Consider the following 101,783-nt stretch of genomic DNA (forward strand, 5'->3'; position numbering starts at 1 on the left):
CTCTTAAATATTTAGGAAACTTTTAAACGTACTAAAAGGTCAAGATCTTCATTTGTTTTCATTTCATAACAAAAAGCAATAAATTATGTGTACCCAAATCTTAAGAAACCTATTTCAAACTATATAGGATTGTTACGAATTTCACTAATTTCTTCTTTAAGTTGTGAAAAAAATGAAATGTGAAACTATCATTTCCTTTGTGAAGATCCAATTTAATTTCGATTTAAATGAGGGGTACCTATCATTGCCTATAGAAAAAGGAATAAATATCGGCTACAAATAACTGGGGTTTTTTTTGCGATCAATTAGGGAAACGTACACTATCTACGATCCCTGGATCCGCTTCTGTTTAAATACAGCGTTTTTTCATTAACATTGTGTTTTCAAAAATAATCTAATAATCGAATTAATAAAATAACTGAAGAAAGCAGTTTGTACGAAAACTAGAAATGTATAAATATACATTTTTCAATGAGATGAAAATTCTGTAAAATAAGAATAATTTGTATGATACTTGAAAACAAAACAAAAAAACAATTCTTACCGTCATTAGAACAATTATTTAACCCTTGTCCGACACTGGAATCCGATATTTTTGTTTACCTCAGTCTGATGACATTATGAAATTACTTACGCAAACAACCATACACGGGGCGCAAAACTTAATAAAAATCGGGAAAATCTGACATTTTCTTTCCTTTTTGCAAATTCAGGGGTTCTATTACATGGAATACACAGAAGATCATACATGAGGCGGAAAAGTGACTTGCGCGAGCTTCCATTTCATTGGATAACACTGTCAACGTGATCAATTTCTAATATTAGTTGAAAGTCTTGAAGTTGTCAATCATTTTATTTATATTACAAATGTTATATACCATGTGTCTTACTCATTAACATATTTAAACAAACTCATCCTTCGGATTCGTTTGTTTAAATATGTTAACTCGTAAAAACCATGGTATATATAGTACTTGATCATGAAGTTTAAAGGAAATAATTTTATTGATGACAATCTTGAGTTTTCAACAGGTGTTCACTATTTACAATGATTGTATATTTGTATAGTCTGCATCTTCGCTAGCCAAGGGTTACGATCCATATCCGTTACCCCGAAGAGAGCGGGAGTGGAAGGTAACCCTTGGCTAGCGAAGATGATAGTCTGACGGCATAACACGCGTGTACAAAGTTGAAGGTGTTAATTGGGTGTAATTGTAGCAATAAACAAAGGGACATGCGCTTCGTTAATCTCATTTTATGTTCTACATTGTGGGTGAAGCCAAAGCTAACGTTGGTTCTATCAGGAAAAAATAATTGATCAGTTAGAAAGGAAGTAATATTTCATGTTTTTGTTTATGTCCGTATATTAAAAATGACTTAATGCCTATTTTTATATATATATAACTAGATGCTCTAAAGAGCCTGTGTCGCTCACCTTGGTCTATGTGAATATTAAACAAAGGACGCAAATGGATCATGAAGTTCATGATAAAATTGTGTTTTGATGATGGTGATGGTGATACTGAACATTTTGCTGCTTACAATTATGTCTATCTAAAATGAACTTGGCCTAGTAGTTTGAGTGGAAAATGTTAGTAAACATTTACAAATTTTATGAAAATTATTAAAAATTTACTATAAAGGACAATAACTCCTTAGGGGGTCAACTGACCAATACCGTCATGTTGACTTATTTGTAGATCTTACTTTGCTGAACATTATTGCTGTTTTCAGTTTATCTCTATCTATAATAATATTCAGGATAATAACCAAAAACAGCAAAAAATTTCCTAAAATTACCAATTCAGGGGCAGCAACCCAACAACGGTTTGTCGGATTCATCCGCAAATTTCAGGGCAGATAGGTCTTGACCTGATTAACCGGGAAGAGAAAAAGCGCCCGGGGAAAAGAAAAAGCGCCCGGAGAAGGAAAATTAGCGCCCGGAGAAGAAAATTAGCGCCCGGAGAAGAAAATTAGCGCCCGGGAGAAGAAAATAATAATATTTTATAACAATATTTGTTTTCTTAAAAAAATAACTAATCATTATTTGTTTTGTCCTTAATATAAATGGGGATATGTACGATGCTACATCTAAAGTGTTGTTGCACTTTTACATTTGTATATAAGTAAGTAAATACATATAAATAAGAGTATATAGAAAAATCATGAAAAACATTGTCCTCGATCAAAATGTATATTTTGTTACTAAATATAATCGGTGCCTGAGGTCTAATATTTTTGTAACTGCATGGTGAACTTTTTTTTATACAGATGCTGAGATAGATTTATTATATCTTTTTATAAAAACTAAATCTGTTTCAATGGCTATGCTGATCAGGGTTTTAATGCTAAGACTTAAATTTAAACCAAACACCTGCTTGTTACCCCCTTGTTTTAACTACGGTACATGTATAGTACTGCTTTTTTTGCTGATTTATTATGTGTACCTTTTTAATTTTGATTAAATTAATATCTATCTGTAAAATTTGTGTCGTCTTACACATTTTTCATTTTGATATCGTTTTTGAAAAACATGTCTTTTGATGTCTTACATTTTATAAATCTTCCGCATAAACTGTGATCCATTATTAATAGTCTTTCGAAATAGTATAAAATTAAAAAAAATCAATGTTCATAACTTTAAAAAGTTGTCTCATGCCAATAAAATATCTATATATTTTCCCTGGGCGCTTTTTCTGTTCCCCGGGCGCTATATTTTCTTCTCCGGGCGCTTTTTCTTTTCCCCGGGCGCTTTTTCTTCACCCGGGCGCTGTAGGACCCTAATTAACAATATTTACTCGTTTCAGATTTGCTCTAAATGCTTTGGTTTTAAAGTTAAAAGCCAAAAACTGCATTTTCACCCCTATATTCTATTTTTAGCCATGACGGCCATCTTGGTTGAGTGGCCGGGTCACGCCACACATTTTTGAACTACATACCCCAAAGATGATGTGGCCAAGTTTGGTTTAATTTGGCCCAGTAGTTTCAGAGGAGAAGATTTTTGTAAAGTCAACGACGACGGACGACGACGACGACGACGACGGACGCCAAGTGATGGGAAAAGCTCACTTAGCCCTGTTGGCCAGGTGAGCTAATAATAAAAAAAAGTGTTTTCTTGTCGCTAAAATTATTCTTCTTGTCGCTAAAATTATTCTTTTTGTCGCTTTTTGACGCTTTTTGACGCTTCTTGTCGCTTCTTGTCACTTCTTGATGCTTCTTGTCGCTAATTATTGAGATCCAATTGACCAATCGAAATGCACGTTATATTCATCTTTTTATGATAATATGAACACAGAGCCTGGTAAGAATCATGCCAAACTTTTACAATTTAATATGATATCTTCTAATTTAAGATGAAATTAGCTTGAATGCCATTTAATTAAATATTTATGCTTTCTGTTGTCATATTGAACTGAACGCACTTACAATGAGAAATCAAAGAAATGAATAATCATGAAAATATTCCTTCAAGTTACTTCCCTTTGGCCCTGGCTATAATTTGATCAAATCGGAATTACTTAGACATGTTAGATATTTCTATCAACATATATTCAGTGGTCAGGTCATATAGTGACTCTGGATATACAGTTTGGTTGTCACAAAATGGCTTTATTAATACAACATACTACATTGACTATTTGTAATGACACTTTGACCATTGACAGTATAAAACAAACCAATGCACTAGTACTACTCCATATCCATCAGAATCAGTCACGTCTCAGTCATTACAGCTGAACAAATGTGCTGGGCTAGCTCTCCTTTACCCGCTATCTTCAATGAGGGTTTACAGTTAGATGATCAATGACTTACTACTTTTCTAAAGATGACAGAAACCAATCCATGCCGTACAGTAGACGTAGTACATGTAGTTGGCGTACCTGCTTTAACATGCACTCCAAAACCATTGTAAGGTTTGAGGGCTGTATCCTAGGTGTTGGGTGATTGACCTAAATTTCACTGTCTCACGGCTTTGGTCCTGATAACGCTTCCTGTCATGTTAAGTGTAAAGGAAAGTTTAGTATACATCTACATTTGTAGCTCCTAATTATTAGGTTTCAGATCCCTAAGGTCAAAGAAGGCCAAAATATTCCACAAATTTGTACATTTTTGTACGTATGTACCTGTCCCAATTAAGTCAGGAGGCTGTAATTCAGTTGTTGTCTTAAGTTGCTGTTTTTATGTCCCATATACATGTACATGTGTACAGATATATATATGGGCATTATGTTTTCTGGTCTGTTCGTCCGTCTTTCTGTCTGTCTGTCTTTTGATGAAGTTATAAGTCCAATCAACTTGAATTTTGGTACACATGTTCCCTATGATATGATCTTTCTTAATTTAATGCCAAATTAGAGATTTGACCCCATTTTCATGATCCACTGAACATAGAAAATTATAGTGTGGATTGGGCATCCATGTACAAAAAAAAATGTACTTTTTATGATTATTAGTTTAATATTATTAATAGCAATAATTCATTTAATAATGCAAACAAACAATAGACCACTTTCGAGTTCATCCGTCACCGTCAAAAACTCGTCAATTATACACGCCTTTATGACGTCATTTACCAGATAGAGGGGCTCGCCTGTATCCCTGCACTATTTACGTTCATCAAGCGTCTTAGTGGTCGTCTTTGTGCAGGATAAACTAGAAATAATGGTTGCTCTGAAGGTACTTTCTGACATTTCCCTAATGACAGCAGTGTTGATTGTCAATTTTGAGAATTCAATTTGCCGAATAATTCGTACAATATAGAATTATAGTTTTCCAACCACTCCCTCAACATTGGAAGGAAGTGACGACGCCCCTAAACGCACAAATGACGATGATAAAGGCGCGTATAATTGACGAGTTTTTTCCGGTGACGGATGAACTGGAAAGTGGTCTATTGAATACAATGTTCATCATGTACATTATACTTTTACTAAAAAACAATTATTAAAAGTCTGTTTATTTCAAATGCTAGTCAATAACTTTATCTTTCACTTTTTGACATTTCTACTTAAGATTCTTTCCAAGAAGAAATTTAAAGAATAAGAAACAAAAAATAAATAATAAAAAACCCATACAAAAATGAAAAAAAAAACAATTAGAAAAATAAAAAAAAATATATAAAATTAAAAACCAAAAAAAAAAAAAATAAGAGACTAAAACAATATTTTATTCAACATTTTCAAAAAAATGTCAATTTTAAAAGAAACCTGTACAGGTAAATATTAATGAAACATACCAGAAGAAAACTTCAACCCTGATTGATTTTAACAGGTAACATAATTAGATAAAAAATCTACCTATATTTTATGACCCCAATAAATGGCCAACATCTCAAGATTGAATACCCCAATAAATGTTTACCATTGGATGTTGACCATGCAAGAGGGTGGACATAACTAAGAGGATGTCACAGGTTGTACTGTACTTTGGACATATTCATGATATTCTTGATTAATCTTTACACAGTTAACATTCTAAACAGATTCATTCAATTTCATTGCTTAAATAACTAAATAAGATTGTTCTACATAAAATTTGTCATGTGCATGCCTTATTGCTTGTGGTATGGGTTAGACTCATTGATTGTTAAAGCAGGCTGGCCATACATGTACCATTACCTTCAATGTATAGTTGCTACACAGGCTACATGTATTTTCCATGTCATTTAATCTCTGATGATGATTTGTCTCAATGCCAAATCATACAACAGCCCGTGTGGATTTTGCTTTTTCCACCTGCCCTCCATGGGCAGTCCACACTTGCCCGCTCTAGCTTAAATACAAATGTTCTTAATTTTATCGGGAAGATCCTCAAACAGGGATATCATCCTCATTTCAGATTGAAAACTAAATCCTCATTTGAAATTCTGCAGCCATAGTCTTAACTGAGTCTTTTCAACATTTTGGTCACATCAACTTGAAACTTACTAATATCACATGAATATACAGTCATTTGTTAATTATGATTGTGTCTTGTCAATAGCTTTGTTCTGTTTGTTAATTATCCATTTTTGTTAGTATTACAGACAAATGACTTGCGTTTTCAACTAATGTGAGTCCATGAGTCCTGGGCTAATCAAAATCTATTCATATAGACTACATGTATATAGCTAGATAACATTATTTTCAATACTGGTATCCATGAGTCACATGCATGATGCATCATGATTTAAAAATTATGTATAAACTGAGCACATGCATCAGTTGCGGATCCAGGAATTTTCATAAGTGGGGGCCCACTGACTGACCTACAATGTAAGAGGGGGCCCGCTCCAGTCACGCTTCAGTGATTCCCTATATAAGCAACCAAATTTTTTCCCAAAAAGGGGGGGGGGGCCCGGGCCACCAGGCCCCCCACTAAATCCGCCTCTGTACATTATACATTATCATTTATATCACAAGTTTTAATATAGAATAGATTGTATGTCATTTCCACTCTCTGTTTTGTTTAAGAAACTGAAATACACATGTACAGTACAGTACTAAATCGAAACAATAAAATTGAAGCATGAATAAAATTGAAGCAATAAAATTGAAGCATGAATAAAATTGAAGCAATAAAATTGAAGCATGAATAAAATTAAAGCAATAAAATTGAAGCATGAATAAAATTAAAGCAATAAAATTGAAGCAATAAAATGCATCCTCTCACTGTTGGATTTGCCATGGTAAAAAATGATGAGCCCATTGACTTACCTTCTAAAATATCTAGTGAGACTCATGGTCTAAGACCAATTTTATTACACTAAGGAAACCAGTAATTACCATTGGTTTACTTTGAAATTTAATTTATTACCATAATTTTAGTCTTAATTTGATGTGGGGGAGGACATTTGGAAACAGTTGTTTTTTGCAGATTATCCTTTAGAAATTAAATTAATCCTTACTTTGACAGAAAAAGACGATGAAATCTATGCTGTTTACATGGTTAATGCAGCATTTTTATTAGATTTAGTTTTCAGTTTTACTGATTTACTCGATCATACTTGTACAGCATAATTATTCTGGTAGATGGACAACAAAAAATAATGGAGAAGCAAAACACTGGTCTACTCGATTAGTATTTAATATAGATGTGCACTTTCTAATAGTCTGGATAAAACAATTTAGATAAAAAAAAACTTCAATTCAATATGTTTCAGGGCCTGCATTGTCTGCCATCGATCATGTATAAAATTTAGGTACACTCATGACATTGTTTAATGGAAATATATAGATACATGTACATGTATATATTGAATGACTACCAATATCTATCAAAAAGCTTTTATCATGTTTATTGATGATGGGGTCAAATTATCAATTCCTGGTATACATGGTATACATTGATAGTGTTTAGAGTGTTTTTGCATGTAAGAATAGGTTATAAGTTCAAAACAGCATATACTCAATAAAATTAAATAGCCTTCAAAAAAGTAAAAAGTATGCTCTTTGAGATTAAACTTTCTGCTGTCCAACCCAGCAACTTAACTATTTTCCATAATATAAAATTATTTTATGATAACATTGATTAATTGTAATTTTAAAATTCAATAGTCATGATATAAATTTTTATGTTTTATCTGCATGTGGGGTTCATGTATTATAGTTGAATATAAAGAATGGTAATATTTCAAAGATATAAAATGTCAATATTTTTACTCCCACACTTTACTAACATTACCGTACCTGCCAACCTTTCAAAATGCCCAAGGGGGTTTTGCGTGCAAGATGGCTGTCATAGATGATAGTCCTGAAAAACCTTTAAGAGGGTCTTAAAATACATTGTAATGTTGTTATTTGGCTTTTTCATACTAATATAAGCCTAAAATCTTTATAAAATTAATTGTTTTGATTAAGATTAAGGACAAAAATTATCTTTGAAAATTACAATTTGGGAGCCTCCATAGGGGAAATCCCCCGCAGATAGTGACAGTTGGCAGGTATGCATTAAAAGTACTTGCAAAAAATTTGTAATGTCACGCATTGATTTATAATAATGCATATCGCATGCCAGTTCCTGGAATACTGATAGATTGATTTATTGTTGGTTATTTTACATCATTTTCAACTCCCTTGTTTATAATGATGGAGACTAGTTGCTGAAAGAATAGTTGATATATAAATACTTTATAGTTAATTCAATCAATTAAGATTCTATTCTTAGATCTACAACAATGTACATTTAAAAAGATCAAAATTTAAATCTTTTTATTTTTGAGGCAACATACATAACATGTACATGTATATGTCTGCATCATTCGTTCTGTTTGGCCGTCTGTCCTGCTTCAGGTTAAAGTTTTTGGTCAAGGTAGTTTTTATAGAAGTTGAAGTACAATCAACTTGAAACTTAGTATACATGTTCCCTATAGCTATGATCAGATCTTTCTATTTTTAATGCAAAACTAATTTTAATGTGAAATTAGAGTTTTTACCCGAATTTCACACTCCACTGAACATAGAAAATGATAGTGCAAAGGGACTTTGTTCTATGGACACATTCTTGTTCTTTCAAATTGAGAAAGGAAATGGGGAATTTGTCAAAACAACAACATACATGTATTTGTGCTTATCCTACTACATGTATTTATGAATTCTATCAAATTCTACTGTCATGAATGTCCCATTAGGTTATCATGAGTTTTATTAAATTTGATCCTCTAGCATTCTAGTTTTAGCAATGTCAGAAAGAAAACTGATCCAATTCAATATTAAATATAGGGGTGCCAGCTGATGTCAATTAGAAATAAGAAATCATAGTAATTTCTTTTTTAATGTTTTTGGCCAAAATTCCTTGTATGTATTTACAAGTATATTCATATCACTCCCTGAAATATTTGTCTATAATATGTATTGATGTTAATCAGATGTAAGTGTAATGAGGTATGATGTTTCTCTTCCTAATGATGTCGTACTTGTATCATTACACACTAACATACATGTAGTTGGCATGTGACACGGGTTGACACAAGTTAAACATTTGTAGTAATTAAGGATATATGACTTCTTTCTCAGCCAGGTAAGAAATTAATATATATGGATGAAGATCAATTCATATGTTTTGTTATACTGTATACATGATATACATTTAACAAGTTGGAAAAATCCTGAATCTTTTTTTTAAATCAGATTTAAAAATTACAATGTCAAACCTAACTATTATATGAGGACATTATAAGATTTCTTCAAATGTTGCAATAAATAAAGGTCTTTAGTCTCCTCTCTGTGCTGTAGCTAGGTTTCAAATATTTTTATAATATATGCTTAAAATTTAAAGTAATCAGGCAATACGTATACATGTACATTGAATTATACACATAATTTTAAATCCCTACATATAGATATACATCTGAGGAGAACCTACAAATTATCAGAAATTGATGATATACATTTTGTACATCAAAGATTTGTATATATATACTAGTCCTTGGATACATTATGTACATGTATAAAATCAGTCATCATGATAAAATTTTAAATCTGTAGTCCTGAAGCTCAATTTTAGGAGAATTTAAGTTGCAATGTAGAACGTAGATTTTGTAGCCTAGGCCTGTAGAGATGATTTTACAAGCCATGGCTGCTGGGCCTATGCCGTTGAGGTTATGTGTAAAGATGGGCCACTGGTAAGTCAGTCAAAAAACTCAAAATGTAGAGGTAACTGTCCATGTTCATCAGTCTTTTATTTTTTTTAAATGATTTTGGTCGTGGAGACAATATGGGCAAGGTTTTGGACCTTGAAGTCATACATATACAGTTATGCTAGTAGGACTTAGTGCTCACAAACATGTTTTACTCTGTCACATTCTTCACTTCTTCAAACATGAATGAATGTTCCTTGTCAGTAGCCTGGATATTTCAGTTGATTGGTTGCTGTCTGTCCAGTTTCTTTTTATGCTCCTGCAATTATAATGGAGGGGGCTTTAAGTTTTACCTTTGTCTGTCTGTTTGTCTTGAAATTGGTTTCTGCTCTAACTTTAGATTGCCATAACTATATACATGTATGTAATCAAACTTATACACAATGCTTATTACCACAAGGTTGAATTTGGGTTGCGTCATTTTTACCTTTCTAGAGTTATGCCACTTTTCAAAGTGAAAAATCTATTTATCTCCAACATTAGGTTGCCTTAATTTTAACCAAATTTTATAAATCTTATAAAAAATTATGATTACCACAAAATACAGATCAAGGGTGTTAGCTTTACTATTCTGGAGTTACATGCCCCATTACACATGTATTGACAACTTTCTAATTTTTCATTTCATTTCTGTTATCTAAATTATGTTTGCCTCCATGAAATGTTTTGCTTACAGTATGCTTATATCCACAAAAGTAAGATCAAGTACGTACTAATTTGGATAGTGTCACTTATACCCTTCTTTACTTTCACATTTGCCGTGTAGGAACCTTTTATAGCATACTACATGTACATTATGTATATATACTGTATAGTTATAAGCCATGTGGTGACAGACCTTTAGATTCTTACATCCACATCATTTGGTGTCTTGTAGATAGTTGTCTAATAGATTGGCTATCATATACCACATCTCCTTAATACTAATTTTATATAGTGAGAGGAAGTCAAAAGGCACATGTGGTGGAAGGTTAAAACCTGTTATTTTAGTCAGGAAACACACTGTCTATGTAATCTGGTAATACTGTAATCTAAATTTGATTAAAAACTGTATAAAGTGAACCAGCTGTAGTCATGGTAGTATAAAATGCATTATATTCAGGTTGTGTAAGTTAAATCCTGTTATATAATCGTTTTTCATCAATATACTTAAGGATTTTCTAGCAGATTTTTGACATTGAAAAGAGATTATGCAATAAGAAGTTTGTGATTTTAGGCAGAAGCTTGGTCCTGTTTGAAACATTTTTTGAAGTTTCTTATTTTAAATTTTTCATATTGGGAATTACAGTATTAAAGTGTATTTGTGCTCATTGTTGAAACTTTTATTATCTGGATTTATTGCTCTAACAAAACGCTGAGGAATGCTTGATATTAAAACTACCTTAAATAAACCGATTTGTTTTGATCTGGTAAGTTTTATTGTTGATATTAATGTCCTGTGTGAAAATGACTGGAGGTTTGGGAGGGTTGGAATTTGTTTGTTGACAAGAAATTAATCCATATATATTTGATCTGATATTAATCATGTATAAGTAAAGAAATTGAAAAAAATAACAGAAGTTCACTAGATGTGATATTTAATAGTTTATGTTGAGTGCTGGCATTGTACATACACAGTTAGGTCAAGGTTTCATGCATGCATCTTTTATGACATTGTTACAGTGTGAATTGCACTTATGACTATGAAGAGGTTGGATAAGGTCCAACACATTTCTGTCAGATTATATATATATATATAAAGATGATGTGCACATTTCACCTTTGAATAGAACATGATCAACCTGTCATATTAATGCGATATGAAGTCTTATAGATTGATTAAAACTTTCTTCTAATCTATCAAAACATGTTTTCATGTTTGAAGGATCCACATGTAGTTTATATTGACATACTTTATAAGTTGCATAGTGCAGTCCCTTTTTGTTATCATTGGACTGTGAACTAAATTTTAATTATCTTACTTTTTTTTTAAGTGCTGATTGTTTGAAGGGTAGACCTTATCAAAGATCAATTTCTTCTCTAACATGTTGATATCTTTCCAACTCACTCTGTTTTAAATACATGATGAGTCTAAATGCATATTATTACATTTATCTTTTAAAGAAGTATCGATTTTATTGTGCAACTGTAAATTATTGCAGTAGAATTAAGTGTTACAATTGATTATGCACTTGTTTAAATACTTTCACCACCTTAGTATATTAGCAACAAGAGATTTCTTGTCTGCTTGGAACAGTGGTTCATAAAATTTGAACAAGTCCGAATAAATATACATTACTGGGTACTTAAATAAGGCCATTAACTAGTTGTTTTATATTGTCATTTAGGGGCCTTTTATAGCTGACTATGCTGTATGGGCTTTGTTCATTGTTGAAAGCCTTAGTGTGACCTATAGTTGTTAATTTCTGTGTCATATTGGTCTCTTGTGGAGAGTTGTCTCATTAGCCATCATACCACATCTTCTTTTTTTATATTGTACAAGTTACTTTAATTTTTAGTATCACATTTCTTTAGATATTAGTTAATGTATAAAACCCTTACTTACATGTACCAAGGACTTGTATAGACTAAGACTATACAAATCCTTGCATGTACCTTTAAAAGGTTTCCACTCTTACCAAATAAATATAATTTTCTTTCTAAAATACTTAAATAAATACTCCAGGATGTATATATGCTGACCTATATCCACAAAATTACAGAAAGGCAACTAACTTTAAGGGATGGGGTTAGTTAATTAGTAGGTTATGAGTTCACCTGGCTCTTTTGACTTCTGGCCTAATTTATACATAGTTCGTCAATGAAATACAACCTGAAATATTTAAAATACTGAAGGTACATTCATTATTAAACCAGAACTAACACTTATAAGTCACAGTGTACACAGGGTTATCTATGCTAATATTCAACTTTAAAGGCCAGTCGTAAGATAAAATCAAGGTGTGGTTGTAGATATTATGGGTACTTAGTTGGACAAAAATGTTGCTACCGTGGGTAAAGTAGAGTCATAGAGAAAAATTTACCAAATATTGTTAAGGTGTTGTCGATATTGTTCTATAAAGTGGAAAAAAGTTATTTTTAGTCAGGATAACACGATGATTATTTGAAGGAAGTGCATTTGAGGTAATTTATGTTACATCATGCTCATATTGTTGTATTTGAATTGATTTATTTGCATGTAGGGATGATCGCTATATTAAATATTTTATTTTTGTAATAATGTAGTAAAATAAATGTAAAATCATTGTTAATTTTAATCTAAAACATATATATGTTAAATGATAGTTGTTGACGCATGTTTTAGTGTTTTTTCTAAGAGAAATTGAAAAAGCATCCGCTTTTAAAATTGAAGAATTTTTTGCATAGTAACTTATTTATGAAATTCTTGGAAAACAGAAGTTACACATGTATTTTTAAAAATCAGGAATTTGCAATGTTTCAAAATAGTATAATATCATGGTCACAAGCATAAGAATAGGGAACATGTTTACAATTGTTTTTAATCTCCGTTATAAACAAGTCAGAATAATTAAAATATAAAATTGACAAATGATTGAGCAGCTTGGAAAGTTGAAATTTGACAAATGTATAAAAAAGAAAGAGAAAATGTTAGAAATTCTGTTTACATGTATGTATAGTAGAAAGCAAAAAGTTGCTTTGTTAATTAAACAAATGTTAAAAGTTATCAGTTGTTCTATATCCATCCTTCCTTAATTGTATCAGAAAAAAAAAGAAGCTGAATTTAGATAAACTGATTGTTGAAGCATGTTTGCAACTTAAAAAGAATTTCTAACATTTTCCTATCTTTCTCTCTTCAGGTTAACTACATTTTGGTGATTGGTTGCAGCAGTGTTATCTTTTGGTTTTCGGCTGAACCTCTCTCTGTTGGAGTAATTTCTAAGTTAGCCTGACTTTCTGGAGCTTTATTCTTTACACTTTCTATCGAAAATGAGTGTTAATGGTGATTCTCTTCCCACAAATCATGTGGAGTTGTATGTTCGTGCTGGGAAAGATGGAGAAAGTTATGGAGCATGTCCTTTCTGTCAGAGGTTCTATATGATTCTAGATCTGAAGTCTGGAGAGTTGAATTATGATGTGATTACTATCAATATGGCTCGTCCACCGGTGGATTTTAAGAAGTTAGCTAATCGTTTGCCTGTTCTAAAGCATGGAGATGAAATCAGATCTGACAACGATGAGATTGTTCAGTATGTTGATGAAACATTCCCGTATCCATCTCTACAATACAGCAACATGCAAGCCCATTCCGTTTGTTTAGACATTTTCTCAAAGTTCTCGTATTTTATCAAGCAAGTAAGCCACTCAGCAGATCATTTACTGAAGGAACTACAAGCCATAAATGACTATCTGGAAACTGCAGACACACGCTACCTATGTGGAGACAAGCTTACTCATCTAGATTGCCTAATGTTGCCAAAACTTCAGCATATCAGAGTTGCTGCCAAGGCTTTCAAAGATTTTGAAATTCCTGATGATATGGTTGGGCTATGGAAGTACTTGGCTGCAGCATATAAGAATGAAACCTTCCGAAAGACATGTCCATCGGACCAGGAAATTGTTAACCACTGGGAGTCAAAACCAGAAACTCCTTCCCTGTCTGAAGAAAAGATGAAGTGTTACAGCACTGATGGCTACAACAAACCAAAGTTCTCCTTTGACACTCCAATAAAATGTTAAAAATGGGAGATAACTCTAGTGTTAAAGAAAGAAAATCCAAAAGTAAGGGAATTAACTCTAAACTGTTGAAAAAATTGCAAGATTTGTTAAAGGTATTGTTATGACATGTATGATCAGCATTATAAGTTGTTTTATTAAGTATGTCACAAAATATTATGTTATTAGTTAGATTTCAAAGTAATTTCATTTATACAGCAGACATATATGTACATACTGCATCCTATTGCAATTGGCATTCCTCTTGTAGAAAACTTGATAAAAATAAGACATGGGTTTTTGTTTGTAACTCTTGATTTTTTTTACATTATGAAGTTGACGCCCTGTGACATTTCTATATCCTTATACATTGATAACAGTTAAAGTTATACCGTTTAGTTGCAATGAAGATTAACCATATTTTAAAAATCCAATCTAGAAATCCTTTTAAGTTTTTGAAGAAAAAAAAGATTCAGGTATACGTAAAGTAAGGAAAAATGTCTCTTATGCAGTTTTGTTATATAGTGTCCTTCTACAAATTTTTATTGATTATTTTTGGAAATATGAATAAATACATATATGCTTAAAAAAAATCTTTCTGATTTTATGTTGTAAAAGTGTAGTAATTAATAGTTTGTCCTAGCTAAAGTATGAAGCCATGTTATGTAAATGACATACCAGTAACTAAGCTGTACTAAAATTTGTGTTTGTTATATGCATATCAATGTTGCTTTGTCTACTTATATACCTTACATATTTTTGTTGTAGTAACTAGTCATTTTCAGCATTATTTTACAGTAAGAACATGTACAGCACTGATAAGATTGTACCTTAAACCCACTTGTCTCTGAATTTGTTTTATCTATATACATTGTTATATTGAAGTATGTAGGTATTTTTGTTAGATACAAGTGCCTTGAACTCTTTACTGTGTGTTAACAACAAAAATATTTTTTTCAACAAAGGGTTTTTAAAATGTGATCAACTTTGATTTTTTTTTTTAAATTTCAAAAATATGATCCAAGGGAGATTACTTTGATTACTTTTTTAAAGATTATATTATGAGCAGTAAGAAGGGAAGAGTTTTTTTTTTTTTTTTTTAAATATTTCCTATCCCTATTTTGTTTCAAACTCATGATCAATTTTTATTCTATTTTATTTTACTTCTAGTCGAAGGTCGAAAATAAGAACATTCAAATGAAGAAAATAAATAAATTCTTTCTAAAAGATCTTTTAAAAGTTACGTTTAATTGCTCTTTGCCCACTTTTAATTTGCTTCATATTGTTTTCATTAATAATAACATTAACACATCTTCAACATATACATTTATGTGCATTTATACATTTTATTAAACTTTGGTTTTTGAAGTGCACATATTTGTTTTAACAAGGATCATGGTGCTATATCTTGCTATTTATATATTTGTTGTTATATTTGTTGTTATTTACTTATATTAGGTGTGTTAGGTGTTTTCCCATGTTTCATGTTCATCATGTATTATATCTATATACTTTAACTCTTTATCATGTTTTTATGCAACTTTAGCTTTTATATACAAGTACTAATTATACAGTTTTGTCTCTGTCTGAGTCTCATGCTGTCAATATTATATTTAAGGTGGTACCTAACACTACAGGGAGATTACTCTGTAAAGTCGTGTAAATTACGTTGTGTTGTTAAGGGAATATTAAGCTTCTCAATGATCAAAATTTGTCAAACTGCTATATAACCAGTGTAATTTTTTTTGACAAAACGGTTGGTTCAAAGTTTTTGAATTTTTTATATTTTTGTTAAAGGGTCAAAGTAAATACTTTGACAAAATATTATGAAAATTAAACAAGCCAAATTAATTTTAGTCAAAGTGTAAGGTACCACCTTAACAAAGCCATTTAAGAATTCCAAAGAACCATTGAATCACTCCTGACGGGAAGAGTGTTTAATTTTTTATGAAAAAAAATGTGTAGTCAGTTATATGTATTGTTTGTTTTGTCAATCTTTTAAGTTTTACACAATGTTTTTTTTTTATAATGTGTTTAAAAAGCTGAAATTATCAATCTCCTCAGTATAATCAATTGATTTTTAGCTCATTATATGGTGATTAGATCTTAATTATCTTTTGCATTGAACAAAGATTGGTATCTTTCTGAACAATTTTGGCACCACTCATCATGCTCAAACAATTAAAAAGTTATGAAAGCACAAAAAAGATACTTAAAACAGTGTTTTTACGAGTTTTGATGTACAACATTTCACAAAAAAATGACACTTTATAAATTTCATGTGTCTGGAACACTTATTTGACTTTATCTAGTACAATAGGAACGACCAATGCTGAATATCACAATGGTGAATTTGAACAAATAACAGGTTGCTTTAACAATTCTTAAATGTTTCAACTTATGGTAACAAAATAAATGAATTTAAGCCATACATGGAGTCCATTTCAAGATTTGCGTATTTTATTCTACTGTTACAATATTGTTTAAAAGACTGTATAGTATTAGCTTGTATAATGTTTGGTTTATAGTGTGAATTTTGTTTGTTATATATTTAGGGTCTTGATTTTGCTAGTCAGAAATTTAGATTTATGTAACATTTGCTAGTCAGATAATTGTATATCTTTGTTTTTAAAGTTGTCTACCTTTACTTACATTATTTTACTTTTTTTATTAGTTTTAGTTTGTTTAGTTACATTTTTGCCATTTTTTACTTGCCTAATTAGTTATATATTTTACATTGTTCTGTTGATTTTTTTTCCTTCAGGCCATTCAAAGTAAATGTTGTGTTTAATTTACATTTTATTATTTACTGGTTAATATAAAATCATTGTTAATTGAGCTCATTGACCGACTGTGCAAGGGCTGTATAGCTAGTCAAGGTTGTTAAAGTCAATGAGCTCATTTGGGATAGTGTGATGGGTGCCCTTCTAAAAGAAAATGTCTGAATAAATCAATTAAATTGAATGGCTTATCCTTGTATCAATTTTATAGTCACAAAATCAATCGAACTATTTTGGATTGATTAACACCTAATCTAGAACATGTTAAATTAACTTCAGGGGTTCTTTTTACAAAAAAATCTAAAGACAATAATTGATTGTAAGTTATACAGAACTGCTGATGATTTACCCTAATTTTTTCAGATAAGAATTTATTTTTAAATGAGTCGCTTGAGTTATAAATATAATATATTACCAGGGTTGTAACTTGATTAGTGTTGTAACATATCTGTGTTTATATCCTAATCTATATATAGATCTGTTGTTTGCACTATGCAGAAATTTGTCTTTTTAAAATTCAGGTGCTTGATTTTTGTTTTATATACAATAAAATTATACAAATAGTCGCTTTCTTTTCATTCTGACATGTAACGTCAAAAACATGCCCTTTCCCAAAAATGAAACACATTTATTTACATCAAAGTGACAGTTTAAAGTAAACAGTATATATTTGTTTATCTGAAAAATATTATCATTTGAGCTTTCAATCGAGACATGTCATGACTTGCTCAACTGATATTAGAATTCAAATCCGAAAAATATAAAGGAAGGAAATTTGTTACAGCGAATCAGATATCTCAAGAATCATATTTGTGATTGGAATATATATATTGAAAGTAGACTTGAAACATATTTTATTATGTGCTTAAAAACTATACAGAACATAACAGTGTAAATGATCCCCAAGGCCTAAATTGATATATTGTTTGATTCCCCAATCCCGACCCTGCCAAGCCAAGTGTGGGTAGGTAGGTAGGGAAATGATTTTATTTTTTTCCAAAAAGCTGAAACAATTATCGGTCGAGTTGATCAAGCAAGCCTGAAAATTGGAACTGCATAAACTAATATTTGACATAGTTTTGACAATGAAATTTTGTGAGTTAGACCATTTTTGCAGGGTTAGTCGGGATTGGGGAAACGAACAATATTTTGTTTTAAGCCAAAACATGCTAAAAGAAGAGGATGTGATTACAAAAAACTATTGCAACAGTTCTTTTTAACCTTGCTCTTATATTTATTGTACTTATATGATTGATTGATTTTTGGTGTTTAGCTCATCTACAATCACCCTTGGGTATATTATTAGGACCAGTTTATACTAGTAAAGGAAGTCAGCGTGCCAAGAAAGAAGTACCTTCCTTTGATAGTTAAAATGACAATCCTAATTCATATTAAGATTGGAGTCTTTAATGCTCTTGCCACTTGCAGAGTTCATACTCAAACCCCAGTGTTGAAAGGCTGGTGATACTGCAGTAAATTACTTAGTCTAGTCGACCACCAAGGTCCCTAAATTACTTATAAACATGGTGATGGTTGAAGTTTTGTGTAAAGGTCAATCATTCTTAAACTAGTCGTTGTGATTTCTACAATTTTCTCATGAAACAGAAAGTCTCCATTTATGTAGATAGCATGCCCAAATATGGTTTGAAATTTTAAATCAGTTGACCAATTAAAATAAATTGAAGGTTTAAACATTGTATAAAGGTTTAGATCATGGGATGTTACTGAAGCGTTGTCATTCGTTTTCTTCTAATAAAAGGCTTTCCATTGGCCACAAACTTTTTTGAGACCATGTATGTATGGTTACACCCTATGATCATGTATGTATGGTCACAACACTGTGATCATGTATGTATGGTCACACCCTTGTTATCATGTATGTATGGTCACACCCTTGTTATCATGTATATATGGTCACAACACTCAAGTACTGGGGTTTTCAAAATTGTCAATGTAATAGTCAATGTGCTATAACCATTCCAGAATAGTCAAAATTAGTGTTGCCAATCCATAATAGTCATTCCAGACAGTAGAAATTAACAAGTGAACACAAATACTCAATGACATTGACTGTTACACATTATTAGATACTTTAACTGTATTATGGAGTATATATGCCTAAACAGAATACTGGTTTTTGACTAAACCAGCAGTTTGATATATATATACAAATGAAACAAGAACAAGAAACTCTTATGAACCACATAAAAAAAAGACAACCACTGAACAACAGGTTTTATAACTGAGGACAGGTGCAAACAAATGCAGCAAGTATAAATGTTTTAACAAGTGCCAACCTTCACCCTAACATCAACACATACAAAATATATTTTTTCCAATGACATATTTACAAAAGTGTATTACACTAGTATAATATATGTCACAGATTTTTATGGGGGTACCAATTTTGTCTTGGCAACTTCTTCATTTCTCTGAATTTATATAAACTACATTTTAATCATATATAATGTTATACATCTAGTTTTTTCATGTAACCAAACTTCCAAAATAAATTGTACACATACTTTGTCATTGCATTATGTGAGGGCAGGGTATCTTCTTGTAACCTATGCTCCAAGGGCCTCTAGTTATAGTTATGTTGTGATAATTCAGATAGTCCAGCATACAAGCAAATACACAGTACTGCTTATATATTTAATCTAAACTAATCAGTTCATGTTAAAAGAAAGGGGAAAATGTATTTGACAAGAAGCAAAAAGTTAAGCAGCCTTTGCATATACTAGGACCTTTTAATTTGAAGGGTTTATTTTGCTTAAAGTTTGGTAAGTAGTATGTTCATAATATACCCGCAAAATCTATAGTAACACTTTTTTATACAGTTTCTTTTGTCTTCAGTGATGTTGGGGTGAAGATTGTGAGATTGATTCTATCATATAAGCTTAAATTCGTTTCTGTAATTTAAGGATGAACAAAGAATAAAGACAAAGAGAACATTTTAGATATATTTTATGTTAAAAAAAAATAGTATGAAGCTTGAGTTTTTGTTTATGGATGCTACTGTTTTCTATAGCAGATGAGAGTCCACAGCAGGGTAACCTGATCCCTAGTGGTGGGGCTTCAGACAACAGGGCTGGGGGACCACTGACAGATTTTGTACAGCAGCTGGAAGATTATGCACCTACTGTAAGTAGTAAGATTTACAATCAATAAACACATTTTAATTGGGTTTTATAATTGTAACTCTAAACAAACAAAACTCTTAACTCAGCAGAAAGTTTTGAAATTTGGGAAAACTATTGAAGAAAAATTACTCCAGATATGACGATATTTTATGAATTGATACAGAAAGTAGAAGTTGTTTCAGCTTAACATGTACAACTTACAAGGTCAAATGAAGGTCGTACACTACACAAATTATTATGACTAGAAATGTTACATCATTCTTATTCACAAAATGACTACATGTATTGATTTTGTATTACAATAACCTTAAGATATTATTATTATAAGAAATGCCATACAAAACATACAAAAATCAATTCTTATATATTGTTAACCATTTATACTTAATTGATGCATCCCATATGACATTTTTGTGGAAATGATTGGTGCATTTCAGGATGTCTGCTGCTGAAATGAAAAATAACAACATTGTTATGAAAAATGAGATAGTTAGCACCAAATGTTTAATGCATTGTTAATGATAAAAAAGAACATCCCTTAGATTAAGGTTTTATAGACATAACATTGGCTGAAATTGCTTGTCATATCACTCATTTAGAAAAAAGTACATGTAAAAAATCACAATCAACAGTTTAAACAAAAATCATATTCAAAATATAGAATAGATAATTAAGTTTCAATTGACACAATTGTAGTTACTTCCCTTTGGTTACCATGTGGGCAGACTTCTTCATAAATCATGTATACTGTGGATTCATTTATTTTTGTGGAAACCAATTTTCGTGGTTTGGGTAGAATTTGCATATTCGTGGATATTTAATTTCGTGGTTTTGGCAAGGTCTGTTTACATTACATTCAATAAAAAAATTAGCAATTCGTTGAATATTTAAATTCATGGTTCCACTGTACCCACGAAATCCACGAAAATTGGTATCCAACAAATATCAATGAATCCACAGTATTTACTCTTAGACTTTGAAAAACAGGTTTTCCTAAACAATATTGATTTCTTTTGCTTTATTTGTCTATCAAAGGAGACTTATCTCTGAGACTTATCTCCCTTTAATTTCATTTAACTATTACATGTAGTAGTTTTCTTTTATTTCCCTCTAGATACCAGATTCAGTAACAGCCTTTTACTTGAACAGAGCAGGATTTGAAGCTTCAGATCCTAGAATGTAAGTTGTCAGTTTTACCATTATTATAAAGTTAAAAGTCCTATTACCTATGTTGAAAAGAAACTTATCATAGAGACAAGGATTAAAATATTGCATGTGAGATACCTGGGTATCTATAAAAGATTCATCAGTTACACTCTAAACAAAAAAGTTTGAAAAATACAAATAAAATATAAAGTAGATTTTTATAACATATACAAGTTGAAGTTATAGATACCGGAACCTTTATGTTCCAATTTTACTTCTATTTTTTAAATAGATAAAGTTTTGTATAAAATGCAAACACAACTGGTTTTCTGAGGGTGGTATTAGATATAACCAATCCAATGTTCTACTAACTCTTGTAAACTAGCAAACTAATGTTTCCTTTTATAGAACAAGATTGGTATCCATAGCAGCACAGAAGTTTGTGTCAGACATAGCCAATGAAGCATTACAACATTGTAAAATGAAGTCATCATCTGGACAGACAAAAAGTAAAGGAAAGGTAACTCACTTGTATTTAGATATTTATGGATTATCCTGGTCATTACAACCAGAATTATTTTCTTGCTGGAACAGGTACACCAGAAGTGAGAAAAGCAATTGAGTTGAGATGACCAATGATAATCTGTTTATTGCTATTTTAACTATGAAGAAGTTTTTTAATTTCATTGATTACAGACACATCCACCCTTAGTTTCAAGGGGTAATTTTCATATCACTGGATTGTACATGCTGAGAAGGGAAATTGGCGGTCAGTTAGATCAAAAGAAAATTCAAATGTTCAACAAATAACATATTTTCAATAGACTCTGTATACAGAAATTGGCAAAACCATGAAATCAAAATTCGACAAATATGCAAATTTTCAACGAAAATTGATGCCCACAAAAATAAATGAATCCACTCTATCCTAATATGCACCACAAATAACATGAAAAATATACAGACAAAATTCAATAATAATTAAACCAAGAAAAAAATATTTAAGGAATGACTGTAATATTTTTTTCTGTCTATGAAGAAATAACATAAAAAATTTGGTGCACACTAAATCACATATGCAGCAGGTTATTTAACAGTGTGCACCACAATTTTTATATTATTTCGAATAGACAGAAAAAATATTACAGTCATTTCTTATGATTTAATTTTCAATTCCATTTTAAACTGTAAAAAACCATGAAAAAATGTTGATGACGTCACAGTCACATGACTAAATTATGTCTATGAGCTCATAATAAAATAACGTCAGCCAATCAGAAGATGCGTTACATCCAAAATTAAATTATTTACAAATATTATTTGTTATTTCAAAGATGATACCCCAAAAAGATTGATTAAATTTCAAATTCAATAGGCAATATAGGAAAGGTGTACTGACATAAGTAGTCTCTAAACACATTAACTCCAAATGGAGCTTTTGTCAGTAGAAGCCATATTTATGATGAAGGTCCTTTTTGGACCGAAACCGGTCAGGCAATGACTGCCACTGATGAAGGTCCTTTTTGGACTAAAACCGGTCAGGCAATGAAACATCACCAGGCGCTGTTAATTATGTGTATTGGTATATATACTATATTTTTAAATTTCAAATTCAACATTAAACATTTTTTTATCTCTGCTCTGCATTCCATGGTGAGCATGTCTTAATTTTACTTGTGTCATCAAAATTGAATGCATGCATAGCATGTTAGAAAGACATTGGATAGAAAATTTTCAAAAGCAATCAATAACAAGTCAATTAATTAAACCTGACATATTTTTTTTATAAATACATGCAACTTTTTAAAATAACTTAATTGTGATCAGGATGTATTTCCAGAAAGGAATAAGCCTGAATATTAAAAAAAAACTATCAAATATGTAATGTATCTATAAATTTTCTTGTCTTTTTCCAGGATAAGAGATTGACCTTGACAATGGATGATTTAACTCCTGCTCTAGCCGAATATGGAATAAATGTGAAGAAGCCAGCATACTTTGTATAAACACATACTTTTGATATTGTAGAAAATATTGTTAACCATTTGGAATAGGACTGATATAACTTTTTACTATAATTGTAAACTTTGATAACAACTTTTAGATGTTTTGTTAGATTTTTTATCAACATTATTTTGTAGTAGTTAAACAATTAAACATTTTCCATTTTATCTTGAGTTGATCCCATTGAGAAAAGATAGCAATGTCATTGTTGATAATTATTGATAAACCTGTTATGTAATTTAAAATGTCAAGTGTTTTTTTTCAAATTACATCAAACTGGATGAAACTCATTAAAGGAGAAGGTATGATATCAGGCCTTAGGGTCATAAAACTTTAGAGCACTATTTTTGTACTCAGACTCAAGAATCAACCAATCAAAATGCAAGGTTTCAAGTATGATTGTTGTGCTCCAAGCACTGAGCAAAGTTTTATGACTTCAAACCCAGGCCTATTTTTGATTTATAATGTTTGTCAATTGCATTTCTAAAACCAGAAGTATTATGATATATAGATACATGTATAAGAAGATGTGGATGAGTGCCAATGAGTCAACTCTCCATTTCAATTTGTAAAAGTAAACCATTATAGATCAAAACAACCTTCACTGCAGAGTCTTGACTCACACCAAACAGCAAACTATGAAGGGCCCCCAAGATGACTAGCGTTACACCATTCAAACAGGAAAACCAAGTCTTATTTATATAAAAACAAGAAATGAGAATAGTTATGAACCATATAAACAAATGACAACCATTGAACACCAGCATCATGGAACGCCAGAATCGCAGAACACAAGAATCACTGAACACCTGAATCACTGAACACCAGAATCACTGAACACCAGAATCACTGAACACCAGAATCACTGAACACCAGGATCACTGAACACCTGACTCACTGAACACCAGGATCATGACTTAGGACAGGTGCAAACAAATGCAGCAGTTTAAATCTTAAAACAATTACCTGAAACAAAAGTGTAATACCAAATAGATCCATTAATGTTCAAACAGCATTAGTCCGACAGATATCAATATAAATACAAGATTTCTGCTGCCAATCCATATATTTAGATTGTCACTAGGATCATGCGCCGTTAGTGCTTTTAGATTTTTTGTTTTTGCACAGCGTGTTGCAGAGGAATAGAAATAACAGGTTTGATTCTTTCTGGTTTCATAAGAGCTGTTACAATTATTGCCAGATTTTTATAACAAATGTTCATAAGTTTATCTCAGTAATGTCTTTGGCATGGTGAAAAATCAGTATCATTCAATTACTTTCAAAAGAGTTAGACCCCTAAGATATATATTTTCAAGAGAAAATTGCTTTGTAAGTGCTCTCAAGCCTCCATTTCTTGTAGGCTTGTTATGATAGATATAAGAAGATGTGGTATAAGTGACAATGAGACAACTCTCCACCCACACAATTTGTAAAAAGTAAACCTTCATTCAGTGCTCACAAACACTTTGATTCACATCCCACTTAAATTCATCATAGTCGCTCTACATCCTAGCCTGTATTTGTAAATTCTAATGTTAAAACTGATAAATCGTTTACATAAATTAGCATATAAGTTCCGAGAAGTATTTCTGTCTTACCAGGAGCCTACACATGTATATAGTATGAATGTTGTCACCATTGTAAGTGGTACATTGATCAGCTTTTTAATTCAACTGAAAAGTAGTTTTCTTCATTGCTGGTATTTTGTTTTTTAATCGTGTTTTCATTATCTGTTCCACTGTTATTTAAATTTCATTGTTCGGTAACTTCATGTTAAGATGATGTCTCCCTATACACAATTTGAATTCCTTTTTTAATTGAACGCATCTACCCATTCGAACTTGAAGTTGGGAACAAAAAGCTATGACAAAAGTGAATTTTCTATTTCTATAATCCCTGCATACGGAATATATATATATCTACCAGTTGATACGATATTCTAGAGCATATGTTTACTATCATGATTTCCTTGAAAGAAGCTTGCCACTAACAAGGATGCTACTTAATCAAGTCTTGGTGGTAATGTCATCAAATCGAAAAATTTAAATACTTCATGACGATTTGGTTGGCCTTTATGGAATATCTTGCTCACTGATGACCACAAAAATGTTCAAACTGTCGAAACCACAATCTCTTTCTCTTTATATCGTCGATTTTTACATCAGTTTGTCGTAACAATTAGCAACATGATGGGTGTCGCTTTGAGCAGGATCTGTATACCATTCAAAACATCGAAGATCTTTCATAAACTTTGCCTCGGTAAGAGTTTCTGGTTTAATGAACTATTTTTGTTAGTTTTTATACGACCGCAAAAATTGAAAAAATTTTGGTTGTATATTGGTATCACGTTGGCGTCGTCGTCTGCGTCATCTTTGTCATCGTCGCCCAAAGACTTTTAGTTTTAAGTCAATTGAAAACTGAAATTTTGACACAAGGTTTATGACTACAAAGGAAGGTTGGGATTGATTTTGGGAGTTTTGGTCCCAACAGATAAGGAATTAGGAGCCAAAAAAAAGGCCCAAATAAGCATTATTCTTGGTTTTCACGCAATAACCTTAGTATAAGTAAATAGAAATCAATGAATTTAAACACAAGGTTTATGAACACAAAGGAAAGGTTGGGATTGATTTTGGGAGTTGAGGTACCAACAGTTTAGGAATTAGGGCCCCAAATAAGCATTTTTCTTGGTTTTTGCACCATAACTTTAGTATAAGTGAATAGAAATCTATGAAATTCAAACACAAGGTTTGTGACCATAAAAGGAAGGTTGGGATTGATTTTGGGAGTTTTGGTCCCAACAGTTTAGGAATAAGGGGCACAAATGGTCCAAAATTGAACTTTGTTTGATTTCATCAAAAATGAATAATAATTCTTTAATATTCCGAATCTCACTGTGCATGTAGATACTTAATTTTTGGTCCCGTTTTCAAATTGGTCTACATTTAGGTCCAAAGGGTCCAAAATTAAACTAAGTTTGATTTAAACAAAAATTGAATAATTGGGGTTCTTTGATATGCCGAATCTAACTGTGTATGTAGATACTTAATTTTTGGTCCCGTTTTCAAATTGGTCTACATTAAGGTCCAAAGGGTCCAAAATTAAACTAAGTTTGATTTAAACAAAAATTGAATTCTTGGGGTTCTTTGATATGCTGAAAATAAACATGTACTTCGATTTTTGATTATTGGCCCAGTTTTTCGAAATCGGGGTCCAAAATTAAATTTTGTTTTATTTCAACAAAAAATAAATCCTTGGGGATTTTTGATATGCTGAATCTTAACATGTACTTATATGTTTTATTAAGGGCCCATTTTTCAAGTTGGTCCAAATTGGGGTCCAAAATTAAACTTTGTTTGATTTCAACAAAAATTGAATCCTTGGGGTTCTTTGATATGCTGAATCTAAACATGTACTTAGAATTTTTTATTATAAGCCCAGTTTTCAAGTTGGTCCAAAGGGTCCAAAATTAAACTTTGTTTGATTTCAACAAAAATTGTATATATGGGGTTCTTTGATATGCTTAATCTAACCATGTATTTAGATTTTTGATGTTTGGGCCCGGTTATCAAATTGGTCCACAATGAGGTTTAAAGGGTCCAAAATTGAACTTTATTTGATTTCATTAAAAAATGAATTCTTGGGGTTCTTTGATATGCTGAATCTTACCATGTAGTTAGATTTTAAATATTGGATTATAAAAGGTAATGTCCAATTCAAAATTTAATGTTTTTAAGTTTAAGTTCTTAGACCACATTTATTATGTGTCAGAAACCTGTGTTGTGTCAACTATTTAATCACAATCCAAATTCAGAGCTGTATCAAGCTTGAATGTTGTGTCCATAATTGCCCCAATGTTCAGGATTCAAACTCTGCGGTCGTATAAAGCTGCCCCTGCGGAGCATCTGGTTTATAAACTATTGACGTTGTTTTCGTGGTGTTTTTTTTTTCGAGGTTTGCCATGACGTGACCGTTTATATTGCCTATTTTACTTCAATTATGAGTTTTGAAAGATCATGTGTTGTATCTCGTCCCTTTTGTCTTAGTATAGATTACAGGTTTTTTTTGTCTGCACCATTTGTTTGTCCACAGATCAAGATTAAAAGTGTTGATACTTTTTTTGCTTATTTTACATAGCACGTTCATGTACGTGTCTCGAATATCAAATAAGAACCATCATTTGTGATTGTAATTATTCGTGTACTAAAATGCGTCTGTTTGCCTTTTTCCTTTTTATTCGTGGCGATGTAAGTTTGTTTTTCAGTCTTTGAGTTTGAATGTCTCTCTGGTATCTTTCGTCCCTCTTTTTTGTATCTTGTTTCATAGTATTATTCTATTGTGTGTTGCCGGATTGAAGATCTTTGGTCAGGTCTGTTTAATTGCAAGTATTTGAAACAATATAGTAAGACTCTGGGGTAAAATAGCTTAGAGTGTTGATTGGAAAAGATGGATACGCTATCTATATACACATAAATATGAGCTTGAAATAATTCCGATGTATGACATTTACACATCTTTTTTTGCATTTTTAGCCATGGCGTTGTCAGTTTGTTTTAGATTTATGAGTTTGGCTGTCCCTTTGGTATCTTTCGTCCCTCTTTACACATTTTGCAAAATTCAGCATAGTCACATAAATAAATTATAATCTTTTTAGTAAAACTTTTAATAAATAATAGTACAAAAAACATATACTAGTTAGAGTGTAGTTAATATCATTATCGTCACTTGTGTGTGGATAGTACCCTGAGTGTAAATGGTAGAGGACTATGGGTAGTTCCATAAAGTCCAAAAAGCCATATACTAGAGTGTAAATAATATCATAATCGTCACTTGTGTGTGGATAGTACCCTGAGTGTAAATGGTAGAGGACTATGGGTAGTTCCATAAATTCCGTCTAACGTAGGTGGGTCCTCTCCCTCTGGAGGTACCAGTTCAAACCTCTGGATAAGAGAGGTCAAGTAAAGGAAAAGTTCCATTCTCGCCAAAGACTCTCCAGTACAATTTCTCTTGCCTGGAAAAATAAAATAAACAGAATATTACCAGTAACAATTTCGGAACATTCCATTTGAAGATCTGACCGTTTTGAATGTATCACCATGTACAAAATAAGGCCATGGATAGTTCATGGTTGCATCTGAAAGCAAGCTAGTAGTTAAGTGTTGCTGTTGTTTGATATAACTGTTTTTCGTTATATATTTTTTTTTTAAATAAACTCCGTGGTTCTTTTTGTTTGATTATTCACATATGTTAGAAAATATAAGAAGATGTGGTATGTCAGTGCCAATGAGACAACCCCCCATTCAAGTCAGAATGTGTAAAAGTAAACCATTATAGATCAAAAGTCTTTTCATGCACTTTTAGCTACTAACATATATAATCTATATATATAAGGGGATTCTCATTTTCATATATAATCTTTTCTGAAATTGATGACAGTTATATCGCTATAGAAAAGGGAAGAAGATTTTCACACGGACATTAATTTCGAATTGGATTCGAAACGAATGCGAATCGAATTCGCAAGTCGCGTTCACACACTCTTCTTTTTTAATTCGAATTGTTTCGAATTCGCTAATTCGAATTATCTAATTCGCATTAAATATACGCTTTTGTGAATACTTATTAAAAAGTTAACGTCGTTTGGACATTAAAGCGAATTTGACGCGCATTGTAATTCGAATTAGGATTGACGTGTGAACTCAGCATAAATAAGCATATTCACCTGCGCAAAAGGTATATTTACTGCGCAAAACGTCGCGTGTTTTAACGTGTATAATTTTGGTAAAAAACCATTGATGTACAATTATTTTTTGTAAATATTTTCCATTACATACATTTTTCAAACAATTACTGTCTTTAGTTTCCAAATTCGGTAAATATTTGGTTTGATTAACTTTTGAAAACGGATATTCATAGTGAATGTCATTTTTTTTAAAGTTAATAAAACCACACATTGACCTCATCAAAAGACCATTATTGTATAATGTTCTATTATGAAAAACTAATGTCTTTATATTAATATTTGCCAATGGACTCTAAAACAAACAACAAACAGGAACTCAGTCTTGATGGTTAAAATATAAATCTTAACAATGGTTGATCAGAAAGAAAAAAAAATAAACAAAGAAAATAAAATTTGAAATTGAAAAAAAGATAAATTGGGATATTTATCTTATTTTGTTCTTCAATAATGGCCCCACGATGGAAATTGCTTCATTCATATTGTTATTGTCGAGTTTAAAACATATTTGAAAATAACGTTACAATTAGAATAGTATGATTACCAATAGAGAACGCGATAACTTTATCCAAGTCCACTAAGTTGCCATCTTTATCGATAAATCGTTCTGGTATGAACTCGTGGCTGTTTGGGAAGTTGCTTTCGTCTAACAAGACAGAATCTAACATCGGCATAACAATAGCACCTTTGGGGATTTTATATCCTTTGTAGAAGACATCTTCTGAAACACTATGAGGCAGGGAAGTTGGAGAAATATTTCCTAGTCTAAGAACTTCATGAATAACCGCCACACAATAATTCAGGTTTTTCTGATCAGATAACTGCGGTGATCTTCCGCTTCCGATAACATCTTCAATCTCTTTTCTCATTTTAGTTTGAACTGTAGGGTTATTTAATAAAAACACCATAGCCCATCTTAGTGTAGTTGAAGTTGTCTCAGTCCCCGCTGTAAAAAAGTCCGATATCAGCCACATAAGTTGTTTTTCTGAAACGGAAAAGGAGTATTGCTTTTTTTACTAAAATTACAATATGTGTGGATTTTGTGTTTCTGTTTTATAGGCATGCATTATAAGGTTTAAAAAAAAACGTGAAAAAAAGGGTCTATCAGTTTCTTGTTCGAAACCTGAAAAAGAAAAGTTGCATTATTTTTAGGAGCATGCAGCTGAAGCTCGCCTCCAGGTGTGGGATTGTCTCGTTGTGTTGGAGACCCATTGGAGGCCTTGGGCTGTTTTTTGCTCTTTGGTCTGATTGTTGTCCCTTTGACGCATTTCCTTATTTCTTTTTTTTTTTTTTTAATTTTATACAGGTAAGATCAAATGAACTTGAAACCACGTTCTTGTCTATGTTAATTTTCCAATTTGATTTCTGCATTTACGCAAGGAAAATAATGTTTTACTTCAACTAGAATCAAATGCGAGAATTGTCTTTCACTTTAGCGAGCGATTTAAGGTTATATCTCTAACTATTTTGCTCTAATTGTTATAATGTATTTCCCAGTGCTTGTCGTGACATGCTTGGACTTAAATTGGGTCCCTTTTGTTTTTATATATGTTGTTCTTTTCTGAAAATTTCCGTATACATGTATATAGAAATCTTTAGATATATATGACATTTCTCACAGTTTTTTTTTATGGGAAACCTTTTATTCACACAAAAACCGCTTTATGTGTTTTCCGAAAGTCGTCCAAGTGGGGTACCATTGGTGAGATTCTTCCGGCTTGAATTAAGTATGCCATTGAACTATCAAGTATTGTAATATTAACAACTAGTGACATGCAGGGGATATGAGTGAGTCACCTTTTCACTTTAATCTACTAGTATATTGAAAGCAATTTCTCAATATTCGGAAAATATATCCCATTTATCAAATGAAGTTCCATTTAATATGTGAGCTGAATCATAGTCACAAGTTCAGTACATTTTCTTTAAGTCATCTTTACCAAGACTTATAATACTAGATTTATTTCGGGCTTCAAAATTTGCTTTAAAATTTTATTCTGAAAATGTTTTAATAACATATAATTTTAATTTTAATTTTAAAAGATACTATTGTAATAAGTGTTAAAAAAGAAAATGCGCGGTGATTTAAACTTTATACCTGTAAACGTTGTGTCCTTTTCATTTTTATGGAGCGCTATTTCCTTCAAATAGGCGTCTGTAAAGTCCCTGATGTTGTTTTCGTCAAATGATGCCTTGTGTTCTGCTATTTCGTCCCTATAAAATTGTCTAAGCTTAACCGAGATATCAACGATTTTTTTAGCGCCAAACAAGTCACCAGGAAGCTTGGCAAGTATTGGAAAGAAATACAGTGGCCCTGCCAGAGCTGCATTCTTGAAATTTTCAGTAAGTAAGCCAACAAAGTATTTAAACTTTGGGTCATCGTAATCGAATCTTCGTCCAATTATTATTGACATGACGTTGTTAGATACACTAATATTTAATTTTTCAGAAACATCAAAGGGCTTTTCTTTCAAACCTTCCAGATATTTCAGGAATATATCAACCTCTTCTGAAATTCTTGATTCAAAACTACGTCTTCCAAATCCAAAATCTCTAAGTTTTAAATGTGCAAATGTCCGCTGTTGTCTCCATGTTGTGCCGTTTGATGCGATTATTCCTGAAAAAGTCAAATTATATGTACATCAAAATGTACTTTTAGTAATCGAAACATTGGTTGGGTTGGAATCGCAGGTGTTGATACACATAATAATATTCATTGTCTTAACATTACCAATATTCAAGTACTAAGTATTCACAAAATCTTAAATGATATTTCATTAAAGGGGCAATAGCTGCCAAATTCATGTTCACCGATTTGAATCATACTCATACTTTATTTATAACAATGTAAAACATTTTCCAAACTATCAAAAGTATAGAATAAACAATTACAGGACATAGTCTCAATAAAATGTAGCTTCGTTTCGTGTGAGTTTTAGCCAAGACGCCATCTAATTAACTATCGAGTTGACCTTCTATGACCATATAAGCGATGTAAACATAAACATATATTATATATAAATAGATTAAGCAACTCGTGCTATTGGATTTTTATAGGTCTGTTACATTTTGTATTGTAGATTAAAAATTTATGTTTATCGTCGTTTTTACCTTTATAAGAATGATTTTGTGGGGATCGAATCAGTTGATCAAATTATTTACCTAGTTTTACTTTTTATGTTGACATTCTTTTCCTTTAAATACCCGTACACTGACAATGCATGCGTTATTTTATCTCTTTTCACAGCGTTAAATTGGACTTCCCATAAATACGTATATAATGAGGTCGACTTATTCACTTGCAAGTGAATAACTCAATACCAATGTTTATTCGCTTAATCTGACAAAATTGAACCATTTTGGCTAATAAAAGTAAATTATTATCTCACTATTTCACTTTCATTAATGATTGAACAAAAAAAAAACATACTTTTGATTGTTTATGTATCTCGTAGCTAGTGCCCCTTTAAGGGAATTATCAAATGATTTTTAAGGGGGACAGGAGTTTTGATTTAAAAAAAAAGCAGAACAGAATACAGTGAAGAAAAGGCAGGACACAGATTACAACCAAAACAAAATGCAAGACAATATTTTTTTCATTTTAGCCCCAACCCCATACAAATAAAATGGTAGCTCCAATTGCATTCATACTGTTGAAGAGAAGTTCAAGAAATATTGAAAATTCGATGTGTCTACCTATCCTAAATAAAGAAAAGTGGCTATGAGACATCTATACACAAGAGACGAATGACGAAGATTCAGCAACATTGGGTATAGGATCAGACATGACAAAGCATTTCAAATGATTCATGTACAAACAACATACGAAAAAGGGCATGTCGGATTCAATAGGGTGTGCAGAGCGCGTACACAACCCCTTTAATTGGAAAATATATCATCTCTAGACACAGTTCAAATGATTTTCATGTATTTCTTTTTCTACAATTATAGATCCCTTTGGGGTGGGGGAATGGATTTGTCTACGCGAAAGACAAACATGCTATGCATTCAGCCTATATAATTGCAGGCGAACAAAACACCATGTTTACAAGATATTTAATGTAAAACGCAATTTGAAGAGTTGACTGACCGGTCGCCAAGTTTATATTTTTTAAACAAATATTAGTGATAGTCGTTTACTTATCGGAATGTCTCGTAATAGCTGCCAGTAAATCAAACTAGTGGTTTCTATATTAAACATGCAAGTTATGAAATTATATTCGGTTAACTAGATATAAGAAGTTGTGATGTTAGGGCTAATGAGACATGTACAACTCTCCATCCAAGTCACATTTTATAAAATTAAACCATTATATGTCAAAGTACAGTCTTCAACAGAAAGCCTTGGATCACAACGAACAGCAAGCTACAAAGAACCCCAAAAATTACTAGTGTAAAACAATTCAAACAGGAAACAGACGGTCTAATCTTTATAAATCAAAGTACTGATGTACTGAACAGAGGATGACCGCAAGTTTTTGTTGATGGTCACAAGCACTTGTCTCAGAAAAAATCACATCTCATAACCAGAAAGTGAGGTTAAGGTACATAGATATATTTTTTTGTGAGACAAGTTCGTGTATGGATGATGAATAAATGACAGGGAATTCAACATTATCGTAACTTACTCATGATTATATTGTAGTGATACAAATCAGTATACTTACAACTGGTTTATTGTTATATATCATATTAATATTTGTATATAACAGTTACAAGTATATAAAATGTCCATCCATTTGTATATTATTCTTTTCTAATATTCTAAAAATAGTGCAGTACAAGTGCATAGTGGACACTCTTTTGTAATCATTTCAATTTTTCAAATAGATTGGATTCGAGTAGGCATTCATATTTTCCCGCAAATCGTTCTTGAGATATTATTCCGCGTGTGTTAACACAATGATTTGTTATTGATATATTCTATGATATTTCTCCCGACAAAAAAAATCATATCATTTATCTATGTTTTTAAAAATTATATTCATAAATATTCATTGATAAAATTGATATATAACAAGCGATAAGGAATGTTATTTTGCGATCGGGTATCAGTCAAAAACGAAAGTTACGTGGGTAGAAATGTCTGTGGCAACATAACATCGGAATGCCCTTACGGACATCTGATGTAAAAACAAGAAGCGAGAAACACTTATGAGCCACATCAACTAACGGCAATCACTGAACATCAGGTATCTGACTTAGGACAATTGCGAACACATGCAGCGATTTTAAACGTTTTCATTGAATAGGTACATTCATTCACCCTTACCTGAAACAATAGTGTTACATAACATCATACTAGAAAGACACACTATGAAATATCAATTAAAAGTATTCTTACCATGGTTATCCCTGAGTTTTAAAATGAAAATGTTTGGCCTGTCTGAAATACTGTCGCCTCTTTTAAGCAACAATTCACGTAAATCATCGGTTCCGTTAACAACTATCACCCAAGATGAACCAATTGAAAGACTGAAAATATCACCATATTCTTTTCGAAGTCTGCGAAAAGCTTTCACAATATTTCCACCTGAAAGTTGATGTACGTTTCCAATTAGTGGTAGTGGTATTGGTCCAGGGGGGTAATCGGCTGGCCTCCGTGATCTCATCCAAAGCCAGCATATTAGCCCTACAGTTACTCCAATTAACACTTCAGTAATCGAAACATTTAACAAATACGCCATCACTTTTCTAATCTTTGTGTTACATTCACAATGTTGACATACATAATCTAACCTTAAAATAGGAAAATTTATAGTCTTCTGAAATGTATACTTGATACGCTAGTTTAGTTATTATTTATAATCATCGACAGGTATAATGCAATTCAAGGTTTATGTCGTGCTTGAATCATGATAATTTTTCCTCTAGTGAAAGTCAATTTGTCTGATGCATTCATATGCATAATAAGACGTGTAACTTTCAAGTTATGATTTACTAGAAATTTAGGTCGCCCACAAAATTCTTAAGAAACATAATGTTACATCTGCGTAAAGGGTCATTAACTTTATCGGTTCAAAAAAAAAACCTGAGATGAAGATATTTAAATATTTGTCTATTGAAAAAAAAAAATATGACATACATGTAAAGCGGAATTTTATTCAAAAATAGTCTGTGTCTATCAGGAGCTTCTGAAATATTTTCAAAATCGCCATAATTCGAATTCAGGGTATCTATAAATCACTGAAATATTTCAGGACCTACAGAATTTGATTTACGGATATTATGAAGTATTTCAGGAACCAAACAATCTCGTTTTCAGCATATCCTTGAATATTACAGGGCCTCCAAAATTAAATGGTCAAACATTAATTATTTCAAGAGGTCCTTCCTTTAATTTTTAAGGAATTTTTATGATGTCCTGTTATATCATATGATTATAGATCTCAATAAATTCTATCCAAAAAACCTTTGGTCCTCCTGAAATTAAGCAATGTTGATCAATTATTTATAGAGGTCGTACAATATTTCAGGATATCCTTAATTCGAATAATGCAGTGGCAGTCCTGGAATATTTTTAGAATATCCTTTACAGGATCCGGAATTACGGAGGTCCTTGATATTTCAGAAGGTGTTCAGTCCTTAATATTTCAGACTGAGTTGTTAAAGCTTTATGAAACCCGATTAAATTCGAATTATGCAGTCCTGGAATATAAATTTCGTAATAAAGGAGGTCCTGGAATGTTATAAGAGCGCATTGAACTTGAACAGTAATTGTAATTTTCAGTAAATTTGCGGCTCTTAGAATTTTACCTAACAGTAAGGGATAAGAAATGAAATTCGGCTGGTGACCTGCAGCAATTTTGTTTGAGCTTGGAATCTGTTAGTTCGGTCGATAATGGTTATTTAATTTACAAGTTACGGTTTAAACGATTTTAATGATATCTCAGTATTTTGATGAAATTTCGTTTAAGTAAAAATAGGGTTGCTACAAACCTTGCGGAGCTTGCAGAATTAGAAATATACTCTGCATCTATGCAATACTTGACCGACAGCTTAAAAGGAGAAAAATGTCTTACATATAAAGTTTAATAATAAAAAAAAACCGGACAACTGTCGGAAAGCATCACTAAACACTTAAAAAGAATGAAATGATTGTAACAAAATAGAAACACAAAGACATCAACAAGAACATAATCACAGCTACTTTTACAGAAAGATCAACATATCATCATGTGTTTCTATTTTGTTACAATCATTTCATAGAAGAAAAAAATGGTTTTTTTTAAATATATATCTCTACTCTCTCCCTATACGGTTACCTCTAACTGTCCCAGGTTAGAGGTCTCGCTAACATGTTTAACCCCGCAACATTATTTATGTATGTGCCTGTCCCAAGTCAGGAGCCTGTAATTCAGTGGTTGTCGTTTGTTTATGTGTTACATATTTGTTTTTCGTTCATTTTTTTTTATATAAATTATAAGGCCGTTAGTTTTCTCGATTGAATTGTTTTACATTGTCTTATCGGGGCCTTTTATAGCTGACTATGCGGTACAGTGGGCTTTTCTCATTGTTGAAGGCCGTACGGTGACCTATAGTTGTTAATGTCTGTGTCATTTTTGGTCTCTTGTGGACAGTTGTCTCATTGACAATCATACCACATCTTCCCAGTTTTTATAAACACACCAGCAATACGTACAGTAGAACTCAGTTTACTTTAAAAGAAGTCTGCCGTCCGATGTCAGAATAGGCCTGAAACAAAAGCAATTAAACAAACTGACAATGATACATAAATTGACAAAAAAACAACTACATGTATCTAAGTTACTGACAGCCAGCTCTATCCAGATGGTGTTCATCAATAATTGTATCTTTTGAGCCGATATCTTATCATGCCGGCAACATTGCCGCAGTCTTGGTCCTGCTCTTGGTACATGTGATACATGTAGTCCGGATGTGTGTGCTTCATATATTGGAGCATTATACATATTTAGAAATATTCTATAATCAACGTACTAACTTTATGTAACTGTTTAGAACTTCATTGTCAGATGATCAGGAAGGAAAGGAACGCGTTTAGTGGGGTTTTTTTTGGCAAATTTAAAACCCGTATTTTAAGCGTATCGATTCCGTTACTGTTTCCGGTGTTATTTTAACACATGTTTCTTGATTTCTCTCCCCTGCTATTTTCACTTTCCAAACTTAAATTTTTCGTATATTTCACAATAATTCACGCAGAAAAGTATTTGGTAGGTACTTTAAAGTGAAAAAAACCTTTATATTTTGGTTTGGCATATTGACAAATATTTGGATGAGCTTTTCAGTGAAAAGATATTGATAAAAAACTAATCATTTTAGTCTATTTATAAGTATTACGTTTTTTTTTAATTTTAAAATTTCTGATTTACTATGCTGTATCTAGTTAAATCTTGTTCAATCTAGCAAAAACCTGAAATTACAGTTGTGCAATCGAAGCTTATTTAAAGACATACTTAGCTAATAACACCACAAAACTCAAAAGCAACAGATATATAAGTGGTAAGATATACAATATTCAAAGAGTTCAATGTAATTATTTTAATTTCTTACCATTTTACAGACATGAATGTTTTCACTACAATATAAATTTCATATTGCATTAAGGATTAGGTAACAAAGCTACTTTTGCAAAATGGTTATGATCAGAGACTACATTACAATCTTGTTCTGTGTGCAGTTTGTGGGGTTCCTGTTGTTTATTCTGTAACAGGAGGGTCGGGTGGCTATGTGTCACCATTCCCTCTTGTCGATAAATGGTTCGTTCCGCTGTGACTGAGCTCTGGCAAATGAGACCAAATACAGATGTTCAGATACTTTATTAAAATACACATCGTTCACATGTGAACAGTAAAACCAACACATAAATTTAGTGAAGTGAAGAAGACTTCATTGGTCGGATTAATGATAAATAAATTTAGTGAAGTGAAGAAGACTTCATTGGTCGGATTAATGATAAATCCGTGTTGTGAAATATTATAAAGCTGATTAATGATAAATCCAAGTGGTCAATTTAAGACCCAGTACAAAATATTTCTTTAACAAGTCTATACTTTTCACAAGTCCATCTACAACAGTATAATTCCACCATGAGAATGGCAAAATCTTCTCTTGAATATCCAGTAAGTTGGATGTCTTCCAAATCATTACCATATGATTTATCTAAATATACACTTTGTCATATTCCTTTCTTTGACAGTGAAATGGTTCATTTTGTGTCATACCTTGTTTTGCAAAGGGAGATTATTCCGAAGCTGCGCATCTCCGTAACAATTCTTTGGTTTTCTATGTTGTGTCATATGTACTATTGTTTGTCTTTTTCATTTTTAGCCATGGCGTTGTCAGTTTGTTTTAGATTTATGAGTTTGACTGTCCCTTTGGTATCTTTCGTCCCTCTTTTGTTGCTGCGGAACTGTAGCTCATACATGTATATGTAAATGTAGGTCCTTGTGTTATTTTTTTACTATTTAATTTACAGACCATAATTTGAAATCTGTACCGTTCAATGCTTTCAAGCACTTTGATTTTTTTTACTTCTTTAGATGCCAGAAAGAGAGTTATTTGGTGGTGCCTTTTCAGCATTTCTACCTGATGGAGCTAAAGATGTCAGGTAATAAGAATAAGAATATATGTACTTAGCTAAAAATTATATAAAAATTAAATTGTTCAAGCTTTAGAAACAAGACAAAAAGAGGCTTGCATGGCTTTTTCTGTTTTGAAGCAAATGAAATTACTTTTATTCCTCAACAACAGGGGCGGATCCAGCCATTTAAAAAGGGAGGGTCCTAACCAAGGACAAAGGGGGGGTTCCAACTACATGTCCTCATTCAAATGCATTGATCGTCCAAAAAAAAGGAGGGGTTTCAACCCCCCCCCGAACCCCCCTCTGGATCCGCGCCTGAACAATATAATATATATGTACTTATTTTTAACTATATTTCAACGGACTCTTTGAACATGTTGAACTCTTAACTGTCATGTCATCTATAAAACATTTTGTTTACAGTACAGGTATCTAAAACCAATCTTCTTCCTGAATGACTTGCTGATGCAAATTCCTGTCAAAATTATATTTGTGAGGCTCCAACACAGATTCAGTTTCAATATTTCATTAAAGTTGAGCTCACCACTTGAATAACAAAATATTCAAATACATATATATGAAAAATAACATACAACATAAAAAAATCAAAAACATATATAAAACATAGTGTATACATGTACTAAGAATTGAGAGACTTATAATTCAATGAATAATAATATATAATATTTTACATAAAACTATGTGTATTTAAAATTTAAATCACAGACTTTTAAGCATATTAGACAACATTCATGTTCAATGATTTTTTTTCTCACCCTGATCCCTAAGTTTTTACAAAGTAGTGCAGTTACCCCCCTTTGAATATGATTCTGCAACTTTAGACAGATTTTACACACAATCAGGAATTATTTACACACAAATACCACACAATCAGGAATTATTAACACACAAATTCCACACATTCAGGAAATATTTTTCACATGCAGAAATGGACTAGAGTGTAATTACCTCCCGTTTTTTATTTTTCAGTGACTTCAGACAGATTCCAGACAATCAAGAAGTATTTACACATGCTGAAACTGACCAAAGTGTAATAATAGAGATTATGGAACATGTGGAAGGTGGAGATGATGTAGCCATTAAGTAAGATAAAAATGAGAATGGAAATGGGGAATATGTCAAAGAGACAACAACCCAACCATAGAAAAAACAACAGCAGAAAGTCACCAACAGATCTTCAATGTAGCGAGAAATTCCCGCACCCGGAGGTGTCCTTCAGTTATATATTAGAAAATTATAAGACATATATTAGAAAAAGGGTGAAAGATACCAGAGGGACATTTAAAACACATAAATAAAAATAAACTGACAATGCCATGGCTATAAAAGAAAAGACAAAGACAAAAATTGTACACAAAAAAAGCACATACATTTTTGTAGAAAGACTAAGCAACAAAAACCTTACCAAATACTGGGAGTAATCTCAGGTGCGCAAGAAGTGTATATAAATCCTGCTCTACATGTGGCACCCATCCTATTGCTCATGTTAGTACAAAAATGGTATTAAGTCTAATAGGAAGTCACATTCGTGAAAAGGAGACCTGATTGTAGTTATGAGAAATCAGTAGATTGAGGGGGTAAATAAAAAGGAGACTCAAAGTGATAGTACTAAAAATTACTTACTTTGTCCTAGTAAGACTCTGGACGATGTACATTTAGGGCACTGAAGAAAATTACAATTTTTTATACGACCGCAAATTTTGAAAAAATTTTCGTCGTATATTGCTATCACGTTGGCGTCGTCGTCGTCCGAATACTTTTAGTTTTCGCACTCTAACTTTAGTAAAAGTGAATAGAAATCTATGAAATTTTAACACAAGGTTTATGACCATAAAAGGAAGGCTGGTATTGATTTTGGGAGTTTTGGTCCCAACATTTTAGGAATTAGGGGCCAAAAAGGGCCCAAATAAGCATTTTCTTGGTTTTCGCACTATAACTTTAGTTTAAGTTAATAGAAATCTATGAAATTTTGACACAAGGTTTATGACAACAAAAGAAAGGTTGGGATTGATTTTGGGAGTTTTGGTTTCAACAGTTTAGGAATTAGGGGCCAAAAAAGGGCCCAAATAAGCATTATTCTTGGTTTTCGCACAATAACTTTAGTTAAAGTGAATAGAAATCAATGAAATTTAAACACAATGTTTATGACCACAAAAGGAAGGTTGGTATTGATTTTGGGAGTTTCGGTCCCAACAGTTTAGGAATTAGGGGCCAAAAAGGGACCCAAATAAGCATTTTTCTTGGTTTTCGCACCATAGCGTTAGTATAAGTAAATAGAAATCTATGAAATTTAAACATAAGGTTTATGACTATAAAAGGAAGGTTGGTATTGATTTTGGGAGTTTTGGTCCCAACAGTTAAGGAAAAAGGGGCCCAAAGGGTCCAAAATTAAACTTTGTTTGATTTCATCAAAATTGAATAATTGGGGTTCTTTAATATGCCGAATCTAACTGTGTATGTAGATTCTTAATTTTTGGTCCCGTTTTCAAATTGGTCTACATTAAGGTCCAAAGGGTCCAAAATTAAACTTAGTTTGATTTTAACAAAAATTGAAACCTTGGGGTTCTTTGATATGCTGAATCTAAAAATGTACTTAGATTTTTGATTATTGGCCCAGTTTTCAAGTTGGCCCAAATCGAGGTCCAAAATTAAACATTGTTTGATTTCATCAAAAATTGAATAATTGGGGTTCTTTGATATGCCAAATCTAACTGTGTATGTAGATTCTTAATTTTTGGCCCAGTTTTAAAATTGGTCTAAATTAAAGTGCAAAGGGTCCAAAATTAAACTAAGTTTGATTTTAACAAAAATTAAATTCTTGGGCCTCTTTGATATGCTGAATCTAAACATGTACTTAGATTTTTGATTATGGGCCCAGTTTTCAAGTTGGTCCAAATCAGGATCTAAAATTATTATATTAAGTATTGTGCAATAGCAAGTCTTTTCAATTGCACAGTATTGTGCAATGGCAAGAAATATCTAATTTCACAATATTGTGAAATAGCAAATTTTTTTTTAATTAAGAGTTATCTTTCTTTGTCCAGTATAGTAAGCAATAAATATCTGCAAGAATTTTTTTAATTGGAGTTATCTTTCTTTGTCCAGAATCAACTTAAATCTTTGTTATATACAATATACAATGTATATTCACTTTTTACTACCAACTGGTAAATTTAAATAATCTTTACCATTCAGTGATAACAAGCAGTTTTTTTACATCTTAATATTTTATGATGTATTTAAATGAGAAGTAATTGTTGCAAACTCCATTAGAATATTTTAATTGAAATTAGTTTTGGAATAAGGGAAAGGGGGATGTGAATAAAAAATTGGGTTCAATTTTTCTCATTTGAAATTTCATAAATAAAAAGAAAATTTCTTCAAACATTTTTTTGAGAGGATTAGTATTCAACAGCATAGTGAATTGCTCTAAGAGAAAACAAAAATTTTAAGTTCATTTGAATACATTCATTCTGTGTCAGAAACCTATGCTGTGTCAACTATTTAATCACAATCCAAATTTAGAGTGGAATCCAGCTTGAATGTTGTGTCCATACTTGCCCCAACCGTTCAGGGTTCAACCTCTGCGGTCGTATAAAGCTACGCCCTGCGGAGCATCTGGTTTTAATTTCTTCCCCTCTACTCACTCTTAAATGTTTTTATAACTGTTTGTACATAACAGAAATCTAACATGTACAATGTAATTTGGCACACTCAAAATCTTTTATTACACCAATTACCAATTATAAGACATTAGCAAAAGATTAGATAAAATTTGGTATTGCAAAAGCTACATAGTGGTTCCAACTGCTGATAATACTAGGATTTCTCCTGAAATTTCACATGGTATGTAAAGTTTCTATAAATAAAGAATTATTCTTTTAACCAAAAAGTGTCAAAAAAATGTTAAAATTTCTGTTGTTATATGTTGTTAATCTTTGATAATAGCATTTAGATAATCGCATTTAATTAAAACAATTTTAAATTCGACAGTGTTGTAATTGTTTCCTTTCTTTTTAAGAACCCATTTTGAAGACTTAGCCCAAGGCAATGATGTATCACCACAAGATAGTGAGATAACACATACAGAACAGATATCAGATGACAAGTTGTCCAGTGAACAGTAAGATTTATACCAGCTGTTTGGGTGTTAATCACATGAATCAGTAACATATGATATAAGATATGGAATAGTGATTTTGATTGTTATACCGACCGTTCAAGGGCTGTATAGCCAGTCAAGGTCGTTTGTTGATTGATATATTTACTCTTTTAATTTTGATATTTATAAAATAAGGAGTAGTGGTTTTGATAGTTATATTTACTTGTTTAATTTTGATATTTATAAAATAAGGAGTAGTGATTTTGATTATTACATTTACTCTCTTAATTTTGATTTTTTTTAGCTGGGAAGGGCAGTTCTTCTAATTTTCACTTCAGTGTGCAATAAAAACTGTCATGTTTCTCTGAAAAAAAAATTCATTGTGATAAAAAGATCCAATCTTATTTATCAATTAAAAGTTAAACTGATTGTTAATTTCAAATGTTATTATATAGATGTACACAGCTATAGTCAGCCCTTGAAAACCCATTATAAAGACATCAAACTTATATATTTTTACTTATAAGTGAGATAATCTACTTTTACTTATTTAATCAAGGGGAGATAATCTACTTTTACTTATTTAATCAAGGGGAGATAATCTACTTTTACTTATTTAATCAAGGGGGGATAATCCGTGAAACTTGATGATTTCATTGAATTCTCCTTACATATAACTGTTAAATTTTTATCAAATTTAATTCCTTTTGTAAAATTTTGTGCAAATAAAAAAAAGTCCAAAGTCATCATGGCACAAGTTAGCCAACACTTACTTATTTTTTAAATGAGAAATTTGACAAATACTGTGAATTCATTATTTTTCATTGGATACCAATTTTCGTGGTTTTTGTGGATACAAGGGAACCACGAAATTAAATGTTCAAGGAACAACATATTATATAAAGGCGTGCATGCAGATGTCAACAAAACCATGAAATCAAATATCCACGAACATGCAAGTTTTTCTGAATCCACGAAAATTGGTACCCACAAAAATTAATGAATCCACAGTAAGTAGAAAAAAAATGAAAAAAAAATCATGTCAATATAAAAAAGAAGATGTGGTATGATTGCCAATTAGACAGCTATCCACAAAAGACCAAAATGACACAAACATTAACAACTATAGATCACCGTACGGCCTTCAACAATGAGCAAATCCTATACCGCATAGTAAGCTATAAAAGGCCCCGATAAGACAATGTAAAACAATTCAAACGAGAAAACTAACGGCCTAATTTATTTAAGAAAATGAACGAAAAAAAAAATATGTTACACATAAACAAACAAGAACCACTGCACTTACAGGCTCCAGACTTGGGACAGGCACATACATAAACAATGTGGCGGGGTTAAACATGTTAGCTGAATCCCAACCCTCCCCTAACCTGGGACAGTGGTATAACAGTACAACATAAGAAAGAAGGTTTGATTTGTACCAACTTTTGATTAAATTAATATCCTCTTTGGTAAAATGGATCATTAAAACCTTATTCTCCATAAAACATGAATTCCACTGTGACTAATAAAAGAAATTAGACAGTTCAATACAAAAAAATATCAAAATGCATGTAAGAGACTAGTCCAAATAATTATGACGTCTTCGAAGGCTATTTTAAAATTTTGCTTCGACACCTTCCTGCGACGTCGAAGTAAGGCGTCAAAGAAAAAAAATGTAATAGCCTTTCAAGATGTCATAATTGTTTGGACTAGTAAGAGACCGAACTTGTAGTACTTTCATTCAAAATAGAAAATTTGACAAAAATTAGAAAATTAATATGAAAAGTCATGTAAAAGATTGAATTGTGAATGACGACCAAACTAAGTCCATTGATGACTGTACAGGTTAAACAGTCTGTGGTCTTGCTTGTTCCAATCTGGTTTTTATGTGACTGCCAAATATTTGCGGTCATAAAATGGTATAGCGATGTCAAGGTCATAGTCGTCCGGAGACATTTGTTTTGCAGAGCTTTTAATCTTCTATTTGAGCATTGAGTTACAAAGAAGGGAATTGAGTCCATAGTTACCTTTGATGTTTTAGTGAAATTGTCCTGGTTTTTTAGCTCACCTGGCCCGAAGGGCCAAGTGAGCTTTTCGCATCACTTGGCATCCGGCGTCCGGCGTCGTCCGTCGTCGTTAACTTTTACAAAAATCTTCTCCTCTGAAACTGCTGGGCCAAATTAATCCAAACTTGGCCATAATCATCATTGGGGTATCTAGTTTAAAAATTGTGTCCGGTGACCCCGCCAACCAACCAAGATGGCCGCCATGGCTAAAAATAGAACATAGGGGTAAAATGCAGTTTTTGGCTTATAACTCAAAAACCAAAGCATTTAGAGCAAATCTGACATGTGTAAAAATGTTCATCAGGTCAAGATCTAACTGCCCTGAAATTTTCAGATGAATCGGACAACCTGTTGTTGGGTTGCTGCCCCTGAATTGGTAATTTTAGGGAAATTTTGCTGTTTTTTGTTATTATCTTGAATATTATTATAGATAGAGATAAACTGTAAACAGCAATAATGTTCAGCAAAGTAAAATCTACAAATAAGTCAACATAACCAAAATGGTCAGTTGACCACTTTAGGAGTTATTGTCCTTTATAGTCAATTTTTAACCATTTTTCGTAAATCTTGGTAATCTTTTACAAAAATCTTCTCCTCTGAAACTACCAGGCCAAATTTAAACAAACTTGGCCGCAATCATCATTGGGGTATCTAGTTTAAAAATTGTGTGGCGTGACCCGGCCAACCAACAAAGATGGCCTCCATGGCTAAAAATAGAACATAGGGGTAAAATGCAGTTTTTTGCTTATAACTCAAAAACCAAAGCATTTAGAGCAAATATAACAGGGAGTAAAATTGTTAATCAGGTCAAGATCTATTTGCCATGAAATTTTCAGATGGATTGGACAAACTGCTGTTAGGTTGCTGCCCCTGAATTAGTCATTTTAAGGAAATTTTGCCGTTTTTTGTTATTATCTTGAATATTATTATAGATAGAGATAAACTGTAAAGGGAAACAATGTACAGCAAAGTAACACCTAAAAATAAGTCAACATGACCTAAATGGTCAATTGACCCCATAAGGAGTTATTGCCCTTTATAGTCAATTTTTAACAATTTTCATAAAATTTGTAAATTTTAACTAACATTTTCCACTGAATCTCTTAGGCCAGGTTCAATATAGATAGAATGATTGTAAGCAGCAATAATGTTCAGTAAAGTAAGATATACAAACACATCACCATCACCAAAACACAATTTTGTCATGAATTCAAATGCGTCCTTTGTTTAATATTCACATAGACCAAGGTGAGCGACACAGGCTCTTTGGAGCCTCTAGTTTATTTATAAAACATTTTCTTAAAAAAAAATGCTATAAGTCAATGAATGTTGTGTAGACTTAATTTTAAGATTTAGTTTTTGTTTATTACAGTTTTGATAGTGCCTGGTACATCTTAGGACAACAGGATGTAGCCAAGTTTAATGAGGCGGCAAAGAACACTATCAGCATCCACATGGGCCTGATCAGATTATCAGAGTTTGAATCAGATATCCTGATAACATTTAATGATCCTGTCAATATAGAGTAGGTACCATAAGGGAGAGGGGAATGAAATGACTGAATCAGATATCCTGATTAAATTCAATGATCCTGTCAATATAGAGTAGGTACCATAAGGGAGAGGGGAATGAATTGACTGAATCAGATATCCTGATTACATTCAATGATCCTGTCAATATAGAGTAGGTACCATAAGGGAGAGGGGAATGAATTGACTGAATCAGACATCCTGATTACATTCAATAATCCTTTCAATATAGAGTAGGTCTCATAAGGGAGAGGGGAATGAATTGACTGAATCAGATATCCTGATTACATTCAATAATCCTTTCAATATAGAGTAGGTATCATAAGGGAAAGGGGAATGAAATGACTAAATCAGATATCCTGATTACATTCATTGATCCTGTCAATATAGAGTAGGTACCATAAGGGAGAGGGGAATGAATTGACTGAATCAGATATCCTGATTACATTCAATGATCCTGTCAATATAGAGTAGGTACCATAAGGGAGAGGGGAATGAAATGACTGAATCAGATATCCTGATTACATTCATTGATCCTGTCAATATAGAGTAGGTACCATAAAGGAGAGAGGATTGGAATGACTGAATCAGATATCCTGATTAAATTCAATGATCCTGTCAATATAGAGTAGGTACAATAAGGGAGAGGGGAATGAATTGATTGAATCAGATATCCTGATTACATTCAATGATCCTGTCAATATAGAGTAGGTACCATAAGGGAGAGGGGAATGAATTGACTGAATCAGACATCCTGATTACATTCAATAATCCTTTCAATATAGAGTAGGTCTCATAGGGGAGAGGGGAATGAATTGACTGAATCATATATCCTGATTACATTCAATAATCCTTTCAATATAGAGTAGGTATCATAAGGGAAAGGGGAATGAAATGACTAAATCAGATATCCTGATTACATTTAATGATCCTGTCAATTTAGAGTAGGTACCATAAGGGAGAGGGGAATGAAATGACTGAATCAGATATCCTAATTACATAATTAAATATTATTATTAATTATAATATAATAAATAGGTTACAATAAACCAGTACATTGTATGGGTTCAGCCATTTTATGAGCATCACATGGTATTCAGATTTAAAAGTATAACTTATCCTGATTGGTTGATGTATGTACCCGTTATTTTTAGCTCACCTGACCTGAAAACACCAATCTATTGTAAAACCATGTCGGATATTTTAAATTTTCATTTAATTACCACTTGTGATCATAAAAATTATATCACTTTTAATAGTAATTGGGTGATAACTGTTTGGATATGAGTACCCTAAGCTGACACTTGTGACATGACTTATACTACCTGGTTCAATCGCATTTGACATGCAGAAAACGTTATCAGAAAATCACAAAATAATTTGAAATCTATGTTTCCATATTGAAAATTCCCTTTAGAAAAGAGGTTTGGTCGTATATTTTTACTATTTTCAAAAAAAATCTCTTCCTTCTGGTATAACTTCAATCAAGACCGTATATAAAACATTTTGAATTTCAGCTAAATAAGTTTGATACATCTTTAGAAAGTGATTATAATTGGCTTTAGCTAATGTTTCATTCCTTTAATGCATTAAAAGCGTCTTATGCATTCTCAATCTCTTGTCAAATATTGTTTATTTTTGTAAGTTTTCCTTCAGCCAACATTGAAATATTTGTGTAAAGTTGTAAACTATGGATCGGAACTAGGCCAGATACGACAAAAATCCATATTTTTACGATAATAACTTCAGCTAGATGGCCGGCACAAATTAAATGGCACAGTAGACAGAAAAAACTATCTCAAAAGAGAAAACTACGCATTCTAAATGCATTAACTGACTTATAGCAAGGTCTTTTACTTTAAATGTATTGTTAATATACTGATTAAAGTAGATTAACTTTTGTTAAAAATATATATCATTTTGATGTAAAGAAACAACTGGGACTAATTCTTTGAGTAGCTGTCACCATGAAAAGATTAGTTTAATAGACATGACAAAGAAAAAGAATGAAATTTTATTGCTAACTAATACTTTCTCTTCCCTTTTTATATAAAATTCATTCATTCATTCTTGAGTTGGTTATGAAGGATAACTGGAACCTTACATATATATTTATAAGTGTCCCAAGAGGTAAAAACAACTGTTATCATGGGTATAGTTTAATTGAATTTAATTCTCAGTTATGAATTGAACAATATAAACATATACCATAAAGGAAATAGAGCATTGCTGCGAAGCAACACGTCAAATGACATTGAACAAAATACAGTTTATTTTTTTTACGCCAAATGTGATGCTATCAAAAATTTCTGGGGAGAACACTGGACAGTAAGTGCAGATCTGGATGTTCTCACAGCTATTGACCACTGGTTCAAAGCTAATAACAACTAATAGAAAAAATTATGTACTTAGTACCTAAGACTAAAATATCAATCAGTACACATCCAACATTCAATGGATTTAGTATGAAGATGTCATTAAAAGTCAGAATAAAACATGACCTTGTGCAATGCCAAACTATAAGTATCCACAGAGTGTAGTTCCATGAAAATACATATGTGTATTATGTGGTATTGTTTCGGTCTTAATTTAATATCTAACATTGTTTTATTTTAGCCCATCTAGTAGTAGTCACCATGCTGTACCTACACACTGTATCAGATGGTCTGTAGAAGATTTTAAACAGATGCTGATGTCATTCAAACTTCATGATTCAGGAATATTTGGTGTATAATGACAGCTGATATGATATATTATCCAACCCCCATGGATAATAAATAGTTCATAAACATCAATAGGAATTGTAATATCATATGACAGATTATTTGGTGGGTGTGAAATTTTAGCAATTTTAAGCCATTGTTGTGGGTTTTGCAGGAAACAATTGCTAGCGTGAATTTAAATTTAGTATAAAAATTGGCATATTAAAAAAGAATGCTAACTTTACCAAAATTTGCACCCTGCCAAGATAATCTGTGATGCGGTAGCATGTAGATGCTTTAATTTGAAATGTAAAGGGCCATTCCAGAAAAATGACCATACAGGGAAAGGGAGGGTCAGGAGTACTTTACAAAAATATTACGATAATTGGTAGAATTATAGGGACTGAAATAATCTGGGGAAAAAATCCCAAGTTCAGGTGTAAAAAATGTGCCGCTCAACTAATTCAGTATTTATTTCTGGAATAGCTCTAGGTATACAATGTTATATTAAGAATTAAGGAATTTTTGTCAAATCTTGAATCATCTTACATTCTTAGCTTATTTGTCTGACTACAATATTTTGAATGGCGAAAAGCACAAATGATTAATGAATATGTCATAAAGATCATCATACATTATGACTTCTCTTTATAGAGTTATCTCCCCTTATACTTTTACATGTTCATTTAGAAATTGATGTCCTTATTAAATGTTTATTTACTAGTAAATGATTGTATTATAGTTAAAAAAGTAGATCTTATTTTGAAAGTTGATGAACAAATGAAAATCAGTATCAAACAATTTTTGAATGCAAAGTTTATTTAACATTAACATGAACATGATATGTGTTACAGATTTAAATTAAAAAGTCATAAGGGACCAATTTGTGTATTAAATGTGAAACTAAACATTAGAGTCAAAATTAGATACACTATGAGTATGAAATGTATCACATTTTTTTGTATAAACCTATTTACAAAAATGTACTTGTATCAAGAGCCTCTCATATTACTTTATTTTTTTTGGTTAAAAAATAAATGATTTTTTTGATTGAATGTCTAAATCCAGCTGTTTTTATACTGGTACCTATTTGCACTGTAAAATTGTATTGATTGTATAAGATAAGTAGTAATCTAATCAAGAACCCTTAAAAATATTGTAAGCCATTTTATATGATTATTCTGTTTTAAAGCATTGAGTCTGTTTAAAGCATGAGCCAAGTGCTATGATTTATGAAGTATTAAACAAAAATCAGCTCTTCAATGAGGATTAAAAATAACTAACAAAATGAATCCTTAGAAGTCTTTGATGTGTGGAATGTACTTTGTCTTTGACAACATGATTTATCTTTTTATGAGGTTAAGGTGGTACCCAACACCTTGACTAAAATTTATTTGGCTTGTTTAATTTTTATAACATTTTCACAAAATATTTACTTTGGCCCTTTGAAAAAAATATAAAAATTCAGAAAACTTGAACCAATCAATTTTTTGGAAAAAATTGGTTGGATATATAGGATAAAAGCAGTTTGACAAACTCTAATTTTGATCTTTGAGAAGCTTACTATTTCCTTAACAATGCAATGTAATTTAAACGTTAAGCTGATTTTACAGAGTTATCTCCCTGTAGTGTTAGGTACCACAGGCTACCACCTTAAAGCAAGTAAAAAAATCCAATCATTTTTTGGCAGCTGTATGTTACACACAAACAAAACACGTATATATATATTGTATTGTTTTATTTCGCAATGCTTTGATATAAGAAAGGCATATTGATAGTATGGCTGGTACATTATTGTCATGCTTTTTACAATATCCTATTTGTTCCACTTAAAAAATACAAAGCCGTGAAATACAGATCTTTTATAGTAAACAGGGACAGAAGTACCAGTCTACTAATTTATTTCGACGTTACTACAACCAATTTACATGAATTTATTGTTAGATGTTGAAATTTAATGCATGATTATATATTTTTGTATTAAAGAAATAAATTATTCTCAGAAGACCAATTGATTTCCTTTACATATTTATTTATGCCCCCTAAGTGCTTTGTGCATATAATGTTACTTATTACTGTCCTTCCTTCAGTTTGAAATCAAAACAGTTGTCGCAACTTTTTATTACTTTTCTGGACTTTCTTGTAATGTGTACAGAACTGAATCTGCTTTTGTGTACATAATTTTATAGTGATGACTTACAGATTGAGTTTGTGTTCCTTTCTGGTTGAAAGATATTTTTTTAAGAATTAAAGCCATTGCACTCCTCAAGTTTGAAGCCAGAATCCAATAAATAGATTTTTTCATGAACGTTTGAATTGACAGTTGCCTATTGGGAGTTAATGTAGACTGAAAGACTTTCCTTGTCAAAAACCAATGGAATGGGATTCCAAACCAAAGATATACAAAGGATAGGTGCATGATTCGTCACCTTTGACATACTGTATAAAGATATCATAGGGTGGTGTGGTATGATTGCCAATTATGTAACTTTCCCCTAGAGAACAGGGATGTCATGTCAGCAGCTATACTTTGGATTTGATAGTATTCTTTGGATACCAATTTTCGTAGATTTCGTGGGTATAGGTGAACCAAGAAATCAAATGTTCAATGAATAACAAATTTTCTGTAGGCATGTATGCAGACTTTCAAATATTCACAAACTTTTTTCTTTAATTTACAAAAATTGGTATCCACGAAAATAAATGAATCCACAGTAGTTCATTATATACCACTTTCAACAATGAGCAAAACTCATTATGTACTGTAAGCAATGAAAGACATTGGCATATTGTCACAAAAATATTAGTGATGTGTGTATTTTTTAATCAACATTCAGATACTTTGCATATTAACATATTTAATATGGGGCTTTTATGTGGGTGTAAGTGAGTATGCTTTCCTTTAGTGACTTTTAGGTCCTTTTAGGAAATGTGTTGGAGTGATAAAAAAGAAAATGATGAATAAATTAAAAAGGGAATATAGTGTGTAGACAACAACCAAATGACAAAAATACAAGGAAATAATGTATGATGACTTTGAATAAACATCTGATGACCTTCAAACTAAAACATCCTGTATTTATTTGTTTAATTCCAGCATAGGTCAAATGTCTTTACAAAGGCATTGTAATCTGCCCTTTTCTCGAATAAATGATATATCCAAGGAGACCAGACATTAGATTCTGTCCCTTTCCTTTATAACAAATTTACTCAAAAAAAATTATAAATTGATTTCCATTGATTTTGGTTCATTTCTGTATACTATTAACTGGTTTACCAAGGAGAACAATAAATGAAATTGTGCCTGTTTTCTGTATAACTAATTTGCCAAAAGAGACAAGAAGTTGTATGTATTCTGTCCTTTATCTGTATAACTGCAAAAAAAGATAATAAATTGTATTTTGTCCTCTTTGAGTAAAACTGATTTACCCAGGGACACAAGACATTGCCCCAGTTTTCTCTCATCACTTGGCATCCGTAAACTTTTACAAAAACTTCTCCTCTGAACCTACTGGGCGAAATTTAACCAAACATGGCCACAATCAATTTTGGGGTATCTAGTTTAAAAAATGTGTGGCGTGACCCTCCCAATCAACCAAGATGGCCACCATGGCTAAAAATAGTACAAAGGGGTAATATGTAGATTTTGGCTTTAAACTCTAAAACCAAAGCATTTAGAGCAAATCTGACATGGAATACAAACTATCTGCCTATAAATTTTCAGACAAATCGGACAACCAGTTGTTGGGTTGCTACCCCTGAATTAGTGATTTTAAGGAAATCTTGCAGTATTTGGTTATTATCTTGAATATTATTATAGATAGAGATAAACTGTAAACACCAATAATGTTAAGCAAAGTAAGATCTACAAATAAGTCAACATGACCAAAATTGTCAATTGACCAATTAAGGAGTTATACTTTATAGTCAATTTTTAACCATTTTTATACGACCGCAAAATTTGAAAATTTTTCGTCATATATTGCTATCACGTTGGCGTCGTCGTCGTTGTCTGCGTCGTTGTCGTCGTCTTCCTAATACTTTTAGTTTTCGCACTCTAACTTTAGTAAAAGGGAATTTTAACACAAGGTTAATGACCACAAAAGGAAGGTTGGGATTGATTTTGAAAGTTTTGATCCCAACAGTTTAGGAATTAGGGGCCAAAAAGGGCCCAAATAAGCATATTCTTTTTTTCACACAGTAACTTTAGTTTAAGTGAATAGAAATCTATGAAATTTTGACACAAGGTTTATAACCACAAAAGGAAGGTTGGGATTGATTTTGAGAGTTTTGGTTTTAACAGTTTGGGAATTAGGGCCCAAAAAAGGGTCCAAATAAGCATTTTTCTTGGTTTTTAAGTAAATAGAAACAGTTGGAGTTATCTTTCTTTGTATAGAATAGTGATTGAATCAACTTGTTTTCACCATAACTTTAGTATTAGTGAATAGAAATCTATGAAATTTAATCAGAAGGTGTATGACCACAAAAGGAAGATTGGTATTGATTTTGGGAGTTTTGGTCCTTATAGTTTAGGAATTAGGGGCCAAAAAAGGGTCCAAATAAGCATTTTATTTTGTTTTCGTACCATAACTTTTGTATAAGTAAATAGGAAAAAGGGGCCCAAAGGGTCCAAAATTAAACTTTGTTTGATTTCATCAAAAATTGAATAATTGGGGTTCTTTGATATGCCGAATCTAACTGTGTATGTAGATTCTTAATTTTTGGTCTCGTTTTCAAATTGGTCTACATTAAGGTCCAAAGGGTCCAAAATTAAACTTAGTTTGATTTTGACAAAAATTGAATCCCTGGGGTTCTTTGATATGCTGAATCTAAAAATGAACTTAGATTTTTGATTATTGGCCCAGTTTTCAAGTTGGTCCAAATAAGGGTCCAAAATTAAACTTTGTTTGATTTTATCAAAAATTGAATGAATGGGGTTCTTTGATATGCCAAATCTAACTGTGTATGTAGATTCTTGATTTTTGGTCCTGTTTTCAAATTGGTCCAAATCAGGATCTAGAATTATTATATTAAGTATTGTGCAATAGCAAGAAATTTTCAATTGCACAGTACTCAGCAATAACAAGAAATTTCCAATTGCACAGTATTGCGCAATAGCAAGAAATCTTCAATTGCACAGTATTGTGCAATAGCAAGTATTTTCAATTGCACAGTATTGCGCAATAGCAAGAAATATCTAATTGCACACTATTGTGCAATAGCAAGAATTTCAATTGGAGTTATCTTTTTTTGTCCAGCATAGGTAATTGAATCAACTTAAATCATTGTTTTATTGAATTAAGACAATCTTTACCATTCAGTGATAACAAGCACATTTTTACATTTTAATATTTTATGATGTATTTAAATGAGTAATTATTGTTGCAAACTCCATTAGAAATTGGAATTGTGATTAGTTTTGGAATAAAGGATAGGGGGATGTGAAAAAAAAAATTGGGGGGGAATTCAATTTTTCTCATTTGAAATTTCATAAATAAAAAGAAATTTCTTCAAACATTTTTTTGACAGGATTTATATTCAACAGCATAGTGAATTGCTCAAAGGCAAAACAAAAAAATTAAGTTCATTAGACCACATTCATTCTGTGTCAGAAACCTATGCTGTGTCAACTATTTAATCACAATCCAAATCAAGAGCTGAATCCAGCTTGAATGTTGCACCAATCGTTCAGGGTTCAACCTCTGCGGTCGTATAAAGTTGCGCCCTGCGGAGCATCTGGTTCTAAAATTTTAGTATTCTTTTAAAAAATCTTCTCTGAAACTACTGGGCCAAATTTGACCAAACTTGGCCACAATCATCATTGGGGTATCAAGTTTTAAAAATGTGTGGCGTGACCCTGCCAACCAACCAAGCTGGCTGCCATGGCTAAAAATAGTACATAGGGGCGAACTGTAGATTTTGGCGTATATCTCTAAAACAAAAGCATTTAGAGCAAATCTGACAGGATTACATTGTTTATCAGGTCAAGATCTATCTGCCCTAAATTTTCAGACAAAACAGACAACCGGTTGTTGGGTTGCTGCCCCCGGATTAGTAATTTTAAGGAAATTTTGCAGTTTTTTGTTTTTATCTTGAATATTATTACAGATAAAGATAAACTGTAAACAGCAATAATGTTCAGCAAAGTAAGATCTACAAATTAGTCAGCATGACCAAAATTGACAGTTTACCGGTTAAGGAGTTATTGCCCTTTATAGTCACTTTTTAACATTTTTCATAAATTCTTGTAAATGTTTGTAAATTTTTAGAAAATATTTTCCACTGTAATTTCTGGGCCAAGTTCATAACAGGTAGAAATAATTGTAGCAACAAGAATGTTCAGTAACTAAGTAGGATTTTCAAACACATCACGATCACCAAAATACAATTTTGTCATGAATTTATCTGTGTTTAATATGCAATAAGGTGAGCGACACAGGCTCTTGAGAGCCTCTAGTTCTGTATAGCTAATTTATTGAGGGATTCAAGACATTGTCCTAGTTTTCTGTCCATTTTTCTGTAAAACTGATTTATTCAGCGAAACAAGACATTGCCCCAGTTTTCTGAGAAAATGATTTACCCTTGGATACAAGATACTACCCCCAGTTATATGTCCTTTTTCTGTAAAACTGATTTACCCAGGAATACAATACATTGTCTCAGTTTTCTGTGGAATTTATTTTATCCAGTGATACAAGAAATTGACCCCCAGTTTTATTTCCTTTTTCTGTTTAACCAATTTACCCAGAGATACAAATATTGTCCGCAATTTTCTGTCCCTTTAGTGTACCAGAGATTTACCCAGGGATACAAATAATTGTCCACATTTTTCTGTCCCTTTTCAGTTTTATCAATTTATCTAGAGACTCTGTCCTTTTGTTGTATTACAGTACTGATTTATTCAGAGAGACAGACAACACGTTGCTTCCAGGACTCTGTCCCTTTGTTGTATTACTGATTTATCCAGAATGACAGACAACACATTACTTCCAGGACTCTGTCCTTTTGTTGTATTACTGATTTATCCAGAGAGACAGACAACGCATTGCGTCCAGGACTCTGTCCTATTGTTGTATTACTGATGTATCCAGAGAGACAGACATCACATTGCTTCAAGGACTCTGCCCTTTTGTTGTATTACTGATGTATCCAGAGAGACAGACAACACATTACTACTAGGACTCTGCCTTTTTGTTGTATTACTGATGTATCCAGAGAGACAGACAACACATTGCTTCAAGGACTCTGCCCTTTTGTTGTATTACTGATGTATCCAGAGAGACAGACAACACATTACTACTAGGACTCTGCCCTTTTGTTGTCTTACTGATGTATCCAGAGAGACAGACATCACATTGCTTCAAGGACTCTGCCCTTTTGTTGTATTACTGATTTATTCAGAGAGACAGACAACACATTACTTCCAGGACTCTGCCCTTTTGTTGTATTACTGATTTATCCAGAGAGACAGACATCACATTGCTTCTATGACTCTGTCCTCTTGTTGTATTACTGATTTATCCAGAGAAACAGACATCACATTGCTTCTATGACTCTGTCCTTTTGTTGTATTACTGATTTATCCAGAGAGACAGACATCACGTTGCTTCCAGGACTCTGTCCACTTGTTGTACTACTGATTTATCCAGAGAGACAGACAACACATTACTTCCAGGACTCTGCCCTTTTGTTGTATTACTGATTTATCCAGAGAGACAGACATCACGTTACTTCCAGGACTCTGCCCTCTTGTTGTATTACTGATTTATCCAGAGAGACAGACAACACATTACTTCCAGGACTCTGCCCTTTTGTTGTACTACTGATTTACCCAGAAAGACAGACATCACATTGCTTCTATGACTCTGTCCTCTTGTTGTATTACTGATTTATCCAGAGAGACAGACATCACATTGCTTCTATGACTCTGTCCTTTTGTTGTATTACTGATTTATCCAGAGAGACAGACATTACATTGCTTCTAGGACTCTGTCCTTTTGTTGTATTACTGATTTATCCAGAGAGACAGACATTACATTGCTTTTAGGACTCTGTCCTTTTGTTGTACTACTGATTTATCCAGAGAGATAGACAACACATTACTTCCAGGACTCTGCCCTTTTGTTGTATTACTGATTTATCCAGAGAGATAGACAACACATTGCTTCCAGGACTCTGTCCTTTTGTTGTATTACCTATTTATCCAGAGAGACAGACATTACATTGCTTCTAGGACTCTGTCCACTTGTTGTACTACTGATTTATCCAGAGAGATAGACAACACATTGCTTCCAGGACTCTGTCCTTTTGTTGTACTACTGATTTATCCAGAGAGACAGACATCACGTTACTTCCAGGACTCTGTCCACTTGTTGTACTACTGATTTTTCCAGAGAGATAGACAACACATTGCTTCCAAGACTCTGTCCTTTTGTTGTATTACTGATTTATCCAGAGAGACAGACAACAAATTACTTCCAGGACTCTGTCCTTTTGTTGTATTACTGATTTATCCAGAGAGACAGACAACACATTACTTCCAGGACTCTGCCCTTTTGTTGTTTTACTGATGTATCCAGAGAGACAGACATCACATTGCTTCAAGGACTCTGCCCTTTTGTTGTATTACTGATGTATCCAGAGAGACAGACAACACATTACTACTAGGACTCTGCCCTTTTGTTGTATTACTGATGTATCCAGAGAGACAGACATCACATTGCTTCAAGGACTCTGCCCTTTTGTTGTATTACTGATGTATCCAGAGAGACAGACAACACATTACTACTAGGACTCTGCCCTTTTGTTGTCTTACTGATGTATCCAGAGAGACAGACATCACATTGCTTCAAGGACTCTGCCCTTTTGTTGTATTACTGATTTATTCAGAGAGACAGACAACACATTACTTCCATGACTCTGCCCTTTTGTTGTATTACTGATTTATCCAGAGAGACAGACATCACATTGCTTCTATGACTCTGTCCTCTTGTTGTATTACTGATTTATCCAGAGAGACAGACATCACATTGCTTCTATGACTCTGTCCTTTTGTTGTATTACTGATTTATCCAGAGAGACAGACATCACGTTGCTTCCAGGACTCTGTCCACTTGTTGTACTACTGATTTATCCAGAGAGACAGACAACACATTACTTCCAGGACTCTGCCCTTTTGTTGTATTACTGATTTATCCAGAGAGACAGACATCACGTTACTTCCAGGACTCTGCCCTCTTGTTGTATTACTGATTTATCCAGAGAGACAGACAACACATTACTTCCAGGACTCTGCCCTTTTGTTGTACTACTGATTTACCCAGAAAGACAGACATCACATTGCTTCTATGACTCTGTCCTCTTGTTGTATTACTGATTTATCCAGAGAGACAGACATCACATTGCTTCTATGACTCTGTCCTTTTGTTGTATTACTGATTTATCCAGAGAGACAGACATTACATTGCTTCTAGGACTCTGTCCTTTTGTTGTATTACTGATTTATCCAGAGAGACAGACATTACATTGCTTCTAGGACTCTGTCCTTTTGTTGTACTACTGATTTATCCAGAGAGATAGACAACACATTACTTCCAGGACTCTGCCCTTTTGTTGTATTACTGATTTATCCAGAGAGATAGACAACACATTGCTTCCAGGACTCTGTCCTTTTGTTGTATTACCTATTTACCCAGAGAGACAGACATTACATTGCTTCTAGGACTCTGTCCACTTGTTGTACTACTGATTTATCCAGAGAGATAGACAACACATTGCTTCCAGGACTCTGTCCTTTTGTTGTATTACTGATTTATCCAGAGAGACAGACATCACGTTACTTCCAGGACTCTGCCCTTTTGTTGTATTACTGATTTATCCAGAGAGACAGACAACACATTACTTTCAGGACTCTGTCCTTTTGTTGTATTACTGATTTATCCAGAGAGACAGACAACACATTACTTCCAGGACTCTGCCCTTTTGTTGTTTTACTGATTTATCCAGAGAGACAGACATCACGTTACTTCCAGGACTCTGCCCTTTTGTTGTATTACTGATTTATCCAGAGAGACAGACAACACATTACTTCCAGGACTCTGTCCTTTTGTTGTATTACTGATTTATCCAGAGAGATAGACAACACATTGCTTCCAGGACTCTGTCCTTTTGTTGTATTACTGATTTATCCAGAGAGATAGACAATACATTGCTTCCAGGACTCTGTCCACTTGTTGTACTACTGATTTATCCAGAGAGATAGACAACACATTGCTTCCAGGACTCTGTCCTTTTGTTGTACTACTGATTTATCCAGAGAGACAGACATCACGTTACTTCCAGGACTCTGTCCACTTGTTGTACTACTGATTTATCCAGAGAGATAGACAACACATTGCTTCTATGACTCTGTCCTCTTGTTGTATTACTGATTTATCCAGAGAGACAGACATTACATTGCTTCCAAGACTCTGTCCACTTGTTGTACTACTGATTTATCCAGAGAGATAGACAACACATTGCTTCTATGACTCTGTCCTCTTGTTGTATTACTGATTTATCAAGAGAGACAGACAACACATTGCTTCCAGGACTCTGTCCTTTTGTTGTATTACTGATTTATTCAGAGAGACAGACAACACATTGCTTCAAGGACTCTGCCCTTTTGTTGTATTACTGATTTATTCAGAGAGACGGACAACACATTGCTTCCAGGACTCTGTCCTTTTGTTGTATTACTGATTTATTCAGAGAGACGGACAACACATTGCTTCCAGGACTCTGTCCTTTTGTTGTACTACTGATTTATCTAGAGAGACAGACATTACATTGCTTCTAGGACTCTGTCCTTTTGTTGTATTACTGATTTATCCAGAGAGATAGACAACACATTGCTTCTAGGACTCTGTCCTTTTGTTGTACTACTGATTTATCCAGAGAGATAGACAACACATTACTTCCAGGACTCTGCCCTTTTGTTGTATTACTGATTTATCCAGAGAGATAGACAACACATTGCTTCCAGGACTCTGTCCTTTTGTTGTATTACCTATTTATCCAGAGAGACAGACATTACATTGCTTCTAGGACTCTGTCCACTTGTTGTACTACTGATTTATCCAGAGAGATAGACAACACATTGCTTCCAGGACTCTGTCCTTTTGTTGTATTACTGATTTATCCAGAGAGACAGACATCACGTTACTTCCAGGACTCTGCCCTTTTGTTGTATTACTGATTTATCCAGAGAGACAGACAACACATTACTTTCAGGACTCTGTCCTTTTGTTGTATTACTGATTTATCCAGAGAGACAGACAACACATTACTTCCAGGACTCTGCCCTTTTGTTGTTTTACTGATTTATCCAGAGAGACAGACATCACGTTACTTCCAGGACTCTGCCCTTTTGTTGTATTACTGATTTATCCAGAGAGACAGACAACACATTACTTCCAGGACTCTGTCCTTTTGTTGTATTACTGATTTATCCAGAGAGATAGACAACACATTGCTTCCAGGACTCTGTCCTTTTGTTGTATTACTGATTTATCCAGAGAGATAGACAACACATTGCTTCCAGGACTCTGTCCACTTGTTGTACTACTGATTTATCCAGAGAGATAGCCAACACATTGCTTCCAGGACTCTGTCCTTTTGTTGTACTACTGATTTATCCAGAGAGACAGACATCACGTTACTTCCAGGACTCTGTCCACTTGTTGTACTACTGATTTATCCAGAGAGATAGACAACACATTGCTTCTATGACTCTGTCCTCTTGTTGTATTACTGATTTATCCAGAGAGACAGACATTACATTGCTTCCAAGACTCTGTCCACTTGTTGTACTACTGATTTATCCAGAGAGATAGACAACACATTGCTTCTATGACTCTGTCCTCTTGTTGTATTACTGATTTATCAAGAGAGACAGACAACACATTGCTTCCAGGACTCTGTCCTTTTGTTGTATTACTGATTTATTCAGAGAGACAGACAACACATTGCTTCAAGGACTCTGCCCTTTTGTTGTATTACTGATTTATTCAGAGAGACGGACAACACATTGCTTCCAGGACTCTGTCCTTTTGTTGTACTACTGATTTATCTAGAGAGACAGACATTACATTGCTTCTAGGACTCTGTCCTTTTGTTGTATTACTGATTTATCCAGAGAGATAGACAACACATTGCTTCCAGGACTCTGTCCTTTTGTTGTATTACTGATTTATCCAGAGAGACAGACAACACATTGCTTCCAGGACTCTGTCCTTTTGTTGTATTACTGATTTATTCAGAGAGACAGACAACACATTGCTTCCAGGACTCTGTCCTTTTGTTGTACTACTGATTTATCCAGAGAGACAGACATTACATTGCTTCTAGGACTCTGTCCTTTTGTTGTATTACTGATTTATCCAGAGAGACAGACAACGCATTGCGTCCAGGACTCTGTCCTATTGTTGTATTACTGATGTATCCAGAGAGACAGACATCACATTGCTTCAAGGACTCTGCCCTTTTGTTGTATTACTGATGTATCCAGAGAGACAGACAACACATTACTACTAGGACTCTGCCCTTTTGTTGTATTACTGATGTATCCACAGACACAGACATCACATTGCTTCAAGGACTCTGCCCTTTTGTTGTATTACTGATGTATCCAGAGAGACAGACAACACATTACTACTAGGACTCTGCCCTTTTGTTGTCTTACTGATGTATCCAGAGAGACATACATCACATTGCTTCAAGGACTCTGCCCTTTTGTTGTATTACTGATTTATTCAGAGAGACAGACAACACATTACTTCCAGGACTCTGCCCTTTTGTTGTATTACTGATTTATCCAGAGAGACAGACATCACATTGCTTCTATGACTCTGTCCTCTTGTTGTATTACTGATTTATCCAGAGAGACAGACATCACATTGCTTCTATGACTCTGTCCTTTTGTTGTATTACTGATTTATCCAGAGAGACAGACATCACGTTGCTTCCAGGACTCTGTCCACTTGTTGTACTACTGATTTATCCAGAGAGACAGACAACACATTACTTCCAGGACTCTGCCCTTTTGTTGTATTACTGATTTATCCAGAGAGACAGACATCACGTTACTTCCAGGACTCTGCCCTCTTGTTGTATTACTGATTTATCCAGAGAGACAGACAACACATTACTTCCAGGACTCTGCCCTTTTGTTGTACTACTGATTTACCCAGAAAGACAGACATCACATTGCTTCTATGACTCTGTCCTCTTGTTGTATTACTGATTTATCCAGAGAGACAGACATCACATTGCTTCTATGACTCTGTCCTTTTGTTGTATTACTGATTTATCCAGAGAGACAGACATTACATTGCTTCTAGGACTCTGTCCTTTTGTTGTATTACTGATTTATCCAGAGAGACAGACATTACATTGCTTCTAGGACTCTGTCCTTTTGTTGTATTACTGATTTATCCAGAGAGATAGACAACACATTACTTCCAGGACTCTGCCCTTTTGTTGTATTACTGATTTATCCAGAGAGAGAGACAACACATTGCTTCCAGGACTCTGTCCTTTTGTTGTATTACCTATTTATCCAGAGAGACAGACATTACATTGCTTCCAAGACTCTGTCCACTTGTTGTACTACTGATTTATCCAGAGAGACAGACATCACGTTACTTCCAGGACTCTGCCCTTTTGTTGTATTACTGATTTATCCAGAGAGACAGACAACACATTACTTCCAGGACTCTGTCCTTTTGTTGTATTACTGATTTATCCAGAGAGATAGACAACACATTGCTTCCAGGACTCTGTCCTTTTGTTGTATTACTGATTTATCCAGAGAGACAGACATTACATTGCTTCTAGGACTCTGTCCTCTTGTTGTATTACTGATTTATCCAGAGAGACAGACAACACATTGCTTCCAAGACTCTGTCCTCTTGTTGTATTACTGATTTATCCAGAGAGATAGACAACACATTGCTGCCAGGACTCTGTCCTTTTGTTGAACTACTGATTTATCCAGAGAGACAGACATCACATTGCTTCCAGGACTCTGTCCACTTGTTGTATTACTGATTTATCCAGAGAGACAGACATCACATTGCCTCTAGGACTCTGTCCTCTTGTTGTATTACTGATTTATCCAGAGTGACAGGACAACACATTGCTTCTATGACTCTGTCCTCTTGTTGTATTACTGATTTATCCAGAGAGACAGACATTACATTGCTTCCAAGACTCTGTCCTTTTGTTGTATTACTGATTTATCCAGAGAGATAGACAACACATTGCTTCCAAGACTCTGTCCTCTTGTTGTATTACTGATTTATCCAGAGAGACAGACAACACATTGCTTTTAAGACTCTGTCCTCTTGTTGTATTACTGATTTATCCAGAGAGACAGACATTACATTGCTTCCAAGACTCTGTCCTCTTGTTGTATTACTGATTTATCCAGAGAGATAGACAACACATTGCTGCCAGGACTCTGTCCTTTTGTTGTACTACTGATTTATCCAGAGAGACAGACATCACATTGCTTCCAGGACTCTGTCCTCTTGTTGTATTACTGATTTATCCAGAGAGACAGACATTACATTGCTTCCAAGACTCTGTCCACTTGTTGTATTACTGATTTATTCAGAGAGACAGACATTACATTGCTTCCAAGACTCTGTCCTCTTGTTGTATTACTGATTTATCCAGAGAGACAGACATCACATTGCTTCCAAGACTCTGTCCTCTTGTTGTATTACTGATTTATCCAGAGAGACAGACAACACATTGCTTCCAAGACTCTGTCCTCTTGTTGTATTACTGATTTATCCAGAGAGATAGACAACACATTGCTTCCAGGACTCTGTCCTTTTGTTGTACTACTGATTTATCCAGAGAGACAGACATCACATTGCTTCCAAGACTCTGTCCTCTTGTTGTATTACTGATTTATTCAGAGAGACAGACATTACATTGCTTCCAAGACTCTGTCCTCTTGTTGTATTACTGATTTATCCAGAGAGACAGACAACACATTGCTTCCAAGACTCTGTCCTCTTGTTGTATTACTGATTTATCCAGAGAGATAGACAACACATTGCTTCCAGGATTCTGTCCTTTTGTTGTATTACTGATTTATCCAGAGAGACAGACATCACATTGCCTCTAGGACTCTGTCCTCTTGTTGTATTACTGATTTATCCAGAGAGATAGACAACACATTGCTTCCAGGACTCTGTCCTTTTGTTGTACTACTGATTTATCCAGAGAGACAAACATCACATTGCTTCCAAGACTCTGTCCTCTTGTTGTATTACTGATTTATTCAGAGAGACAGACATTACATTGCTTCCAAGACTCTGTCCTCTTGTTGTATTACTGATTTATCCAGAGAGACAGACAACACATTGCTTCCAAGACTCTGTCCTCTTGTTGTATTACTGATTTATCCAGAGAGATAGACAACACATTGCTTCCAGGACTCTGTCCTTTTGTTGTATTACCGATTTATCCAGAGAGACAGGACAACACATTGCTTCCAGGACTCTGTCCTCTTGTTGTATTACTGATTTATCCAGAGAGATAGACAACACATTGCTTCCAGGACTCTGTCCTTTTGTTGTATTACTGATTTATCCAGAGAGACAGACATTACATTGCTTCTAGGACTCTGTCCTTTTGTTGTATTACTGATTTATTCAGAGAGACAGACAACACATTGCTTCCAGGACTCTGTCCTTTTGTTGTACTACTGATTTATCCAGAGAGATAGACAACACATTGCTTCTATGACTCTGTCCTCTTGTTGTATTACTGATTTATCCAGAGAGACAGACAACACATTGCTTCCAGGACTCTGTCCTTTTGTTGTACTACTGATTTATCCAGAGAGACAGACATTACATTGCTTTTAGGACTCTGTCCTTTTGTTGTATTACTGATTTATCCAGAGAGATAGACAACACATTGCTTCCAAGACTCTGTCCTCTTGTTGTATTACTGATTTATCCAGAGTGACAGGACAACACATTGCTTCTAGGAGTCTGTCTTTTTGTTGTATTACTGATTTATCCAGAGAGATAGACAACACATTGCTTCCAAGACTCTGTCCTCTTGTTGTACTAGTATTACTGATTTATCCAGAGAGATAGACAACACATTGCTTCCAGGACTCTGTCCTTTTGTTGTACTACTGATTTATCCAGAGAGACAGACATTACATTGCTTCTAGGACTCTGTCCTTTTGTTGTATTACTGATTTATCCAGAGAGATAGACAACACATTGCTTCCAAGACTCTGTCCTCTTGTTGTTTTACTGATTTATCCAGAGTGACAGGACAACACATTGCTTCTATGACTCTGTCCTCTTGTTGTATTACTGATTTATCCAGAGAGACAGACATTACATTGCTTCCAAGACTCTGTCCTTTTGTTGTATTACTGATTTATCCAGAGAGATAGACAACACATTGCTTCCAAGACTCTGTCCTCTTGTTGTATTACTGATTTATCCAGAGAGACAGACAACACATTGCTTTTAAGACTCTGTCCTCTTGTTGTATTACTGATTTATCCAGAGAGACAGACATTACATTGCTTCCAAGACTCTGTCCTCTTGTTGTATTACTGATTTATCCAGAGAGATAGACAACACATTGCTGCCAGGACTCTGTCCTTTTGTTGTACTACTGATTTAACCAGAGAGACAGACATCACATTGCTTCCAGGACTCTGTCCTCTTGTTGTATTACTGATTTATCCAGAGAGACAGACATTACATTGCTTCCAAGACTCTGTCCACTTGTTGTATTACTGATTTATTCAGAGAGACAGACATTACATTGCTTTCAAGACTCTGTCCTCTTGTTGTATTACTGATTTATCCAGAGAGACAGACATCACATTGCTTCCAAGACTCTGTCCTCTTGTTGTATTACTGATTTATTCAGAGAGACAGACATTACATTGCTTCCAAGACTCTGTCCTCTTGTTGTATTACTGATTTATCCAGAGAGACAGACAACACATTGCTTCCAAGACTCTGTCCTCTTGTTGTATTACTGATTTATCCAGAGAGACAGACAACACATTGCTTCCAAGACTCTGTCCTCTTGTTGTATTACTGATTTATCCAGAGAGACAGACATTACATTGCTTCCAAGACTCTGTCCTCTTGTTGTATTACTGATTTATCCAGAGAGATAGACAAAACATTGCTTCCAGGACTCTGTCCTTTTGTTGTATTACTGATTAATCCAGAGAGACAGGACAACACATTGCTTCCAGGACTCTGTCCTCTTGTTGTATTACTGATTTATCCAGAGAGATAGACAACACATTGCTTCCAGGACTCTGTCCTCTTGTTGTATTACTGATTTATCCAGAGAGACAGACAACACATTGCTTCCAAGACTCTGTCCTCTTGTTGTATTACTGATTTATCCAGAGAGATAGACAACACATTGCTTCCAGGACTCTGTCCTTTTGTTGTATTACTGATTAATCCAGAGAGACAGGACAACACATTGCTTCCAGGACTCTGTCCTCTTGTTGTATTACTGATTTATCCAGAGAGATAGACAACACATTGCTTCCAGGACTCTGTCCTTTTGTTGTATTACTGATTTATCCAGAGAGACAGACATTACATTGCTTCTAGGACTCTGTCCTTTTGTTGTATTACTGATTTATTCAGAGAGACAGACAACACATTGCTTCCAGGACTCTGTCCTTTTGTTGTACTACTGATTTATCCAGAGAGATAGACAACACATTGCTTCTATGACTCTGTCCTCTTGTTGTATTACTGATTTATCCAGAGAGACAGACAACACATTGCTTCCAGGACTCTGTCCTTTTGTTGTACTACTGATTTATCCAGAGAGACAGACATTACATTGCTTTTAGGACTCTGTCCTTTTGTTGTATTACTGATTTATCCAGAGAGATAGACAACACATTGCTTCCAAGACTCTGTCCTCTTGTTGTATTACTGATTTATCCAGAGTGACAGGACAACACATTGCTTCTAGGAGTCTGTCTTTTTGTTGTATTACTGATTTATCCAGAGAGACAGACATCACATTGCTTCCAGGACTCTGTCCTTTTGTTGTACTACTGATTTATCCAGAGAGATAGACAACACATTGCTTCCAAGACTCTGTCCTCTTGTTGTATTACTGATTTATCCAGAGAGACAGACAACACATTGCTTTTAAGACTCTGTCCTCTTGTTGTATTACTGATTTATCCAGAGAGACAGACAACACATTGCTTTTAAGACTCTGTCCTCTTGTTGTATTACTGATTTATCCAGAGAGACAGACATTACATTGCTTCCAAGACTCTGTCCTCTTGTTGTATTACTGATTTATCCAGAGAGATAGACAACACATTGCTGCCAGGACTCTGTCCTTTTGTTGTACTACTGATTTAACCAGAGAGACAGACATCACATTGCTTCCAGGACTCTGTCCTCTTGTTGTATTACTGATTTATCCAGAGAGACAGACATTACATTGCTTCCAAGACTCTGTCCACTTGTTGTATTACTGATTTATTCAGAGAGACAGACATTACATTGCTTCCAAGACTCTGTCCTCTTGTTGTATTACTGATTTATCCAGAGAGACAGACATCACATTGCTTCCAAGACTCTGTCCTCTTGTTGTATTACTGATTTATTCAGAGAGACAGACATTACATTGCTTCCAAGACTCTGTCCTCTTGTTGTATTACTGATTTATCCAGAGAGACAGACAACACATTGCTTCCAAGACTCTGTCCTCTTGTTGTATTACTGATTTATCCAGAGAGACAGACAACACATTGCTTCCAAGACTCTGTCCTCTTGTTGTATTACTGATTTATCCAGAGAGACAGACATTACATTGCTTCCAAGACTCTGTCCTCTTGTTGTATTACTGATTTATCCAGAGAGATAGACAAAACATTGCTTCCAGGACTCTGTCCTTTTGTTGTATTACTGATTAATCCAGAGAGACAGGACAACACATTGCTTCCAGGACTCTGTCCTCTTGTTGTATTACTGATTTATCCAGAGAGATAGACAACACATTGCTTCCAGGACTCTGTCCTCTTGTTGTATTACTGATTTATCCAGAGAGACAGACAACACATTGCTTCCAAGACTCTGTCCTCTTGTTGTATTACTGATTTATCCAGAGAGATAGACAACACATTGCTTCCAGGACTCTGTCCTTTTGTTGTATTACTGATTAATCCAGAGAGACAGGACAACACATTGCTTCCAGGACTCTGTCCTCTTGTTGTATTACTGATTTATCCAGAGAGATAGACAACACATTGCTTCCAGGACTCTGTCCTTTTGTTGTATTACTGATTTATCCAGAGAGACAGACATTACATTGCTTCTAGGACTCTGTCCTTTTGTTGTATTACTGATTTATTCAGAGAGACAGACAACACATTGCTTCCAGGACTCTGTCCTTTTGTTGTACTACTGATTTATCCAGAGAGATAGACAACACATTGCTTCTATGACTCTGTCCTCTTGTTGTATTACTGATTTATCCAGAGAGACAGACAACACATTGCTTCCAGGACTCTGTCCTTTTGTTGTACTACTGATTTATCCAGAGAGACAGACATCACATTGCTTCCAGGACTCTGTCCTTTTGTTGTATTACTGATTTATCCAGAGAGATAGACAACACATTGCTTCTATGACTCTGTCCTCTTGTTGTATTACTGATTTATCCAGAGAGACAGACAACACATTGCTTCCAAGACTCTGTCCTCTTGTTGTACTAGTATTACTGATTTATCCAGAGAGATAGACAACACATTGCTTCCAGGACTCTGTCCTTTTGTTGTACTACTGATTTATCCAGAGAGACAGACATCACATTGCTTCCAGGACTCTGTCCTTTTGTTGTATTACTGATTTATCCAGAGAGATAGACAACACATTGCTTCCAGGACTCTGTCCTTTTGTTGTACTACAGATTTATCCAGAGAGACAGACATCACATTGCTTCCAAGACTCTGTTCTCTTGTTGTATTACTGATTTATTCAGAGAGACAGACATTACATTGCTTCCAAGACTCTGTCCTCTTGTTGTATTACTGATTTATCCAGAGAGACAGACAACACATTGCTTCCAAGACTCTGTCCTCTTGTTGTATTACTGATTTATCCAGAGAGATAGACAACACATTGCTTCCAGGACTCTGTCCTTTTGTTGTACTACTGATTTATCCAGAGAGACAGACATCACATTGCTTCCAAGACTCTTTCCTCTTGTTGTATTACTGATTTATTCAGAGAGACAGACATTACATTGCTTCCAAGACTCTGTCCTCTTGTTGTATTACTGATTTATCCAGAGAGACAGACAACACATTGCTTCCAAGACTCTGTCCTCTTGTTGTATTACTGATTTATCCAGAGAGATAGACAACACATTGCTTCCAGGACTCTGTCCTCTTGTTGTATTACTGATTTATCCAGAGAGATAGACAACACATTGCTTCCAGGACTCTGTCCTTTTGTTGTATTACTGATTTATCCAGAGAGACAGACATCACATTGCCTCTAGGGCTCTGTCCTCTTGTTGTATTACTGATTTATCCAGAGTGACAGGACAACACATTGCTTCTATGACTCTGTCCTCTTGTTGTATTACTGATTTATCCAGAGAGACAGACATTACATTGCTTCCAAGACTCTGTCCTTTTGTTGTATTACTGATTTATCCAGAGAGATAGACAACACATTGCTTCCAAGACTCTGTCCTCTTGTTGTATTACTGATTTATCCAGAGAGACAGACAACACATTGCTTTTAAGACTCTGTCCTCTTGTTGTATTACTGATTTATCCAGAGAGACAGACATTACATTGCTTCCAAGACTCTGTCCTCTTGTTGTATTACTGATTTATCCAGAGAGATAGACAACACATTGCTGCCAGGACTCTGTCCTTTTGTTGTACTACTGATTTATCCAGAGAGACAGACATCACATTGCTTCCAGGACTCTGTCCTCTTGTTGTATTACTGATTTATCCAGAGAGACAGACATTACATTGCTTCCAAGACTCTGTCCACTTGTTGTATTACTGATTTATTCAGAGAGACAGACATTACATTGCTTCCAAGACTCTGTCCTCTTGTTGTATTACTGATTTATCCAGAGAGACAGACATCACATTGCTTCCAAGACTCTGTCCTCTTGTTGTATTACTGATTTATTCAGAGAGACAGACATTACATTGCTTCCAAGACTCTGTCCTCTTGTTGTATTACTGATTTATCCAGAGAGACAGACAACACATTGCTTCCAAGACTCTGTCCTCTTGTTGTATTACTGATTTATCCAGAGAGACAGACATAACATTGCTTCCAAGACTCTGTCCTCTTGTTGTATTACTGATTTATCCAGAGAGATAGACAACACATTGCTTCCAGGACTCTGTCCTTTTGTTGTACTACTGATTTATCCAGAGAGACAGACATCACATTGCTTCCAAGACTCTGTCCTCTTGTTGTATAACTGATTTATTCAGAGAGACAGACATTACATTGCTTCCAAGACTCTGTCCTCTTGTTGTATTACTGATTTATCCAGAGAGACAGACAACACATTGCTTCCAAGACTCTGTCCTCTTGTTGTATTACTGATTTATCCAGAGAGACAGACAACACATTGCTTTCAAGACTCTGTCCTCTTGTTGTATTACTGATTTATCCAGAGAGATAGACAACACATTGCTTCCAGGACTCTGTCCTTTTGTTGTATTACTGATGTATCCAGAGAGACAGACATCACATTGCCTCTAGGACTCTGTCCTCTTGTTGTATTACTGATTTATCCAGAGAGATAGACAACACATTGCTTCCAAGACTCTGTCCTCTTGTTGTATTACTGATTTATACAGAGAGACAGACATTACATTGCTTCCAAGACTCTGTCCTCTTGTTGTATTACTGATTTATCCAGAGAGACAGACAACACATTGCTTCCAAGACTCTGTCCTCTTGTTGTATTACTGATTTATCCAGAGAGACAGACAACACATTGCTTCCAGTACTCTGTCCTTTTGTTGTACTACTGATTTATCCAGAGAGACAGACATTACATTGCTTCTAGGACTCTGTCCTTTTGTTGTATTACTGATTTATCCAGAGAGATAGACAACACATTGCTTCCAAGACTCTGTCCTCTTGTTGTATTACTGATTTATCCAGAGTGACAGGACAACACATTGCTTCTATGACTCTGTCCTCTTGTTGTATTACTGATTTATCCAGAGAGACAGACATTACATTGCTTCCAAGACTCTGTCCTTTTGTTGTATTACTGATTTATCCAGAGAGATAGACAACACATTGCTTCCAAGACTCTGTCCTCTTGTTGTATTACTGATTTATCCAGAGAGACAGACAACACATTGCTTTTAAGACTTTGTCCTCTTGTTGTATTACTGATTTATCCAGAGAGACAGACATTACATTGCTTCCAAGACTCTGTCCTCTTGTTGTATTACTGATTTATCCAGAGAGATAGACAACACATTGCTGCCAGGACTCTGTCCTTTTGTTGTACTACTGATTTATCCAGAGAGACAGACATCACATTGCTTCCAGGACTCTGTCCTCTTGTTGTATTACTGATTTATCCAGAGAGACAGACATTACATTGCTTCCAAGACTCTGTCCACTTGTTGTATTACTGATTTATTCAGAGAGACAGACATTACATTGCTTCCAAGACTCTGTCCTCTTGTTGTATTACTGATTTATCCAGAGAGACAGACATCACATTGCTTCCAAGACTCTGTCCTCTTGTTGTATTACTGATTTATTCAGAGAGACAGACATTACATTGCTTCCAAGACTCTGTCCTCTTGTTGTATTACTGATTTATCCAGAGAGACAGACAACACATTGCTTCCAAGACTCTGTCCTCTTGTTGTATTACTGATTTATCCAGAGAGATAGACAACACATTGCTTCCAGGACTCTGTCCTTTTGTTGTATTACTGATGTATCCAGAGAGACAGACATCACATTGCTTCTAGGACTCTGTCCTCTTGTTGTATTACTGATTTATCCAGAGAGACAGACAACACATTGCTTCCAGGAATCTGTCCTTTTGTTGTACTACTGATTTATCCAGAGAGACAGACATTACATTGCTTCTAGGACTCTGTCCTTTTGTTGTATTAATTATTTATCCAGAGAGATAGACAACACATTGCTTCCAAGACTCTGTCCTCTTGTTGTATTACTGATTTATCCAGAGTGACAGGACAACACATTGCTTCTAGGACTCTGTCCTTTTGTTGTATTACTGATTTATCCAGAGAGATAGACAACACATTGCTTCCAAGACTCTGTCCTCTTGTTGTATTACTGATTTATCCAGAGAGACAGACAACACATTGCTTCCAAGACTCTGTCCTCTTGTTGTATTACTGATTTATCCAGAGAGACAGACATTACATTGCTTCCAAGACTCTGTCCACTTGTTGTATTACTGATTTATTCAGAGAGACAGACATTACATTGCTTCCAAGACTCTGTCCTCTTGTTGTATTACTGATTTATCCAGAGAGACAGACATCACATTGCTTCCAAGACTCTGTCCTCTTGTTGTATTACTGATTTATCCAGAGAGACAGACATCACATTGCTTCCAAGACTCTGTCCTCTTGTTGTATTACTGATTTATTCAGAGAGACAGACATTACATTGCTTCCAAGACTCTGTCCTCTTGTTGTATTACTGATTTATCCAGAGAGACAGACAACACATTGCTTCAAGGACTCTGCCCTTTTGTTGTATTACTGATGTATCCAGAGAGACAGACAACACATTACTACTAGGACTCTGCCCTTTTGTTGTCTTACTGATGTATCCAGAGAGACAGACATCACATTGCTTCAAGGACTCTGCCCTTTTGTTGTATTACTGATTTATTCAGAGAGACAGACAACACATTACTTCCAGGACTCTGCCCTTTTGTTGTATTACTGATTTATCCAGAGAGACAGACATCACATTGCTTCTATGACTCTGTCCTCTTGTTGTATTACTGATTTATCCAGAGAGACAGACATCACATTGCTTCTATGACTCTGTCCTTTTGTTGTATTACTGATTTATCCAGAGAGACAGACATCACGTTGCTTCCAGGACTCTGTCCACTTGTTGTACTACTGATTTATCCAGAGAGACAGACAACACATTACTTCCAGGACTCTGCCCTTTTGTTGTATTACTGATTTATCCAGAGAGACAGACATCACGTTACTTCCAGGACTCTGCCCTCTTGTTGTATTACTGATTTATCCAGAGAGACAGACAACACATTACTTCCAGGACTCTGCCCTTTTGTTGTACTACTGATTTACCCAGAAAGACAGACATCACATTGCTTCTATGACTCTGTCCTCTTGTTGTATTACTGATTTATCCAGAGAGACAGACATCACATTGCTTCTATGACTCTGTCCTTTTGTTGTATTACTGATTTATCCAGAGAGACAGACATTACATTGCTTCTAGGACTCTGTCCTTTTGTTGTATTACTGATTTATCCAGAGAGACAGACATTACATTGCTTTTAGGACTCTGTCCTTTTGTTGTACTACTGATTTATCCAGAGAGATAGACAACACATTACTTCCAGGACTCTGCCCTTTTGTTGTATTACTGATTTATCCAGAGAGATAGACAACACATTGCTTCCAGGACTCTGTCCTTTTGTTGTATTACCTATTTATCCAGAGAGACAGACATTACATTGCTTCTAGGACTCTGTCCACTTGTTGTACTACTGATTTATCCAGAGAGATAGACAACACATTGCTTCCAGGACTCTGTCCTTTTGTTGTACTACTGATTTATCCAGAGAGACAGACATCACGTTACTTCCAGGACTCTGTCCACTTGTTGTACTACTGATTTTTCCAGAGAGATAGACAACACATTGCTTCCAAGACTCTGTCCTTTTGTTGTATTACTGATTTATCCAGAGAGACAGACAACAAATTACTTCCAGGACTCTGTCCTTTTGTTGTATTACTGATTTATCCAGAGAGACAGACAACACATTACTTCCAGGACTCTGCCCTTTTGTTGTTTTACTGATGTATCCAGAGAGACAGACATCACATCGCTTCAAGGACTCTGCCCTTTTGTTGTATTACTGATGTATCCAGAGAGACAGACAACACATTACTACTAGGACTCTGCCCTTTTGTTGTATTACTGATGTATCCAGAGAGACAGACATCACATTGCTTCAAGGACTCTGCCCTTTTGTTGTATAACTGATGTATCCAGAGAGACAGACAACACATTACTACTAGGACTCTGCCCTTTTGTTGTCTTACTGATGTATCCAGAGAGACAGACATCACATTGCTTCAAGGACTCTGCCCTTTTGTTGTATTACTGATTTATTCAGAGAGACAGACAACACATTACTTCCATGACTCTGCCCTTTTGTTGTATTACTGATTTATCCAGAGAGACAGACATCACATTGCTTCTATGACTCTGTCCTCTTGTTGTATTACTGATTTATCCAGAGAGACAGACATCACATTGCTTCTATGACTCTGTCCTTTTGTTGTATTACTGATTTATCCAGAGAGACAGACATCACGTTGCTTCCAGGACTCTGTCCACTTGTTGTACTACTGATTTATCCAGAGAGACAGACAACACATTACTTCCAGGACTCTGCCCTTTTGTTGTATTACTGATTTATCCAGAGAGACAGACATCACGTTACTTCCAGGACTCTGCCCTCTTGTTGTATTACTGATTTATCCAGAGAGACAGACAACACATTACTTCCAGGACTCTGCCCTTTTGTTGTACTACTGATTTACCCAGAAAGACAGACATCACATTGCTTCTATGACTCTGTCCTCTTGTTGTATTACTGATTTATCCAGAGAGACAGACATTACATTGCTTCTAGGACTCTGTCCTTTTGTTGTATTACTGATTTATCCAGAGAGACAGACATTACATTGCTTCTAGGACTCTGTCCTTTTGTTGTACTACTGATTTATCCAGAGAGATAGACAACACATTACTTCCAGGACTCTGCCCTTTTGTTGTATTACTGATTTATCCAGAGAGATAGACAACACATTGCTTCCAGGACTCTGTCCTTTTGTTGTATTACCTATTTACCCAGAGAGACAGACATAACATTGCTTCTAGGACTCTGTCCACTTGTTGTACTACTGATTTATCCAGAGAGATAGACAACACATTGCTTCCAGGACTCTGTCCTTTTGTTGTATTACTGATTTATCCAGAGAGACAGACATCACGTTACTTCCAGGACTCTGCCCTTTTGTTGTATTACTGATTTATCCAGAGAGACAGACAACACATTACTTTCAGGACTCTGTCCTTTTGTTGTATTACTGATTTATCCAGAGAGACAGACAACACATTACTTCCAGGACTCTGCCCTTTTGTTGTTTTACTGATTTATCCAGAGAGACAGACATCACGTTACTTCCAGGACTCTGCCCTTTTGTTGTATTACTGATTTATCCAGAGAGACAGACAACACATTACTTCCAGGACTCTGTCCTTTTGTTGTATTACTGATTTATCCAGAGAGATAGACAACACATTGCTTCCAGGACTCTGTCCTTTTGTTGTATTACTGATTTATCCAGAGAGATAGACAACACATTGCTTCCAGGACTCTGTCCACTTGTTGTACTACTGATTTATCCAGAGAGATAGACAACACATTGCTTCCAGGACTCTGTCCTTTTGTTGTACTACTGATTTATCCAGAGAGACAGACATCACGTTACTTCCAGGACTCTGTCCACTTGTTGTACTACTGATTTATCCAGAGAGATAGACAACACATTGCTTCTATGACTCTGTCCTCTTGTTGTATTACTGATTTATCCAGAGAGACAGACATTACATTGCTTCCAAGACTCTGTCCACTTGTTGTACTACTGATTTATCCAGAGAGATAGACAACACATTGCTTCTATGACTCTGTCCTCTTGTTGTATTACTGATTTATCAAGAGAGACAGACAACACATTGCTTCCAGGACTCTGTCCTTTTGTTGTATTACTGATTTATTCAGAGAGACAGACAACACATTGCTTCAAGGACTCTGCCCTTTTGTTGTATTACTGATTTATTCAGAGAGACGGACAACACATTGCTTCCAGGACTCTGTCCTTTTGTTGTATTACTGATTTATTCAGAGAGACGGACAACACATTGCTTCCAGGACTCTGTCCTTTTGTTGTACTACTGATTTATCTAGAGAGACAGACATTACATTGCTTCTAGGACTCTGTCCTTTTGTTGTATTACTGATTTATCCAGAGAGATAGACAACACATTGCTTCTAGGACTCTGTCCTTTTGTTGTACTACTGATTTATCCAGAGAGATAGACAACACATTACTTCCAGGACTCTGCCCTTTTGTTGTATTACTGATTTATCCAGAGAGATAGACAACACATTGCTTCCAGGACTCTGTCCTTTTGTTGTATTACCTATTTATCCAGAGAGACAGACATTACATTGCTTCTAGGACTCTGTCCACTTGTTGTACTACTGATTTATCCAGAGAGATAGACAACACATTGCTTCCAGGACTCTGTCCTTTTGTTGTATTACTGATTTATCCAGAGAGACAGACATCACGTTACTTCCAGGACTCTGCCCTTTTGTTGTATTACTGATTTATCCAGAGAGACAGACAACACATTACTTTCAGGACTCTGTCCTTTTGTTGTATTACTGATTTATCCAGAGAGACAGACAACACATTACTTCCAGGACTCTGCCCTTTTGTTGTTTTACTGATTTATCCAGAGAGATAGACATCACGTTACTTCCAGGACTCTGCCCTTTTGTTGTATTACTGATTTATCCAGAGAGACAGACAACACATTACTTCCAGGACTCTGTCCTTTTGTTGTATTACTGATTTATCCAGAGAGATAGACAACACATTGCTTCCAGGACTCTGTCCTTTTGTTGTATTACTGATTTATCCAGAGAGATAGACAACACATTGCTTCCAGGACTCTGTCCACTTGTTGTACTACTGATTTATCCAGAGAGATAGACAACACATTGCTTCCAGGACTCTGTCCTTTTGTTGTACTACTGATTTATCCAGAGAGACAGACATCACGTTACTTCCAGGACTCTGTCCACTTGTTGTACTACTGCTTTATCCAGAGAGATAGACAACACATTGCTTCTATGACTCTGTCCTCTTGTTGTATTACTGATTTATCCAGAGAGACAGACATTACATTGCTTCCAAGACTCTGTCCACTTCTTGTACTACTGATTTATCCAGAGAGATAGACAACACATTGCTTCTATGACTCTGTCCTCTTGTTGTATTACTGATTTATCAAGAGAGACAGACAACACATTGCTTCCAGGACTCTGTCCTTTTGTTGTATTACTGATTTATTCAGAGAGACAGACAACACATTGCTTCAAGGACTCTGCCCTTTTGTTGTATTACTGATTTATTCAGAGAGACGGACAACACATTGCTTCCAGGACTCTGTCCTTTTGTTGTATTACTGATTTATTCAGAGAGACGGACAACACATTGCTTCCAGGACTCTGTCCTTTTGTTGTACTACTGATTTATCTAGAGAGACAGACATTACATTGCTTCTAGGACTCTGTCCTTTTGTTGTATTACTGATTTATCCAGAGAGATAGACAACACATTGCTTCCAGGACTCTGTCCTTTTGTTGTATTACTGATTTATCCAGAGAGACAGACAACACATTGCTTCCAGGACTCTGTCCTTTTGTTGTATTACTGATTTATTCAGAGAGACAGACAACACATTGCTTCCAGGACTCTGTCCTTTTGTTGTACTACTGATTTATCCAGAGAGACAGACATTACATTGCTTCTAGGACTCTGTCCTTTTGTTGTATTACTGATTTATCCAGAGAGACAGACAACGCATTGCGTCCAGGACTCTGTCCTATTGTTGTATTACTGATGTATCCAGAGAGACAGACATCACATTGCTTCAAGGACTCTGCCCTTTTGTTGTATTACTGATGTATCCAGAGAGACAGACAACACATTACTACTAGGACTCTGCCCTTTTTTTGTATTACTGATGTATCCACAGACACAGACATCACATTGCTTCAAGGACTCTGCCCTTTTGTTGTATTACTGATGTATCCAGAGAGACAGACAACACATTACTACTAGGACTCTGCCCTTTTGTTGTCTTACTGATGTATCCAGAGAGACATACATCACATTGCTTCAAGGACTCTGCCCTTTTGTTGTATTACTGATTTATTCAGAGAGACAGACAACACATTACTTCCAGGACTCTGCCCTTTTGTTGTATTACTGATTTATCCAGAGAGACAGACATCACATTGCTTCTATGACTCTGTCCTCTTGTTGTATTACTGATTTATCCAGAGAGACAGACATCACATTGCTTCTATGACTCTGTCCTTTTGTTGTATTACTGATTTATCCAGAGAGACAGACATCACGTTGCTTCCAGGACTCTGTCCACTTGTTGTACTACTGATTTATCCAGAGAGACAGACAACACATTACTTCCAGGACTCTGCCCTTTTGTTGTATTACTGATTTATCCAGAGAGACAGACATCACGTTACTTCCAGGACTCTGCCCTCTTGTTGTATTACTGATTTATCCAGAGAGACAGACAACACATTACTTCCAGGACTCTGCCCTTTTGTTGTACTACTGATTTACCCAGAAAGACAGACATCACATTGCTTCTATGACTCTGTCCTCTTGTTGTATTACTGATTTATCCAGAGAGACAGACATCACATTGCTTCTATGACTCTGTCCTTTTGTTGTATTACTGATTTATCCAGAGAGACAGACATTACATTGCTTCTAGGACTCTGTCCTTTTGTTGTATTACTGATTTATCCAGAGAGATAGACAACACATTACTTCCAGGACTCTGCCCTTTTGTTGTATTACTGATTTATCCAGAGAGAGAGACAACACATTGCTTCCAGGACTCTGTCCTTTTGTTGTATTACCTATTTATCCAGAGAGACAGACATTACATTGCTTCCAAGACTCTGTCCACTTGTTGTACTACTGATTTATCCAGAGAGACAGACATCACGTTACTTCCAGGACTCTGCCCTTTTGTTGTATTACTGATTTATCCAGAGAGACAGACAACACATTACTTCCAGGACTCTGTCCTTTTGTTGTATTACTGATTTATCCAGAGAGATAGACAACACATTGCTTCCAGGACTCTGTCCTTTTGTTGTATTACTGATTTATCCAGAGAGACAGACATTACATTGCTTCTAGGACTCTGTCCTCTTGTTGTATTACTGATTTATCCAGAGAGACAGACAACACATTGCTTCCAAGACTCTGTCCTCTTGTTGTATTACTGATTTATCCAGAGAGATAGACAACACATTGCTGCCAGGACTCTGTCCTTTTGTTGTACTACTGATTTATCCAGAGAGACAGACATCACATTGCTTCCAGGACTCTGTCCTCTTGTTGTATTACTGATTTATCCAGAGAGACAGACATCACATTGCCTCTAGGACTCTGTCCTCTTGTTGTATTACTGATTTATCCAGAGTGACAGGACAACACATTGCTTCTATGACTCTGTCCTCTTGTTGTATTACTGATTTATCCAGAGAGACAGACATTACATTGCTTCCAAGACTCTGTCCTTTTGTTGTATTACTGATTTATCCAGAGAGATAGACAACACATTGCTTCCAAGACTCTGTCCTCTTGTTGTATTACTGATTTATCCAGAGAGACAGACAACACATTGCTTTTAAGACTCTGTCCTCTTGTTGTATTACTGATTTATCCAGAGAGACAGACATTACATTGCTTCCAAGACTCTGTCCTCTTGTTGTATTACTGATTTATCCAGAGAGATAGACAACACATTGCTGCCAGGACTCTGTCCTTTTGTTGTACTACTGATTTATCCAGAGAGACAGACATCACATTGCTTCGAGGACTCTGTCCTCTTGTTGTATTACTGATTTATCCAGAGAGACAGACATTACATTGCTTCCAAGACTCTGTCCACTTGTTGTATTACTGATTTATTCAGAGAGACAGACATTACATTGCTTCCAAGACTCTGTCCTCTTGTTGTATTACTGATTTATACAGAGAGACAGACATCACATTGCTTCCAAGACTCTGTCCTCTTGTTGTATTACTGATTTATCCAGAGAGACAGACAACACATTGCTTCCAAGACTCTGTCCTCTTGTTGTATTACTGATTTATCCAGAGAGATAGACAACACATTGCTTCCAGGACTCTGTCCTTTTGTTGTACTACTGATTTATCCAGAGAGACAGACATCACATTGCTTCCAAGACTCTGTCCTCTTGTTGTATTACTGATTTATTCAGAGAGACAGACATTACATTGCTTCCAAGACTCTGTCCTCTTGTTGTATTACTGATTTATCCAGAGAGACAGACAACACATTGCTTCCAAGACTCTGTCCTCTTGTTGTATTACTGATTTATCCAGAGAGATAGACAACACATTGCTTCCAGGATTCTGTCCTTTTGTTGTATTACTGATTTATCCAGAGAGACAGACATCACATTGCCTCTAGGACTCTGTCCTCTTGTTGTATTACTGATTTATCCAGAGAGATAGACAACACATTGCTTCCAGGACTCTGTCCTTTTGTTGTACTACTGATTTATCCAGAGAGACAAACATCACATTGCTTCCAAGACTCTGTCCTCTTGTTGTATTACTGATTTATTCAGAGAGACAGACATTACATTGCTTCCAAGACTCTGTCCTCTTGTTGTATTACTAATTTATCCAGAGAGACAGACAACACATTGCTTCCAAGACTCTGTCCTCTTGTTGTATTACTGATTTATCCAGAGAGATAGACAACACATTGCTTCCAGGACTCTGTCCTTTTGTTGTATTACCGATTTATCCAGAGAGACAGGACAACACATTGCTTCCAGGACTCTGTCCTCTTGTTGTATTACTGATTTATCCAGAGAGATAGACAACACATTGCTTCCAGGACTCTGTCCTTTTGTTGTATTACTGATTTATCCAGAGAGACAGACATTACATTGCTTCTAGGACTCTGTCCTTTTGTTGTATTACTGATTTATTCAGAGAGACAGACAACACATTGCTTCCAGGACTCTGTCCTTTTGTTGTACTACTGATTTATCCAGAGAGATAGACAACACATTGCTTCTATGACTCTGTCCTCTTGTTGTATTACTGATTTATCCAGAGAGACAGACAACACATTGCTTCCAGGACTCTGTCCTTTTGTTGTACTACTGATTTATCCAGAGAGACAGACATTACATTGCTTTTAGGACTCTGTCCTTTTGTTGTATTACTGATTTATCCAGAGAGATAGACAACACATTGCTTCCAAGACTCTGTCCTCTTGTTGTATTACTGATTTATCCAGAGTGACAGGACAACACATTGCTTCTAGGAGTCTGTCTTTTTGTTGTATTACTGATTTATCCAGAGAGATAGACAACACATTGCTTCCAAGACTCTGTCCTCTTGTTGTACTAGTATTACTGATTTATCCAGAGAGATAGACAACACATTGCTTCCAGGACTCTGTCCTTTTGTTGTACTACTGATTTATCCAAAGAGACAGACATTACATTGCTTCTAGGACTCTGTCCTTTTGTTGTATTACTGATTTATCCAGAGAGATAGACAACACATTGCTTCCAAGACTCTGTCCTCTTGTTGTTTTACTGATTTATCCAGAGTGACAGGACAACACATTGCTTCTATGACTCTGTCCTCTTGTTGTATTACTGATTTATCCAGAGAGACAGACATTACATTGCTTCCAAGACTCTGTCCTTTTGTTGTATTACTGATTTATCCAGAGAGATAGACAACACATTGCTTCCAAGACTCTGTCCTCTTGTTGTATTACTGATTTATCCAGAGAGACAGACAACACATTGCTTTTAAGACTCTGTCCTCTTGTTGTATTACTGATTTATCCAGAGAGACAGACATTACATTGCTTCCAAGACTCTGTCCTCTTGTTGTATTACTGATTTATCCAGAGAGATAGACAACACATTGCTGCCAGGACTCTGTCCTTTTGTTGTACTACTGATTTAACCAGAGAGACAGACATCACATTGCTTCCAGGACTCTGTCCTCTTGTTGTATTACTGATTTATCCAGAGAGACAGACATTACATTGCTTCCAAGACTCTGTCCACTTGTTGTATTACTGATTTATTCAGAGAGACAGACATTACATTGCTTCCAAGACTCTGTCCTCTTGTTGTATTACTGATTTATCCAGAGAGACAGACATCACATTGCTTCCAAGACTCTGTCCTCTTGTTGTATTACTGATTTATTCAGAGAGACAGACATTACATTGCTTCCAAGACTCTGTCCTCTTGTTGTATTACTGATTTATCCAGAGAGACAGACAACACATTGCTTCCAAGACTCTGTCCTCTTGTTGTATTACTGATTTATCCAGAGAGACAGACAACACATTGCTTCCAAGACTCTGTCCTCTTGTTGTATTACTGATTTATCCAGAGAGACAGACATTACATTGCTTCCAAGACTCTGTCCTCTTGTTGTATTACTGATTTATCCAGAGAGATAGACAAAACATTGCTTCCAGGACTCTGTCCTTTTGTTGTATTACTGATTAATCCAGAGAGACAGGACAACACATTGCTTCCAGGACTCTGTCCTCTTGTTGTATTACTGATTTATCCAGAGAGATAGACAACACATTGCTTCCAGGACTCTGTCCTCTTGTTGTATTACTGATTTATCCAGAGAGACAGACAACACATTGCTTCCAAGACTCTGTCCTCTTGTTGTATTACTGATTTATCCAGAGAGATAGACAACACATTGCTTCCAGGACTCTGTCCTTTTGTTGTATTACTGATTAATCCAGAGAGACAGGACAACACATTGCTTCCAGGACTCTGTCCTCTTGTTGTATTACTGATTTATCCAGAGAGATAGACAACACATTGCTTCCAGGACTCTGTCCTTTTGTTGTATTACTGATTTATCCAGAGAGACAGACATTACATTGCTTCTAGGACTCTGTCCTTTTGTTGTATTACTGATTTATTCAGAGAGACAGACAACACATTGCTTCCAGGACTCTGTCCTTTTGTTGTACTACTGATTTATCCAGAGAGATAGACAACACATTGCTTCTATGACTCTGTCCTCTTGTTGTATTACTGATTTATCCAGAGAGACAGACAACACATTGCTTCCAGGACTCTGTCCTTTTGTTGTACTACTGATTTATCCAGAGAGACAGACATTACATTGCTTTTAGGACTCTGTCCTTTTGTTGTATTACTGATTTATCCAGAGAGATAGACAACACATTGCTTCCAAGACTCTGTCCTCTTGTTGTATTACTGATTTATCCAGAGTGACAGGACAACACATTGCTTCTAGGAGTCTGTCTTTTTGTTGTATTACTGATTTATCCAGAGAGATAGACAACACATTGCTTCCAAGACTCTGTCCTCTTGTTGTACTAGTATTACTGATTTATCCAGAGAGATAGACAACACACTGCTTCCAGGACTCTGTCCTTTTGTTGTACTACTGATTTATCCAGAGAGACAGACATCACATTGCTTCCAGGACTCTGTCCTTTTGTTGTATTACTGATTTATCCAGAGAGATAGACAACACATTGCTTCCAGGACTCTGTCCTTTTGTTGTACTACAGATTTATCCAGAGAGACAGACATCACATTGCTTCCAAGACTCTGTTCTCTTGTTGTATTACTGATTTATTCAGAGAGACAGACATTACATTGCTTCCAAGACTCTGTCCTTTTGTTGTATTACTGATTTATCCAGAGAGACAGACAACACATTGCTTCCAAGACTCTGTCCTCTTGTTGTATTACTGATTTATCCAGAGAGATAGACAACACATTGCTTCCAGGACTCTGTCCTTTTGTTGTACTACTGATTTATCCAGAGAGACAGACATCACATTGCTTCCAAGACTCTTTCCTCTTGTTGTATTACTGATTTATTCAGAGAGACAGACATTACATTGCTTCCAAGACTCTGTCCTCTTGTTGTATTACTGATTTATCCAGAGAGACAGACAACACATTGCTTCCAAGACTCTGTCCTCTTGTTGTATTACTGATTTATCCAGAGAGATAGACAACACATTGCTTCCAGGACTCTGTCCTCTTGTTGTATTACTGATTTATCCAGAGAGATAGACAACACATTGCTTCCAGGACTCTGTCCTTTTGTTGTATTACTGATTTATCCAGAGAGACAGACATCACATTGCCTCTAGGGCTCTGTCCTCTTGTTGTATTACTGATTTATCCAGAGTGACAGGACAACACATTGCTTCTATGACTCTGTCCTCTTGTTGTATTACTGATTTATCCAGAGAGACAGACATTACATTGCTTCCAAGACTCTGTCCTTTTGTTGTATTACTGATTTATCCAGAGAGATAGACAACACATTGCTTCCAAGACTCTGTCCTCTTGTTGTATTACTGATTTATCCAGAGAGACAGACAACACATTGCTTTTAAGACTCTGTCCTCTTGTTGTATTACTGATTTATCCAGAGAGACAGACATTACATTGCTTCCAAGACTCTGTCCTCTTGTTGTATTACTGATTTATCCAGAGAGATAGACAACACATTGCTGCCAGGACTCTGTCCTTTTGTTGTACTACTGATTTATCCAGAGAGACAGACATCACATTGCTTCCAGGACTCTGTCCTCTTGTTGTATTACTGATTTATCCAGAGAGACAGACATTACATTGCTTCCAAGACTCTGTCCACTTGTTGTATTACTGATTTATTCAGAGAGACAGACATTACATTGCTTCCAAGACTCTGTCCTCTTGTTGTATTACTGATTTATCCAGAGAGACAGACATCACATTGCTTCCAAGACTCTGTCCTCTTGTTGTATTACTGATTTATTCAGAGAGACAGACATTACATTGCTTCCAAGACTCTGTCCTCTTGTTGTATTACTGATTTATCCAGAGAGACAGACAACACATTGCTTCCAAGACTCTGTCCTCTTGTTGTATTACTGATTTATCCAGAGAGACAGACATAACATTGCTTCCAAGACTCTGTCCTCTTGTTGTATTACTGATTTATCCAGAGAGATAGACAACACATTGCTTCCAGGACTCTGTCCTTTTGTTGTACTACTGATTTATCCAGAGAGACAGACATCACATTGCTTCCAAGACTCTGTCCTCTTGTTGTATAACTGATTTATTCAGAGAGACAGACATTACATTGCTTCCAAGACTCTGTCCTCTTGTTGTATTACTGATTTATCCAGAGAGACAGACAACACATTGCTTCCAAGACTCTGTCCTCTTGTTGTATTACTGATTTATCCAGAGAGACAGACAACACATTGCTTCCAAGACTCTGTCCTCTTGTTGTATTACTGATTTATCCAGAGAGATAGACAACACATTGCTTCCAGGACTCTGTCCTTTTGTTGTATTACTGATGTATCCAGAGAGACAGACATCACATTGCCTCTAGGACTCTGTCCTCTTGTTGTATTACTGATTTATCCAGAGAGATAGACAACACATTGCTTCCAAGACTCTGTTCTCTTGTTGTATTACTGATTTATACAGAGAGACAGACATTACATTGCTTCCAAGACTCTGTCCTCTTGTTGTATTACTGATTTATCCAGAGAGACAGACAACACATTGCTTCCAAGACTCTGTCCTCTTGTTGTATTACTGATTTATCCAGAGAGACAGACAACACATTGCTTCCAGTACTCTGTCCTTTTGTTGTACTACTGATTTATCCAGAGAGACAGACATTACATTGCTTCTAGGACTCTGTCCTTTTGTTGTATTACTGATTTATCCAGAGAGATAGACAACACATTGCTTCCAAGACTCTGTCCTCTTGTTGTATTACTGATTTATCCAGAGTGACAGGACAACACATTGCTTCTATGACTCTGTCCTCTTGTTGTATTACTGATTTATCCAGAGAGACAGACATTACATTGCTTCCAAGACTCTGTCCTTTTGTTGTATTACTGATTTATCCAGAGAGATAGACAACACATTGCTTCCAAGACTCTGTCCTCTTGTTGTATTACTGATTTATCCAGAGAGACAGACAACACATTGCTTTTAAGACTTTGTCCTCTTGTTGTATTACTGATTTATCCAGAGAGACAGACATTACATTGCTTCCAAGACTCTGTCCTCTTGTTGTATTACTGATTTATCCAGAGAGATAGACAACACATTGCTGCCAGGACTCTGTCCTTTTGTTGTACTACTGATTTATCCAGAGAGACAGACATCACATTGCTTCCAGGACTCTGTCCTCTTGTTGTATTACTGATTTATCCAGAGAGACAGACATTACATTGCTTCCAAGACTCTGTCCACTTGTTGTATTACTGATTTATTCAGAGAGACAGACATTACATTGCTTCCAAGACTCTGTCCTCTTGTTGTATTACTGATTTATCCAGAGAGACAGACATCACATTGCTTCCAAGACTCTGTCCTCTTGTTGTATTACTGATTTATTCAGAGAGACAGACATTACATTGCTTCCAAGACTCTGTCCTCTTGTTGTATTACTGATTTATCCAGAGAGACAGACAACACATTGCTTCCAAGACTCTGTCCTCTTGTTGTATTACTGATTTATCCAGAGAGATAGACAACACATTGCTTCCAGGACTCTGTCCTTTTGTTGTATTACTGATGTATCCAGAGAGACAGACATCACATTGCTTCTAGGACTCTGTCCTCTTGTTGTATTACTGATTTATCCAGAGAGACAGACAACACATTGCTTCCAGGAATCTGTCCTTTTGTTGTACTACTGATTTATCCAGAGAGACAGACATTACATTGCTTCTAGGACTCTGTCCTTTTGTTGTATTAATTATTTATCCAGAGAGATAGACAACACATTGCTTCCAAGACTCTGTCCTCTTGTTGTATTACTGATTTATCCAGAGTGACAGGACAACACATTGCTTCTAGGACTCTGTCCTTTTGTTGTATTACTGATTTATCCAGAGAGATAGACAACACATTGCTTCCAAGACTCTGTCCTCTTGTTGTATTACTGATTTATCCAGAGAGACAGACAACACATTGCTTCCAAGACTCTGTCCTCTTGTTGTATTACTGATTTATCCAGAGAGACAGACATTACATTGCTTCCAAGACTCTGTCCACTTGTTGTATTACTGATTTATTCAGAGAGACAGACATTACATTGCTTCCAAGACTCTGTCCTCTTGTTGTATTACTGATGTATCGAGAGAGACAGACATCACATTGCTTCTAGGACTCTGTCCTCTTGTTGTATTACTGATTTATCCAGAGAGACAGACAACACATTGCTTCCAGGAATCTGTCCTTTTGTTGTACTACTGATTTATCCAGAGAGACAGACATTACATTGCTTCTAGGACTCTGTCCTTTTGTTGTATTAATTATTTATCCAGAGAGATAGACAACACATTGCTTCCAAGACTCTGTCCTCTTGTTGTATTACTGATTTATCCAGAGTGACAGGACAACACATTGCTTCTAGGACTCTGTCCTTTTGTTGTATTACTGATTTATCCAGAGAGATAGACAACACATTGCTTCCAAGACTCTGTCCTCTTGTTGTATTACTGATTTATCCAGAGAGACAGACAACACATTGCTTCCAAGACTCTGTCCTCTTGTTGTATTACTGATTTATCCAGAGAGACAGACATTACATTGCTTCCAAGACTCTGTCCACTTGTTGTATTACTGATTTATTCAGAGAGACAGACATTACATTGCTTCCAAGACTCTGTCCTCTTGTTGTATTACTGATTTATCCAGAGAGACAGACATCACATTGCTTCCAAGACTCTGTCCTCTTGTTGTATTACTGATTTATTCAGAGAGACAGACATTACATTGCTTCCAAGACTCTGTCCTCTTGTTGTATTACTGATTTATCCAGAGAGACAGACAACACATTGCTTCCAAGACTCTGTCCTCTTGTTGTATTACTGATTTATCCAGAGAGACAGACAACACATTGCTTCCAGGACTCTGTCCTTTTGTTGTATTACTGATGTATCCAGAGAGACAGACATCACATTGCTTCTAGGACTCTGTCCTCTTGTTGTATTACTGATTTATCCAGAGAGACAGACAACACATTGCTTCCAGGACTCTGTCCTTTTGTTGTACTACTGATTTATCCAGAGAGACAGACATTACATTGCTTCTAGGACTCTGTCCTTTTGTTGTATTAATTATTTATCCAGAGAGATAGACAACACATTGCTTCTAAGACTCTGTCCTCTTGTTGTATTACTGATTTATCCAGAGTGACAGGACAACACATTGCTTCTAGGACTCTGTCCTTTTGTTGTATTACTGATTTATCCAGAGAGATAGACAACACATTGCTTCCAAGACTCTGTCCTCTTGTTGTATTACTGATTTATCCAGAGAGACAGACAACACATTGCTTCCAAGACTCTGTCCTCTTGTTGTATTACTGATTTATACAGAGAGACAGACATTACATTGCTTCCAAGACTCTGTCCTCTTGTTGTATTACTGATTTATTCAGAGAGACAGACATTACATTGCTTCCAAGACTCTGTCCTTTTGTTGTATTACTGATTTATCCAGAGAGACAGACATCACATTGCTTCCAAGACTCTGTCCTCTTGTTGTATTACTGATTTATTCAGAGAGACAGACATTACATTGCTTCCAAGACTCTGTCCTCTTGTTGTATTACTGATTTATCCAGAGAGAGAGACAACACATTGCTTCCAAGACTCTGTCCTCTTGTTGTATTACTGATTTATCCAGAGAGATAGACAACACATTGCTTCCAGGACTCTGTCCTCTTGTTGTATTACTGATTTATCCAGAGAGATAGACAACACATTGCTTCCAGGACTCTGTCCTTTTGTTGTATTACTGATTTATCCAGAGAGACAGACATCACATTGCCTCTAGGACTCTGTCCTCTTGTTGTATTACTGATTTATCCAGAGAGATAGACAACACATTGCTTCCAGGACTCTGTCCTTTTGTTGTATTAATTATTTATCCAGAGAGATAGACAACACATTGCTTCCAAGACTCTGTCCTCTTGATGTATTACTGATTTATCCAGAGTGACAGGACAACACATTGCTTCTAGGACTCTGTCCTTTTGTTGTATTACTGATTTATCCAGAGAGATAGACAACACATTGCTTCCAAGACTCTGTCCTCTTGTTGTATTACTGATTTATCCAGAGAGACAGACAACACATTGCTTCCAAGACTCTGTCCTCTTGTTGTATTACTGATTTATTCAGAGAGACAGACATTACATTGCTTCCAAGACTCTGTCCTCTTGTTGTATTACTGATTTATCCAGAGAGACAGACAACACATTGCTTCCAAGACTCTGTCCTCTTGTTGTATTACTGATTTATCCAGAGAGATAGACAACACATTGCTTCCAGGACTCTGTCCTTTTGTTGTACTACTGATTTATCCAGAGAGACAGACATCACATTGCTTCCAAGACTCTGTCCTCTTGTTGTATTACTGATTTATTCAGAGAGACAGACATTACATTGCTTCCAAGACTCTGTCCTCTTGTTGTATTACTGATTTATCCAGAGAGACAGACAACACATTGCTTCCAAGACTCTGTCCTCTTGTTGTATTACTGATTTATCCAGAGAGATAGACAACACATTGCTTCCAGGATTCTGTCCTTTTGTTGTATTACTGATTTATCCAGAGAGACAGACATCACATTGCCTCTAGGACTCTGTCCTCTTGTTGTATTACTGATTTATCCAGAGAGATAGACAACACATTGCTTCCAGGACTCTGTCCTTTTGTTGTACTACTGATTTATCCAGAGAGACAAACATCACATTGCTTCCAAGACTCTGTCCTCTTGTTGTATTACTGATTTATTCAGAGAGACAGACATTACATTGCTTCCAAGACTCTGTCCTCTTGTTGTATTACTGATTTATCCAGAGAGACAGACAACACATTGCTTCCAAGACTCTGTCCTCTTGTTGTATTACTGATTTATCCAGAGAGATAGACAACACATTGCTTCCAGGACTCTGTCCTTTTGTTGTATTACCGATTTATCCAGAGAGACAGGACAACACATTGCTTCCAGGACTCTGTCCTCTTGTTGTATTACTGATTTATCCAGAGAGATAGACAACACATTGCTTCCAGGACTCTGTCCTTTTGTTGTATTACTGATTTATCCAGAGAGACAGACATTACATTGCTTCTAGGACTCTGTCCTTTTGTTGTATTACTGATTTATTCAGAGAGACAGACAACACATTGCTTCCAGGACTCTGTCCTTTTGTTGTACTACTGATTTATCCAGAGAGATAGACAACACATTGCTTCTATGACTCTGTCCTCTTGTTGTATTACTGATTTATCCAGAGAGACAGACAACACATTGCTTCCAGGACTCTGTCCTTTTGTTGTACTACTGATTTATCCAGAGAGACAGACATTACATTGCTTTTAGGACTCTGTCCTTTTGTTGTATTACTGATTTATCCAGAGAGATAGACAACACATTGCTTCCAAGACTCTGTCCTCTTGTTGTATTACTGATTTATCCAGAGTGACAGGACAACACATTGCTTCTAGGAGTCTGTCTTTTTGTTGTATTACTGATTTATCCAGAGAGATAGACAACACATTGCTTCCAAGACTCTGTCCTCTTGTTGTACTAGTATTACTGATTTATCCAGAGAGATAGACAACACATTGCTTCCAGGACTCTGTCCTTTTGTTGTACTACTGATTTATCCAGAGAGACAGACATTACATTGCTTCTAGGACTCTGTCCTTTTGTTGTATTACTGATTTATCCAGAGAGATAGACAACACATTGCTTCCAAGACTCTGTCCTCTTGTTGTATTACTGATTTATCCAGAGTGACAGGACAACACATTGCTTCTATGACTCTGTCCTCTTGTTGTATTACTGATTTATCCAGAGAGACAGACATTACATTGCTTCCAAGACTCTGTCCTTTTGTTGTATTACTGATTTATCCAGAGAGATAGACAACACATTGCTTCCAAGACTCTGTCCTCTTGTTGTATTACTGATTTATCCAGAGAGACAGACAACACATTGCTTTTAAGACTCTGTCCTCTTGTTGTATTACTGATTTATCCAGAGAGACAGACATTACATTGCTTCCAAGACTCTGTCCTCTTGTTGTATTACTGATTTATCCAGAGAGATAGACAACACATTGCTGCCAGGACTCTGTCCTTTTGTTGTACTACTGATTTAACCAGAGAGACAGACATCACATTGCTTCCAGGACTCTGTCCTCTTGTTGTATTACTGATTTATCCAGAGAGACAGACATTACATTGCTTCCAAGACTCTGTCCACTTGTTGTATTACTGATTTATTCAGAGAGACAGACATTACATTGCTTCCAAGACTCTGTCCTCTTGTTGTATTACTGATTTATCCAGAGAGACAGACATCACATTGCTTCCAAGACTCTGTCCTCTTGTTGTATTACTGATTTATTCAGAGAGACAGACATTACATTGCTTCCAAGACTCTGTCCTCTTGTTGTATTACTGATTTATCCAGAGAGACAGACAAAACATTGCTTCCAAGACTCTGTCCTCTTGTTGTATTACTGATTTATCCAGAGAGACAGACAACACATTGCTTCCAAGACTCTGTCCTCTTGTTGTATTACTGATTTATCCAGAGAGACAGACATCACATTGCTTCCAAGACTCTGTCCTCTTGTTGTATTACTGATTTATTCAGAGAGACAGACATTACATTGCTTCCAAGACTCTGTCCTCTTGTTGTATTACTGATTTATCCAGAGAGACAGACAACACATTGCTTCCAAGACTCTGTCCTCTTGTTGTATTACTGATTTATCCAGAGAGATAGACATCACATTGCTTCCAGGATTCTGTCCTTTTGTTGTATTACTGATTTATCCAGAGAGACAGACATCACATTGCCTCTAGGACTCTGTCCTCTTGTTGTATTACTGATTTATCCAGAGAGATAGACAACACATTGCTTCCAGGACTCTGTCCTTTTGTTGTACTACTGATTTATCCAGAGAGACAAACATCACATTGCTTCCAAGACTCTGTCCTCTTGTTGTATTACTGATTTATTCAGAGAGACAGACATTACATTGCTTCCAAGACTCTGTCCTCTTGTTGTATTACTGATTTATCCAGAGAGACAGACAACACATTGCTTCCAAGACTCTGTCCTCTTGTTGTATTACTGATTTATCCAGAGAGATAGACAACACATTGCTTCCAGGACTCTGTCCTTTTGTTGTATTACCGATTTATCCAGAGAGACAGGACAACACATTGCTTCCAGTACTCTGTCCTCTTGTTGTATTACTGATTTATCCAGAGAGATAGACAACACATTGCTTCCAGGACTCTGTCCTTTTGTTGTATTACTGATTTATCCAGAGAGACAGACATTACATTGCTTCTAGGACTCTGTCCTTTTGTTGTATTACTGATTTATTCAGAGAGACAGACAACACATTGCTTCCAGGACTCTGTCCTTTTGTTGTACTACTGATTTATCCAGAGAGATAGACAACACATTGCTTCTATGACTCTGTCCTCTTGTTGTATTACTGATTTATCCAGAGAGACAGACAACACATTGCTTCCAGGACTCTGTCCTTTTGTTGTACTACTGATTTATCCAGAGAGACAGACATTATATTGCTTTTAGGACTCTGTCCTTTTGTTGTATTACTGATTTATCCAGAGAGATAGACAACACATTGCTTCCAAGACTCTGTCCTCTTGTTGTATTACTGATTTATCCAGAGTGACAGGACAACACATTGCTTCTAGGAGTCTGTCTTTTTGTTGTATTACTGATTTATCCAGAGAGATAGACAACACATTGCTTCCAAGACTCTGTCCTCTTGTTGTACTAGTATTACTGATTTATCCAGAGAGATAGACAACACATTGCTTCCAGGACTCTGTCCTTTTGTTGTACTACTGATTTATCCAGAGAGACAGACATTACATTGCTTCTAGGACTCTGTCCTTTTGTTGTATTACTGATTTATCCAGAGAGATAGACAACACATTGCTTCCAAGACTCTGTCCTCTTGTTGTATTACTGATTTATCCAGAGTGACAGGACAACACATTGCTTCTATGACTCTGTCCTCTTGTTGTATTACTGATTTATCCAGAGAGACAGACATTACATTGCTTCCAAGACTCTGTCCTTTTGTTGTATTACTGATTTATCCAGAGAGATAGACAACACATTGCTTCCAAGACTCTGTCCTCTTGTTGTATTACTGATTTATCCAGAGAGACAGACAACACATTGCTTTTAAGACTCTGTCCTCTTGTTGTATTACTGATTTATCCAGAGAGACAGACATTACATTGCTTCCAAGACTCTGTCCTCTTGTTGTATTACTGATTTATCCAGAGAGATAGACAACACATTGCTGCCAGGACTCTGTCCTTTTGTTGTACTACTGATTTAACCAGAGAGACAGACATCACATTGCTTCCAGGACTCTGTCCTCTTGTTGTATTACTGATTTATCCAGAGAGACAGACATTACATTGCTTCTAAGACTCTGTCCACTTGTTGTATTACTGATTTATTCAGAGAGACAGACATTACATTGCTTCCAAGACTCTGTCCTCTTGTTGTATTACTGATTTATCCAGAGAGACAGACATCACATTGCTTCCAAGACTCTGTCCTCTTGTTGTATTACTGATTTATTCAGAGAGACAGACATTACATTGCTTCCAAGACTCTGTCCTCTTGTTGTATTACTGATTTATCCAGAGAGACAGACAAAACATTGCTTCCAAGACTCTGTCCTCTTGTTGTATTACTGATTTATCCAGAGAGACAGACAACACATTGCTTCCAAGACTCTGTCCTCTTGTTGTATTACTGATTTATCCAGAGAGACAGACATTACATTGCTTCCAAGACTCTGTCCTCTTGTTGTATTACTGATTTATCCAGAGAGATAGACAAAACATTGCTTCCAGGACTCTGTCCTTTTGTTGTATTACTGATTAATCCAGAGAGACAGGACAACACATTGCTTCCAGGACTCTGTCCTCTTGTTGTATTACTGATTTATCCAGAGAGATAGACAACACATTGCTTCCACGACTCTGTCCTCTTGTTGTATTACTGATTTATCCAGAGAGACAGACAACACATTGCTTCCAAGACTCTGTCCTCTTGTTGTATTACTGATTTATCCAGAGAGATAGACAACACATTGCTTCCAGGACTCTGTCCTTTTGTTGTATTACTGATTAATCCAGAGAGACAGGACAACACATTGCTTCCAGGACTCTGTCCTCTTGTTGTATTACTGATTTATCCAGAGAGATAGACAACACATTGCTTCCAGGACTCTGTCCTTTTGTTGTATTACTGATTTATCCAGAGAGACAGACATTACATTGCTTCTAGGACTCTGTCCTTTTGTTGTATTACTGATTTATTCAGAGAGACAGACAACACATTGCTTCCAGGACTCTGTCCTTTTGTTGTACTACTGATTTATCCAGAGAGATAGACAACACATTGCTTCTATGACTCTGTCCTCTTGTTGTATTACTGATTTATCCAGAGAGACAGACAACACATTGCTTCCAGGACTCTGTCCTTTTGTTGTACTACTGATTTATCCAGAGAGACAGACATTACATTGCTTTTAGGACTCTGTCCTTTTGTTGTATTACTGATTTATCCAGAGAGATAGACAACACATTGCTTCCAAGACTCTGTCCTCTTGTTGTATTACTGATTTATCCAGAGTGACAGGACAACACATTGCTTCTAGGAGTCTGTCTTTTTGTTGTATTACTGATTTATCCAGAGAGATAGACAACACATTGCTTCCAAGACTCTGTCCTCTTGTTGTACTAGTATTACTGATTTATCCAGAGAGATAGACAACACATTGCTTCCAGGACTCTGTCCTTTTGTTGTACTACTGATTTATCCAGAGAGACAGACATCACATTGCTTGCAGGACTCTGTCCTTTTGTTGTATTACTGATTTATCCAGAGAGATAGACAACACATTGCTTCCAGGACTCTGTCCTTTTGTTGTACTACAGATTTATCCAGAGAGACAGACATCACATTGCTTACAAGACTCTGTTCTCTTGTTGTATTACTGATTTATTCAGAGAGACAGACATTACATTGCTTCCAAGACTCTGTCCTCTTGTTGTATTACTGATTTATCCAGAGAGACAGACAACACATTGCTTCCAAGACTCTGTCCTCTTGTTGTATTACTGATTTATCCAGAGAGATAGACAACACATTGCTTCCAGGACTCTGTCCTTTTGTTGTACTACTGATTTATCCAGAGAGACAGACATCACATTGCTTCCAAGACTCTGTCCTCTTGTTGTATTACTGATTTATTCAGAGAGACAGACATTACATTGCTTCCAAGACTCTGTCCTCTTGTTGTATTACTGATTTATCCAGAGAGACAGACAACACATTGCTTCCAAGACTCTGTCCTCTTGTTGTATTACTGATTTATCCAGAGAGATAGACAACACATTGCTTCCAGGACTCTGTCCTCTTGTTGTATTACTGATTTATCCAGAGAGATAGACAACACATTGCTTCCAGGACTCTGTCCTTTTGTTGTATTACTGATTTATCCAGAGAGACAGACATCACATTGCCTCTAGGACTCTGTCCTCTTGTTGTATTACTGATTTATCCAGAGAGATAGACAACACATTGCTTCCAGGACTCTGTCCTTTTGTTATATTAATTATTTATCCAGAGAGATAGACAACACATTGCTTCCAAGACTCTGTCCTCTTGTTGTATTACTGATTTATCCAGAGTGACAGGACAACACACTGCTTCTAGGACTCTGTCCTTTTGTTGTATTACTGATTTATCCAGAGAGATAGACAACACATTGCTTCCAAGACTCTGTCCTCTTGTTGTATTACTGATTTATCCAGAGAGACAGACAACACATTGCTTCCAAGACTCTGTCCTCTTGTTGTATTACTGATTTATTCAGAGAGACAGACATTACATTGCTTCCAAGACTCTGTCCTCTTGTTGTATTACTGATTTATCCAGAGAGACAGACAACACATTGCTTCCAAGACTCTGTCCTTTTGTTGTATTACTGATTTATCCAGAGAGATAGACAACACATTGCTTCCAGGACTCTGTCCTTTTGTTGTACTACTGATTTATCCAGAGAGACAAACATCACATTGCTTCCAAGACTCTGTCCTCTTGTTGTATTACTGATTTATTCAGAGAGACAGACATTACATTGCTTCCAAGACTCTGTCCTTTTGTTGTATTACTGATTTATCCAGAGAGACAGACAACACATTGCTTCCAAGACTCTGTCCTCTTGTTGTATTACTGATTTATCCAGAGAGATAGACAACACATTGCTTCCAGGACTCTGTCCTTTTGTTGTATTACTGATTAATCCAGAGAGACAGGACAACACATTGCTTCCAGGACTCTGTCCTCTTGTTGTATTACTGATTTATCCAGAGAGATAGACAACACATTGCTTCCAGGACTCTGTCCTTTTGTTGTATTACTGATTTATCCAGAGAGACAGACATTACATTGCTTCTAGGACTCTGTCCTTTTGTTGTATTACTGATTTATTCAGAGAGACAGACAACACATTGCTTCCAGGACTCTGTCCTTTTGTTGTACTACTGATTTATCCAGAGAGATAGACAACACATTGCTTCTATGACTCTGTCCTCTTGTTGTATTACTGATTTATCCAGAGAGACAGACAACACATTGCTTCCAGGACTCTGTCCTTTTGTTGTACTACTGATTTATCCAGAGAGACAGACATTACATTGCTTTTAGGACTCTGTCCTTTTGTTGTATTACTGATTTATCCAGAGAGATAGACAACACATTGCTTCCAAGACTCTGTCCTCTTGTTGTATTACTGATTTATCCAGAGTGACAGGACAACACATTGCTTTTAGGAGTCTGTCTTTTTGTTGTATTACTGATTTATCCAGAGAGATAGACAACACATTGCTTCCAAGACTCTGTCCTCTTGTTGTACTAGTATTACTGATTTATCCAGAGAGATAGACAACACATTGCTTCCAGGACTCTGTCCTTTTGTTGTACTACTGATTTATCCAGAGAGACAGACATCACATTGCTTCCAGGACTTTGTCCTTTTGTTGTATTACTGATTTATCCAGAGAGATAGACAACACATTGCTTCCAGGACTCTGTCCTTTTGTTGTACTACTGATTTATCCAGAGAGACAGACATCACATTGCTTCCAAGACTCTGTCCTCTTGTTGTATTACTGATTTATTCAGAGAGACAGACATTACATTGCTTCCAAGACTCTGTCCTCTTGTTGTATTACTGATTTATCCAGAGAGACAGACAACACATTGCTTCCAAGACTCTGTCCTCTTGTTGTATTACTGATTTATCCAGAGTGACAGGACAACACATTGCTTCTAGGAGTCTGTCTTTTTGTTGTATTACTGATTTATCCAGAGAGATAGACAACACATTGCTTCCAAGACTCTGTCCTCTTGTTGTACTAGTATTACTGATTTATCCAGAGAGATAGACAACACATTGCTTCCAGGACTCTGTCCTTTTGTTGTACTACTGATTTATCCAGAGAGACAGACATCACATTGCTTCCAGGACTCTGTCCTTTTGTTGTATTACTGATTTATCCAGAGAGATAGACAACACATTGCTTCCAGGACTCTGTCCTTTTGTTGTACTACAGATTTATCCAGAGAGACAGACATCACATTGCTTCCAAGACTCTGTCCTCTTGTTGTATTACTGATTTATTCAGAGAGACAGACATTACATTGCTTCCAAGACTCTGTCCTCTTGTTGTATTACTGATTTATCCAGAGAGACAGACAACACATTGCTTCCAAGACTCTGTCCTCTTGTTGTATTACTGATTTATCCAGAGAGATAGACAACACATTGCTTCCAGGACTCTGTCCTTTTGTTGTACTACTGATTTATCCAGAGAGACAGACATCACATTGCTTCCAAGACTCTGTCCTCTTGTTGTATTACTGATTTATTCAGAGAGACAGACATTACATTGCTTCCAAGACTCTGTCCTCTTGTTGTATTACTGATTTATCCAGAGAGACAGACAACACATTGCTTCCAAGACTCTGTCCTCTTGTTGTATTACTGATTTATCCAGAGAGATAGACAACACATTGCTTCCAGGACTCTGTCCTCTTGTTGTATTACTGATTTATCCAGAGAGATAGACAACACATTGCTTCCAGGACTCTGTCCTTTTGTTGTATTACTGATTTATCCAGAGAGACAGACATCACATTGCTTCCAGGACTCTGTCCTTTTGTTGTATTACTGATTTATCCAGAGAGATAGACAACACATTGCTTCCAGGACTCTGTCCTTTTGTTGTACTACAGATTTATCCAGAGAGACAGACATCACATTGCTTCCAAGACTCTGTCCTCTTGTTGTATTACTGATTTATTCAGAGAGACAGACATTACATTGCTTCCAAGACTCTGTCCTCTTGTTGTATTACTGATTTATCCAGAGAGACAGACAACACATTGCTTCCAAGACTCTGTCCTCTTGTTGTATTACTGATTTATCCAGAGAGATAGACAACACATTGCTTCCAGGACTCTGTCCTTTTGTTGTACTACTGATTTATCCAGAGAGACAGACATCACATTGCTTCCAAGACTCTGTCCTCTTGTTGTATTACTGATTTATTCAGAGAGACAGACATTACATTGCTTCCAAGACTCTGTCCTCTTGTTGTATTACTGATTTATCCAGAGAGACAGACAACACATTGCTTCCAAGACTCTGTCCTCTTGTTGTATTACTGATTTATCCAGAGAGATAGACAACACATTGCTTCCAGGACTCTGTCCTCTTGTTGTATTACTGATTTATCCAGAGAGATAGACAACACATTGCTTCCAGGACTCTGTCCTTTTGTTGTATTACTGATTTATCCAGAGTGACAGGACAACACATTGCTTCTAGGACTCTGTCCTTTTGTTGTATTACTGATTTATCCAGAGAGATAGACAACACATTGCTTCCAAGACTCTGTCCTCTTGTTGTATTACTGATTTATTCAGAGAGACAGACATTACATTGCTTCCAAGACTCTGTCCTCTTGTTGTATTACTGATTTATCCAGAGAGACAGACAACACATTGCTTCCAAGACTCTGTCCTCTTGTTGTATTACTGATTTATCCAGAGAGATAGACAACACATTGCTTCCAGGACTCTGTCCTTTTGTTGTATTACTGATTAATCCAGAGAGACAGGACAACACATTGCTTCCAGGACTCTGTCCTCTTGTTGTATTACTGATTTATCCAGAGAGATAGACAACACATTGCTTCCAGGACTCTGTCCTTTTGTTGTATTACTGATTTATCCAGAGAGACAGACATTACATTGCTTCTAGGACTCTGTCCTTTTGTTGTATTACTGATTTATTCAGAGAGACAGACAACACATTGCTTCCAGGACTCTGTCCTTTTGTTGTACTACTGATTTATCCAGAGAGATAGACAACACATTGCTTCTATGACTCTGTCCTCTTGTTGTATTACTGATTTATCCAGAGAGACAGACAACACATTGCTTCCAGGACTCTGTCCTTTTGTTGTACTACTGATTTATCCAGAGAGACAGACATTACATTGCTTTTAGGACTCTGTCCTTTTGTTGTATTACTGATTTATCCAGAGAGATAGACAACACATTGCTTCCAAGACTCTGTCCTCTTGTTGTATTACTGATTTATCCAGAGTGACAGGACAACACATTGCTTCTAGGAGTTGTCTTTTTGTTGTATTACTGATTTATCCAGAGAGATAGACAACACATTGCTTCCAAGACTCTGTCCTCTTGTTGTACTAGTATTACTGATTTATCCAGAGAGATAGACAACACATTGCTTCCAGGACTCTGTCCTTTTGTTGTACTACTGATTTATCCAGAGAGACAGACATCACATTGCTTCCAGGACTTTGTCCTTTTGTTGTATTACTGATTTATCCAGAGAGATAGACAACACATTGCTTCCAGGACTCTGTCCTTTTGTTGTACTACTGATTTATCCAGAGAGACAGACATCACATTGCTTCCAAGACTCTGTCCTCTTGTTGTATTACTGATTTATTCAGAGAGACAGACATTACATTGCTTCCAAGACTCTGTCCTCTTGTTGTATTACTGATTTATCCAGAGAGACAGACAACACATTGCTTCCAAGACTCTGTCCTCTTGTTGTATTACTGATTTATCCAGAGAGATAGACAACACATTGCTTCCAGGACTCTGTCCTTTTGTTGTACTACTGATTTATCCAGAGAGACAGACATCACATTGCTTCCAAGACTCTGTCCTCTTGTTGTATTACTGATTTATTCAGAGAGACAGACATTACATTGCTTCCAAGACTCTGTCCTCTTGTTGTATTACTGATTTATCCAGAGAGACAGACAACACATTGCTTCCAAGACTCTGTCCTCTTGTTGTATTACTGATTTATCCAGAGAGATAGACAACACATTGCTTCCAGGACTCTGTCCTTTTGTTGTACTACTGATTTATCCAGAGAGACAGACATCACATTGCTTCCAAGACTCTGTCCTCTTGTTGTATTACTGATTTATTCAGAGAGACAGACATTACATTGCTTCCAAGACTCTGTCCTCTTGTTGTATTACTGATTTATCCAGAGAGACAGACAACACATTGCTTCCAAGACTCTGTCCTCTTGTTGTATTACTGATTTATCCAGAGAGATAGACAACACATTGCTTCCAGGACTCTGTCCTCTTGTTGTATTACTGATTTATCCAGAGAGATAGACAACACATTGCTTCCAGGACTCTGTCCTTTTGTTGTATTACTGATTTATCCAGAGAGACAGACATCACATTGCCTCTAGGACTCTGTCCTCTTGTTGTATTACTGATTTATCCAGAGAGATAGACAACACATTGCTTCCAGGACTCTGTCCTTTTGTTGTATTAATTATTTATCCAGAGAGATAGACAACACATTGCTTCCAAGACTCTGTCCTCTTGTTGTATTACTGATTTATCCAGAGTGACAGGACAACACATTGCTTCTAGGACTCTGTCCTTTTGTTGTATTACTGATTTATCCAGAGAGATAGACAACACATTGCTTCCAAGACTCTGTCCTCTTGTTGTATTACTGATTTATCCAGAGAGACAGACAACACATTGCTTCCAAGACTCTGTCCTCTTGTTGTATTACTGATTTATTCAGAGAGACAGACATTACATTGCTTTCAAGACTCTGTCCTCTTGTTGTATTACTGATTTATCCAGAGAGACAGACAACACATTGCTTCCAAGACTCTGTCCTTTTGTTGTATTACTGATTTATCCAGA

General features: G+C 35.2%; 4 protein-coding genes across 5 annotated transcripts; 3 read left to right on the forward strand and 1 right to left on the reverse strand.

The window, feature by feature from the left end:
- Positions 1-3,153: 3,153 nt before the first annotated feature.
- Positions 3,154-23,530, forward strand: LOC134693288 (transcription initiation factor TFIID subunit 10-like). 2 transcript variants are annotated; one of them, XM_063554034.1, is made up of 5 exons: positions 3,154-3,301; positions 20,102-20,214; positions 21,328-21,392; positions 21,768-21,879; positions 23,276-23,530. In XM_063554034.1, the coding sequence occupies exons 1-5, from the start codon at positions 3,286-3,288 to the stop codon at positions 23,363-23,365; spliced, it is 396 nt and encodes a 131-aa protein (XP_063410104.1). In that variant the 5' UTR covers positions 3,154-3,285; the 3' UTR covers positions 23,366-23,530. The 2 variants fall into 2 exon arrangements, with proteins under 2 accessions (XP_063410104.1, XP_063410105.1); XM_063554035.1 differs by having other exon boundaries at positions 3,213-3,301; positions 20,105-20,214.
- LOC134693287 (chloride intracellular channel protein 2-like) lies at positions 13,524-15,362 on the forward strand. Its single transcript, XM_063554033.1, has one exon. The coding sequence runs from the start codon at positions 13,565-13,567 to the stop codon at positions 14,312-14,314; it is 750 nt and encodes a 249-aa protein (XP_063410103.1). The 5' UTR covers positions 13,524-13,564; the 3' UTR covers positions 14,315-15,362.
- Positions 23,531-28,062: 4,532 nt separating the features above from the next.
- LOC134693289 (cytochrome P450 2C3-like) lies at positions 28,063-35,033 on the reverse strand. The gene is made up of 4 exons (XM_063554036.1): positions 34,445-35,033; positions 31,199-31,717; positions 29,645-30,085; positions 28,063-28,371 (listed from the first exon to the last, which is right to left on the reverse strand). Exons 1-4 carry the CDS (start codon positions 34,785-34,787, stop codon positions 28,187-28,189), a joined length of 1,488 nt encoding a protein of 495 aa, XP_063410106.1. The 5' UTR covers positions 34,788-35,033; the 3' UTR covers positions 28,063-28,186.
- Positions 35,034-37,190: 2,157 nt separating this feature from the next.
- On the forward strand, positions 37,191-50,202 carry LOC134693291 (ran guanine nucleotide release factor-like). The gene is made up of 6 exons (XM_063554037.1): positions 37,191-37,292; positions 38,622-38,689; positions 39,653-39,766; positions 42,705-42,806; positions 46,224-46,376; positions 48,997-50,202. The coding sequence occupies exons 1-6, from the start codon at positions 37,203-37,205 to the stop codon at positions 49,112-49,114; spliced, it is 645 nt and encodes a 214-aa protein (XP_063410107.1). The 5' UTR covers positions 37,191-37,202; the 3' UTR covers positions 49,115-50,202.
- Positions 50,203-101,783: the final 51,581 nt, after the last annotated feature.

Source organism: Mytilus trossulus, chromosome 12, assembly GCF_036588685.1.
Source record: "Mytilus trossulus isolate FHL-02 chromosome 12, PNRI_Mtr1.1.1.hap1, whole genome shotgun sequence".
NCBI lineage: Eukaryota > Metazoa > Mollusca > Bivalvia > Mytilida > Mytilidae > Mytilus > Mytilus trossulus.

What these genes read in the sequence shown, in the direction of transcription:
- LOC134693289 (XM_063554036.1), bottom strand. Translation starts at nt 34,787, where the DNA reads ATGGCGTATTTGTTAAATGTTTCGATTACTGAAGTGTTAATTGGAGTA. An exon ending in AAAACTCAGGGATAACCATG is followed by an intron (nt 31,718 to 34,444) that starts GTAAGAATACTT and finishes TGACTTTTTCAG; the next exon opens with GAATAATCGCATCAAACGGC. An exon ending in AAAGGACACAACGTTTACAG is followed by an intron (nt 30,086 to 31,198) that starts GTATAAAGTTTA and finishes TTTCCGTTTCAG; the next exon opens with AAAAACAACTTATGTGGCTG.
- LOC134693288 (XM_063554034.1), top strand. An exon ending in TGGAAGATTATGCACCTACT is followed by an intron (nt 20,215 to 21,327) that starts GTAAGTAGTAAG and finishes ATTTCCCTCTAG; the next exon opens with ATACCAGATTCAGTAACAGC. An exon ending in AGACAAAAAGTAAAGGAAAG is followed by an intron (nt 21,880 to 23,275) that starts GTAACTCACTTG and finishes GTCTTTTTCCAG; the next exon opens with GATAAGAGATTGACCTTGAC.
- LOC134693291 (XM_063554037.1), top strand. Translation starts at nt 37,203, where the DNA reads ATGTTTCTTGATTTCTCTCCCCTGCTATTTTCACTTTCCAAACTTAAA. An exon ending in GATGGAGCTAAAGATGTCAG is followed by an intron (nt 38,690 to 39,652) that starts GTAATAAGAATA and finishes TTTATTTTTCAG; the next exon opens with TGACTTCAGACAGATTCCAG. An exon ending in AATGATCCTGTCAATATAGA is followed by an intron (nt 46,377 to 48,996) that starts GTAGGTACCATA and finishes GTTTTATTTTAG; the next exon opens with CCCATCTAGTAGTAGTCACC.
- LOC134693287 (XM_063554033.1), top strand. Translation starts at nt 13,565, where the DNA reads ATGAGTGTTAATGGTGATTCTCTTCCCACAAATCATGTGGAGTTGTAT.